The following is a 115391-nucleotide window of genomic DNA, read 5'->3' as shown; positions in this document are numbered from 1 at the left end:
CTGCTCACCTGATATAGGATCACTTGTTAAGATGCAGTAATTATGTTCTGAGTTGGTATTTCAACTTCAAGTTCATACCTAGGTAAAAATGTGCTTCTAAGAGTAGGAGAGTTGCTCAAGATCAAGTGTTGCATGATTTTATACATAGCCTCAGGCATTTAAATATTGCTAGAAGAGTTTTTCCTAGAAAATACTGCCCCAATTAAGATTTTTCACCCTAATTTATAGTGCATTTTTATGAGTTCTGAAGGAAATCAGGTTCTGGAAGCTCATGATAAGAAAATAACTTTTAAGTCTATATGCTGTGTATTTATATCCTCTCATCATACCCTGTGCATGCAGTCCTGTCAGGGAAGGAACTGTCAGTAAGTCCATAGGATCCTGGAGCACCCAGATGAGCAGGATAGTTTGTGCAAGTCCCTATAGGATATGCCTGATAGAATTCAGAATCAAAGTTCATTCTTTTTGTCATTATGTTAACAATAATGTCATTTCTCTACCTCAAATATGGCAAATTTTATATGTGGACGTCGAAACATCCATATTTGCATTTCCCAGAAAAAAAAATAAAAAATTGCTCTGCAGTACAAACTGAAGACTTGTTACACTCCAGGTCTTACAGGTGAAGTGGAACACATCACATATGTGAAGTTATGCATTTACTGACATTCTACCAACATCCAGTAAAGCAATGTTGCAATATTACTACTGTTCGTAGTCCAGATTAATACAGGGAAGTCTCACTAGTACAATTAAAATGGTTAAAGAGAACAATCTTCCTAGTACCTACCTTTCTCCTCTGGTGTCATTCTGCCCTTCCAGCATCCCTCTGGGTGCCCAGGCAGACAGACAGGGGGGCTGCAGAGGGTGCCACTGACAGACCAGCATCCCAGGTTCTTCCCTGGGAGGAGGCTGATGCCAGGATGGAAGTACTTTCTGCCTTAGTCTTGGGCACTGCCTGGTTTTATTTGTATATATTATTTTTATGTATTATTTTAATGCAGTCTTTGTACATCAACTTGTTCTTCATTGGTTTTCGATTATTCAGTTATCTGTTCTTCCTTTTGTGTCTAAACTGGTTTAACAAGATTAACCTGCCATACTGATCACTGTGATGTGCTCATAGCCTGTGACCTCTGGTACCGTCCTGGTTTTGATTCTTGTACCTGACATTTTGTCCTAGGATAACAGTGTAGTCAACAAAAAAATAACTATGTGTTGTCATATTAAACCAAAACTAACCTAAACCCAACCTGACCACTAGAAAATCACTACCACTGCTAAAATAAGACAAAAGCAGCTTCGGCCAACATAACCTGGACAAGTGCCGAGACCCCGCCCTGTCAAGCCAGTGTAAATCCTTCAGCCTTTCATTTTAATGGCAAAAAAGGTATTTACTTGTATTTACTTGGCTGCAGGCACTGATTCCTAGAGAGGGCACTACTCTAGGCAAGGCATTCTGTCATTGTCCTTTGCAAACATACCAGAACATTAGTTGCTATCTCTTCTTTTAATCTGGCATTAAAAACTGCCATAAGCAGAATGCCTATGTAAATTAATCACGCATGGATACAGAGGCAGCATTTTACATGTTCCTAAAATGGTATAAAGATGGAATTTATGAGAACAAATTTATGCCAACTTTTTTTTGCTCCATTAGAGTAACTGTATCATGCCATAGTGTTTAGATTTTTCCAAGCTCCTGTTCACAATGATGCGAGTTTTTTCTGATATTCTACTTATCTTTTCCTTTGAAACAAACAAAGAAACAACTTTTGGGTCAGCCAGGAAGTATGAAGCAAAAGCCTTAGTGTTTTCTTTCATTTTTGTAACTTATTTTCGGTGTGATTGTGTATTCTGCAGAATGTAAGACTTTGTTAAAATTTAATTTCTCTTCAATGGATATCAAGAGTAGCAAGAGCACTGTGGACAGCAGTCAGCTGAGAAGACATGCAGGATTTTGGATGCACTGAGGTTTGCACCACTGCTGTGACTACACTGACATCAGAAATTGAATAAAAACTAATTAAAATGAGTTTCTGTGTGGTTTACTCTCTTCCTGTGCTGTAACTGGGAGGTGAGGAGAGGAAGGAGAGAGAAAACCTAAGAGGTAACAAGAGGCTTTTACATTAATAGAAGGCAAATGGGCTGCTGAAACTCTGCCAGATTTTCACTTTTCAGTTTCACTTCCATGGAAAAACCTTGCTCCCAGTGACCAAAAAAAGAAAAAGCCTCAAGCAAATAGCTACACGACCAGGGGGAGACCCTGTGCTGCAGTGCGAGGCAACGGTTCAGAGGAGCCACTTAACCAGAAGAGCACAGCGACCCGCACAGTTGTGTAAAATTTGCATCACATTCTGCAGGGACTTTGGGGGCTTTTAGATAGTAATAACTGCAGTATGCAACTCAGAATTTGTTGCCTGCTTGTGCTACAGTTAAATAGGTTTGTAAGCCTGTGGGAGTTAAAAGTGCTGTGGAAAACTTGATGAGATCTTTGAATAAGTAGTATTGAGACAGTAATTAAAGAGATCCCCACCAAAGTAATCACAGCTACATTGTCTCCCTCTAGTATCATTACAGTGTTAAAAAATACTAGTAATTTCGCCTAAATCAGTAAGTTTTTAATATCATGAATCACTCTGAGCCAATTATTTAGCATTAGGATGCACGGGTTACAGCATACTGTTGTGTGATACTTGTTTATTGCTTAGCACCAATAGCTAGATACACTGAAGCCTTAGTCTGCAAACTGTGACCTTTCATCTAGATATGCTTTCAGCTGGCATAGAGTTAATTTTCTTCCTAGTAGCTGGTACAGGGCTGTGTTTCGGCAGTAGTGGGAGAATAATGTTGATAACATGCTGATGTTTCAGTTGTTCCTTCATAGTGTTTATCCTAAGTTTAGCACTTTCCAGTCTCCCATGCTCTGCCAGTGAGCAGGTGCACCAGAAGTACAAACCAGGAGACAGGGAGGCTACAAACATCAGCACAAGCTGCAACTTGGCAAGATATGAACAGTTAGCAGCCTACCTGGAGACAGGAAAATAATCAAGGTGTTTGAAGACCCCAGACTTTATATAAGATTTGAAATCTGAGACTGCTACAGGAAACTTAGGGCCAAACTTAAGGAAAAAAGAATCAATCAAGAGTGAGAATGTGTGTGTGAAAGGAGTCAAAAGGGGCACCTGTTGGCTCACTGAGCTCTCCCACTGCAAAAGGTCCTAGCAGGAGAGGTTTGCGTGGTGTGTGTGCGACTGACTCCTGGGATGGATGGTGTATGTGTGCTTGAGTGTTCTCTCCCTTAACAACAGTAAGGTGTGTGAACAAGGTGTGCCTTTTTGTGGGATCGGGCTCTTTATTTGACAAAGTGGAACAGACACAAAAGCACTCTAAGTTTTTAATCATCTTCTTTTTTAACTTAACCTAACAGACATTTAGTGGATGGGATGTGAGTGAGAGGGTTGGGTATAGTGCTTGGAGACCATTAAGTGATTCAGGAAGACAAACCCTGCCAGCAACTCCAGAACCAGGCAAAGGTCTAGATACAGATTGAACAAGCAGTCCTGCAGGTGGAAGAAATGTCCTTCAAGGAAATGTCCTGCATGGATAGAGTGGACACAGGGATGTGGTGGCTGGATGCTCCATTTTATACAGGTACAGCCATGCCAGCCATGCTGTACTCCTGGGATGGAGGGGATCACACTGGCTCAGTTGGAAGATTCTGGGGGATGGATAGCAGAAGGTGGCCTTTTTAACAGTCACTGTCATGAACTGGCTTTGAGAAGCTGAATCACATAAGAGAAGAAGAGGAATTTGGAAAAGGTCTTTGCTCCTCTGCGCCCATGATTGCAGTGTCCACTGTTGATAGCAGAACCAAATACCTCCTGCTTAAAACTTGGCATAGACTTCTTACAAACACAGAAAATCCTGACAGTCTGTTTTGGTGTGCAGCTAAGAGTGTGCTGATTCTGAAACCTGGATGGGAACATAGTTGATTTAGTTGTCCAGGTTAGCCTGCATAGATTCTCAACTGTTTTCCTGATGCACAAACATCTCCTGGGCACCTCTTTCTAGGAGCATTCCTCTTTCTCTCTCTCACCAAACCTGTCACCTCTGTTGCTCATGAAGTAAGGTTCTCTTGCTAAGATCTCATCCAGCCCTTGATGTTGTAGATGGACATATTCTTTGCTGATTAAAGCTTCGCCTTTATGTCCAAAGCAGCCAATGGCCCATTGCTACTGCTATTTTCACGACTGCTTCATGCAATCCTAGTTATCTTACGGGGTTTCCACTCTCCACCTTTCCCTGTCTCCTCCTGTGCCCCCATTCTCCCTTACTTAACTATTTTGCCTCCAAAACAAATAGGTTGAGATGACAAGAGCAGAAGGAGCATGTTTCTTTACCCTGGTCAAACCTATTGCCCTCCCTGTCTGTTCTTCATCACTCACATGGCTCAGTTTCTGCCTCTTGTAAGACTATTTGAGTGACTCTCACAGGTGTGGCTGCACTTCATGTAAACAGTCTTGGACTGGCTGGGTTATTCCAAACTGTATAGCAGCTATAAAATAAGATAGTAAAGGAAGGTAACTATTTATGTGGTACTAAGTGAGTTTTATGCTTCTACAGCTTTAATGCTATCAATAGCCAGGTTAAAGTCTAGCTAAGAGACATCCCTAGAGCAGCCCTTCCATGCACAACAGGACTTGTGGTGTAAAAGACTGTATTGCTTTCCTAACAAGATAAACAGTTCTTGCTGTCACCAGACTCCAGTCCCAGCTGAGGATATACTGTGCCACAACTGTTTCAAATGTATAAAGAATAACTCCAGAAAAAGGCTGTGGACTGTGCTGGTGGCATACACAGGAGGAACAAAACCCCTGGTTCTACAAAGAGCACCAATAACTTTTTGTGGATCACTGACAACTGCATGTACAATGATACCGACCTCTTCTCGGAGGGCTATAAAATGACTTCATAGACATTCGGGTGGTTTACAAGTACACTAGCCTATATGACGCTGACACAAGCAAGGTTAAGCAGTCAGGCTTTAAGGAAAAGGAGTAATAGGAATTACAATAGGCAAGATGCATTAGACTGGAGAGATGTGAAGGGATTTTTCAGCTTTAGGGCAACCGGAAACCAAATAATAAAACAGGCATGCATTTGCCATTAGTTGTGTTGCAATATCCTTTACTTAAGTACTTAAAATTCCATTAAAAGTACTTTCAAAGCTATTGTTCTGAAGTTGCTACTTTTTTTGGGACAAGTTTCTTGACCTCAGAAAGTAACTAGGGTAAACAGAAGTTCATCACCAGTATTACTACGTCAGTTTGGAGATATGCTTTTAAAGTCATGCAAACATCCTGAAATAATCACCCTGATGGAAGCTGCAGCTTGGGTACCTCCACAAAACCACACCTATACCACAGACTTTTGCCCTCAGAGCTATAATAGCTGTAGACATAATTTATAGCCAGTGTAATTTTGTTTACTGACTCCGTCATGTTATACCAGGAAAAACATGCTTTTCCATGTACAGTGTCAGGGACCAGCACGGGCCAGCTGCTTCCCAAGGGATGGGGGAACATGAGGATGCCCAGGACATCAGCTGGGCAGGGGCTTCCCCAGCCAGGGTCTGCCCCACCTCCCCCAGGGAAGGTGCTGGGAATGCTGGGTGGCAGCTGAGTGCAGCTCCCAGCCCAGGGCATTGGGCAGCTCCATGGGGGTGGAGACAGGCTGAGGCCATGCTGGAGTGTCAGCCTGCAGGTGAGGGTCAGGATCAGGCCCAATGAGGGGAAGCATGGTCAGACACAGCTCTGTGATCATTGGGTCCATGGGCTGGTGGGTGAGCCAGGTGAGGTTGGTCAGGGCCCTTAAGGGTGACTGGTGTCTTCAAGGCTCTGACATCTGGTGTAGTTTGCTGGGGTCCTCGAGGAAGAGAGAACCATGTCAATTCACCAGTTCAGGTTGTGTCAGTGTAGGATTCATGTTGCCACTAGAACAGATGCCACACCTTCAGCTGGGACCTGAGTCTGCATCCCACCAGGTGCAGGTCTCTGGAAAGATGTAGTAGTGTCTGATCTGGGCTTGGTGCTGTGCTCTCAGGAGCCAGGAGATGCTGACTGCTGAGGAAAACGTGAGCTGCTGGTAGAGTAGCTCCCAGAAGAAACTTAGCACAGCCAAGGGCATGAGACAGGCACTTCACCTCTCTTTCCTGGATGTGTTAGGAAGGGTGTTTTTCCCCTCAAGGTGAGGTTTTTCCATCATGGAAAAACCAGCAGAGCTAAAAAGCACAAGTTCTAGCATCAGCCTTGTGCCAAAGCCCATCCCTTCCATGCAGTGGCTTCACCTCCATCATGAGCTCTGATGCATTGGGTTCATGTGTGGAGTGACAAGGAAGAGGAGAGATGTGTTGCTTACCCTCCCACCCAAAAGGAATGTTTTCTCTTGGAAATGTATGCATTCCAACACCTCTACTCTACAATTGCAACAGAAGGGGTGTAGGAACTAAGTAGAAAGGGCTTTATACATCATTTTATGCTGCCTTGCTGGACTTTGTGAGCACCTTCTTCTTCTGTCTGAAGCACCCTGTATCAGCCAGCACCCCTAACTGCCTCCCTGTCCAAGTGCCTGTGAACTCAGAAGTGCCATACTGCCTCCCCAGCCGGGTACACCCTTTCAGTTTCTGTTCCTTCTCCACTTACTTAGAATCAGGAAATACAATAATCTGTAGAGTCAGTAATTCACTGGAAATCTGTTTGCATGGCAGAGACAGTGGCTTTTGGAAGTACCTTGCTCTGCAGGAGAAGGAAACGCCCTGCTGCACGCTGGGGACAGGCTTACAAGCTGCCAAGTTTCATTTTAACAGCTGAGTTAAACAAACAAAAAAAAGTTTCGTTTTCTGTCCCATGACTGGTTTGACAAAAACCCTCACGGCTTGCAAACAGATGTAGCAAAGACTCTCATGCCAGTGTTTGGACCAGAGTCCCTTCCAAGCCAAAAAGCAGTGGTTTCTATTTTCTGCACCAGAAGTGAGGTGGGTTGATCCTGAGTTTCCCTTCACTGAAGTGAAACTAACCTAAATAACAATGACAGGGGGTTTGAAGGTTACATCACCTGCCAGATACATTCATCCCCATCAGCCATGCATTCCTCTCGGAATTTATATTCTCTTGATTCACCCAAGCACTTTTGCCTCAATAAGGACTAGAAAGTTCCACCCATAGACCTTGATTTCCTAGCAAACAAGATGACACTAGGGAGCATGCTGTTTTCCCACTACGTGTCCTCCAAAGCAAAAGTTTTTGAGTTTTGTGGGGTTTTTTTAAGTGGTTTTGCCCCATTATTTTGGTGCACTCCACTGAGAGCATAGGGATAAAACCATCCGATGCTGAGGTTGGCAGTACTTAGTTTCTCCAGTCCCTAAATGGGTAGCAGCATAATTTATGTGAAAAATCAGTGCAGAAGATGGATGGTCAGCAGAAATTAATTTTTATATGAGAAAGATGTACAGACCGTAATACTTGATGACAGAGAAAAGCTTGATTTAAAATGTGGTTTGCAGAAAGGTGAATTATTGAACAATCTCTTGTAAAGTATTAATCTTTGGCTTACTGATCCGCTCTTTCCAGTGTGAAAAGACAGTGGGAAATGATGCATTAGTGTGGGTAAACAGAACTTGTATTGTGCTCTGTTTTAACTTTCTTGGAAGGACCAGTGCAGAGGAGTGCAGGATGAGCAGTGCCTGATTGGTGTGTTCATCCTTGGACCTGACAAGTAAGATATTTGATGTCTGGTAGGGAGGGCAGGCCCAGCTGTCTGGCTGGAAGTGATACATGGCTCTCCTTATCTGCTTATCGCCAAGCCCAGATGCCTAATGGGCCCATGGCTGCACTGCACATGGCTTGTGAAGCAAAGTGAAGGCTCTGCAGTCAGAGGTCGTGAGATAAAGGCCAGGATCCAAGCCTGTACGACTTCATCTGGTGATTTGCATGTGAAGCGAGCCCTGGGTGTTAACAAAGCTTGCATTTACATGCAGGCACTGGTCACCTCCATTATCTTTCTCCTAATTAATATATATATTTAGTCTGTCAGGAACTAATCAATACAATGGTTATGACCTAAGTCCCACATCCCCTCATCTATATGTGGTAAATTAGTCTTTGAGTCTTTCTTCAGGGAGAGAAGATCACCTCCCATGGAACGGGTCAATGGGCCTGATCCGCCCTTCTTCCCGCCCCAGCAGGGATGTCTCCTTGGGTAAGATATCGCAACTTTCACCTTTTGGGTAGGGGTGAAAGCATCCCCGGGGGTATCGCGTGCTTTGTATTATTATTGCTAGCAATGTTAAAATCTGTCAGTAGTTCTGTGGTAGTGCATTTATCAACAGCTATCTTAAACTCGTTGTATATGTCGCCTTAATTACCTCACGTTTACAACTAGCTACTTTGCATTTGTTGGCGTTGAGAATCCATCTCACCGCAGGCCTTGCTCGAGGACAGCGGGACCGACAAGCGTCAAGTGGTTGTCGATACAAACACACATGATCCTTTAGTCATAAACTGTTGATTAAAACCTGGGACGTGAGACTGCAGTCCAGCCACTCCTAAGGCCCTGGTGTAGGAGGGCTGTCGGACAGCAAGGGTGCTGTAGGCTGAAATCCTGTGGCTTCAACAGGAGGGCCCTCCTCGACCACCTGTCTGTCTCACACTGGTCTCTTCAGCTCCATCACCGTTCTACACACACACACACACACACACACCACCGCCCCCTCTGCCCCAGCAAGACCCCCTGCCCTTTCACCTGCTGGCGACAATTAGGAAGCAATTCCCCTACAACAGGAGAAGCCCTCGCTGCCCAGGTGTTCCTCACGCCGCCCAAGAACCGAGAAGCAGTAGCTGCTCCCTCTGAGCAGGGGGGGTTTGCCTGGAGACACCACCGGTGAGAGACATCACCTCTCACCCCTTTCGCCTCGGGATGCTGTGACAGCGGTGGGGACGAGCTCTGGTCTGCCACGCATGCTGAAGACACTTCGATGTGATTTATGTCTCCTTTTTTTTACAAAAAACAACCCCGGCGTTTACACTTCTGAGCAACAACGCGTCCTGCGGGTCCGCGAACGTGCTGCCGGCAGCCAGCAGCTGCTGCCGCCCGCCACCCTCCCTCGCCCCGGCCCCCGGAGCGGGGGGGTTACCCGGGGGGGCGGGAGGATCACCCCGGAGGTGGGGGGGGGGTTGGGGGGGCTGTGTTACCCCGCGGGCTGTCAGCCCGGGGGGGGGTACCCCGAGAGGGATGTGCACCCCGGGGGAGGGGGTCACGCCGCGGGGGCGGGGCTGTCTCGGTTTCGATTCCCCGCGCTCGCCCCCACTCTCGGGGTGACGCGGGCGGCGGGGGCGGGGCCAGGCGGGGGGCGGGGTGCGGGGGGCGCCCCGGTTTAGAGGCGGCGGCGGCGGCGCGTGGGCTGGGGGTCCTCGGCGCGCGCGGCGGCGCGGGCCCAGGTGGGCAGACAGGTAAGTTGGTAGGTAGGTAGGGCGGTGCGCGCGCAGCGACCGCTTTCGCCACCCTCCACCCACTCTTCTCCCCCTCCTTCCTTTGCCTCCTTTCCCCCCCCGCTTCCCAAAACCAGGCGACTGGCGTATGTGCGTGGGGGAGCGGGGGCACCGGCTGCCCCGCGCTGCCGTGGGGGTTTGGGGGGTGCGGCGGGAGCTGCCCGCTCTGCCTGCAGTGCAATGGGGGCCTTAGCCCCCTCTTTTTTTGGGGGGGGGGGGGGGGGGGCAGGGGGAGCTTCCATCTTGGCGTGAACCTCCCGTGCGGTGATGGGGGATGTTCCCGCTGTTCCAGAGGGAAGGGTCGTGCTTCCTTGACGAGCAGGACTGCGGGTGCGGGGTGGTGGGCAGCGAGCGAGGGGTGGCTGTGCTGGTTGGGAAGCCGGCCAGGGAATGTGGGGGGTGGTTTGAAGGATGGGAAAAAAAAAAAAAAGAAAAAAGAAAAAAGGGAAGAGTGCATTCCTGCTCCTGCCAGGCATCTTGGAGGGCGTGTTGGCCTGGTGCAGCTTGCTCGGAGGAGCTGGGGGAGATGTGGTGATGTATCCCTGCTTGAAAAGAGGAAAGAGAAACTCCTTTGGCACAGCCCTGAGCTAAGCATTGTCTTCAGTGGTTTTGGATCCTTTCCCTGAAAAGCAAAACTCTTGTGCAAGGTCGCGGACTGGTCACTTAACAGAACAGACTTTTTCATTTGACAGTGGAGGTTGGGCACAGAGTGCACTTCAGAAGAAGAAGCAAACAAAATCTCTCATCCCTCCTCGGTTTTTTTTCCCAGTTTATAGGAAATGAGCTTCAGGTTGCTGGAGTGGGCTTACTGCAAATGGGAGGAGGCTTTGCTTTCCCGTGAAAATATGCAAAAGGGAGTGTTTCCTACCAGTGTTTTTACCATCGTGTATTAAACTTGACCAGTGCTGGCTGTGAACTGTGCACAAGCTGGAAAACTGTTGTTAGGGGAATATTGTTGTTTTAAAGTTTTTTGTTGGTGTGTGTTTGGGGTTTTTTGGTTTGGCTGGTGTTTTTTTTTTCCATTCGAGATGTTGTATCATCTTGAGCTAATCTATACAAAAGATATGTTGAGTCTGTTTGTTGTCATTGCTTTTTTACCGGGTCAGCTCTGTTTGATGACAGGAACAGTGGAAGGCTGAGCAAACAACTGCAGCAGTGTAAACACTTCCCTCTTGGACTGAGTCAGGTCTTGTATGGCTGAGCTTGACTAGGGATTTCAAGATTGTTGTTGTTTCAGAGGATAGGAAGCAGGTTTAACTGTTTATGTTTTTTTGCAAGATTTTGTTTTTCTTGTTTGTTTTGTGAACTAGTAATGACACTGTGTAGGTAGAATACAGAACATAAAACGGGAGATACAAGTTCTTTCTTAATTTGCTGGAAATCTTATGAATATGTAGATACAGAGTTTTTCTTGAACATGCAACCCTGGAGTTGCCTTCCTTAACCATATGTTCCCTTACTTGCAGGTTGCAAAGGGGGAGAATCACTTAAAGCTGAAAACAAAAAAGCTTGTTTTGTTTCATTAGCAAAACAGGATGTGCTGGGGAATGAGGCCAAACCTGTCACTGGTGCGAGCTGTAAAGCAGTTTTCCACGAGAGCAAGTCCACATGAACTTGGCATGAGCTCAGCTTGTGAGGAAAGGAGGGAAGGAAGGAGGATGTTCTGAGATGCCGCCTTAAATCCAGGAATGTGCATCATAACCTTGTGTGAGAACCTTTGTTGCTAAGTTAATCAGCAATGTATTGAGGTCTTGCCTATAGACTAAGACTGCTGTGATTTTTTATTTTTTTTTTTTTTCTTTGAGTAGTGTTATTTTCCCTTATAATTTTTCTAGGGGGCTTCCCAAAATGAGGTGTAATGTCAGTGGCATGAAGATACCTTATGGACAGCCTCAGGACATCCCAAATGGTCTGTAGGAGCCAGTCTCTCAGGTTTTTGCTGCCTTGTTTGTGGATATAAAAAAGGTTTCCTGAGGAGTGTTCAGGGTATACAGCAGGTACAGAACTGGTGCCTGGGATATCTGCACCCATTTTGTTTCATGGGAAGTGTTTTCTTGTTCTTAGTGATGTGCTTTTGACTTCTGTTTCCTTGCTGTCTTGCTTCCTGACATGCCTTTCCTGTGTGCAAGTCAGCCACAAATCCCTACTCTAGAGGATTTATTTGTAACATTTTAGGACTGTCTTTTTTTTTCTTTTTTTTCTTCTTTTTTTTTAACATTTTTCTTGGCTTACTGCAGGGCTGGCCCAATACTCCTTGCTGGGTTTGGGTGCTGTTTCTGTGGTCTTGTTTGTTGGTTGTGTATCTGAAAAGGAACTGAGCTGCTAGGTAGCGTGTCTGTGTAGTGATCAGGACAAACCAAAACAAAAAAGCAGACAAGGTACTTGCTCTCTCTGACTCCTCCACCCTTGAAAGATAACAAGGGGAATAAGGAAGAGAGACTCAAGCCTGGAAATTAGAACTAGAACAGGTTTAAACAAACAGGGAAGGGGTAGTAACAAGTAGGAAAGTAATGGAAAATACACAAAGTGTATATATATCTACCTTTATAGATACACAAAACCCAATGTTAATGGTAGTGGATAGAAGAGTCCAAAGGTCCTTTGTGGCAGAGCCGACACGGTAATAAGGCCAAGGACTGTTTTCAGTAACAGATGGAGCTGGATTCTGCAGAGCACTTTGCAAGCTGAAGACAGAGAGCCAGGAGCCTCCTTCCAAGATGTTTGCCAGAAGAGAGAAGGGAGCCAAGACCCCACTTTCTCACCCTTCTGTCCTTTTTTTTTAGGGTATGGCAGAAAATAGGAGGGAATACTGAGTCATCTGACCCTTCTCTGTTCTGCCCCCTGGACGTCGAAGGCTTTTGAATGTCTTCTGTCTCTGTTAGGCGTGGACATCAGAAGTCTTAGCATCAATGTAATAAAATTAGTTTCTGCTCTCTCAAATCACAGAATCCTAGGGGTTGGAAGGATCTTGAAAGATCACCTAGTCTAACCCCCCCTGCCAGAGCAGGATCCCCTAGAGTAGCTCACACAGGAATGTGTCCATTTGGGTTTTAAATGTCTCCAGAGAAGCAGACTGCAACCTCTCTGGGCAGCCTGTTCCAGTGCTCTGTCACTCTCGCAGTAAATAAGTGTTTTCTTCTGTTTACATGTAGCCTCCTATGCTCCAGCTTGTACCCATTGCCCCTTGTTCTATTACTGGACATCACTGAGAAAAGCCTGGCTCTGTCCTGACACTCACCCTTAACATATTTGTAAACATTGATGAGGTCGCCCCTCAGTCTCCTCTTTTCCAAGCTAAAGAGACCCAGCTCCCTCAGCCTTTCCCCATAAGGGAGATGTTCCACTCCCTTCATCATCTTTGTGGCTCTGCGCCTTCAAGCAGTTCCCTGTCCTCTTTGAACTGTGGAGCCCAGAACTGGACACAATATTCCAGATGTGGCCTCACCAAGGTAGAATAGAGGGGGAGGAGAACTTCCCTTGACCTACTAACCACACCCTTTCTAATACACCCCAGGATGCCATTGGCTTTCATGGCCACAAGGGCACATTGCTGGCTCATGGTCATCCTCCTGTACACCAGGATCCCCAGGTCCCTTTCCCCTGTGCTGCTCTCCAACAGCTCGGTCCCCATTCTATATTTGTACAGTATATGGAGTCGTTCTTTCCCGAAAGCAAGGCTCTATACTTGCCCTTGTTGTATTTCAATTAATTTCTCCACCCAATTCCCCAGCCTGTCTAGGTCTCTCTGAATGGCAGCACAGCCTTCTGGTGTGTCACCCACTCGTCCCAGTTTAGTGTCATCAGCAAACTTGCTGACAGTGCACTCTTCCTTCATCCAGGTTTTTGATTAATATATTGACTAGTACTGGTCCCAGTACTGACCCCAGAGGTACTCCACTAGATACAGGCCTCCAACTAGACTCTGTCCCATTGACCACAATGCTCTGTCTTCTTTCCTTCAATCAGTTCATAATTCACTTCCTAATAATTTAGACCACACTTCCTCAGTTTAGCTGTGAGGATGCTGTGGGAGATGGTGTCAAATGCTTTACTGAAATCAAGATTAGCCACATCCACTGCACTACCATCATCTAGCCACCTGGTTATGTCCTCATAAAAGGCTATCAGGTAGGTTAATTATGACTTTCCATTGGTAAAACCATATTGACTGCTCCTAATGACCCTCTTATCCTACATATGCCGAGAGACAGGTGTGCCAAGGATAAGTTGTTCCATCACCTTTCCAGGGATGGAGATGAAGCTGACTGACGTCAGCTATGTGAGTTTGGTGTGTGGCTAGTTGGAGATGTCAGGCAGCTGAGCTTAGTTATTAGTAATAATTGTTTTATAGCAGTTTGCATAAAAATAAAAAAATACAGTGGTAATTTAGAGAAGGACCTTGGGAGGTCTACTCAGGCCAGCCCTGTCCAGAGCAGGGTCCTAGGCCAGACCTTGAATTTTTTTGTGTTTCTATTCTACATGCTCCCCTTGTTTCACCTAGACCTTGGACACATCTCTTTCTTACCAGGTTTGGACATAGTGTTTGAGGTATTGGTTTGGCATTTGAGGTTTTGGCTGAGACAGAGATAATTTTCTTCCTAATAGCTGATAAAGTACCATGTTTTGGATTTAGTATGAGAATAATATTGATAACACGCTAATGTTTTAGTTGTTGCTAAGCACCAAATCAAGGACTTTTCTGCTTCTCATGCCTTGCCAGCAGCAAGGCTGGGGGTGCACAAGAAGCTGGGAGGGGGCACAGCCAGAACAGCTGACCCAAACTGGCCAGAGGGATATTCCATACCATGTGACATCGTGCTCAGCATATAAGCTGTGGGAACTGTGCCAGGGGGCACTGATCAGTGCTTGGAGAAGGGTTGGGCTTTGGTCAGTGGATGGTGGGCAATTGTGTTGTGGATCACCTGTTGTTGTATTCTTGTTATCATTTATTACTATTTAACTGCTGTCCTGTTAGACTGTTGTTATGGTTTGAGGGGGCACAGGCTAATTTTATGTTATTAATGCAAGGACCTAGAGAGAAACAGTGCATTGTTTAGGACTTCGAGGGATCCAGTGGGCAGAACAGAGATGGATCAGTATTCCCTCCCATTTTCTGCCATACCCTATAAAAGCCAGAAGGGTAGAAAAGTCTATCCCTTCTTCCTTCCTATATCTCTTTGCTTGTCTGGAGGACATCTCGGAGAGAGGCTTGTGCTCTTTATTTTAAGCTCACTACATGCTCTGCAGGATCTGACTCCATTGGAAGAGCCCTAGTCCCTTTTCCCAAGTTGTCTCTGGCACGAGGGACTTTTGGACAATTGTATCAGCAGCCATTGAAAATGGATTTTGTATATATTCATATATTTTTATTATTATCCCATGTTTTGCTGTTTATTCCTTGTTCTGCTAAACCGCTTTTGAGTTCTGACTTCCAACCTTGAAGTCTCTCTTCCATATTTCCCTTTTATCTTCCCCTGGGAGGATGGAGGGGAGTACTAGAGAGCAATTTGTTTCTCTTGTGCTTTGGTTTGCCCCACCCACTGAACAGTGGTAGAACTAATGGCACCCAGTGTGGGGCACGAATTAAGAAAAAAAAAAAATAAAATTAAAACATCAGAAGTTTGGAAAGTAAAACAAAATTGTTTTCACCATGCTGTCTCTGCATGACTTGTTATATCTTGCCTTTTGGGACTATTGTTTAAGGTTACTGGTTGCAATGCTGTCTTGTCTCCCATCTTTGTTATCTTATCATTTATTTTAGACAATAATTCATGCTGGGATGAGTTGGGTTAAGGATTTGCCTGGGCACTTGGGGTGCTACGTTATGAATCTTGTTATTATGAAAAGTCATTCTGCTACTTTCTCTGATAAGTCACCCTGCCAGAGTCTGGAGACCTCAGGAGGGGCTGTTATTAACTGATACTATTATTGCTTTGCCTGAATGTGTTTCAGGGGTGGTTCATTGTTAAAAATTGACGCGGGAACATTGCTGCTTTAACAGCTGCTGCTATCCACCCCGCTCCTCTCTGTTGGCACAGGCAGGAATTTCAATGGCAAGCAAAAACACTCCTACTCAATGAACCCTGGTAATGACCTGAAGAAAACATTTAGGCAAGTCAAAACCGCCTGGTGAGAAATGGTGTGTCTTCGAGACAGAGATAAGGGAAAACATGGCTCAAGGGCAGAGTCGGCTCCAGGCAGGAACAGTACAGGGTAGTGACTCAGACTCTGAGATAGCTGTTCGAACCACGGCTCTGAAGGAGTTACAAAATTTAAGAAAGGCTTATGTTCGTAATGAGGGCGAGCCACTAACTACATGGCCACTGTGGTGTTGGGACAATGGAGCGGATACAATAGATCTATCTGAAGGGCAGAGAGGCTCTGCAGTTGGGATTGGTAACCAGAGACAAATCATTGTCAGAAAAAACAGCACTCACAGTCTTTGGAGGAGTTCTTCCAACAGCTGTAAGAAGCTGACATCTCTTTAAGGAAGATTTTGAATGCCACTCTATTAAATGGAACACACATCAAACATCTGAGAGAGCTGGCAGACCAGGAGGCTGATCGATGTGGTGATGGGCAGCACCTGCAGATATTGGTGAACTGCCATGCAGGAGGAGGCCTCCATTAAGAAAGTTCATACCCAGGTGTCCTTCCTATGGGGCATTTTTTTCCCATGCTTTATGACAAAGGATTTGTGCTCTTTCTCCCACACTTAAGGAGAAAAGATCTTTGTGGAAGATGACAAAACACCAGCAGCTGTCGATGAATTGCTTAGCAGCTCAGCCAATATGAAGACAGTGTCTCTAACCCCCTACAGGCTTGTGTCTCGGCTGTGGAAAAGATGGCTGAGGAGTGCAGAACCTCTTAGGAGAGGCTGCATGATAAGGCTGACCAGGATGGAGGAGGAGAATAACACCTATTCTCCTCCAGAATGGATCCATGTTTCAGGCAATAGGAACAGATGGCTGCCTAGGAGACCAGCTCAAGGCAGGTGCAATTCAACATGAGGTTCTCTGTGGTTTACCCTGCATGGCTATGGCAAAAATATTAATAGCTAGGATGGCAAACCCACTGCTGCTCTGTGCGCGGGAGTACTGGAGCAAGGTAACATCACTAGAAAGAACTATTCCAGGAGGATGGCTTCTGGGGTCTACTGAGAATGATCTACTAGCCTGAGCAGGTGGGTCTCTGACCCAAGTATAATGCAGTGGTGTCCAGGAACTTCAAGATGAACCTGCAGCATGTGGATATGAACCGTGATAAAGTCCACATCATCTCTCCTGCTCTGACAGACTGCCATGATGGATAAAAACCTGCAACCTGGATTCAACAAACTGTTGTGTAAAGACAAATCATAACCTGGTGAATGAGTACGGCAGAAGCAAATGGTATGGGATACAGGGTGGAATGTTATGGTTTGAGGGAGCAGGAACTAATTTTATGAGATTGATGCAATGACCTCTGATGGCCAAGCTCAGGAGAGATGGAAGACATTACTTTGAACCCTTGGACGTCCAGGAGGCAGAACAGAGAAGGGTTGGATGACCTCGGTATTCCCTCCTATTTTCTGCTATACCCTATAAAAGGACAGGTGGGTGGGAAGGTGGGGCCTTGGCTCCCTTCTCTCTTCTGGCAAACATCTTGGAAGGAGGCTCCTGGCTCTCTGTCTTCAGCTTGCAATGTGCTCTGCAGAATCCAAGTCTCTTCTGTTGCTCAGAAGAGTCCTGGTCCTTTTTTCTGTGTCAGTCCTGCCACAAAGGACCTTTGGACTCTTCTATTATTTAATAGTACTGAGATTTGTGAGATTGGTACCGTTTTTTGCGGGTAATGAAAATGGCTTTTACAGTAAAATCCATGTATTTAGGATGATTCTGTGCAGTCCTTAGCATTGGATTTTCCCTCTTGTCTGTGTTTTTGATGTGCTGTTTCTCAACAGACATGTAGATGTTTTTCCACCTGTGTTTGTTTCCTTTATATAGCTGCTTGGCAATGTGGTTATCTTCACCTTACTGTGGTAGAGCACTCCTGCCCTGCCTGTCCCCCCCTATCCCTGCTGCTGTGCTGGGGGTTGTTACATTATCTGTTAAGCTGTCTGGAGGTGGCAAAAGAACCTGTAATGGGCCTACCTTTGTTAGGTCAGACTGGCTGGCACCGAGTTTTCTGGTCTCACCTCCTGCTGGGCTGTGGTATTGCCAGCAGGCTGGGAGGCACCTGGTTTTCAGGGCAATTTGGGGATTGCCAGGGGGGAACCTGACAATGAATAGGTTCCCCAGCCAGCAGGTGTCTTGGCCCAGGTAGAATAACGGGTGTATGACCACAGGTTAGATCTGGTTTAGTCTGTAAAAACGGAGCTCCTTGCTGGGTAGCTGGTTGGGTTTTCCCTTGGAGTACTGGGTCTGCCAGGAAGCCTACTCCTTTAGGTCGGGATACCACCTAAGGAAACTTCTTGAGATTGAGTGACCTCATCTTTGGTGAGTGATACATTTATCCTAGATATATCTTTGAGTCTTGTCTCTACTGGACAAGTGATTCTGGTTACCTGAGGGGGAGGCTTTCCCTTTTCTCTGCGTGAGTGTGCACTTGTGGGATTATTATCATTATCATCCATGTTAAGACTAGTCAAAAAAGACTAGGAATTCTTAAGTAGTTGTGGTGGTGTAGTGCATTAATATTCTCGACCAATATCTGAATCTGTGGTAATATTTTTGATTTATTGGAGGGCTAAATAGTGTTGCTTGGAATAAATATTATTTCCTGATAAGCTCGTGTGTGTCTTTGGGTCACAAGTTATGAACCTGATTTTACAATTTTAATGAATTTTTTTCAATCATTTGCAGTTGATGCCTCTTTCACCCTTTGTTTTCTTCAGCTGCTTGCTATATTTTTATTAGTAACTCTTTTAAATCTGATTCAAGGTCCTCATACATTACTAATATACATATGTTACAATATTTTAATGCAGTAATAACGTTTCCATGTAGCTTTCTGTATGTTGGATTATTGAATGTCTAGCCAGAGAGGCTGGACAAAAGAGTCATAAAGATAAATAAAAAGCAAGTAAATGAGTTTTTCCGCTTAACTAAAGTTTATAGCTTCCTGTATTCCTTAAGCATGTGAACTCTGCTCTCTTTGCTGTTTCCTCCAGCATTTAGTGTGTGCACAGATTTAAATAATTTGGAATTGTAATTTTAAAAATATGGTCTAAGTCTAAGAAGAAAAAAAAAAATTAATAAAATGCATACCAATGGTAGATCTGGTTAGCTGAGGTTGACTAAAAAGTAGATGGAAGTTGAAGCATCAACAGCAGAGATGAGGTTGTCACCTGAGTTGTATTTTACTGTTCCAACTGCAGCAAACAATCCTGGGTTCAGTTGGGATAGAGTTAGTTTTCTAAAGAAGCTGGGACGGAACACAGTCAGGATAGCATATTCCATACCATATGACATCGTGTACAGTGTATAACCTGTGGCGGTGGGGGTTGGCCATGGGAAGGAGGGATCATGGAGCAGGATGGGCATTGGTCAGTGGGTGGTGGGCAATTGCATTATTCATCACTCGCATAATATATTCTTATTTAGTAATGTTGTTGTTACTTCTGCTCTCCTTGAGTTGTCCTGTTAAGCTATCCTTATCTCAACCCATGAGTTTACCTTTTTCTTTGTCTCCTCCCCATCCCAGCAGGGCCAGGGGTGAATGAGTGATGGGCCTTGTGGTGCTTAGTTTAAGTGGTGAAAATGTAAGTTAATTTTGGGGAAAGAGGTGTCACATAAATCAGTGCATTTGTTTGATTTATTTTTTTTTTAATTAGCATGGATCCTATGGAACATGCACAGCTTATGAAACAAGCTGGGAACCAGGATTTTAAAAATGGAAATTACTCTTTGGCCATCAGAAAGTATGATCAAGCTCTACATGCACTCAATTATTTGGTGCAGTGGTTCCCGTAAGTATTCCTGAGTTACAAGGTGTAAACTGTAAGACAAGGCTGAAATTTGTACAGTACTACAGTTAACTCAGAAATGTATTTCTTGCTCTGACATCTGATTTTCTGTATCTTTTGTCACGTTCTTTAGTGTACCAGTTTTATAATTAAAGAGGAATTGCTGTTCCTGATGTATATGTGGGAGATTAGTTAGTGACTGTAATCTGAATATTTTTAGCTAAGCATCAATTATAAATTAATGTAATTAAAGCTCAAATTAATTTTACATAAACCATGTTGGTTTCTATTAAATTACTTCTGTTTCTTAACTGACATCCTGTGGATTAAACTTTCTGTGGTTCTGCCAGGTATTGGCTGTGTCTGTAGCCTGTTGTCATATGGGTCATCTGATTAAAATGATTCATGCAAGTTACTTTGGTCTTGTTACTTGTTTACAAATATTTCTTTAGGAGAAGAGTTCTTTGGGTATTTCTTTCCAAATGTTAAGTGCTTATTTTCATCAGTTAATGTCAGTTGCTTACTAATTATGAAATATTTTAATATTATGCTAACTATTAAATGCTCATTACTGCCATGTATTAGCACTGCTGTTAACCCAGTTTAACACCAATCATTCATTTATTTTGCCTACTAGCCATACAGACTAAGTAGTAAAATAAGTCTGGAGCACATGCAGGGAGTAGGACCAATTGAGGACAATGCTGAGCAGGTTCCTGCAGTGCCTGCCCCTCACAGGCAGTGGGGCTTTGTCATGCTGCAGGGATCTGCTCCTCGTTGTCTCCTTTCCTCTTGCTACAGGTTGTCTTGTCAGGATTTGCTTGTATGCAGGAGCATGCTCTGAACACATTCACAGTGCATCCTTTTTCAAGCAAATAAACAGATATGCTAAAAATGTGTTTCCAGGTGTTCCAGGGACATAGCTGTGTTACACTGCAACAAATCAACTGCCTTGTACAATCTTGGTAAATGGCCAGAAGCTGTCTTTTCAGCCCAGCAGAGCTTGCACTGGGATCCGGAGTATGTGAAGGTATTCAGCTGTTTAAGCTGGTAGTGTTTGCATGCCTTACTTTTTAAAACAAGTGTCAGTATCTGCTTTTTATTGTGTTTTGGTTTTGAGGTGTGATACGCAAATACAGCATGAAATTCTGGAATTGATGTCTGACTCTTATATGAACTTCAGAGTTACTACTGTAATAGTACATTTAATAAAATTAAGCAGCTCTCTTTTGCATCAAGACATCTGGTTCTTTTTGGGTCTCAACAAGAGAGGCACCAGTGCTGTAATGAAAGATAACTATTTTACTGATAACTCAGACAAGGTGATAGCAAGCACTAAAATCTTATGTGCCCCACTGATGCTGGAGACCAGAAGATGATGCAGCACCAGCCAGGCTGCAGGTCAGGCCATGGCATGCTATGCAGATCCTGTTCGTGGTGAGGTTCACCAGGTCTGTATTTGCTTTGAGGTCCTTCAGAGCTTGTCTCGTGATACAGATTCATCAGTTGCTGGCAGCTGTCGGGTCTGGGATGGGGACTTAGCTTTGAAGGCTCCTTGGGCAGTGTGCCCTACTATTCTTTACACATTTAATAAGCCTACGTTTCCTGGGAATGATATGTGGTGATCAAGGTCATATTGTATTTCCAGTGAACAGAACAGTACACTTAGACATAATCACTGTGTAATTAATCACAAGCGTAAGTACCCATTGACTCGAGTTCTCATTTGTTAGGAGTAAGTAGCAGTTGTACATTTTTTATGATATGGAGCCCTGCACTTGGATTGGCTTTTATGTGCAATAAACAGTCTTCTGGACTAACCACTGCAGACTTCCAGAGACTTTAGTAGAACACATTTGATTTAGATGCGGTAAAGTTGCTTGCAAACATCACTTTACTTTGTAATGTATTGCAGCCTTCTGGTTACCTGGATTGAACAAATTGACTCCACTGTGACTCTGAGCCAGTACAACATAGTTCAGTGGTGAATGTAAACATGTTCAGGTGCTGCTGACTGAAGAATATATGCATTGTGGCAAATACACAAAGTGCAGTGATATGGGGACATGAGCATATATTCTGGACTTTGTGGCAAAAATCCTGTCCAGGAAGGGATAAAATATAGTTGCTAACAGTATGTGTTTCGTCCTGTAGCTATTTTCCAAGTTTTGTATTCCAAGATTTATCACTCTCTGTGATGACATCAGTAGTATACTGTGAATTTTAAGGGATGTTTATTGCACTTTCTTTGGATCTGTGAGTATGAAGCTGTAAAAAGTTGTAGTGCATGTCATTTTTATAGCATAATCAGAGTGTTTATTGAAAAAAAGATAATGATTGATTTTATAGTAAAGTTTTCCCAACAATGGTCTTTTTTGTTCTCCTTTTTTTTTTTTCTCAGGCTTATTATAGAGCTGGCCACTCATTCATCATGTTATCAGACACTTATCAGGCAATTGCCATGTTTCATAAAGGTTTGATTCTCCTGAATGCTTCTGCAGATCGAACTCAAGTTGCTGATTTTGTAGCAGGAATCTTCATAAGTGTCAACGGTAAGCTCAAATTTAGAGCTCAGTTTTTTTTAAGAGCCTTTCAGTAGTGATGACAACGCAAATCCTTGGTGCAGTGTCCTTTGGGAGATCATTCATTTGGTCCTTAGTACCCCAGGTCTCTTTGAGGATTATGAATATGATGAGTGGCCATATGAAAAGCTTGTAGTGAACCTGGGCCAGTTTTGCCAACAATGCCAAATTGCTGCGTAAGGGATTGTGTTGTCTCACAAAAACATGTCAATTGTGAAATAGTTAGAAAAGTTCAAAGTTCCAAGTCAGAGAGACAAGGCTGGAGTGGAGTTCTGGTGATCCAGACCCATAAGGCTTTAGTAGATTTTATCCAAACCACTGTTTTTCTTTTGGCTAGGTAAATTTGTAAATAATTAGAAAATACTCAGCTTAACTTGAGTTTACAAGTGCAGTATGGGGGACTTACCCTCAGGTAGTAATGGACAGCATTGAAAGAGGGAATTTGGCCTTTCTGTGGAATTGTGTGGGGTTTTTTGAGCCATGTCCACCCTGTAGTCTCTCTGCCCTCTACTCCTCTGGTTTTGTTTCCTGTTCACAGGCTTTGATGGGGCCTGCAGGTGTGCCAGGAAATTTTGGATCATGCCCCTGCTGCATTTACTTGAATTTGTAGACCTGTGTTAGGCACAATGGTTAGTTTTAGCAGCATCTGTAGCTGGGCTCACCCACAAGTGAAAGAACCACCACGAGGTTCACAGTGTCTTGGCACTTGGAAGTGTTTCTTCAGGGCAGGGATTAATTCCCACCCCTGCATTTTTTAGTAAAGACTGGTTGCTGATAACGAGCTGTTGTATCAATTGGGTGGCCAGGGATATTTAAGCCCCCTTTTGGCATTCTCCTGGGTATTAAAGCTGAAATTGTTACTGTGCAATGAAGTAACTTAGTTAAGACCCCAACTTTAGAAGTGCTGTGTGTACTAAATAGCTTTCCTGATTGCTTATTCTTGCAGATGAACAAGTCTTCCCACCGACTTTTCCCCCTGCATATGACTATATTTTCAGTGCAAGGTTCGATGCGCTGATCTGGCAAGGGGTGATAGAAAGGCTAGCCCAAAAAGGGATGTGGCGGGTAAGTCTGTCACTGTGTTATCTGCTGCTGGGTAACCTCATGTTACCTTTAAAATCCAAAGCCGTGGCTATTGTTTGTTCCCTGCTTCAAACGTCTTGAATTTAAGGCTTGCAAAATATTTTTTGTAATGAATCATCTCTGAAATTTATTTCTCAAAGGGATGTGATGAGCTTGAAATCCCATTTGTCTCTTGCAGTTGTCTCTGTTACAATTACAGTGCCATCTGGTGTCATTTTTCTTGAAAGAAATTAGAGGAGGGAAAAAATATGTTTGTGGTCCCTTTTCCTTTTATATGAAAAGCTGGACTTTTGAAGCTGTCTGTGAAAGATCCACAAATAAAGGAACATCTCAGTGGATGTACATGGCTATTAAACGAAACCAGATAATTTAGAAAAATCGGAAGGTGAATCACCATTTGAACACTTCTCTGTGGTGACTGTAAAAAACATCTATCATTGTCACGATTACTTGGGTGTTAGTGGTGAGACACTGACAGTGGAGGCTGCAGGAGCCCCTGTGAGGAGAGGCCAGGGCTGCCTTGTACCAGATGTGGTTAGTTCCAGCTGGATCCAGCAAACCTACCACAGGGCACAGCCCCTCAGATGAGATGATGGCACCTCTCAGAAAGCACACTTTAAAAAGGGCAGAAAGCTGCCGGGCACAGTGAAGGGGGAAAAAAAGTGAGAAAGGTCAAGCCCCAGGGTTGGAGTAGAAGAGGGAGGATGAGAAGTTTCTCAAGGCTTGAAGCAGGGTTTTCCTTATGGCTTGTGGAGAGACCATGCAAGAGCAGATTCCTGACAGCAGCCACAGCCCATGGGGAACCTACACTGGAGCAGGGGAGAACTGTAAGGAGGAAGGAGCGACAGAGAGAGACTGCTATGGACTGATTAGAGTCCCACAATCCCCATCCAACCCTGCTGCTGTGGGCATGGGCATCCTTCATTAGATCAGGTTGCTTAAAGCCCTGTCCAGGCTGGCCATGAACAGTTACAATAATGGGGCATCCACATCTTCTCTCACAACCAGTTCCAGTGTATCAGCACATGTATTGTAAGACATTTCTCCCTTGAGATTAATTTAAACCTACCATCTTTCAGGTTAAAACTGTTGCCCCCTGTCCTGTCAATACAAGCCTTGTTAAAAAGTCTCTCTTGCAAGCCCCCTTTATATACTGAAAGGCTGCAGTGAGGTCTCCCTGGAGCCTTCTCTTCTCAGGCTGAATAACCCCAACTCTCTCAGCCTGTCCTCACAGGAGAGGTGCTCCAGCCCTCTGATCATTTTCATGGTCCTCTTCTAGACCTGCTCCAACAGGTCCATGTCCTTCTTGTGCTGGGGACCCCAGAAATGGATGCAGTACTCCAGGTGAGGTCTCATAAGAGTGGAGGAGAGGGGGAGAATCACTTCCCTTGACCTGCTGGTTGCACTTCTTTTTAGACAGCCTAGAATGTGACTAGCTTTCTGGGCTAGAAGTACACATTGCTAGCTCATAGTCAATTTTTTTGTCCACCAGGAGCCCCAGATCCTTCTCCCCAGGTCTGCTCTCAATCTCATAATCACCTAGTCTGTATTGATACTGGAGATTGGCCTGGCCTAGGTGCAGGACCTTACTTACCCTTGACCTTGTTGGTTTTTGTGAGGTGTTCATGGGCTCATTCCTTAAGCTCATCAAAAGTGCCCTCTGGATGGCATCCCTTTCCTCATGCATGTCAACTGTGTCACTCAGCTTGGTGCCACCTGCAGACTTGCTGAGTGATTGAGTGCACCACGAGATCCCATTGTCTATGATATTGATTAATATATTAAATAGTGTTAGTCCCGGTACAAGCCCTTGAGAGTCACCACTTGTTACTGTTTTCCACACTGTAACTCCTTGGATGCAGCCATCCAGCCATTTTCTTACCCATCCAACAGTCTATCCATGAAACCCATATCTCTCTATTTTAGATCTAAAAATGTTGAGGGGAAATGTAAAGAAGTCCACATAGATGACATCTGTAGTGTTTCTCTTATCCTCTAGTGAATCTAGGTGGGTTTTCAAAGACCAATGCAAAGTTTTCAGGGAAACTGAGAAAATGGAAGAATATACAGTATGTATTTCTTGCTTTCTGCTCAGGATGTTGGTGTAGCTGGGAAGTTTCATCCACATGAATGTAAAGGTCCATTCCTAAAGTGAAGGGTTACTACCAGTGTGTGTTGGAGAGACTTTTAAGGCCAGACCTTTCTACATGGTTTTGGTTTCTGAGGAAACTTTCATCAGTCATGGCTTCCCACAGTATGTTGTATATTACATGAATTCAATTTAAAAAGGAAAGGGAGATTCAGTAATCCGTTATGATCTTAAGAAAAGATCTGAGAAGTAGTTAGCCCATGTTTGCTTTCCTACAAGACCTGATGAAGCAGTGAAAAACAATCTCGAACTGTGCTTATAAGACCACTAATGTTGCTGTTTTTTTCTGCAGTCATGTCTGTTGTTGTTGTCTGAGAAGAAAGAGTTACCCACCAATCTCAGAGTCAACCAGTTATCACTGAAGAATCTCTTTGAGGTAAAGAAGCATCCTTTTTTTTTTTTTTTTTTTTTAATTAAAATCTGTTTCTTTTCTTCCTGTTCATTTTTGTGAGAGATTTTCCATGTTGCATGCAATGCTAAAACAGATCACAGGAAAATAAAAAGAATACTTGGAACTTGCATGATTTTGTTAAATCATCCATTTTGTTCCTTTTAATTTGAAAAGTAAATAGTCCTTAATTTGCATAATGTGTGTAATTTAATATTTCCTTTAATCTGATCAAAATAAGACATCTTCCTCTCAAGTACAGCAAGCTATTAATATCATGCTTGTAACCTGCCAGTTTAATGCTGAAAAATTTCTGAAGGTTGGATATGTTTTCTGACCAGGATTATGGCACACATGGGATATGGTATTTTTAAACCTTACTAGGCTGTCTCTGGATTGCTTCATAGTGCTCAGTCTGATTACAGGGAATTGAGTTGGGTGCAGTGCTGGAATTTTCCCTTCCCTCAATGCCCCTAATTTTTGGTAGGTTGTTTTATACCTAGGCAGCAATTGCTAAACATTCTCCCTAAAGGCTCTGATGCTTTCCAAATGACTTGGAGGATTTTGGCAAGATGAAAACATGTAGTCATAGACCAAGCAGCCATGGTTCTCGAAGCCTTTCACTGAGATGATGGCATCTGCAGACAGCAGAATTTGATCTGAAACTTGCTCTTTTCTTTATCTTGTGATTCTTCATGTTCTGCACCATATGGGAACCTCTGAAGCTTTCTGTGCTGGCAGTATATAATAAAAACTTCCAGCTGTCAGAACCTACCATGCACACACAGACGGTTGCTGGTTGGCCTGCCTGGTGCATGTGACGTGCCTTGCACACTACTACACCCCAGAGGCTCTGCCCATGTTTCTGTGTGAGCTAGATGGCATTGTAGGGCTCACTGCTGCTTACTTTGTGTATGGATATCCTGCCGGAATGCTTGGAATGCATGAAAGGGTGTGCAACCATTGCTTCTGGCCCCTTGGGAACCTAGGTGTAGCCATAGGCCAAGTGTGAGCTAAGAGATACAGGGAGTTCATCTCTGCCACTCAGGAACAGCTGGTGTACCCAGCAGTAACATACCAGCTTTCTGAAGGCATCTCACAGTGTATGGGGGTTATCATGCTGCAGATGCCCAGCCTGCTTCAATTGCAGTTACACGAAACACTTCTTACAGACCATGAAAAAATTCTTCTCTGGCTGCATTTTTTTGACTTTCTTCCATGTCTTTGTTTCACTGTATGAGACCTACTTTTAAAAGATATGGTTACATGTTCATTGAGAAATTCAATTAGGCTTTATGCTGAAGTATACCAAATTTCTTACAGCACTGTGGCTTTCCTGATGGAAGCTTTAGGATATGTTAACTGTAGGCTACACGGTACATTTGCTTGGCGTTTACTGGCTGGCAGATTAGCAGCTTAGGGCATATTGATGGACTATAGTGGAATTTGCCATTTGGCTGTTACAGTGCTTGTTGTGTTTTTGCCATAATAATTTCAAGTTGGGCCTTTTTCTATGCATGTATTTCAGTGAGGTGCCTGACAGAGTGAGTGGGAGGAATTCTGAAGAAGAAGGGGATAAGCTTATTTATAGGGATAGCAGAAGAATGAGTGGCTAAGTATACACAGGCATGCCTTGGTTAGCTGTGGTTAAGCAGTTGTGCTGTGTTAGTGCCATGGGAGAGCCTCTGGGGGGCTTTATGCAATCTTCCATCATGCCTTCTGTGTTTGCTCAGTTTTTTTGGGGAGGGAGGGTTGTTCAGGGTTTGGTCCTTGGTGAGCCAGGCCCATGGCCAGTCAGCAGCAGGGTTGTGGTGCTAGAGCAGCATAGCTGCAGAGTGGAGAAGGCCTGAGAGCCTTGGATTGCAGCAGCTCCTAAGCAAAGGTGGCCACTGCCACTGCTGTGGTTGGCAGCTCCTAGCAGCATCCTAGCCCGGGGAGCAGCAGCAAAGCTGTCCTGCAAGGGGTGAATGTGCTTCTTGCAGTGACAGTAAAGCATGGCAGTGCAGTGCAGTAGAGGACACCTGTAGAGTGTCTTAGCAAAAAAACTTTCTTCCTCGGAAAGAAAATAAAAGTGCCTCATGGAGAGAGGAGGATAAAAGTGGGTTGCCTTCATAAAATGCTGTGTCCTTTGTTGCTGAATTGGCTTTACCTGTCTTAGCTATTCTAGCAGCTTCTTTATGCGTGAGCAAGACTGAAAGAATCAAGATGAAGGATCCCTAAGTGCTGCTGCTTTTTTGCAAACATTAGAAAATGTAGCTTTCTGGCAGCTCAGGCTTCCCCTGCTGCCACTATTTAATTATATAATTTGTTGTATTTTGATTTTGTAACTGTGCACAAACAGTAATTCTTGCCAGTCAAAATTCAGCATGAGGTGTTAGAAAAAAAGTTTTATTTGTGGATGTTGGAAGCATGTGTGAAGACTGCTTATTTAAAAAGATGACTGGCACAAATGGAGAAATTATGTCTGAATGCTGTTTTCAAGCACCCCCTCGTGTCCTGATCCTTCAAGCATAATATATCTCAATTTGCATCTGAGCTTCCTCTGCCCACTCCCGAAGTTCCCCATATTGCTGTACCCCTTGTGCTTCACATTCATTAAGTCCTTGCCAGAACATCCTTATTAGGTTCAGCTGCCTTCTGCTTAGGCTCTGTGCTTTCAGTCTCGGTCTGTCAACTTCCCTGAAAGTTCTATACTTATATCAGATCACCTTCTGGTTTGTCTGGCCAAAAATCTCTCTCCTAAGGCGTAACACCTTTTCTTTGTGTGAGCAGTCATATTATCATTGTTCTCTTAATAGCACCAGATGCTTCCTGAGCTGTATGAGAGTAGGGCTTTGCCCTACTTTCCATCCGTGTGTTTCCTAAGCTATAAAATAACTGGTTACCTGAGTTCCCTAAATCTCTTTCCTCTGATCTCTTAAGTCCCTTTTCCAAATTTCAAGTATTTCTCCAGACTTTTCTTACTTTGGGGGAACTGCCTGTGCAAGCTGCCTCATCCAAGCTTAAAAGGCATAATATTTGGTTACAGCAATATTGGTACTGAGATACAGTAACATTTAATAGACAAGTGTAAGGCAGAAAGTTGCAGTCAGATACAAAGAAGAAATGTAGAAATATGTATTAAAAATATACTTTGGGTTCTTGAAAACAGGACAAGATTCTTTTAAGATGCATGAACAACTCTTAAGAGAAAAGTATTTGGTTTGAGCTTCCATGGAAATTGTTTAATGTGTAATAAATGTTTCATTTTAAAATGGGTGTGGTTTGATTGCTATTGTCCCACTGATTCTTGTCATAAAAATAATGGAAATAGGATTAAAGAAACCTGCCTTTCATATATATATAACATAATGTATTGTAATTGTTCTCTTTGTTACCAGACTTCTGAGTGGTATGGGCATGGTGAGAAGATGCAAGAAGTAGCGGAGTTAGCCAAGTGGCTAATTTCCATTGGAGCAAAAGTTGAAACCATTGGAGTTTATCTGCTTCATGCTGTTATCAGACTGTGTATCAGAGCAAGTGAGTGGCACCAGCAAGTGAAATAAAACAATAGTGGTCTTTATCAGAGAACTGACAGCTACAGCTTTTTCTACCTTTAAGTTTGTATTTTGTTTTGTTTTTAAACTAATGAGATGAGATCATCTAGGTATAATCTTGCACGTCAAATAAGGCAATATTTTGAAAATGGTGTAGACTCTCTGGTCGTCTGTGCCTCATAGTGGTAGAAACCTAATATGTTTGTTCTGTTCTGTGGTTTGAAGTGAAAGTGTGATTGACGGGAGTCTTTCAGAACTGAATAGATCAGCTTTGACAAAAATACCGTATTTCTTCCTTGCACCTTAGTGTGGAGCTGCAGTTTCTATATGTGCTGAAGAGCTGAGAGTCAACCTCAGAGTTGCAGTTGCAGCAAGTCAGTGAGAACGTAGTGTCATGTCTCCTACAATGCAGCAGGCTCTTACTGTAACTCCTTTTGTTTTCTTCCTTCTCCTGCTCTCCATATTTGAGAAAAGGTTTCTTACAGACACATCTTGCCACTTCTTAGGGGGGAAAAAGGCAGGATCTGTCTCTGCTGTGTTTACCATTTGTAATAAGTGTTTGTTTTATCATTTTAGGAAGGAACCATTTCTTCAGGTGGTTACTGACTCGGAGGCCAGACTTGAAGGATAGGCTCAACCAGCAAGACAGAGATGGGTGCACCCTCCTGCATATTGTGGCATCTTCCAATGAGTATTCCCAGAAACGCAGTAAATACAATTCTTTTTGTGTGTGTGTGTGTGGAGTTGGTTTTTCTTGAATATGGGAAAATGAGGAGTGGAAGAAAATTTCAGATCCTGGTGTTTACTGTTTATGCTAAGGAAGAAAATAAAGGCCTTTATCTGAATGTAGACTTCATAATGGTAACTAGGATTTAAACACTCCAACAATTCCTGCTAAAAATGGTATACCTCATTTGTGACCATTTTCTTTGTTCTTTGGTTTGACTAGTTATAATTTTCCCACTAGTATGCTGCAGGCTTTTTTTTTTTTTTTCCAATCATAGGAGTTTGATGGGCTTTTAAAGTTTGATGTGCCCTTAAAATCATGTTAGACCACCTGGAGACCTGTCCTCTCCTTTTAAATAGGTGAAGATTTTAAACATAAGTTGTGGTGCGCTATGTCAGAGGAGGAAAATTAAATGTTTTCCTTCATCTTTTCTGTGGGATTTTTCATTTATGTTACAATTTAGCCCGGCTTCTTGTATTTCTTACTCTCCCCACGAGGTGGCAACAGGAAATAAGTATGAATGCCAAGATAACACCAGACTTTTAGCTCATTAAATGCGACGACGTTCTAGTGGCTCTTGTTAATAGTATGAATGAAATTTCCACAACATATCTCTAAATAATTTCATTTTCGGGAAAGGTGAAACAAGTCTTTTGCAGTATTTCCATCTGTTGCTAATGAGATATGCATTTCCAGAAGAGACTGCATTTTGTGTGTGTGTGTGTATATATATATATAAACACACATATGTGTGCGTGTGTGTAAAAGTTTGTTTATAATTATATAGTGTATGTATATATAAGAGCATATAATTTTATATTTAGCTATTCAAATGTATTTCTTTATATTGTATAGGCATTATATAAATACTTATTAAAGTTTATTTCTTTATATAGTCTAGATATTATATAGAGAGTATATGTCTAAACATATATATCAAAATATGCACCCATATGTTTACAAAAATAATCCCTAAAATAGCTTGAATGGGAAGGCTTAGACAAACAAGCAAGACATCTGTGTTAGCCTGCATAATTTTTTGTTCATTTAGGTTTTGTCTTTGCCACATGCCATAATGGAGGCTGTGGTAATGTTTCTATGGGATGTGTGGTGGTCTAACACTTAATTGCTCACCATTGCTCAGTGCTGTCCTGTGTGACGTGGAATTTCTGCACTTGCCCAGCTGTCCTGAGGGCATGACTTCTAGCAAATGTGCCTCTTTTAGGCAAAAGAAATACAAGCAGCTACTTGTAGGTCTGTAGAGTTTCCCCTGGTGGCATACTAAGAAGGGAGCATGTTAACTTTCAGAATATTAGATACTGTGTCAAGGTTGTAAGTCATCATTATATTTATTGTGTTTACATGCGATCTGCAGTACCTGTTGTGAAATGCTATAGAGGATAGCAGTTTTTGTTGAAAGCAATGGTACCTACTGTTAGTCAAACTAGATGTCTTTGTTATAATGCTTATTATCAAGAAAATAATGCAGCTTATGTTGCATAGGAAAGAAACTCAGTGCCTGGCTCTGTATATTCATGCCCGAATATGTGAAATACTTTGGTTTATTGAGTCACTGTCAAAACAGTAGCAAAATCCCTAGTTTTGTTTTTTCTTTATGTACAGTGCAGTTTTCCTAGAGTCCGGAGAGCAGGGTTGGGGCATAAGGGAGGAGGTGAATTCAACATACTGCCTCTGGCCAGTGAGATGCTCATGAGGCACCCAGTCACTTTGTGTTTCTGTGCTCCTGTTTCCCAGTGAATAATAATGAAGATAGATTTATTTTTTTAAAATATATTAAAATTAAGCTAGAAATACTGCCAGGAAATTAAAAATACAAAACAAAACTGAACCAAACCTCTGAACACTGAGGATTACTCTTCCTGTAATGTTTATTCATGTGATGTTTTAGGCCAAACAGAAGATGTGATCATGCTCCTGAATTATGGGGTTGACCCCACTGTTCCAGATGCACGGTCAAGATATGTCATAGATATATTGAAAAAGAACAAAAACTTTGGTGCAGTAAAAGCAGTCAGCAGTCACCTCGAGAAGCAGACTTCTTCTGTGAAACAGACAGGTATTACATGGACTGAGTGGTACTTCTCTTTTAAAATAATATCCTTTAGATACAAAATTGTTTAATTTGTAATTGGTAATAGTGGGTGGGTTTTATGTAACTTTTCCTATGAATTGTCACTCTGATCTATCACATCCTATCAGTGGATGATGAATGTTTTGTGTTTGCCTGAAGGTGACTGCCGTCCAGCTGATGCTCTTAGTGTATCATGCAATGAGTAACTTCAGGTTGCTCTAAGTTACTCTAAGCCACTGTGGTGTTTTTTTTCCTTATCCTTAACATGAGTTTTCCCCTGACACATAAACTGCTTATCTTTTATGCTTTTTCAGTTTTAACCTTTTCACTTTAGTTTTTGGAAAATGAAACATTTTTTTAAAGTAGCGGAGCAGACTGTCAGACTAAAACTACAAGAGCCTCTCATAACCAAAACAGGGGAGCTAAAAGTTTGTTAAACTCTTGAAGTGTGGGGAAACTGCAAAGTGCTTTCTAAAAATGTGTAATGATATTTCTAGGTGATTTGTTAATGACCTGTTGTCATACAGGAAGACACAAATCTTAATTTTCCTGGTGCTGATATGAAATGTCATGAACTGGTGTGATAAACTGGTTTCCAGTCTGCTTGTCAGTTCTGAAAAGGATTCTGACTTGTCTGTTTTTTTTAAATAATTTTCCATTCTGGAAAATAATGTATCAAGTGATTATCCAAGTAATGGGGATTTCCTTCTCCACACCAATAAACGAGGATGAGAAAACAAACTGTACAATACCACCTCACTGATGACGGTATTGAGACTGGCTAACCCTTATATGGTTTCTTATCTGCACTAACAAATGGAGCAAGCCTGAGCTGCCTGTACTGCAGTATGGTCAGAGAGATGCTAGTTGGGGCATGAGATGGGGAGCTGTCTACCCTCGGGACTGGAGGGTCCCTGCAGGATGCACCTTCTTGGCAGCATGGCACTACAGCTTGGTTGCTACATCCTAGCTCTGAAAGAAACTGTAGTGGGCCAGAGACATTTCGAGCAGAGGATCCAATCGTAGGAGGCCATTCGGAGAAGCTCCTGTGAGTAACCATGAGAACTGATGGATTGGCTGGTTAGGCAAGGTGTTCCTGAGATTCAGGTACTGAGGTGGTAGATCTTGCAGCAGATCTTTTCAAGCCGTGGTTTAGATTGCTGTTTAAATAAGTCCCAGGCATGGACATTGTTGATCTTGAAAGCACTTCTTCAGTACAGTCTTTCTGAGATGGTGTGGTGTCTGATCTGCTTGTTTTCCTTGGCACTAACCAACCAGGACTTTAAAGCAACACCTGTATTACCATCATTACTGTATTAGCCCAAAGCATAACCTTTTCAAATGTGAAGTTGCTTGTGTTATGCAGATCTCAAAGCACAGATGTAGCAAAAGACTGCACAGGCATATGAAACTTGGCAAAAAGTGGAGTTTTTAGGCTACATCCCTGGTTTCATGTGTGTATTGCATACAAGTTTGCTGGAAAGCACCAGGTTTCATTGCACTTCTATCTTATGGCTCCTGACAAGTAGATTCTCACAGGTCCTCTTTCTTTACTGTAGAGATCTCCTGCCCTGTTCTGCAGAAGGTCTTAGCCTAGTGGTTCTCAGGAGGTTAACACCACTCCCTCGGTGGTGGTAATTGTTTTGGTTGGTTTTCCAGGTAGCTCAGTCTGTCTTTTGTGGTAATGGTGTTGTTGTTGCCAGTGCACAGCCCCCAAGAGCTTTCTAGGCTTAGTGTAAAATGCAAGGACTGGAGAACAAGCCACTGCATTACAGATAACAGTCTGAGGTTAATCCTCATTGCTAAAAAGATGACTGGTTTTGTCTGTCTCTTTGTCTGAAGGGCTAAAGCTATTTTGTTGTGTCTTTGATGTACTTGAATTCCTCTAAGCTTTTAAGAAAGTCAGGCTTAGTCTTCCAGTTTTTATTTAAGGGCATTTATTAGGACATAATTAAAAACCTGCCAGTGCTCTTTACCTAAGTATCTCTTAAACTTGTTGGCATGATTTTGGTGTGGTGGGTTGTTTTGGGTTTTTTTTTATTGTTTTGCTTTGGTTTCTTTTAAGAGGATAATTTTTATTTATTTATTTTTTTATTTTATTTTTTTATTTTATGGCTGTATTTCTGAAATGCCACTGAAGAGTCATACAAGCTCAGGACACGATTAAAGCTTTGCTGAAAACGTTAGTGGTTTACTCTAAAAACTCTGAATAGTGATACCACTACAAGGCAGCAGTATCCTGCTTGCATGCAGATCAACTTGTGAACTATTACAATTTTCAACCTATGGTACTATGGTAAAGAGTGTATCAAATATCCTTTGGGATATGAAGTCTATCACAGGACTGGCTTTGACAGTAGGAGTTTCAGCCATCTGGTTTTTAACCTGCCACTACACATTTCTCAGAGATGTAATGTATTACAGTCCTGTCCTGAAAACAGGCCAGCAAGGAACTGACTGGGCTTTCAACATCTGTGATGTTTTTCAGGGGAAAATGAAAGCAGAGCTGTAAGTGATTCAACAGATTCCTTGCTGGATGTTCTTGAACAGTTTGTCCGGTTCTACAAATCTGAAAAGGGAGCACGTAATAAAAATGTATTGAAGGAAGATGCAGTTAAGCAATTTCTGAAATTGCTGTCTTCAATGAAAGGTACAGACAGTTCCCATTTCTCTACTTCACCAAATTTACTTGCTGTGAAAAATGTTTGATGTCAACATACAGTTTTTGCTCTTACCCTTCGCTTCCCTTTTCCTGCAACCGGTATTACTGGAACAATGTGCTTTTACTTATTTTTGCTGTTGTGTTTTGCACTTAGAACCACCAGAATATGCACAAAGTTTCAGTATGATGAATCAAAACATTTAAACTTGGCTGTCAGCATCTGGATAAAAAGATGCAAATGTTGCATTTTGCGGTTCTGTACTTTCAATTAAATGAGTTCTGAAAATAGTTTATAATGAGATTGGTTTTTATTATGTGTTTTGAGTAAGTTATGTTGTCTTGACTGTCTTGCAGAAATCCCTGAAGGGGTGGTTTGCAACATCCCCCAAGCCTGTGCTAACAGCTTTATAAAACAGTTGCTGGAGAAGCAAATGTGGCATCAAGTTTTGCTGCTGCTAACAGGGAAAGCCAGTGGGGAAGAGCCGTCGGGTGTAGGACTCTTCAAAAACTGCAGTCTTTCAGATGTTGACATTGGCAACATTATCCAACAGTGTGATGGATCAGATAAGCAAGTCCACCTCATAAGATGCTTGCTCGAACGAGGAGGTGAAAAACTGTACAATGTTAATGTGTTATAATAGATCGAACATTTTATTGGTATGTTTGGAGCAACATAGTTTCAGATACACCAATATGTGTTTTCTGTGGCATTGAGTAAGTGCAGCAGCTTTTTGGAGGGCAAGCCATTGGCTGCAACCTCTGTGTGTGACATGGGAAGCCCCTAAGGGTACATGGGATGGAAGAAGTTTTGCAAATTAAATTCGGCTGTCGGGGTTGGTAAAAGGTAAAAGGCCAAGGATTATTGTTGCTTCATTGCTTGTAGCTTCTTCATTTTTTAAGTTTTTCCATCTTCAGCCATAATATTACCCTGACTGATAGACTGAGTTTGATCTGTTGTTATGTTACAAATAATTGACTACTTTAGTGATTTCAGAGGCATGACCAGATGTCTTTTTGTAGCCAGTGTGGACATGATAATTTTCCTTGTTTTGCATGAGGCTTATTCATGGGATTACCCTGCCATTTTTCATTTCATGGTATAATTTAATGTTAGCTATAAATTAAGGACACACAGTCCTGCTGCAGCCAGGTGAGTGCCAGAGGTGCAAGTAGGTTTCTTGTTTCAATCAGTGACTGACTTACTTGAAGATACTTCTGGCCTTTCTGTCTTCCTATCACAGCAGGACTGATTGCTCAGCTTAGTGGAAGATGAGAGGAGATTCTGAAGATTTTCTTAGTGAATAACTCTTTTAAAGATACATGTAAAAAGATGACTAAAAGGAAAGTCACCTGTTCAGCAATCATTATGTATCTTAATCTGTTTAGAACTTTGTGTAGTTTGCAGATCTGGCATATTGGATTTAACCCCTGATATTTTCATGTTTTTCATGCCAGCTCTGCCAGACAGGATTGGAACCAGCTCTGAGATGCCACTGCAAATATGTCTCAAAAAGAATTATTTTCAACTGGTGTATTTGCTGCTGACCAAAGGTGCAGATCCTCAAAATGTCTCCATGGCACAAGGAGATACTCCTTTGCATGCTGCACTTTCCATCTGTTTAAATAAAGGAGGTAAAGCTTTTGTGTGCCTGGGCCTGGGGAACATAAAGGACTCTAGCAGATGTATGCTGCTTATTTTCACAGCAGCTTTTGAAAACATCCCCATTTCTTGCCTGTTCAGCCCACTACCCCTTCTGCTGCTGTTTACTGATAGGATAGCAGCAGATCAGGATGTTTGTGTCTCAACCCCCAGGGTCTGTAGGCCAGAGAATACACATCAGGCTCTGATAAGCTGATGTGTTCTGCTATGTGGTTGCTGTGGCTGGGACTATGAGGAGAGTTAATGGCAGCTCAGGTGACCAGGGAAATCAAGCAGCTGTACTGTCCCTGTCAGTTACTGTTTTGTGAACGTATTCTTGTTTAACCAAGCTGGTTTAGAAGGGAATGGTCTTCTTTGAAGCCCTGTAAAATGTGAAATTGAAGTAAACAGGAAGGATCTAGGAAGAAACAGAGGGAAAGAGGCAGAGCAGTGGCAGCAAACTTGGAAGGAAATCCTACAGTGGCACCTAAAATCTGTTCCCCCATTTTTGTTAGCTGTAAATCAAGCCAAGTTTTATTCAGTGGAGGATTGAGTGAGAGGACTGTAGGGCTTACATAAAAATGTAAGCAATTCAGATGAGCTATCAAATTAAGGCCCAAAGTCAGGCTTGATTTTAAATTTAAAAAAAAAAAGTCCATGTTTTTTACTTGAAGGATTAAAATAATTAAAAATCCTGAATTTATTTATCTGTAAAGCACACACATTTAATTTAATAGCTTTGGAGAGATTAAAAGCATATATGCTGCCCGTTGTAAATTTTGAATAGAAAGATTAAGAAGTCCAATGACAATATCTTCTCATAAGTATTTTTCCCTGTGTAAATTTTTTAAAGTGAAATTTGCTTACAATGATTTCTGTGTGTCACTATTGTACAGTTAGCAAAGAAGTGCTTCTCATATATCTTCTGTTTTAACTCACATATATTACCTGGATTAAATCCAGAAAGCAGCAGAATATTTTTTTCCCCCCAGTGAGATATTGGACTAATCCTATTTTGTAGAAAATTGCTCTAGGGATCTCATATCAGGAAATAATTGTGATTTGCCACAGATTATTTTAGTAAACCAAAGTTATCTGCAGCAGATTACTTCTGGGTGACATATTAAAATGAACCAAATGACTGCAGAGCAGTATCCAGAGCTGCTGCTTGTCCAGATGGTCGGTCACCAGCCTACCTCGGGAAGCAATCAGGACTGATGTGGGAAGATGGAATGAATCTGTTTGCACCTGAAGGTTAAAAAAGGAATTAAACTGACTGGTGCTACAGGAGCAATTATAGTACTAAGGACTTCTAAACCTTTGCTGCCATTACATTGTTTTCCTTGGATATTAGAAAAGCTCACTTTTGACCCATTTCAAATAAGCATGTTTTACAAACATTAAATGTAGCCTGTTTTAGTTGTGTTTTTTTTTTTTTTCCTTTGAAAGCAAATTGTTTTTCGTTTACTAGCTGCAGAAAACAAGTATTAAAAGTTGTTGACCTACAAAGCAGCCTTGTTGTGGAGAACAGCCTGTCTTCTCCCCCCACATAAGACTAGATAACATGCCTTTTAAGCCAGCAGAGGCCTTTTGCTGATTATACCCAGCAGACGGGCAAAAACAAGCCTGTCTGTTCAAGGACAGAAAAGCAAAGCAAGTGATAGTTTTTTAATTTGTTCTCTTGCTTTCAGATGACACCGGTTTAAACATCCTGAACTACCTACTTGGTCTCTTTGCTTCAAGACCTTCTGACTTCCCATACCTTAATCCAAACATACAAGATGAGAATGGAAATACAGTGATGCATGTTGTTTTTCAGAAAGGATTATCAAAACATACCAAGAGAATAATGGAGTCACTGGCAAGATTTGATGTTAACTTTAACATAAAAAACAAATTAGGAAGAGATGTAAGGTATAGAATTAAAAAAAAAGACCCACTGCTGCTTGCTTGGAATAATGCATTGGGGAAAAGGAGACACCGGCAGGATATAGCAGGGCAGTCATTTAAAACACCTAAACACACTTCAGCTTCTGAGATTTCACAGCCAAAGAGCACGGGACGTTCTTCATCTGGGTCCTCATTAAAGGCACCATCTGGCAACACAGTGCATAATGATTTAAAAACCCCATGTTCTCTAAGGACAGAAAAGGCTCATCTGGGGAAGGAGGAAACAGAAGGAGTAAATAGGCCTTTAACACTGCAGGAAAGTCTAGTGAAAGCAATCACAGCTTTAATTCAGCAACTGAAATTGACTGACACCCTAAGAAAGGATCATCCCCTGGTACAAAAGCCATCTTCAGCTCAAAATAATGTGGAAGAGGGAAGAAGTGAGTCCTTGCAACCTTGTCGAAGCATAGCTTATCCTAATGGAAAAGGGGATGATTGGGAGAGAGAGAAGGAGGCACGGAAGTTTAGTATGGCCCCGCCTAATGGAGAGAAGGAAGAACCAGAGGAAGAGAAGGGGAAGATTCAGGATATTGAGGCATATGTGCAGGAGTTCGATAACATGACCTGGGAAATAGAGTGCACTCCTGAAATGCTGAAGACATTGAGCAGCAAAGCTGTGCCACATTATCTGAAAACTAAAACTATAATGGCAATTAAGCGGCTTGGCAATGGGGAATGGACCAAGGGCCTTCAGAAGCCACTGAAACACTTGAATACTGATATCCAGCTGTATGAAGCCAAGTTGGACAAAGGTGCAAGAATGCTATGGGAACTTGCAATTGACTTTTCTCCTCGTTGCAGTGAGAGTGCAGAAAAGATAATGGAGACAGAACAGACAAAAAGTCTTCCAGAAAAATCGGGTAGAGTTTACACAGAAATAATCAGAATTTGGGCCATTGTTCTTGACCATTGTAAGCTGAACCATGTCTTAGATAATATATGTATTTCCTACAAACGTGGTTTATCCTGCATCTTGAGGAAAAAGCTGAAGGGCATAAATGAAGGACAGCAGAACCATAATGTGACAACACAGAAACGTGTTCCACGTTGTTATGTTGAAGACTCGGAGGCAGAAAAGACAAAAGAACGTACCATACCTGAGTATTGTCCTCCAGCTAGTGCAGCAGAATTGGAATACAATATAATGAAATTTCACAGCTTCAGTACTAACATGGCACTTAACATTATAAATGATGTACATTCTTCTGTTGAATACCCTTTCCGAGTTGGGGAGTTGGAGTATGCAGTAATTGCTCTCAATCCAAAGCCCATGGAACCAATAATTTTAATTGGGCGGAGCGGGACGGGGAAGACGACTTGCTGCTTGTATAGGCTTTGGAAGAAATTCTATTCATACTGGGAAAAATCCACCCTGGCAAATGGTCCTCTGCTGGAGAGACAAACATGGCAGCAAAGACAGTGTAGTGAGGCTGAAAAAGCTAGGCTGGAGAGGGAGGAGAGTGAACTGAAACGAGACAGTGATGATTCGAGTGAGGAGCAGGTGAGTGATGAGCAAGATGATGACAGTGAGGATGAAAAGGTTTCTGCAGGTCCAGCTGCTGAGGAAACTACTTCACGTGATGACCATGAAGATGACCAAATGCATAGCCCAGAAGCATCTAACAGGCTGGAGCACCTGCACCAGATATTTGTGACAAAAAATCCTGTCTTGTGCCAAGAAGTTCAGAGGAATTTCATTGAACTTAGTAAGTCTTCTAAAGTAACCAGTCACTTCAGGTCTCTGGAACCAAATGTTCACAAGCTACAAGATGTTAAAGATGAAAATTTTCCACTGTTTGTCACTTCCAAGCAGTTGTTGCTGTTACTGGATGCATCCATGCCTGACCCGTTTTTTCCAAGAAATGAAGATGGAAGCCTTAAAAGAACCATTGTTGGTTGGAGTCCTCAGGAAGACTTGGTGGTACCAAATTGGCAAGACGAGGATGAAGAAGGTAATGTTGAAGCAGAACACGGTGATGATGAAGGAGCTGCAGATGCATACTCTAGGGAGAGTGATCCACGGACTTTTGTGACTTACGATGTGTTTGCAAATGAAATATGGCCAAAAATGATAAAAGGCAAAAGCTCTTATAATCCAGCACTGGTTTGGAAAGAAATAAAATCATTTCTGAAAGGCTCTTTCGAGGCACTGAATTGCTCTGGGGGTAAACTTACTGAGGAGCAGTACAAAAAGCTAGGCCGAAAGAGATCACCAAACTTCACAGAAGACAGGAGTGAAATCTATCACCTCTTTTGTCTTTATCAGCAGATACGATCACAGAGAGGTTACTTTGATGAAGAAGATTTGCTGTATAATTTATCTCAAAGGCTCTCAAAGCTCAAGGAGCTGCCATGGTCCATCCATGAGTTTTATGGTGATGAGATCCAGGATTTCACCCAAGCTGAGCTAGCACTGTTAATGAAATGCATCAATGACCCTAATGCCATGTTTCTAACTGGTGACACTGCCCAGAGCATAATGAAGGGAGTTGCTTTTCGTTTTAGTGATCTGAGATCACTGTTTCATTACGCAAGCAAGAACTCCATGAACAAGAAGCAGCGTGTTAGAAAACCAAAAAGGATATATCAGTTGTACCAGAACTACAGGTCCCATTCAGGTAGAGTGACAAATTTATTTATGATCTGATGTCACTAAGAATTGAAGCTTTCTACTATTCAATTCAAAGCATCTTTAAGCAGCCTGTTTTTTAAAGAGATCAGATGGTCAGCTTTTTTCTGACATGCAAATTCTGTATTTTGACATCTCAACTGGAGAACTAAGAATGAAAGTTTTTTTTAAATTGTCATTTTTGAACACTCAAGATTACTGAATGTTTTGACTGTTTGAAGAAAAACTTAACAAATAATCATACCCATTTCTGTCGTCCCATGCCCAAACTGCTAGACTTTGCAGGATTGGTTTGCTACTTCTGCTTTTCATAGTTCTTTCTCATTTAGGACCTTTTTTTTATGAGGACTCTGCCAAGCCTCTGTAGCATGCTTTCTGATCTTTACAGGCCCAAGCATGAGTCCACTCAAAACATGACAAGAACATAAAGTATACCTTGCAGCTGCTCTTTTCTCTGACTAGTGCTTTTTGTCATGATATCTTTTAATTCTGGAATTCTAAAAAAAATCCTGTAAAAGTGTGTTTGTGAGAGAGTACGAGACTGTCAGACTGAAGTTTAAAATCTGTATTCTGCTTTTTGCAGGTATTCTCTCTTTAGCATCTGGAGTGGTTGATTTGCTACAGCATTATTTCCCAGAATCTTTTGATCGTCTTCCTAAGGACCGTGGTCTCTTTGATGGGCCAAAACCTACAGTCTTGGAGTCCTGCAGCATTAGTGACTTAGCAATTCTGCTGAGAGGCAACAGAAGGAAAACACAACCCATTGAATTTGGAGCACATCAGGTTTGCTTTTCCTTAGGTATATGGGTTTTGCAGATTCTGCTAGCTCTTTTGCTAAATTATCATTTTATATGGACTGCCCACAACTTTCTTTATTAAGCCTTTATATCTCACTGATAAATTATGCTTCTTAAACTTAGACACTTTGTGTTGGTTTCCATTTCTTCTTAATACATGTCGAGCTCTTTCTATGCTTTTTTGCTTCACATGTTGCCTGTCTTGTTCCTTTCTAACTCCCAAGTTTTCTTACACCAGATCTACAACTGTCTGCACATGCCACACATTTGTCAGTCTTCTAGTGGCAGCTTTGTGACCTTTTTTTTTTTTTTTTGTGGACTGTACTGGTTGTCTGTATTAAATGTTGACTGGTTTTGAGAAGGCTCTGGTGTTGCCATGACATGTTTGTGTGCTTTCTCTATGCAGCTGTTACTTTTTTTGTTGTTCTTCTTATTAATGTATTTTATGACAGGTGGTACTAGTGGCAAATGAAACTTCCAAGGAGAAGTTACCCGAGGAACTCAGTTTAGCACTTGTACTGACAATTTATGAAGCAAAGGGCTTGGAATTTGATGATGTACTCCTTTACAACTTCTTCACAGACTCAGAGGTATTTAATTCTTACCCATTTTCTGCCTTTTTTCTTCAGCTGATTTTACAGTGGTCTTGTACATTTCCAGATGGAGGATTCTATTTCCTCTGAAAACTGGTGTTTCATCACAGTAGAAAACAGGGACAATGGGCTTATGAGTTGAGACTGTCTTCCCTTAGTGCTGCATTTTCCTTCAGATTGGCTGTTGCAATTTAAGAGAGAGCCTTGGGGTTCACACAACTGTGCACATGTTTCTGTTGTGTACCAGGACTGCTCTGCTAGCTTACAGTATGTTCCTCCTGGCTGTTCCCTGTTTAGGTCAGAGTAGTTGGTGAGGAGACATGCCATCACTCATATTCTTTACCTTATACTGGGATTCCAGATTCCAGAGAAGCACCTTAGACACCCTGCTTTGCATCAAGACTCTGTTCACAGCACAGTTTTTTTTGGTCTGCTAGCTCATGGGCTGGAAAAAATTTGCCAACTCCGGACAAAATTAAGCAGAATGATGTTGCATTTTTATTTGGGGGGATTTTTTTTTTTTTTTTTTTTAATTAAGAGCTTAGTAGAACAATTATGTTTAGAATAAAGAGTGTGTTTGTGTCTGGGAGCAAGGGAAAGGAACCTGCTCTGTAGCCATCCACAGTTTAGCTCTAGAGAACTCATTCTGGTCTAGTTCAGGAGTTGTCAGGCAACTTGGGAAAGTCTCACAGTCTCTAGTGGAGACCATCACCCATAGAGTGGTATTGGATAAAGAAGATTTTGTTGTTTTGTATTTCTTACATACTCCCTTTTCCCCTTTGCGGTTCTCTGGGGAGGTCAGACCCTGTCTCTCCAGGATTTCCTGTAGCTGCATACCTGGCAGGGATGTGATCCTTGACTCCTTGCAAAGAGCTGTTGACCACAGCAGCCTTGTTGCTGGAGCATCAGGGAGCCATCCCACCCCCTCAGTGAGGGAGTAGGCAGCATCCTTGCTGAACATGCCTGCAGAGACTCAAGAATACCCACGACTGAGCTGCTCTGCAATTAAACATTCAGTGTGAACATCTCTGTGGCAGATCTCCTCTGCTTCTAGCCCTCAAAATGGTGTCTCAGATGTGGTTTTCATATGCTGAAAACCACAAATGTGTGAAGGAAAACTGAGGGCAGCTTACTGGTGACTCTTCATAGAGATAAATGGACATTATGGGGTGAGGGTAGAAGGAAGGAGCATTAGGTAGATGACCTTTTATCTGTTACTGTGGGGACAGTATGATACTGGCTGTCACAGTAGAGTTCTCAAAGTTGATTTGTTTTTGGTGATGCAAGTTGTGTTCAGAAAATCAATAAACTGTCAGAATGTAGCCGAATCAGTAGAACAGAGTTGAGTCATGTAGGGCATTTTAACTTAGACTAATGTGTGTCAGGCCTGGAGAGCTGTTAGTTTTGTATGGGATCAGGAACCTGCAGAGCTTTAGCCCCTCAGAGTTGGGGTTGTTCAGTCTGGTGAGGATAAGGCCTCTGGGGGAACCTTATAGTGGCCTTCCAGTATCTGAAGGGGGTCTATGGAAAATCTGGGGAGGGACTGTTTACAAGGGTGTGTAGTGACAGGACAAGGGTGAATGGTCTTAAACTAGAGCAGGGTAGATTTAGATTAGATGTTAGGAAGAAGTTCTTTACTAAGAAGGTGGTGAAACACTGGAACACATTGCCCAGAGAGGTAGTGGAGGCCCCATCTCTGGGGACATTCAAGGTCAAGCTTGATGATGCTCTGAACAACCTGGTCTAGTTGGAGGTCCTTGCTTACTTCAGGTGGCTTGGACTAGATGACCTTTAAAGGTCCCTTCCAACCCAATGCATTCTGTGATTCTGTAAGCTCAGCATACTTGATGAAAAATTGGTGGTCATTCTTGACATTCTTCCCTGAGATAATACTGGTTTTCCCACCCATCTTGTCTGAGCCTTCTTCAGTTGTGGGTGTCTTGGTTGATCACAACATATGACCTTCATCTTTTGCATATGTGTGCAGCAGCAGTTGATGCATACAATTAAACCTCATTCTCCTGACATTTTAGGCTAGCAAAGAATGGAAGATAATTTCTTCTTATACTCCTGATTCAGATGTGCAAGTAGGAAGCAAATTGTTAATTGAAATGCCTTTAGAGGATGCTACTGGTATGCAGAAGAGAGCTCCTTTCAATGTAGAAATGTACAAGGTGAGTTTTTTGTAACACTGGGAATAGGAAGGATAAACTAAAATCATAGAAGTAGGGAAATTTATTCAAGATATACTTAAAGTTTACACATTTTTGTAATATAACCAGGATTTTTGAAAGATAGTTTTTTTGCTAAGTTAATTTGATAAAAGAACAAAAACTACATGTGATAGACTTTTAGGTGTATTAACAGAACAGCTGTGGTTAAAATAAATAGTAAAACAGCTTGTCAATTTTTATTATTACTTTAGTCTCAGTACTATCAATATCAGTACCTTCAAATTAAGGAAACTTCTAAGAATCTAGTCAGATAATTTAAAGATTGTATGGCAAAAAATGAATAATTGTGTGTGCAAGCGTTAGAAGAAAAATGGACTGTCATACCTCCCACTGCTAGATTTGCTATAGCAGTAGTTGCATGCAAATTAGCTGTATAAAGTCTTCTGTGAATGCAAAATCACATATTTAATATTTTGACCTGCTTACTTAAAGATACTTTCTTATTTGTTATAAATTTTGTGTATATTTGCTGTTTTCTTATAACTGTAGTGTTTATTTCTAACAGTTTAGCCCCTCTGACATTTAATTTTATTTTATTTTGGTGTGTTGGTGTATTGTTTGTTTTTTTCTTTTGCTTCAGATGCTGAATGGAGAACTGAAGCAATTGTATACTGCCATTACAAGAGCCAGGGTCAATCTGTGGATCTTTGATGAAGACAGTGATAAAAGGGCTCCAGCTTTCACGTATTTCATCAAAAGAGGATTGGTTGAAGTTGTCAAAGCAGATGAAAAGAAAGGTAAAGTTATCCTTAAACTTTCTTTAAAGACTGTCATACAGGACAGCATACTCATGCTTTCTTGCTTTTAGGCTGTGTAATAAAGAAGGTTAAATTCCTTGGTCTCTGTAACAGGGTGCATTGATAACTGCCCTTGTAAATTTCCCCTGATTTCAGTGCCTCTTATTTCTTTTGGCTCTAAAGATCAGTGACACGTTAATATATAACTTCATTGCTAATTCATTAGTATAATTTTTCCTGCACTGGCTGTTCACAGAAAAACAACCCAGCTAAAAGAGATTTAAAAAAATAAAAGAATTAGGTTCCTATAAAGACATCAGATTTACTCAAAGTTTTATCCAAAAAGGAAGCATGACTTTTAGAGGTCTTTCAAAACCAAACCAAACTTGTTGATTTTCAGTGCTGATTGAATGTGAATGAGTGAATGACTGAATGATAAAATGTGTTTAACTCAGAATTACCATTACTGGTGTGAGCACAAATCATGAAGAGCTTGGAACATCATGAGATATTGATGCTTAGTTTTGGTACTTCAGTGTTTTCTGCGATTTATCCGTTCTAACACAAAATGATTGTGCCTGACCTTCTAGACCTAGATGACAGCATGTTTGCTAAGACGTCAACTCCAGAAGAATGGATTGCACAGGGAGACTACTATGCTAAACATCAGTTCTGGGAGGTAGGAGCATATATTTATCTGAAATAAGGATTCTTGTCTATTCCAAAACATTTTTATTATTTGCATCTATGAGATTATCTGTAAGCTTCAGTTGTTCTGTAGCAGTGTATTTTAGTTTATGATTTGTAGTTTTGTGTCTACACACTATTTGTAAACAACTTGCAAGATGTAAGCAAAGAGAGTGAGCCTTTTGTCTGTAATCTGAAATTCACTGCTGAGAAGTTTTCAGTCCAATGATACAAAAACATTTTAATGCACACAAAAGGTGGTTGGAAAAGCCAATTATTATCAACAACTGGAATTGACTGGAATTTGTGAAACTGAACCACATGCTTGACAATATCATTACACATTACTGTAGGAAAATGAAAACATTTCTTGGAAGTCCACTGATTTGAGTGATGATCTCATAGCCCTTTTATGGTTTTGTGAACAGTAGTTAGGGATGGATGCAAAAATCAGCATGTAAAGAACCAAGGGAACACTAAGAAAACTATAGAAACAGTAGCAAAATGATGGGTTCATTCCCTTACTATTTAAAGAGCATGAAGATTTTACAGTATTTTATTTCCTGAAATTAATACAATCCAGATATGGCTTGACATTTAATGGAATGGAAGCAAAACCCAGCCAGGACGACCCCAATGAATTATTCTACAAGGAGTTAAGGTGTATCTTTAGGTTAAATGCTCTTGTCCTTATGAGTGGTTTTAGCTTCCCAGGTGTCAGTTGGGAATATCATACAGTGGACACAAACAGGTCCAGAGTATTTCTGGATCACACTGAAGTTAACTTCTTGGTGCAGGTACTAAGGGACCCAACTAGGAAAGGTGCCCTCCTAGTTTTGTTGTTTGTATAAAAAGAGGGACTCGTGGATGATGTGTGATTAGTGGCTGTCTCAGTCACAATGACCACAAAGTAGTTGAGTTACAAATCATTGACAATAGGAGAAGAAATGCCAGCAAATCTTAGTCCTTGGATATGGGGAGAGTAGCCCTTGGGCTGCTGAAGGAGCTAGTTAATAAAGTCCCCTGGGAATCTGCTTTTGAAGATCTTGTAGTCCATGAATGCTCATCACTTTTTAAGAGCCATCTCTTAAGACCACAGGAGCAGACAGTTCCAAAGTGCTGCCAGCCAAGCAGACTTGCAGAAGGTCTGCCAGGGGGGCAGAAGGTCTGACTTGGCTGAGCAGGGATCTTCTAGAACTTAGAAAAGGAAAGAGTATGGATATTGGAAGCAAGGGCAGGCAACACAGGAGGATTACAGAGACGCTGTTTGCCACAGCAGGGAGAAAATTCATGTGGCCAAAGCTTGATTAGAGTTCAACTTGGCCAGTACTGTGAAGGACAACAAAAAGGGCTTCTTAAAATACATTAACAGTGAAAGGAGGATTAGAGGTATCATTGGGGTGTTATTTGATGAGGTCAGTCAGCTCACAAACAGGGTTGTAGGCAAAGCAGAGACGTTTAGTGCTTTCTTCACCTCTGTCTTTAACACTGATGATGGGCCTTAGGACCCCTGGAGCTCTGTGTTGGAAAACCATGACTGGAGGTATGATCCCTGTGGACTCTGAACTTATCTGAGAATTGCTGTTCCAACTGGATGTGCATAGGTCTATGGGGCTCTGTGGGACTCATTCCAGGGTACTGGAAGAACTGGCTGATTTTTATTGCAGGACCTCTCTCCATTTTTTTCAACTGGCTTAGGAGTCTGGAGAGGTCCTTGTCAACTGCAAGCTTGTGAGTGTCCCAGTTTTCAAGAAGGGTAAGGAGGAAGGCCCTGGTAATTACAGGTCTGTCAGTGTCACTTCAGTGCCTGGTAAAATTATGAAGAAGGTTATTCTGGGAATTAAGGCAAAACACTTGAGAGAGTGTGTGAGCTGACAGAGGCAGGATGCAGGAAGAAACACAGGATGGGTGAAATGCAAAGAGTAAATTTATTTTTGTTACCTCACACACTGGAGGATCTCTGAAGCAGCACCCAGGCAGAGGCACACAAGGGGGAACACAAGCCCAGAAAAGCTTAGTCCTTGCTAGAGAGAGTTTTTTAACCTGCTGCTTTCCCCTATACATCAGGGGTTTTTCACAGCCATAGTTATCCACTGTGTGAAGTCTTCCTCACAACAGGGCAGGAACCTCAAGCACTTTCAATAGGGTGCCACATAGTCTTTCACAGGCCTACGTTATCTAAACACAGATGTTCTACTTGTCAAGCACAGAAGACTAAAAAAAGATTAGCATGGTATGTGTTTTTTGACACCCAGCTGCGAGTCACTGGAGCGTGTTTACAGTCCTGACCAATCTTCTGTTACTTTCCTACAGAAACAGTGCAGTCATTGGTCATAGCCAGCATGGGTTCACGAGGGAAAAGTACTACTTAACCAATGGTATTTCTTTTTATGACAAGATTGCCCATCTAGTTGACCAAGGGAAGCCAGTAGATGTGTTGTTTCTGGATTTTAGCAAAGTTTTTGATGCTGTCTCTCACAGTGTCCTTCTGGACAAAATGTCCATCTCTCAACAAGTCCATCATACATTGGGTGAGCACTAGTCTGACAGGTCAGGGTCAAAGTGTTACAGAAAATGGGGTTATATCAGGCTGGCAGCCACTCACCAGTGGGGTTCCACAGGGCTCAATTTTAGGGCCCTTGCTCTTTAATGTTTTTATAAATGATCAGGACACAGCAATTTAATTTTCCTTAAGAAAGTTTGCTGACAATACTGAGCTAGGAGGAGCTGTGGACTCCCTCAAGGGTAGGGAGGCCTTACAGAGAGGTTTGGATAGACTAGAGAGCTGATTAATCACCAATGGTATGAAATTTAACAAGAGCAAGTGCTGGATTCTGCACCTGGGATAAGGTAATCCTGGTTATATATACAAACTGGGGGATGAGAGGCTGGAATGCAGCCCTGTGGAAGGAGACTTGAGGGGGTTGGGTTGGTGGCAAGTCGAATATGAGTCAACAGTATGCCTTGGCAGTATAAAGGGCCAACCATATCCTGGGGTGCATCAAGCACACCATAGCTAGCTGGTTGAGGGAGGTGATTGTCCCACCCTACACTGTGCTGGTGTGGCCCCCCCTCGAGTACTGTGTTGCAGTTTTGGGTGCCTCAGTGTAAGGACAGCAGACTATTAGAGTGTGTCCAGAGGAAGGCAACCAGGGTGTTGAACAAACTCAAGAGCAAGACTCAAGTGGAAGACTTGAGGTCACTTGGCTTGTTCACCTTGGAGCAGAGAAGGCTGAGGGGTGACTGTATTGCAGTCCACCAACTTCCTCAAGGAGGGCAGCAGGAGATGCTGATCTCCTCTGTCTGGTGACCTGCGATAGGACACGGAAATGGAGTGAAGCTGCCTCAGGGGAAGTTCAGACTGAACATTAGGAAAAGGCTTTTCACTAAGAGGGTGATTGGCCACTGGAACAGGCTTCCCAGGGAAGTAATCACAGCACCGAGCCTGTCTGGATGACACTCTTAGCCATATGGTTTAATTTTAGGGTCTTCCCTTCCAACTCCAGATATTCTATGATTCTATGAAATAAGATTTTTGGCAGAAGGAAAGCTTCAATTTTTTGCTAATAGCATTGTACAGTTTTTTGTATGGAACCCAGGTAATTATAAGAAGGCAAAAATCAAAATAATCAGCTGCAGACAATCTTTATCTCCCTTTAAAAAAAAAAAAAGGCAATTTTCTAAGAGGACAGAAAAGTGTTTAGATAAAAAAACACACAGTTGAAAAAAATTAATCTTCAAATCTGAAATGTATTCATTGTATTATCTGCTGTTCTGTTTTCTTTATAACCCTGATCTTGGCTTACCATTGCTATATTAAGAAGAAATTACCTGGTGAATCTGGCAGTTCTAAGGGTGGCTTGCAATGTGCAATTTCCAAACAGAAGCAAATACTAGATTAATGGATAGAGTAAAGAAATAATAGTGTTCTAGAATGAGCAAGGTGATAATGAAGCAAACCTTGCTAGGAGCATAGAAACTCCTGCTGTTCCTCTGTAGTTTATTGCAGAAAGATTTTATCACAGTAAAAGCATGAATAAATGTTCCATGCTTTTCAATGTAGCCTTGCACATACTGGTTTTCCCAGCTTTTATTCTTAGAATATATGTGGTAGATGTCTGGTGACTTGCCAATTAATGGTTTAGGCCATCATGCAAATTGCATGTGCAGTTCTATCAGCCTACTAGGTAATTTGCTTTTACTACTTCCATGTATAACATTGTAATTAAAATTCTAATTGTGATTGTCACATGTGGACTGACTTTAAAGCTTTTCTTTTTGTCCTAAATATATACTGCAATGTTTTACATCTTCCTTCTTCTAGGCACCCTAACAGTCTTTGTTTTCCATTAAAGTAACTGTAAAACTGAGTATTGCTTTTATGTGATAAGCCGTGGGTTGGATGCACGTGTGTGAATGGTGTATGATTTCACTCCAGGTGGCAGCCAAATGTTACCAAAAGGGAGGAGCATCTGACAAGTCAAAACTGGCCCTGGCACATGATGCTGTTCTGAAAGTGCATTCAAAGAAAAGCAGTCCCAGGTAAGTGTAAATGCAGATGAGCAAATGTCATTCTTTGGTGCCAGACCTCACAGGTGTGTGCAGAGGGAGATTCCCACCACAGTTGTAGGACTGGATTGGAGACATTGGGGTACTGCATCTGGGGAAGAAAAACCCCATGTAGCAGTGTAGGCTGGGGGCTGACCTGCTGGAGAGCAGCTCTGAGCAAGAGGACCTGGGAGTCCAGGTGAACAACAGGATGACAATGAGCCAACAATGTGCGCTCGCAGTCAAGAGGGCCAGTGGCATCCTGGGGTGCATTAAGAAGAAAGAATATGGCGAGCAGGTTGAGGGAGGTTATCCTCACCCCTTACTCTGCACTGGTGAGGCCACTTCTGGAGTACTGTGCCAAATTCTGGGCTCCCTAGTTGATGAAGGACAAATAACCACCAGAGAGTCCAGCACAGAGCTGCTAAGGTAATTTGGGGGCTGGAGCATCTACCATATGAGAAAAGGCTGAGAGACCTGGGCCTGTTTAGCCTGGAGGAGAGGAGACTGAGGAGGGGATTTCACCAGTACTTATAAGTATCTAAAGGGTAGTTATCAGGAGGATGCTACCAAACTCTTCTCAGTGGTGTCTAGTGAGAGGACAAGAGGTAGTGGTCACAAACTGGAACACAGGAGTTCAATGAAAATTAAAGGAAAAGCTTTACTGTGAAGGTAACAGCACTGGAACAAGCTGCTCAAAGAGGCTGTGGAGATTCCTTCTCTGAAGACATTCAAAACCTGTCTGGACATGTTCCTGTGTGATCTACTTTAGGGGATCCTGCTCTAGCAAGGGGATTGGACTAGATAATCTTCAAAGGTTTCTTTCCCATCTCTACCATTCTGTGATTCTGTGAGAACCACGCAAGTGAGGTACCTTCACATCTTTGTGGGTGACCGATCCTAGAACAGCTCCAACAGGATCTGGGGCACTGCTCCCTTTGGGGAGTAGGGAATGCAACTGTATGCCCTAGCCTGTCCAAATCAAATGTGGCCCTTCAGAGGGCTTACTGGTTATGTGAGAGAAAAGCAACAGGATTTGCATTGCCTCAGGAGGCCTTATATTCTATGATTTAGATAGAAGAACCTATGCCACTGGCAGTGATCAACTCGAGTTAATCCCACTGCATATTCACCTAACACAGAAGGAATGGTGGTGTTCATTGGGGAAGAGGAGCTGCTAACAAAAAGTGAGCTTTGAGGTAAAATTAGTGTCAATCTAAACTGAACAAGCAGAACTAGGTCTGAAACAAAGGACAGTTTTGAATGGACAGATTTTGAGATTAATGCTTTAGTTGCTGCCATCAGCTGGGCAAAATAGCTTGGGTTTGGCTGGTGAGAAAGTTTGCGGTTTCCTGAAGGGGCTAAAAAACTGGGACTTGTCTCAAATAAGACAGAAGAAAACTTTATGGGGAGGACTCTAGATGTAAGTGAATTAATTCCTGTTCGTGCTGGGCTGAAAGCTAGAGTAGGTAAGAAATTACTAGAGCAGAGGAAGCTAGCACTAAGGAGAAGAGAGGGAAGGTCTGAAGAGATGTTATTACTGTACTTAATAAAGGTTTTTACCTTTCCTAATAGCCTGTTTCATATTAGTGGCCCTGACTTAGAAGTATAAGGACACTCAAAATTTCATAATCATAGAGAATTTGTTGATGGGACTGAAGAGTTTTTTCAGTTGGCTGTAAGCTGCACTGCTCATCAACTGGATAAAGCTTGGGGAGAAATTTGGGAAATTGGGTTATGTTAAGTTGACAGAACATATGTAATAATGAAGCTGTGAAAGTAGTGAGGTTTTTAGTAGAAGTATTAATGCTGCTGTACAAATCATAAGATTCCTGTGTGCTCTATAACCTGAAATGCTCTGTATGGTTCTAACTTAACTAACTAAAAGTACTTCATCAGGTTATGTATGAAGAACATGTGAGTGCTGGTAGGATTCAGTCACTGATCATGTGATCCTAAAGTTAATTTGGATTCAAGCAGTAATTTTCTCTTACTTTCTACAGGGAAAAACAGACGGAATATTTGACTTTGGCTAAAACTTACTTGGAATGTGGAGAACCAAAGTTATCACTAAAATGTCTGTTTCAGTCAAAGGAGTTCCGGCTTTGTGCAGAACTGTGTAAAAAGTTAGGAAAGGTACTAAATCCTTGAAACTAACATTTTTTCCTTTTCCTATAGATGTTTTCTCTCACGTGACTCTTAATTGTATTTTTCTATGATGTGGTATTAGCTGAAATAAACCAGCTCTTTAAGCTGGGCAGTTCATTTGTCACAGAAGAGACAGATGAGGAATGAAGAGAACAATGATGAAATCATATGGTCTAGGTTTATTTCTTTGGCTTTCTTCAGATGTTGCCATCAGTCATTTCTGCTTTGTAGTCAGAAGTTTGACTTCATGATACTTAAGCTGTTGCTTCTTTCAATACTCTGATGCTGAAATTTTGCTGATTGCAGCAATCTGAATGGAACCTTGAAACTTGCAAGGCTTGAGTAATGTACTAACAATTTTCTAAGTGTATGAGGATATTTAACATTTTATTTGCAGTGCATTTCCACTAAAAAAAGTGATTGTTCCCAAATACTTAAAGTTTAAGATACAAGGTTACGGTTCCCATTCTGCATCCATAACTGTTTTAATTTAATCCTGTAGATTCTGAGAAATTTGCAAGTCAACAGAAGTGTGTGTGGTGTTTTTTAACAGAGCTAGGTGAATAAAAAGCATTTTGGAAATCATGTGTAATTTGGAAATCCTCTTTAATTTTACATTCTAGTTTTTTGGACACAAATATTTTGAAGGTTTTAAAAAATCTGTTCAGTTTTAATGATTGCTTTTCATATGTATTTGATTACATTCATATGCTTTGCTAACAATTTATTAATGTGCTTCTCTATGAGACACCTACATGATGGAATTACTAAATTTATTCTATTAATGTACTTTTGACTGTTTACAGCACTGTGGTTTCATTACTGACTTTTGCATTGCAGATGAAAGATGCTGCAGTTTACTATCAGAAAAGCCAGTGCTACAAAGAAGCATGCGAATGTTATGAAGAAATTGATGAGTTTGATTTGGCAGTTAAAATGTATTGTCAAGAACAACTCTATGAAGAAGCAGCAAAGGCAGTTGAGAGGTATGTCTTCCAAGACCATATTGGAATATAATTCTCTTTTCTATTTCCAAATTCAACATAATACAGCTGGCTCACCATAGACTTTTTACGAAAGTTTTGGCTGGTGACTTTGTGTTATAATTAAGTTAAATTAACTGTATTAGAATTCTCACTTGGGTAATTATTCTACTGCATACACATCTGGAACAATGACTAGCTTCATTTTCCTAGGAATTTTTTCTAATCTCTGTTACTAGTCATGCAAGTTCATTTTCAGCCAGTCCTCTGAACTAGATTCTCAAGGTAAATATGACAAATGCATTTAATAGAAATATTAAATACTTCTCTTTTAAGGGTGAAATTGCAATCGATTTAGCCACTTTTTTTCTGTAGGAGTATAACCATTAGATGTGTGATGCATCATGCAGCAGTCATTGTGGCAAATGAACCATTTGTCTTAATATCTCCAGCTTAAAAGCAAAGAATTAATTAAGTAATTAATTAAGTAATTTTAACAACCAACTAGCTCTGCCTCTCCAACAGATTCTAGGTCCCAGTCTCCGAGATGTACTTTTCCGTGCCATCTCCCCTGTGCTGTCTCAGGGCATTTAAGAACTGCCTCACACTGTGCTTGATAAACTGATTTTATTAGTATCTTTCTGACAGAACTTTGCATCTGGCACCATCCCTGTGACCTCATCCTCATATTCTTGCAAAAACAGTTCATTAATTGGCCGCATCTTCCATTACACCTAAGCTGATTGACTTTTAAAGAGTATATACACCAGTGAGAATTCCTGCAAGGCCTACAGTTACACACCTTCACTGAAATCCTTTGTGATGTATCTCTTATAATGGCAACTGCTTTTTGAAAGAGTAAAACTTGTTTGATATGTAGAGGTAGTTGGAGTTAAAAGTTTAAGCATTAAAGTCACACCAACTAACAATTTTTTAAATAAGCCTTTCCAACTCATTCATGCAAATTCATCAGCATAGGTACAAAAATTTGCACTCCCACGTTTATCATGAAAAGATTATCATAAAAGGCTAATGATAATCTACTCACCCATCAGGAAAAAAATTACTCATTGTCAGCATGCAGGAGAGAATACTTCTGCAAGACTCACTTAGACAATACCTTAAAAATCAGCCAATAATAATTAATAACTAAGATGGATGTATCACTGGAAATAGTTGGCCCTTTTGAAGGAGGGGCTTCTGGGGGCAGCTCTTTGTTTAATGTTTTGGAGGCTTTCTAAAAATGCAGTGTTTTTTGTCTAGGTTACTCATCTATGGTAGTAAATGTATGTATCTATTATTTCAGATATGAAGAGATGCTAAATGCAAAAGGGCAAATGGTTTCCGAACTGTCATGTACAGCAAATCAGTTGTATTTGGAAGCAGCTGCAAAGTACCTGAGTATGAACAGAACTGAGGAAATGATGCGAGTCCTTTCAAAACTTGATATAGAGGATCAGCTTGAGTTTCTGAAGTCTCGTGGATGTTTACACCAAACAGCAGACTTACTGAAAAGGGAAGGTCGAGAGGAAGAAGCCGCAAAGTTAATGAAACAACACGGGTTTGCTCTGGAGGCAGCCAACCTCACAGCTGTAAAAGAGTTTCGCGCATCATGTTTGCTCGCTGCGGCTCGTGCCGGTGTGAATTGCTGCTCGGAATCGGACCTGGCTGACACAGAGGTCATCCTAAGAGAAGCTCTGGAACTTTGTGAACAAACTGAGCAGAAGTCCGGCATTGCTGAGGCTGTGTTTTTGCAGGGAGCTCTGAAGGCAGACTACACAAAGCTGAGAAGCGCATACTGCCAGTTCCTATCTCTGAATCATTCTGCTGGTGCAGTTGAAGCTCTTTTTGAGTTATCTCGCTGCAGCGCTCCTAGCCAGAACATCCTCTTCATGGCAGTGCGTGGCTTAATGGCTCTTCTAAGTCTGGTCAGGAGTTTGAAGAAAGCAGCCACCAATGCAGAGAAAGATATGGTGAAGTCATGCTTTGCCTATTTTGGGATTGTGCCAACAGGTGACAGTTGCCAGGTGTCTCAAAATGAAGCTGAGCCCATTCTCAGGTTTTTGTCAGACAAGCCAAGTCTAAAAGAGAGGAAGACAAAAGGTGATTTCTCAGTAAGCACTGAGGAGGTAAAATCGGCTTTGAGGCAGCACTTGTTAAACAGGTTGTGCTCTATCACCCATGAGTTGCTGAACAAGCATTACCCTGATATTTGTATGAAGTTCATTGCTGGCTTGAACTGTGAAAATAAAAACTGTGGAGGTTACCATAAGCCCTTGTTGCGCCATGAAGCAAAGACAGTATTACAGTGTAAAATGCATCTGGTGGCAATAAATGGACTGCTCTTGGAGGCCATACACACTTTCCCTAAAGAGCTGCTGTATCATTGCAAAAGCTTTGAGGACATTTTGACTGCTGAAAAATACAAATCATGCGAAGCCCTCATAGACATATTTTTTCCTAATCATTTTCATTTGAGAATACTGTCTGAGAACCCAAAGGCATGCAAAGAAATACTGGAATTCAGTAACTTTATTTCGAAACCCTGTAGAGCAGCATTGAAGGAGTACATCACATTTAAGTTTGAAAATGAAGACACAGCAGCCAGAAGAGAATCAACTGACTTGTGGCTACGTGCCATGCAAGTTTTCATCTTATCTTCAGGATATCCTGAAGAATTTGAGAAACTTCTTTTTAAGGAAGAGGATGATTATAACAAAGAGCTAAACTTTGCTTTGTCAAAGGTAAAAAACTCCACAAAGAGTAAAGGCCAAGGAGGAAAGGTCAAAGGAATAGAGGGCAGACATGGGATGTTGCTACCTGACAAAAACGTTGAAAATGCAGGGAGAACACACTTGTGCTTCATTCGACTTCTTGAAAATTCGCTGGAGCAATTCTATGTTCATAAGAACCCAGAAAACTGTAAAAGGTTTTTTTTCCGTTTCATGAATGTCCTCATCAAGAAATGCACAAGATACCTGATTCCAAGCATAGGAAATACAGTGATGTTGTTGGAATTCCAGTACATTCTCTGTTGTGCTGTCCTGATGCGTCTCTGCAAGAACATGACTCTCTGCTTTCCAAAGAGTTACATTGCTCTCATTCACTACTGGGAGTTTTTGTTCAGAAGCAAGGACCATAACAGAGAAGTTAAAGACACTTTTTTGATTATACAGGAGTACAGACCAAAGGATCCATACGTATCTGTACAAACTTTCCAATTTCATCTCTGTTACCTAGCAGAAGTTTTGTGTGGAGTTAATGGAAATTTCAATGTCCTTCTGGATGCTTTTGAGAATCGTGATTGCATAACTTCAGGGGAGGCTGAGCGAACTGTAGTGCTGTGCTTAGTGATGTTACTGAATGCTGACCAGGTGCAGAATTCTAAATATAGATTCCTCTTAGGCCAGCAATTCCCTGAAATCAAAGCGATGCTGAAATCAATGAGAAAAGACTCTCCCTCTAAAGTGCCTGGAAGATTGCTCAGGATCGTGGAGCAAGTGAGTCATGCTACACATGTAAGAGAAATTGCTGCAGGCCTGCAAGAGCTTTTGGCAGAGCGAGATGAAGAGCACTTAGTTGACTGCCGATGGAGGTGGGACTCTGTGTACACTCAGGGGCATCCACCCATACGGGGCATCCTGTATGAAAGAATAAACCTCGACAGGTTTATGACCTCTTTGGATAAGACTGAATATGCTGATGAGCTAGAAGAGGAACTTGGAAGGGTTCATTGCTTAGAGGACCAAAAGGATCCCCTGGAAGTCATTGCACTCAGCAAGCAACAGAAACAAGAACAGAAAGCATCTGCTCAACGCCATCTGCATCGTGTCTTCCGTTTTGTTTCTCTGTGCGTGAAGTGGAAAAGGAAAGCCTGCTCCAAAGCTGAGCTTGTTGCAATGGAAGGAGAGGAGTTCTTATCGGAGATCTTCAAAAAAGCAGATATTGACCAAACCCAGTGTGACCTCTGTGGAGACAAGTTTAATCAGAACTCCGAGAACTATTTCAGCCGGTCAGAAAGCATGGAGGCAGACGCTTCTGAAGCTGTGACACCAACAGAAGTTGGTGGGGAACAAAAATTGCATGCAGAAGGCAATGCAATTTCAGTGGCCAGTGATGCTTACCTAGAGCACAGAAACACAGAGAAACACAGGAATAATGATGCTGCCTATAAATACTATGCTGACTTTTTCAGAAGACAGATAGATCCAATAATACATGATGGTCTGGAAGTAGTGGAGGCCATTAGGGAGCAGACTTACTCCCAAGACCATTTAGCATATAAAGAAGGTTCCAACTTATGCCAGAGAAAAATCAAAGAGAATATTAAGAAGATTTCAGGTGCAGTAGAGGAAATCTATGAGAGAAAAGCCTGGGCTAAAGGTAGGACCTTTCCAGCTTTCTTTTTAATAATTTGAGACCAAACTTCTAGACCTGACAAAGCTTGATTTGAAAATCTTAATGTGGTCAAGAGAAAGGTGTTCCCAGGTATTTCAGGTAGCTGAGGAAAAGAGAAACTGAGACGCTTGAACATATTAGCAAATACATTATCCTCTCTTCCAAAAATAATGCATCAGTACAGATAAAGTGAATAGCGGTTAATTTTCGTAAGTAGTAAATTTTAACTAGACGATCAGATGTATTGTGTTCTCTCTGCATTTATACAGTCTTAGAGCAACCCATTATATTAGACCAGGTAATCTTTACTAATTTTTCTACTATTTCCTATGTTTTTTTTAGTTCTGCCAGCCATAATAATTTGGATATACAGGAGCAGAGTGTCCGAGTAGTTGGGAGTCTTTGGTTAAGGATATCTGGCTAGTCCACCCTTGAACTAGTAATTTTTCTGGGGCTGAAGTGGATACTTAACTACAAATCTGTGGGGTGTCAGGCACTCAAAGGCAACCCTGGTATTACAAAGTCCTGTAAATTAAGGTGCTTAAGAGATATGTATTTTTATATTTGATCCTCCCCATAGGCTTTGAGTATTTTTCTTTGCTGGTTTTCACAAGCAAAACTAAATCACTGAATGAGTGGCCTAGGAGTGAAATTGTTTGGGGTACTTGCTGTGGGAAAATGACATCTTCAATGAAAACATTGTTTCTGGCTTTAGTTGTAGAAACCCACCAACTCTGTTGAGCTGTCAGTTTGCCTGTGATGTCTGACAGTAATGCAAAACTGTAATATTTGATATGTTCATATCAGTAAAATATGTTAAAGTAGTAGGTTGTAATCTTAATGTGTAACCTTTATTCCTAGTGGAAAGCTTTTATATATGGATGAAGTCCATAAGGTTTTCCTTATTATTTAGTTGCTTTTCTGCTCAATAAACCATGATAGTGATTAGTATAATACATGTAGTAGCCTTAATGAGGTAATAGTTGATTTTGTTTTGACAGTTGCTTGATGAATGTTACCTTGTTCTCCTACTGAGTGAAAATATATTTACAGAAGTTACTTGCCTTTGAGATTACATTTCTCTTGCTTTTTTCAAGCATTTTTCAAGTCCTTAGTGGTGTAGTTAAGCAAGGGCTGCAACATCTTAGGTCTGTGCTTGACTTACATAATTTCAGTGGGTTAATGAATGTCAGGAACTTCAATACCCAAAAATACATAAACCAGATTGTTTTCAAGAGTTTCAGGTGTACCTTCAAAGGGACAGCAACAAGGATGGAGAGCTTCTCCTCTGACAGACAGTGCTAGTAATGTTGATTGGAATAGGGAGTAATACATAGAGCATCTTGATCCCCAGCTGTGAATTTGCCTGCACATGAGATCATTGGTGACTGAGACCTCTTGCCGTGCAGTGTCATCATACAGAGAGCTGCGTTGTAACTTCATTTTGTGCTTGGCTTTTAACTGCTGTCCATCTCTCAGCTAGTGTTCTCACAGAATGTTAATTGTGCTGTTTCAGGGGAAGAAATAATAACCAAACATGCCAATAAATTGGTTGCCACCATTGATGAGGCTTGTAAGTGGCTGAAAATGGACTCTCATAGGATAAAAGAAGGTATGTTTTCAAATTACACAGGTTTCTGTGCCCCCTAGAGGACACTGTTCTGGAATAGTCTCTTAGGATCATTTAGTCTCCAAGTTAGTAGTGTTGTGGATATTCACTCACCATCTAGGCAACAAGAAACCACCACCTCTACAGGGGCACTCTGGAAAACATGAGTTAACCAGTCTTTCCTCTGTGGCTCTCTGAAACAGAGCATGAGCCTCAAAGCTGGTTACAGGGTGGCCAAAATGGAGTGAGCCTTCTCCTCTGGCCCTCAGTGGATCCCAGCCTGCATAAAGTGTGTGCACACACGCAGCTGCAGATCCGCATGTAACTATGGCTCAAGTGCAGTCTTCAGGATAGAAACTTAGGCAGGGAAGACAGAAGAGAAACTGTCTTCATTTTCACCAGTAAGATAATGCTGTTTCTTAACTCTGCTGTGACTGTGCATTTATGGATAGCCTGGATCCCAGTTCTTGGAAACCAGCTTCCTAACAAAACTAATCCTTCACTTGCTTTTAAGAGTTCTGTGAAAAAATATGTGCAGTCAATTTTCTTTTGTTTTCACTTGCATTTCACTTGGTTTCACACCAGAAGTAGCAGTACATCAATGCAGTCTACTGGATCACAGACTTCTAAGGACAAGTTTTAAGACTTCATTGTGCCTACCTCTATGTTTAAGTTTGTATTTAGGTGGTGGGATTGTAACAATTGCTTAAAAAGGCAGCAGTGAAATGATCAGGCATACAGACTATACTATATGTAAAGCATTAAAGTAGCTCTATTTTAGAGAATTTGAAGCTGATAAAGGCCTTGTGTTACACTCTCCTGTTTCAATAAAGAAGTAGTTGATAAGACTACATGGGAGTGCTGTCATAGTCTCACAAGCAACATTATAGTCTGTCTTTAAAGTTGGTAAGCAAAAGTATAGTCTGCTGAAACTGAACCTTGAGAGAGGAGAGATGTATGTCTTAAAAAAGGCAAAAGCAGTAATAATAGAAACAGATTTTCAGTGTAAAAATGAATTACTACTGCAGTAGGTGGCTTAGCAGTCTCTGCTTCCTAGTGAAGCTCTGAAGCACACACATTAAGGTATATTGCCGACATATAAAATAGCAAAGACATAGCTTGTCATGTTGTTAAGAGGACAAGGTATTGGGGTTTTTTATTCTGCATTAATTTATTGTTTTTAATGTTAATTTATTGTTTTTAATGTAGGCTTTGTGCATGATAGAGACTTGGAAGATGAAGTGGAAGATGAAAGCATGGCTTTTGAAGAACTTGTCAATAAAAAACCCTCCAGAAAAAAAGGAAGATGGGGGAAATGATAATTAGAAAAAATACTCAGGTTGCTACTCTGTGTTGTTAACAATCTAATTTTAGAATAAAAAAAATTGTTAAAAAGAAAAATAGAGGGATGGGGTCAGAAATGGGAAGAGTCTGAAGAAAAAGAGCAACTTATGCTAGTGTCTTTTTATCACTTGTATTATGTCAGAACAATTGTTTATATGGTGATGATATAATTGCTAAAATCAATGACAGGACAGATTTCTTTTCAAACCTATGTGATAGCTTGAAAGTAAAAAAAAAAAAAAGCCAAAGAAACAAGTAGGAAAAAATAATTATGTTTTTGCCTTATCTCAGGGGTATTTTTCCACTCAGTCTTCTTTGTCGTCTTCCCTGTTAATTTACGTCATCACTCTCTGAGGTGGAATACTCCAAAAAATCAAAGGGTAGTTCCTCTGATTTTAAAAGGTTTTAATCAGTGTTCTTGGATTACCATTGTAAGCCTGCTGTGTTCTGAGTAGTCTTTTGTCTAGAAATTTTTGGAGTCTTCAGGTGAGATACTTACCTATTTTCTATGTTTATAGACAGAAACAGTAATTTCTACACACATTCCTATTTTTACAGTGTACATACTTCTAATCAGATAGATACAAAAGTTAAGAATTTCTTCTGTTTGATCAAGTTTTGATATAAAATATTATCTGTACATATTGAAATAGATAATCTTTCTTTAAAAGAGTACTGTGCATTTAAAATGTTTTGTAAGTTTTAACTGTTAGAAGACTTTTTGTAATGTGTAGAAGTTTTTATAAAACCTGTAAGATTTGTCAAATCACTTGATCTTGTCTTATTTTTTGAATGCTTTCTGAAAGCTGTATGTGACCAATGGCCTGAGTGAGATTTACAGGTTGGGTCCAGAATATCAGTTCATACCAATGCTGGTTTACTTCTGGGATTTCACTGCCTCCAACGTACTCTAGTCTCCTTTAGCAACATTTAAAATTAATGCATTTGCATGTTAAACATAACTGGGTCGAGTATTATTTAGTTGTTGAAATATTTTGTCTTGAAAAGTGAGCCACTTTGTATACATAACAAATTGTTTTGATAATTACCTTTTGCCGAAAGCTTAAGAACGTTTTATTACCCTCAATGTGGCGGAAGTGGGACATTTTACATGGGTAAAAATGAAATGCTGCTGTAGAATGGAGCAACGTGGGCAGGACTAATAGTTATCTATTGCATTGTAATTGCTGTTGTCTGCCGGAAAACTCTTCACTAAGTGCTGTGTCTTAAAGAAGCCTTGTTGCTTAAAGTAGTTTAAAATAATACATTGATGAAATCTGATGCTAGTCACTTTCAGCGTATACAAATAATGAATTAAGAAAGATAGATTATTAATACAATTTCCTTGTTTACTATAATGTTATGTATTTTGGATTTAAGATTACTCCAGAAAACTTTCCTGGAAAGTTTCTCAGCTTGAGTATGTACATTTGTGGTAGTAAATGCCACCTGAAGTTTTTAAGGACAAGTACAATTTAAAAATCCTTGCTGGCCACAGTTTAAAGATCTAGTGATCATACTTTATCTCTAAGGGAAAAATAAAGCTTTAAAAACATTATTGCAAAACATCAAACAAAGAGAAAACAAACAAGAAGTTATATTGCATCAAGAACTTCACCTCGGGTACCCTTCCTTCCTGTTCAATACAAACCATTGGTCATTCTCTGACTTTGAATCAGCACTCCCAGATGGAACTTACTTCAAAAGCACATGAAATAATGACTCCTAGCCGGAACTACTGGCAATTCAAATTTCAGGGCTTGTACTAGTTTCAGAGCTATACTAGGCCAAGATTTCAGTAGTGTTCAAGCAGAGATGGGAAATCTAGTTGGATCTGGAGTCCAAACTCTGTGTATTAAAGAGTCTTTTGCCCTATGGTGGTGTGTGTAAGTTCGTCTTTCTCTTCCATGGCAGTCTCTTCAGATAAAAACAATCTGTGTGCATTAATTATATATATATATATATATATGTATATAAAATAGAGATACGCTTCTGGTTTTGGTTTTGTTTTTTTTTTTCCTTTATTTAAAAATCCTTCTCACCCCTGGTGGTAACTTCAGTAGTCTCACACCAGCTAATGCCTTTGACTCAAAGGGCTTAAGAGTCATGACAGTTGCCTTGCTATGTGCCAGGTGCATGTTGCGCCTTGTAGCTGAGTAGTGGATGCAGGCTGTCAAGCTAATCCACCCACTTCTGCCTGTCTAAGCCATGTTGAGTGGAAAAGCATTTAGAAAAGGCTTCCAAAGCACAAAACCTGGTGATTAAAGTCCCTGTCCCTGGTGGTACAAAAATGACACCTAAATGAAAAAGAACAAACTATATACTGTAGTTGGAAGACAGGGGTGTGGTCTAAAAGATGACAATTCTCCAAATTCCAAACCCGTCAAGAAAAAAATACCTTGCTTGAACCTTGTATTAATACAAAGGACTGTGTGGCAAGTGATGGTTTCTTTCTACCTTTTTGCTTTTTTCCTCTTAAAAGCCTCATAGATTGCCCACAGTTTTATTCCAAAACACCTTCCTGGCTGTTAGAAAAGCTGACTCAGCAAAACATTTTAAGACCCTCTGCTTTTTTTTAACTATTTGCTTTCATTCCTAAAGGGAAACCTTTTGCCTTTATGCTCACTGAAAATGTAGGAGGGAAGAAACTGCCTTAGCTCATTGTAAAGAAAATAGAAGGTTTTCCTGCCAGCAAGCCCCATCACATTATTTGCTGAAAACTGGTTATGAAGCACCCCTCCTTATATGAAAGGGAACCACAGCTGTTGCTGCTGAGCTTCTACCTGTGTTGCTGGAGCATTCAGTTTTCATTAAGACCTTCACACCTGCACTACAGTGCCTCTGGGTCTTGCTGTGTATTAGATTTTTGGCACTTCTACTGTTCAGGCTTTCTGTTAGCATGTAGCTCAAATGTACTAGCAAAGTACCAGGCAACACCCATACTCTTGTTTATCTTGGTGTAGTACATGTTAGAAATTTTTTGTGTCTTCCCTAATGTGTATATATTGTGGTGACAGGAAGTGAAAGAGTTTGTATTTTATTTGGTAGTTTTCATGGCTACATTCATACTCAAAGATTTCTGACTATACTCAAAGTCAATGTGAAACACTTAAGAGTCAGATACTTAAGCAGCAAAGCCGCTGAATTTTCAGGATACTAGCCATTACAAACAAACGCTCTGTGACATTTAGAGCATTTATTTCAGTTTGCTGATGTGGACTTGTAATACTGCTTCCAGCCTGGGATCTAAGCATGTGCATGGGTTGTGTATATTTGTGTTGTCATCTTTGCTGTGTTGATCATACCTTGTTGCAAGAGGATGGGTTGTAGTGTCTCTGAAGTCTGTTACAATCATTCTGTGCTGCTTGGTCTTTAGAAATAGTGCTTGGAAAGAAATTGGTAGACTCTTAGGTACCTTCAGCCCATCTTCTGTTTAGTTGGCACACAAAGTTTCATGGTTTAAATAAAGATGCAATTGCTAGTGATTCAAATCATCAATACTCCAGACATTTAAAAATGACTTTCTTTTGGCTTCTGATCAACCGGTTTCTAAATTGTGCAGTGTAAACCAGTGCTGATATTTCAGCAAACAGTTGACAGACTTAGGTTACCTCTAAGACATTCTGCTGGCAAATAAATGACGGCGATGCCAGAATGTAGCTTTCAGTAAATCTTGTAAATCCTTGTGAAGAGGTGAGTAGGTCTTTACTGAAGCTATGTGTCACCCCTTTAGTGCTGGATGCCTCTCTGTGAACTATTCACTGTAATGTTTGCTCATCTTGTGCTAGACATACTGTATGAAATCATGGTATGAGGTTTTTTACCTTTGAACCATCAAGGGTACATTTGAGCTGTTTAAAAATTGGCTGCTTCCTTAGAAAGAGGCTAAAGCAAAACACTGCAAGGAGGCCTGCCACTGACTTGCTGTGACAGCTGAAGTACTCTGAGCTTTGAGTTACTCCAGCATTAGTGATGTCCTAGTCAAAAGCAGTATCTTTGTAGTTCGGGGCACTTTCCATGCATCATACAGCCTTCTCTCAGGAAGTTTACATTGCTAGTCGTTTCAGCCAGAGTCCCCAAAAGAAGAGCCCTTGAACATGGAGCTGCTTAATAGGACTCGTGCAGAAGCAGATGAGGTGTCTTATCTCCTGTGGAGTAAGCTGGGTACCTCAGTATGGGGTATGGAGCAAATGAGCACTGAACTGGGAGGCTTTGGTGATCTAAAACAGTGTTCCAGATGTCAAGTGCAAAGTGACATGACGTTTAAGGCAAAGAATAGCTGTGTCACAGTCCATCCCCAGGGTGATGAAGCTGCTCCTGCCCTTGTGTCCATTCAGTGCTAATATTAATATTCCTTACATAACTCCATCAATTTTTAGAGTTGGGAAATTTTAGGAAGTCTGGTACTTTGCAATCTTACAATTTTTCATTGAGAAGTGCTGGTGTTAGTAGTGCTGTTGTATTTATTTGAAGCATGATTGTCAGGCAGATATAAAGAATTTAGATATTTTTAACAAATCATGGAGAAACACATTTTCTACAGTTCCTGGATAAAACATGGTCAAGTTTCTTTAAAGATGCGCTTTGAGCCATTAACAAAGAAGTCTTTGTTGGAGACCTGCACAAAGAACAGAAGGAGCAAGAGGAAGTGAGTATGTAATGAAAACTGCCAGTTTCCAAGTCACTCTACTTGTCTTTGTGAATAACATACCTGGGGAACTCTCCCTTTTTCTTGACCCTGTCACTTCAAATGTGTCTGCTGTTCAATCCGATGCTGTTCAGACAAGATTAAGCACGAGCTAATAGGATGGAATTTCTCGATGTTACATTAATGGTTTCTCACCATTCTTTACTTTGGCTGGAGGAGTCATTGATGTTTAAAAATGAATAAACCTGTGGTAAAATGAACAGTGCCTGTGAACTGTGGTATTCAGAGCTCTGTGCTCCACAGCAGTCTTGCTGTAGGGGGAAGAAATACTTTGGAATATTTTTTTGTGTTTAGCTGTTTGTTACAGAACTGTGACCGTGGGTATGGAGAGAGGAGAATTTTGCCTATTTCCATCATCAGCCCTTAGGACATAAGTCCTTCATCCTCTCAACTTGCCTGTTTTGTGTTGTCAAGCTCAGAAATAGCTATCTCTGCCTATTTTTGCTGGAGTTCTTTTTGAAGCTCTTGTGGCTTGTGAGTCATCAAGCTAAAGATGCCAAATCTTCAGTAAGTAGTGTTTTGGGGACACAGGTTCAACAACCTCCTTTGGTCAGGAGGACCTGTAACTCTCTTGAGCAGCTGTCAGGATTGACTCAAGCTTGTCTGAGGCTGGAGCCACCACTCGGGACTTTCCATCATTCCTCAACTGAAAAACATTCCCTTCTAGGTGTAATGAGCTTTTACTATGAACTGTAATCACCTGGTTATGTAGCATGGGCCTTTAATTGGTATCAGTGATGCATCTGCTTTTCTGGTTGAAGGTAGGAGCCATTCCTTTTGATAGGAGCAACTGAGGCACAGTCTGAAGAAGTTGTGTCCTTAGAGAAGAAAGGATGCAATCTATCCCAGATCAAAGCTGTAGTATGGACCTCCATCTCTGTATTCCTGTCAATAAAAATTGGGAGGGAGAGAGACTGAGAAAATACTATTTCTTGCTGATGTTCATCTTCCAGCCATCCCTATTTGGTACTCATTTTGCAAAGATTACTGAAAGTTAGCTGGGAATGTGGAATAAAGTTATTTACCTATATTGATTGATAGACCATTGTACATACTTGGGAAAGATGCTACTTTTTACAATTCAATCTCAAAAATGTCTCTAACGGTACTAACCTTTCTCTTTATGAAAGCTGCAATATTCAGAGTAAGAATGAAGCTGAGATGTTTTACCTCAATGATAAATGAGGCAGTATCTCCCTTTTTCATCTAACTACTTTTGTGCCTTCTCTTCAAACAGTATCTCAAGCACAGTCCTTGAGATCCGGACTAGAATACTGTCTGCACACAGGTTTTTATATTCCCTATGGTTACACATGGTGGACAATCTTGTATTCGTGACCCCAAACTTTCCCCACTTGTCATAGTGCCAGTTTTACAGATTTAGAAGTGTTGCATGCTGGCTTGAAACCAAATGATTGTATTGTATGTTTAATGAATTTTGATGCTTTCCACAGATCTTTGTTTCCTGAATCTTTTAGAATGTCTTCAGCCAAACCTAATTTTCCTACCCAGTCATGGGTGCTTGACTTACTGTTTTCTTCCAAAGAAACAGAAAATCTGAAGTGAGCACTTCCTTCAAGGAGCCAGGTATTAAAGCAGAGTACCAGTTGATCATGAGACTCATGATTAAACCTGAGAATTTGGAAGTAGTGAGGCATATGACTGAATTGAACTGTTTGCGACAGGGACATTAGAAAGAAAAATAGTCTTTATTGTTGCATATCCTCTATTCTCAAGAGGTAGTGTGGAGATAATCAGCAGTGAACTCCATGTGGGGTTTTATAGCAGCTTTTTAGTCAGCACCTAATAAAATGTGCTGTAGAAGCCTCTTCTTACATAGGGTGTTAGCTAAAAAGCTATGTCATATTTCAAATTGAAGCACTTGGGCAGTGGGTGTATGTGGAGGAGAAAGTGGGATCATCCTGTAAAAAGCGCTCACATTTTTAGCCAGACAGCATTTCTGCAGCAAATAAAATCTCCCTCTCACCAACAGATGGGGGAGAGGTGAGTGGGAGGGAAGTTTGGAAGCGCACTTTGTCATTTCTGTTCACTCACTGCTTCAGCTGCAAGGGAGGGTGCATGAAATGCTAGCCAGTAAAAAGGGGGAATGAAAAAGTGCAGCAGCATCAAGGAGGTAGAGGCAACTCTCCATAATTCTGGAGCAGGTTCCTTCTGGAACTGTCAAAAACAGTTACAAACATCAGGCAGCTAAGCTTCATGATATCCCTGTGGACATGTCAATCATTCCTATTTAGGGATAGAAAAATTCAGGAATAGAGAGTATGAGACAAACTTTAGGAGCAAAAGAATATTGATTTATAGGGCTGGACCTCATGCTATTAGCATCTTCTGCTCCCAGCACCTGTATGTGTTGTTCAGACTCAGACTAACTGCCTGGCATTAACACTGACAGTTCTGTTCGTGCCTGACCCAGCTTTCCCTTGGAATACACTGTCATTTACTTTCCTTGATCGGGCTTAATTTACCTGTCACTTTCATTAGAGCTGATGACTTCAAAGCTCTTCTGGAAATCAAGTTTTCTCATCTGAGAATGGCAAGGAGAGCATCACTAAGTAAGTATCTGCACTGTTTCCACTTGAAAAAATCTCAGGTTTTCCCCCCTAAACAGATGTTTTAAATGGGAAAAAAACCCCACAAACAAGTCTAATAATTTGTTGCAATATAAATTAATTATCTTTCTACATTTTCTCAAAAAAGAACTGCTGTTATAAATCAAGGTAAAAATCATGGTTACGTGAACATGCATATTTGGTTGAAAAATTTTACCATGAGCTCAGAGAGATTTGTAATTTCTGCTGTTCATGCACTGGAAGCAACTACGTGAGTATACTTGAACCTAGCATACACCTTCCAGACACATTCTAATCTTATTTATATTTGTGATAGTGGAATAAGTTAGTAAAAATTAGGTTAATTTCACCAGTAGAAAAGGAAAACAAGCAGAACTAGAGTCAGAGTCTTCACGTATTAGCGTAGGGCAGTAGGTCTCGATGTACAAGCTTAGGTAGACCTTTTGAACCCCTGTGATCTGTTCAGAAATCAAAAAAAGGGATGCTCCTTGGCAGTTCAACTGGATATCAATAGTATTGATTTGCTGGTGAAGGCTACAGGGCAATGGACCTCTTGCTTTTCTTCTCAGGTTCTGGGAAGTGTTTATTTCTGTGGCTAGGAGAGCATGTCTGTGCATATGAGGATTTCTTAAGCTAAGCCTCTGAAAATTAAGCGACCTGATCTAGCTGAAGTCCCTGCTCATTGTAGGGGTTGGACTAATGACCTTTAAACATCCCTTCCAACCCAATCTATTCTATGAGTCTATGAAATGTTGGACAACTTGACTGTTTCTCTTTGTGAGGTGATTTTGTTTCTGTTGCACGAGGGCCTGGTGTTCTGGCTGCTTGATTAAATATCCAAAGCATGGATTCAGCTTGTGGGTTTATGCTTTTTAGCTGTGATATCTGAGACCAATCAGTCCTGTTTGTTCCTGCCTTGCTAAACTGGGGTAGCAAAATACATTCTGCGAATGTCTGGTGTTCATCATCTCACTATTTTTATAATTGCAAACTATTTGTGTCTTCAATACTAACTCATAAAAAGCAAGGTATTTCACTGAAGCTGAATGGGAAATGACCCTGCATCTTTTCCAGCTTATTTGTCATTTCATTTTTTGTCTCTCTTTGGGGATATCTGCCCTACTTTCTGTCACTCATTTTAGTCTTGGCTGATTGCTATGAAGCGATAAAGAGCCTTCAGCAAAAACAGCTTTATAGACAGAGAATTATTTTCCTTCATTTATAAGATAAATATTCTAAGTGGAGTGAAAGAGTATTAACTGACCCATTTCCAGACTCACTTAGGAGCAGGTTAACAAAGAAGCTAAAATGGAAATTGGATGGTTGATTTTTCTTCCCTGGTGTGAAATGACAGAATAAAACAATGATGGCTTCCAGAAGAAATGCAGCTGGGCCCACTGTTGGATTTTCTGCTGAAATGTGTTTACAGTTTATGACCTGAATATTGCCATGGAAATGTGTATTACAGATTAAATGTATTTATGAAAACCCTGATAATTATACCTAGGAAAAAAAGTCTGTATTCGCTGTCAATTACAAAAGTCCAGTCAATTAAATAGATGAAATCACCTTAACTGATTTTTCACATATTACTGAAGTAATAAATCATATGTCAATACCCTTAATTTTTGCTGCTTGAAAAACTTAATTCAATACAAAGACCATTAGAACTTGGTGGGTAGAATGGGAGTTGAAACCTGGGTGAAGAAAAGTTAGAACCTTGAAGAGGAGGACTTAATCTCCCCTGCCTGTAGATACCTTGAAGGACAGGTGGCCACAAAGAATTCCTTACTCAATTAGTTCTAACTTCAAAATATAATTCAGTAAATGTTTTGTTATTATTCAAGTATGCCATGTAATTATATTTAATTGATTAAAGGATATCAAGGTTTTGCCTTTTATATGTAATTGGAATTTCCATCCAAATTAGCTTAACTCAAATAATGAATAAAAAGGAATTCCCTTAGAAATAAGCATATCTGTCTTTTTCTAATACAGTCTAAAAATTGTTACCTAATTATACATTCTGCTAGTTACCAAAGGAAAAGTGCCAGATTTAGTAAAACACCTCTACTTACTTGCAAACCAGCATGTCTTAATAATTGCTAAAAATGAGAATCAGTCTTCAGGAAAATAACTAAGTATAAAAAATGTGGGGTAAGAATAAAGCCACACTTTGAATCAGGATGTGTTCTTTGCTGAACTAAATCATGTTAAAAATAGCTTTTCCAGCCTTACCCATATGTTACGTTTCTCTTTGAGCTTGTGTGCATTCGATGTGAGTTGTGTTTGTTAATTTAATTTAATTCTTTTAGGTTTTCTTTCTGCTATCAGTTGAGTAATGAACAATTAACAGATGACCTCAAATGATGTGGTGACCTCAAATACACATATTTCACTCAGTGTTTCCAGTTAATTTATTAAGTATTCAAATACTAGTTGCTTGACTCCACAATGAAATCCAAAATACTCTGTTCAGAAATATATCCAGTTGAGAGAATAACTCTTCAGGATGCAATGCAGTGCGGCCATCACACTGATGTATGAGGTCAGCTAAAAGGTACAGCTGCCTCAATTTAGGCATGTGGGAATAAAGGAGGGAAGGATGAACCTCTGTCTGAGCTGACTTGTTGTCTACGTGGGATCCACCTCTCTATGGCATCTTCCTGAAGCTTCATCCTGAAGACAACACAGAAATGGTGAGAGTATTTGGACACAAAATAGGAGCAAAGTCAGTCTCTTCCTCACCCAGAATATTCACACCAACATCTCCCACCTTGATACCATGACATAAAGCCCAGCCAGAGACAAGAGTCCCTCTTGTACGTGGCTCTGTCACGCAATCAGTCATTAAAAGACTTACTGGGTGAGAAAGGGAGGGGGTACAGGGACCAAGACCTTGCAGCCTAATGCTGGGTTCACTTGGTGACTAGGCCTGCCCACCTTTCAGTGGTTCTGCATTTTACACTAAACAGCTTCTGGAGAAAATGAAGGTGCTGAGAGCATTTAGAGGTGGCTAAGGGGAAGGGCTTTTTGTTTGGTAAACTTAAGTCTCACTTCTGGGACTTCAGCTCTTTCTTAAATCTAGCTCTTGGTCATTCTTCTGAGAGTTTAGGAGTAAAAGAGCCAGCACTGCTTTGTTTTCTCAACACATGGATGCTAATTGTTTCCCTTTGGAGTTATGCCATGTCATTTAAAAAAATACGCAGTGAATAAACAAAGCTGTAAGTCATGTGCAATCACCCCCAACCTACCAGAGTTATTAACAGCACCCACTCATTGACTTCATAACTGTGAGATTCAGCTTTCCTTTAAATTCTGATGTGGAAAAATAGCCTGAAAAAAAAGCAGGCTCAGATAGACTGTATTCTGAAATAATTTTTGAAAACTCTCAGTATTTAGCACAACATGATTCTGTCTAAATTGTCCTCCTCTGGATTGCTCAGTGAACATTCCAAACTGATAAGTTGGTAATATTGCCTCCAGATATTTTCTATGCCCTTGCAATATAGGTACATGTATTACTGTAACACAGACATTTGATAGAAACTTTTAGGTTTTTATTTGTCTGAATTAAATTAATTCCCATTCCCTTAAAAAAATTCCAACATAAAGCAAGAATTTGTTAAAGTGGTGCTGCTCTGTCCCTTATCAACTTGCTGGAGTGGCAATTTTTGGTTACAGTCTTCATTTTCAAGCACATTTCGCACACATCACAGGCCATGGAGCACTGAGTAGAGTGAAATAATGGGTGTAGCCTCCTTAAATCTTCCAGTGGAAAGGGCAGGGGAACAGCTAACCTGCATTCTTTTCAGAACATTGTGTTAAAGATAGTTCTGTATAAACTGATCCGTTTCCTCAGCTCTGATTCTTGGAAGTTTGTCACACACACTGGACAGTATTGACATACGATGGACGTATGCATTAGCACAGGTACGACCTATGTATTTAATAAATACATTCAGTATTTAAAAATGCCTGAAGCTCCAGATAGCTTCAGTCTATTACTTGAAGTAGGTGAAATTTATACAGGGAATGCCTGCTTTCTCTTCAAAGAGTAGAATCACTAGGTTTGTCCCTAAAATGAAAAGAATTATCCATACAGGCGTCTCATCTGCTTGGTTTCAGCAAATGAACTAGGGGTTTTTACATCTCTAGTTAAGGCTGACTTGCTCTTTTTTTCTTCTTTGATGGCAAAACTCAACAGATCATTCTAATTACTTTCTAATACAGGGATGGTATTTTGAATCCCATCTTCAGATTCACACAAAGGACTAAGGTGTTCTACATCTCAACACCAGATTCTCATAAAGGAAATGCATCCTTGGAGTGGATTTGACAATCTTGTGATGATTTTCAGCACAGACACCAGAGGATAAACCACTGGCTAACAATCCCATCAAGTTTCATTGTAAACTTCACTCCTTTTGTTACAAAAAAACATTGGACAGATTCTGTGTTTGTATCTTTTGAAGTAAATGAAAGATAGCTGGTGAGATGCAGGATTTTTCATTTGCATTAGTTTGCAGATACTCTCCACAGGGCTTTACTGATGATGTGAATAAGTTGCCTGGGTAGCAAAAGATCGTCCCCAGGCTCCCAGGCTGTGAGCAAATTCTCCACTGCAGGCCCATTCCTAGCAAGTGTAGAGGGATTAGAAACCATTTGCTTAGTCTGAACTGTTTCACTCCTGCTCCCTTACTTGATGAGAGACTTATGTATCTTTTAAGGGAGGAAAAAGTGATGTTTGCAGTGACATTTTTGAACTGAACTTAAATTTTTGGGTGACATAGCATGTTTTCCAGGCAAACTACTGCTTGACTTGATGAAGTGACCCAGGCAGCTGGCCCCCACTGCTCTGTGGTGCCTTTGTGTGAAATGAGGTGCCACATGGGGTTTTGTGATCTGCAATAGACTTAAGATGGCTTTGAAGAAACTGAATTTTCTTGGACGGAAGGAAATTGCCATGTATTTTTCTTTTCTCACCATTTCACCATTGAAATGTCAAGCCTGGTTTTCCTTGTTTTAGATGGAGACTGTGAGGAATACTGGCAAATGAGAAAAGTAAAAATAAAAGGTTGTAGCTGTAACAATAAATAGCATTGTCTGTAAACTTAATACTTCATCCACGTCTTCTCCCTGAGGAGACTGAAAAAGCATTCATGTCAATACACTGTTACTCATTATTTAGCCTGTACAGAAAAATTTCATCCCTTTCAGCAGGAGGAAAGTTGGTCTAGTCTCAGGTCTCTTGGTTCAAAGCAGTTTAAAATCTTAATCTACCTGTTTAAGAATGAAATTTGAGTGGAGGTCTGGTAGAAGGATATAAATGATCTCTTGCAGAACAGCTAATTTAACCCTGGAACAGAGCATCTCTGCAATGTTGCACCTACCTTAACTGTTTCGGTTTGAGTCTCCTGTGAAAACAAGACCTTATAAACAGCATCGGATAGAACGCTAAAGAATAAGCTGAGATCACAAATCTGTGCCAGGGCAGGAGGGACAGAAAGAGTCAGCAAGAGTAATTTATGCCAAATTCTGTTCCAACAACATGTCTCTGAAATAGGGGCATCTCTGATCTGACTGAGCTGGGAGGGGGTACAAGGGATTGTGCCATTATCTTTTGGTGTATAACGTATATGGCTGGAAGCAGGGAAAGGAGATTGCTTCCCTCTCCCTTTAAAGGAGCTTAGCACTGTGTCTGAAGGACACATGGCAGAGGAAAGGCACAGTCCTCCTGGCTGAGTAGCCATGGTTTGGGATGCCTCTCAACTTTTTCTCCATTTTCTTTCACCATGTCATGAGAAGGGTAAACCCAGAAAAAAACTGGCTTGCTGCCATGTGCCTGTGTGCTAAAACACCATCTCCATCAAAATCCTAATAAAGCACTTAACTTGCCTTTTTCATCTTTCTCCTCTACTTAGGCATAGGTAGATTGGCAGCTATATAGAAGCCCTTTCAGCTTCTCCTGTGTTCTCTGGGGTTGAGGAAAGTTCATTAGGGCCAATGGAAGACTATACACTTCCTCATGATTTTTCACCTTGTCCCATTATGTGTATCTTTTCCATTCTTGTTTTGCAAGGCTAAGTCGGGAAAGCAATGAAATTAATGCGTAAAGAGCTCAAAAGCTTGTAAAGAATATAATGCCACATATTGGCATGGGAAACAAAGCAAAGTTCTACCAAAAAAAGGTGGAAAGACTTTTAAAGTTCTTCTCTGAGAGGTCAAAATTAATGCCATGTGCTCATTTTACTGTGTTCTAAAACTGACAGAGCATCTGCGCTGTGGTGTGGCCCCTGTCTTAAATCAGTGAGATTTAAGCAAGTTGTTCTGTGAGCAGTGGTATATAAGCAATCCTGGTTTCCTGTGAACTGTCCTTTGCATCCAGTGTTTTGTCTCCCCTCACTATGCTTTCCTCCAATTTGAATAAGGTCAGCTCTCTACCATGTGTAGTTGATGCAGCAGCTGTCAATCCTCGCCCTGAGAAACAGGGCCAGGGCTAATGTGAAGGGCTAATGGGATGTCTGACTGACGGTTGGTTGTCAGCAGTTGCATGTGTGAAGAGCACCTACATCCTAGTTGCTTTGCCCTCATGAGAGAAAATAATTTGGCTTCTTGTCTGCTAGCGAGCTTTAAGTTTTCACAATATATTGTGATATTTCAAATGTCTGCCCTCTTGGCAATTTTAGTAGAAATTAGCTAGTGGTTTCAAAATTATTGGATGAGGAGATGGAAAGTGCCAAATAAGGTGGTGAAAATCACAGCCTCAAAAGTCTTTCTTCCTTGGGAAGTCAGGGTTCAAAAAATTAATGCCAGTATCATGTATTTGTCTGCTCCTTCTTCAACCCGTCAAGCTGGTATTTTCAAGACACTCCGTTTTTTAGTGGTAATACAAATTCTCATATAACTGGAGGCAAGGCTTCAAAAAAATTGTTATACTGTGAGATTAATTTAAAAAAACACCAAACAAACCAACCAAACAAAAAAACCCCCACAACAAAACTAATTTCCAGAACAAGTTCTTCTATATTAGTTTTCTTGCTGATTTGTTGTCTTGTCCAGTTGTTGAAGTCCAGTAGAAATAGCTAACTCTAAAAAGTGCTCCCAAAAGTTATGAAGTGGCACCAGTCGTCCTAAGCATGCAGGAAAGGAACAGCTGGTGACTGTTTTTACACACCATCTCCCTCTAAATGTTAGAGGGTGCTTTGCAATGTAATATTATTATTTATACTTCAGCAATGCCAAGAAGTCCTAGCTGAAAGTGGAACCTGAAGGTACTATTTTTCGTATCCACATGCTTTAGGAGATAATCCTGTCCCCAGTTCTGCTCTGTGCCTTTCCCCAAAAGTATTATAGCTAATTAGGCAAAGAGCAGAAGAGGAAAAACAGTCGCCACAAAATGAGGTGACTTGTGGCTGGCTCCAGAGCAGATCACTGTCTGAGCTGAGAATAGAGCTCAGTTTCTTGCCTCCCCATCGGAATAGCTTCCCTGGACTCCCCTGCCACATTGCAAGGTCCCAAATAAAATGTTGCATTTTTAACATGGTATTATGAAACTCAGAGTTTCAAGGAAATATTATAAATACTTAATAAATACAGAAAACTGTGCAAAACACTTGAAAAACACTCTGTCTTGGGATATGGCTGAGCAGTATTTATTTACTTTTATGCAAGGCGGTTAAAATCTTTGTTGAGATAAGGGGAAAAAAAGGGGAAAAAAGTAGTGTATTTCAAGAATTCTGCTTCATCACATGCTTTTCAGACAGTCATGAATTATCATGCTGCTGTGACCTCTTATAATTAAATATATTTGAGTTTACATCATCTTTAGCATAAATGCATGAACATTCCATACTTTTACCACAGGCTTGGCTGGTCTCTTGCCTTTGTCAAAGAGATACAATTTTTTTCCCCACTACATTCTTTTTTTTTTTTTTTTTTTTTTTCCCCATATACTTTTCTTTCCTGTAGGACTTTGCTTTCTTTGTTACAGACTTGGATCACAAATGGTCTTTATCTCCCTATTCTTTTGAACTAAATAGCTAAATGCAGGTTCCTGTGGATATGAAAGGGGTTGTGAGTCATACAAACAAAAATATAACTTCTTGTGTGGGTTGTAATCCATTAGAAACATTCTTATTCCATGTGGTTTAATCTTGTCCTCTTTACCTATTATAACTGATAAACCACTAATAATTAAGGTGTAATTTTGGACCCGTTTAATCAGACTGTTAGATCTGTTTGTGACAATGCATTTATATAATTCCATGTTCAAAGATATGCCACTTTACATCATTGCCTCTTGGAGTTACTGTACTATGATGATAATAGATTGAATAATTGGGATTGCAAAGCAATCTTTTGGGGGTTAGGGTAGCACAAGTCAACATAAATTGCACACTGAATTCTCCTCCCTATTTAGTACAAAGCAAGAGATTACCTCCTGTTGCGGATGCTTTGTATTTCTGTATAGAGGTAAAAGACAGTGTGAGACTAGCACTGTTAGTTCTGGTTTACTGATCTGTTATTCCCATCCATCTTTATTTTTCTGGTAGTATTCCATTTCTACAATAGGAATATAGACATGAATAGTAAATAGAAACCAGCTGCTTCGAAACACTGTGAATTGTGTCATTTTAGAAGGTATCTGTACAAACACTGTCTCATGCTGTTTGCAGCTAAATTCTGTGTTGCCTGAGCCATTAGTGACAGTGAAAATTGTCCCATATTATAGCTCCCATAAGGTAAGGTTCCTCTTCCCTTTGTATGAGGGCATGAAAAAAGCTGTTATGTAGCAAGTAGAAGTATTCACAGCAAGGAGAATATTAAAAACTTCTGAGCAAGGACAGGAGTGTATTTTTAAAGCTGTGCTGTCAACCAGGGAATTTAGCTGCTTTAAAATCCATGAGCTTATGTGTGTATGTAGGTGTCTAAATACCTAAGGTACTTTCAAGAATTGCATTCAGCATCAAATATTTTAGCAATAATTGCAAAAACTGAGGCACAGAAAGTCAAGCAGTTTGGGTTCTGTTATTTCTGTTTCTAACTTGCCATGTGACCCTCAGAGTGCCTCTGTGCCTCAATCTTCCCACTTCTAATATTCATTTAAGATAATAAAATAAAGTTTATGCACCTTAACTGTTTTTCTCCAGCTCTAGGTTTTGGTCATGTCACCTATTAATGAAGTTCCTACATGCCTTACATCACTGTGTGAAAGTTCACTTAATGTTGATGAGCTTTGAGATAGGTGAATGAAAGGCATTGTTAGTATATAAAATGTCCCCCTTGAAAAGTGTCTTAATGATGAACATGCCATTCTGTGAGTCTTCTTAGACAGCAAGAGTCATAAAACTGTACATATTACTTTAGCTCAGGTAAAGTACAAATTTGAAGTCTGAAGGGATGTCAGGCTGTTACAGTGTCTACTCATTTGCTACCAATGAGTCTCTCTTAAAATAATATATAAACAGTTTATAAAACAAGTCACTGAGAATTATCCTACATTATAAAAATGTCGCCATTTATAATACACCTATTACCAATGCCTTTTTCCACTGCAACTTCTAATTATCTGAATTGGACACTGATTAAGTATATTCATGACTTAGAAACTGAAATAAGGCAGCATGTTAGAGGATGATAACAAATTACTTTGTTGAAACCATATTGCTTTGTTTTTTTTCTTAAATATGCCCTTTAAACAAAAAGTTAATTCTAGAAAGAAGTACAGAATTATGTTCATTATAATTATTCTTTATTAGGTAATAAGAAGTAGCCAAAATCTGGATTTTGCTTTGAGTATCTGCTAGTCTGCTATCTGAGACTGAAGAAGTTTTGGATCCTGATCTTTTTTCTTGGTCTTGTGACTTAGTTCCGTGCTGTTGTTGTCTATGTGACTGTTCTGGCAAAATTATACTTTGTCTTGGTTCCACTCAGGTATTAGCACTTGGTTTCTATTGGGAGCTATTTTTTTTTTTCATTGCATTTAGCATACATCAAAGGATTAGCATGGATGTAAGCTCTTGATTTTTCCTTCTTTTAAAATTAATTTTTAGAGTGGAAAGTAAAACCTGTGTTGTTCATTTATAATTTGGTATTTGGTTTTCATAGTTTGGATAATGCCTGCAATTTTTGTCATTTTACTGATAGCTTTTGATTTCTTATGGAGGAGGTCTGAAAAATTTTCTTTGGGAGTTCTAAAAGCAGCTGACTGTGAGCTACTATCAACTTTATTCAGATTAATGCCTTCATCTTTTGCCCCTTGTACTTCGTATACTCAGGCCACAGAACATGAGATAGAAACACAGCTTGGAGATAATTCAGTCTTATTTTTAGTCCTTTGTAAAGGTCAGGTTTTTTGTCTTTATTTTTATATTAAATGCATTTGGTTTCTCTTTTTAAAGGGAACCATATTAACTGCTGTCTTATTTACAACACAGATATTTTTGCAAATATGAAATCATCCCAGTTAGTTCTGCCAGAAGCAGCCGTGTCAGAATGTCTGTCACACATTTGTATTTCAAGCTCTGTGTCTGCGAGAGTTACTCTAAGCCATGTGATGTGACAAAGTTTAATGTGTCCAACACAACCACCAGCTCCTAGGTGTTAGGAGTGTCCAAGCACCATTGGATATTCAGATCCATCTGAAAAGGATACACACATTTTTCTTTTCAGACTAAGGACAGATGATATTATGGTGCTGGGTTTTGAGACTTCAAACCTGATTTGCCTCCTCAAGGACAATTAGCAGGTTGGAAAACCATTGTGTATGAATGACTTTCACATACAAATGGCAAGCTAAAGTTGTTATTATTGAAACCACATTATGAAAAGGCTGCTTTTATGCTGATTTCTTCAATATTTTAGATTAGATTTCTGGACATTAGGAAGACAGCTCTCATCAGTCTATGTAAATAAACTGATTAAGCTTAAAGTAGGTGTCTTTATCTTGTCAACAGACAATCATAATGTATTTTAACATACATAAAACAAATAGAGGCTACTAAATAAATATAATTGATTTCTTCCTCTTTTTTTTGCTATTTTTTCCTCAGTTGATGTGGTAAGCATGTACAGGTGATTTACCATTTTCAAGCAATGTGTTGTGAAATCAGAATGAGCAATCATATCTGGGCTACAGCTTCATAAATCTACTATGAAAAATGTGGATTTTGTTTTAATGAAATTTTCCTCAGAACTTGATGTGAAATACACAAAATGCCATCTCCAAGCATGATCATCTAGAGAGAATAATTTTTCAGGAGGAGCAGTAGGAACTTAACGTTTTACAATTCTTGTCTAATTTAAGTACAGCCCTGAAAACAGAACAGGTGCCAGAAGAACTCTTGGTCTCAAGAGAGAGGAAGAGTGAGGAAAATTGTAGGTGATTTCTAACACAGAAAGATGTAATTGAGTTTAGGACAAGGTCAAATGTAGGTAGGATTTCTTCTCTAAAAGAGATTGAACATCCATTTCCAAGTGTGTACCAACACAGCTGTGGTCAGCTATAGGCATATGTAGATACTGTGTATGACCTGGGTGTGCAACACATGGAGACATGCATTTGACAAATTTCTGCTAAATAGTTATTAGCCTGTAATTTCAGTCTGTGAAATTAAGCATTCTGGAAGGTTATAAAGCTATTATTGAGAAGCAAATCTTGTGGTTCTTGTTTGTGCTTATTAAGAAATAGTAAGGAATTTGCAGACGGTTTAGTAGAGGAATAGGATATTTGAGATCACTGGCTGAAAGGTGTATTAAAGAGAAATCAGCTTCACTGGTTGGTTAAAAGGTGTATTAAAGGGAAATCAGCTTCACAGACTGTTTAAGACGGTGACAAATTTCCAGAGGCAAGTAGAAATGAGAGGCCCCCAGAAGTCTGCATTCACTCTTCATCTCTTTTTAACTCTACAATAAAAGATGTGAGTAGCACCGATAAGCCATGTTATATTCTTGTTTTGGAAACCAACTGCAGGGAGTAATACCAGATAATTAGGATTGATACTTAGCTCTTCTAAGGATTTTGCATCTAAAGACAGCAAATCCCTTTAACTGGTGTCATTATCCACATTTTACAGGTGGAAAAGGTCACACAGAGACAAGTGGAATAACCTGATGGAGGAGTCCTAGAGCCAGGAACTGAACACAGTCCCTGAATTCCTAAGACATTGAGACGCCAAGAACTGCAGGAACTGGTTTTACCGTTGTCTCAAGAACCATATGAAAGATGAGGAATAACAGAAGACACCTCCCATTGACTTTAGTGAAGCCAAGATTTCACATGGGCACTTAGTGTGGTAGAAGAAGCAGCCTGTTCTACCATATAAGCTATGCACATGAAAAAATAATGAAAACCAGCACTTCAGTTCTCCTCCTCCAGTTCTAATCCTGAAGATCTATTATTTGAAAATAACTTTGATACTCAGGGCAAACAAAGAGCGATGACCATAGGATTAACAAGCTCTAGGCAATGGCATAAGGCAGAAAAGAAAAGAAAAGAAAAGAAAAGAAAAGAAAAGAAAAGAAAAGAAAAGAAAAGAAAAGAAAAGAAAAGAAAAGAAAAGAAAAGAAAAGAAAAGAAAAGAAAAAAGAAAAGAAAAGAAAAGAAAAGAAAAGAAAAGAAAAGAAAAGAAAAGAAAAGAAAAGAAAAGGAGCTAAATATGGCATTAGAGAGTTTTTGAAATTTTAAACAAAGTGGAAGATTTCAAATGGAAGTGGAACTATGCTAATTTTTTAGATAGCAACTTGCTAATTTGGTATTATAACATGTTGCAGGCTTTGACAATCTGGGTTTTGAATTTTTTACATGACAGGTTTTGTCTATGCTTTTATTTTACATCATTTCATTCACCAGATAGTCTAGCAAAATATAAATGCTCTGTGTCAAAGAGCCAGAAAATATATCCATGTCTTTATACTCAACTCTTAAAAAGCACAGAGAAATACATTTCAGGAAAAATATCGATCAAGATGTATATTTACAGAAGTGTTTGTGTTAGACTGTGCTGCCTCAAAAAATATGAAATATTCTGGAAGTAAAATAATAGAAGACAAGTTTGTTAAATGGGGCAGCCAGACAAAGCTTTCAGTAAGTGACAGAAATTGGAGTATAGTGGATATAGCACATTATGCTTTGTCCTGTTCATACAGTTTGAGGACAGAATGATGGAACAGTAAGTCTTCTAGTCTTACCTACTTAATATCCTGGCCACTACATTTTATTCAATGATACTTGTGTAAGTCCAACTACTTCTTCTGGGATAAAACATATTTTCTACAGAGACATTTTATTTGGAGATTTTCCGAGAAGAAAACAGTTTCCCTCCGTAATTTGTGCCAATGATTACTCACTCCCATTAATAACATTTCTAATATGAATTTGTCTGTCTTCAGCTTCCAGACCTTGACTGTCTATTACTCTTTTCCTCTAAAAGATTAAAGAGCTTTTTAATTCCTGCTGTCTTTCCCGACAAAGGTATGTACATGCTGTTCTCAAATTACATCTCCTTCTTAGTTTGTTGTGAGGTCAGACTTCTTTTTTATACTATCCTTAAAACAGCTTTGTGGCTGGTCAGTTCACTCTCATATTTTTTCAAATGTGTCCTTAAGACTACATGTGCCAGATGTGCAGCCAGCAGCATCCCATGGGCAGCACAGGGAGATGAAATTATCTCCCTCGTCCTCCTCACCTTCTCATACTTTAAGAAGACGTTGGGCAACTAGTTGGTCACGCGTCCAACATAGGCTTTATTTACATCGCTTAGCACTCGTCTTTGTTAATCCAAGCCGCCTAAATGATTTACCAAGTCTACTTGGCACGTAAGGGGCTACAACAAAAGCGCCTGTGCTCATGAGCGGGCCTGCTGCTGTGCCTGGTGTCCCACCACCCGGGGAGCAGCCACGGGCACGCACGAAGGAAGCCCCACCGTGTAACAAACGGCTCAGCCAGGCAGGTGGGGGCCTGGCAGAGGCGGGAATCAGAAACTTGCAGCGTCATCAAATCATTTGGGTTGGAAAAGACCTTTAAGAGAATGGATTCCAACTGTTCACCTATCACACTGCCAAGTCCACCACTAAACCGTGTCCCTGCATCTACATGTCTGTTAAATACTTCCAGGGATGGCGACTCAGTGACTTCCCCGGGCAGCCTGGCCCAGTGCCCAACAACCCTTTCAGTGAAGACAGTTTTCCTAATATCCAGTCTAAACCTCCCCTACTGCAACAACTTCAGGCCCTTTCCTCTTCCTTCTATCGCTTGTTACTTGGGAAGAGAGACCAGCCTCCCACCTCGCTACAACCTCCTTTCAGGAAGTTCTAGGAAGCGATAAGGTCTCCCCTCAGCCTCCTTTTCTCCAGTGGCCGCAGCCGACCAGCAACAGCTCTGCCGGGAGCTGACAGAGGTTGCGGGGGGGGGTGGTTCTGGCACCGGGAGAAACGGGGCAAAGCAGCGCCCGAGGGCGGGCGCCTGAGGAGGCGGCGGCAGGGAGGGCTCCCCCGGCAGGGCTGCCCCAGGCAGCGGAGGTGTGGCCGTTGGTGCGGAGGTGTGGCCGTTGGTGTGGCCGTTACGCGGCGCCGCCTCCCCGGAGCGTGCCCTCCCTCCCTCCCTCCTATTGCCCTCCCAGGCGGGAGGCGGTGCGCGGAGAGTGCCGGTGCGGTGCGGTGCGGTGTGGTGCGGGCAGCCCCCCGGCAGCCCCCCGCCATGCCGGCCGCCGCGCCGCCCCCGCTGCACCCCGCGGCTGGCTCCTGCTGCCCCTACGGCCACTGCGCGGGTGAGTGATCCCTTCTTCCCCCCGCCACCCTCTCCCGGGGGTCAGCCACCGCGCCGCATCACCCCCCCCCCCACCCCCGCCAGGCAGGTCGCCAGTTGAGGGGTCTTTTTAGATTGGGGGTGTGTGTGTGTGTGTCGGAACTTCCTTCCCGGCTCCTGGCGGTGTCTGTGGGGATCTTGTGGTGACGTTTGGGCTTGTCCTGGGGGTTTGAGAGGGGCAGAGGAAGGGGCAATTCCCGCTTGGCGGTGGGATTGAGGCGAGGGCTTTGGGAGGAAAGGAAGGCTTTTTAAAAAGGGGGCTCCCAAAAGTGCGAAGTTGGGGTGGTTATTCCACCGTGCTCCTTCAGTTGCCTTTATTTATTTATTTATTATTTATTTCTGGGATGAAAGAGAAGCCCCCTTCCACCTCCGCTTTGTATCTTAGTGGAGATGAACGAAGTGGATTGGTTTGGGAAGCGGAACAAGAGGCCACCAAGAACACGGAGGGCGAGACCCTCTGCTGCTTCCCTCAGGGACGCCGGGTGGGGGTCAGGCTGTCTATGCTCCTTTTCCCGGGCTGGGGGAGCGCCTCAGCAGCCGTGCCAGGTACAGGAGCAAGCTCTGAAATCTGCACGTGAAGTCAGCGTTCGCTATTCCGACAGGCACGCACAGTTTTATCTGTACTGCAATTAAAGAAAAAAAAAAAAGGAAGGTGAGAAGTAACTTGCACTCTTAATAGTCTTAATAGGTGTGAGTGTAGTTCACTTGGAATGGATGCTTACGGGCTGCTCAGGGAGCGACGATGCTCCGCAAGCAAAGCAGATAGCATGCAAAGTAAAGCTCTTAAGCTGTTGTGCAACTGTGTTTTAACACACGCTTAAGGCTTGTGAATTTTCCCTCAGCTGGGAAATGGCTGGAGCTACGTGGGTTACAGGCGTGGGCTCAAAGGGTGGGGAGGTCTGTTGTGTCAGATGCCGATGCTCCGACATGTGGTAGCCAAACCCCTCTGGGGAAGAACGCTGGTTATGCCCTTGTATCCCCTGACTTCTGTAGTTACATCGGCTATGTTTGCTCCTATTTAATAACAGAACAGATATTAATAGGAGAAGTATTCCATAACTTTTCGCTGCACAGCGTTATTTTCTGCCTTCGTCAGGGGACATTCAGTACACAGTGTCAGCAGGACTCGATGGGCCACTGTTTTGAACTCATGGATGGAAACAACCCCATAAACTGAAACTTTTGTTACACTGTGTACTGATATGTTTCCTTTCTAAACTAAAACAAAAAAATAACAACAACCTCTGTAATAGTATAAAAATGTTTTCATGTTTCCTCTGAGCATTTAGACTGCAAACTATATTGTATGAGAGGATAATCTAAATATAATTGCCAAACCTGATGCTTCATCATGTGTACTTTTGCTACTAGCTTTATATAGAAATGAAAATCTCTATGTATGCATGTTTACATGCAAGTTTATATTCTTGTCTCTTTGCTCTTAAGTGCCGTCTGTCCCCCCCCCCCTTCCCCTCTTCTCCTTTCCTCTTAAGGCTTGTGTTTATTGTATGGTCTACATTCAGTTTTGACTTTGAAACGTTGAGAACCAGCATGGATTCCCAAAACAGTCAGCAAGTGAAGCCAACCATACACAACACATTATGGCTACTTTATGTAGGAGAAATGTAGTTATTGTAGCAACTCTGTCATGTTCTCTCTAAGAAGTGGATACATTTTGTATCTCAGGAAGCCGTCCTGTGGCTCTCCGGAAAGAAACTGATCCTGCAGAGTTAAGAGTCTCATTCTTGTAATGTAATGAGTCTAGGTCTCCTGAAATGGCATGACTCTTTCTACAAAAAACTTTTTTAGGATGTTAGGACACATCAGATGAGAGCTAGCTTCTGGTAAATCTCCATCTGTGTTTCATTAACCTGAATTGGTTAATTTGGCTGAAACTGTCAGCAATGATAAGATAACTTGCTTTAATTGAAGATATTGGCAGCTGTTCAAGCCTTAGAATTTGAGCTGTGCTGAAGTTACCTTGTCTTTATTGGTTTTATACACTCAAGTTAATTACCTCGGATGCTAACCTGGGTTTTAAATGTTTCTTTATCTGGTAGTGGCCCTATATGCTTTGTATCTGTCTGCACTGCTGCTTTTTCTAGTCATGTTCTGCAGAGCTTCACAGTTTTGGCATCTGCGGGACTTTTCAGCATGTGGTGACTAAAGGAAGTTGTGTGGGATTCATTTCCCCATTTCTAAGATTACTTACTTTAGTTTGTTTTCTGCAGAAGTACCTATAGTTTTGTAGAAATTGAGGAAGATGGTGATTCTTCTTTCTTTTCCAACAGTTAGAGGGCAAATTGAGTTGTTTTCTGTCACTCCTTTCCCTCTTTTCCTTTGATTTGATGATTAATAAACATTTAACAACATTTGAAATCAGCATTATATAGATTTTCTTGCAAATATAATTAACATCAGGACATTAGGGTGACTTCAGCAGCCTCAGTTAGATCTGATCCAGATCTCACTGAAAGTAATGTGAATCTTCTAATTAGCTTCAGTGCAACTAGGATCAGTGCTGAAAAAGCAGCAGTTGAAACAGGGGTGAATATGAGACTTGTCTTCTTAACAGTATGCTATTTTCCAGGATTTTCTTGTTTTCAGAGAGTCTGTCCTTTCGGAGTGTTCACCAGGTACTGGAAACAATGAAAAAAGGAGGGGGAACTACTGCCTCGATTTGGTTTAATGTAAATTTGGAATTTTCATAATGCAAATTTGTCATCTTACCTAGCAGTAGTTTGCCTCGCTTCCATTAGCAGCAAAGGCACATTTACCATCTTCCCTCTGTTGCTAATATAGTTTACTCAGTCTACTTATTGTAAGAATGCAAAACAGTTATTGATGTCCTGTATTCTTACAAGCAGCTCTTAGCAATATTTTGAAAGCAGTCTCCCATTCAATCAGTATTGCTAGCCTGCACAGAAACTGCAAGTTTTTAGTTTTCTTGTCACCCCAAATAATGTAGTTAATGGAAATGCTGAGAAACGTCTGGTGGTGTGAAAATCCTGATCTTTCTGCTTGTCATCATATTTTAAGTCTAATTATCACTTTCTTGGGGTTTTCCCTGAGAACCCTGTTTTCTTTTATAACTTCTGCAAAACAATTCATTTTGCCATGTTGACTTACTTCAATGTATGGGTCTCATCTGAAAGAGTGGTTCTGTAATAACGGGGTTAGAAATTCTGTGTTTATATGTGAGTTAACCTCTCTTAAATGTGCTGAATTTAAAAAAAACAAACAACAACAAAACCCAACACAACACTTTTGGGTAATTGTCCTTTTTGAAAACCAGATGGAGAATCAGACTCTGGCTGGGTCTTTCTTTTAGTTATGTAACAAGGTTATTGGTAATAAAGGATCTGGAAGCCTAATTAAACTTTCAGTGACACCTCTGTAAGCTCTCTTATTTTCACCGGGTTTGCTCAGTTGCAACAGATTAGTCATCAAGTTGAGATTTTGGAAGAAATGCAAATAAAGTCTCCCACAAGAAGAAACAGAATCCTGCTCCTTTGACTGAGGCAATCTCGGCTAATGGGATTAAAAAGCAGTGAAACCTTGCTTTATGATTAAACATGAATAATTGATTTGAAATATATGGTAGTTAGGAGTGAAGAGCATAAATGTGGAAGTGGAATTCCCTGTACACTGAGCCTCGAGAAGCACACAGAGGGCTTTGCCAGATGGATCCTGGCAAATATTGCAGTTCTGCAAGATGTTTTCCTTTCCCTCTGTCAGTTCTGTCCCTTCCCTGAAAGCTTCTTGTTGGAAGGTCCTGGACTGTAGAGCTCGCTTCCCTGGTTACTGGGGCAGACCCTAAAGCTGTCTAACTGCAGAAACCTGTCATGGCAGTTCCCAATAAAATACACAGCCTGTCATCTTTGAAAAAAATGAAATAAATGAGCAGTTTCATAATATTCTTTTTTTGGGTTTATGCAGGGTAGCTACTTAAACTGAGCCTCACACCTCCAAAGGCACTGATTCATTTCACGTGCAGTCTTACATTTCACTTAGTCTTTACAGATTATGCATCTGTATATTTCTTTAAAGGGCTTTCTTTATGCCAGTCTTTTAATTTACTACCCTTAAAATGTCAGAAAAAAAGATAAAGAAAGTGGGGTTCAGCTCCTAAAAAAAAAAAAAAAAGTAAAAATGATGACACTTTGGTGACTCATTACCAGACAACATGAAATCTTTACCTTCATCTGCTACTCTGGGGGTGATTCAACTCAGTTTAACACTAACACATGGCAATAGCCATCTGTGTTTGCTGTAAATATTTTTTTTTTTTTTAATTACAAATGGCTTGATTTAGAAAATCTGAAACTGTACAGTGGTGTGGCTGTAGGCCTGCAGGGGAAGGTGAGTGCCTAGGAAGGTGATATTTGCTGAACCACTCTTGCCTTGTTGGAAAAGGGACCATAATGCTGAGAGAGTGAACCAGGCTGCCCTGCAGCAGTCTGGCCCCTGCTACTCCCTCCTGTGGAGAACTGGACAGGAGAGGGCCAGGGAAGGCTGCAAAGGGGCTCTGAATATTTAGTGAAAAAAAGGGGGAAAAATCCCAACCAACAAAAAATCCCAACCAACAAAAAAAACCGAAACCAAACCCACCTGAAACCTCCACAAAAGTTTATCATCTTTAGGAGAAAGAAGCAAAGGTGGCTGCTAAATTTCATTTTTCCCTTGTGGCTCTTGTATGGTAAATACGGTCACATGTTGCTGCAAGCTGAGCCTCCTACATGCATTTCGCTGCAGAATGGCACCCACACTGGGGCTGGGGGTGACACAGAGGAACCATTCTCAGAATGGAAAAATCCAGAGCTCCTCTAGCCATAGCAAGGGATCCAATGTGGCCATCCATTCTCCCTCCTTCAGCTGAAGTCTAGCCAGCCTCAAGGTTTTCCACCCACGCTGTCTCTCCAGACAGTCCTTCCCATCTTAAGAGTTTCTTCACTACATCATCTGCCTGCTTTTTCAACTGCTGTGGTACTCTTTGCCCTCTAGGATCTCCCAAAACCTCAGAGGTTAGTGTCCCAAAACCGACAGTGAAAAGGGAGTGAGAGAAATGGGCAGGAAGAAGGGAATACAGTCCCTTCATTCTTTCTAGAGTGAATGTCTGGGGAAGAATGAGAATGGGCATTTTTGGGGATTGAAAAATTTGGAGTTCTCTAGCTTCCTGTTTGCATGACTTAATGGATGTTAATTTTATTCTTAAAATAAAAAGCAGATATGTTGACCATATGTTATAGGATGCAAAGTTTTGAAGTCTTGCCTACCCTTCCAAGGACAGGGAATGGGTACAAAGGTGTGCATCTCCTGTACTCTTGCACTCTAGGAGCAGCTACTAAGGACATTTTCTTTTCTTTGGTACTCACTTAATGGGACCAGACATTTGGCCTGGAGAAACTTTAGTTCTGTTCTTGATGTGTGGGAGTGAAGGAACCCAACTTGACACACAGCTGAATTTGCAGGGCTGACAGTTAAAAGAAAAATGGTATTTCCTGTGAATTTAAGCATTCTTGATGTGAAATGGTGAAAGATAATGAACTTGTAATCCCATCATACTAATTTTATAGGATCTTTTAGGGCTAAAACTGTATATTTATGAGATAGAGATATCATTCTGTTGAGTCTAATTTTTTTTTTTTTTTTACTGCGTGAGCCCAAATTATTTTTTCTTCAGTGAACTTAGAATACTGCCTGAGCTGCTGAGTGATTTTAGTTTTCTACAGATTGGGTTGGACTGGGTCAGCAGTTGATCTCCACTACACTAGTGCAGACTGGACATGGATATGCTGGCATGAGTATGACTGGAGATGCCCATTGGGGTAGCAGAAATGATGTTAGAGAAATTAAACAGGTTCCTTGTTTTTTTTTTTTGTGACAATAATAAAACAGTTTATGAAAGAGCCCAGCTGATAAACAGTATTTGTAATATTGAACATGGGCTTGTTTTCTTTCTGCACCAGTAGCTAACACAGATGATAATTCATACAAATAGCATGATGAGTTAATTTATTTATGTAACTGGATAAAATATGCTTTGGTCTTCTGAAAATACTTTGTCCTTATTTTATTTGGTCTAGTAAGCCATGGTTGTAATACTGGATGTTTTACAGTAATATTTTCTTGGATAGTATATTCTATAACTGCCTTTCCATCAAATGTATTCTGAACACAATTTATTCAATGTATTTGTTCAATGTATTTATAAAAAGGTATTTCTGCAAGGTCAGGTACTTAAAAGATTATTCAGGTTCCAAAGTTAAGCCTTTATGACTATTGCTTAGCAGTGCTGTCTCCTCAAACCCTGTTCCTGTGCATTAAAATATAAACATCAATTACACTATTAAATGCTGCTTTTTTCCCCACATGTCTCTGGCTCCATCAGTGCATATGATGGACAAAGCTTACCTAATGAGCATCTACTTACTGTTTACCCTGGCTTTCATGCCTTTCACTGCATGCCTGTTGTAACCTGCTGTTAATACAGGCTTATTAACTTGTGGGCTTTTCTGTCATGGTTATTGCTACAGCAACAAACATGAATTAGCATCTCCGTGATATCTGTAAAGACAGGGAATAAACTGCATTCAGTGGGAGTTGAGGTGCAAAAATAAAGTCAAAAGTACTTCATTTTGGGGAGGAAAGCAATTTGAGGTGCTCAGGTCCTGAATTTTGGGATAACTTAGCATTATCTGTGAGTTATGTTATTTTGCCTTGTGTCTAAAGTACCTCTTCCAGTATATTCTTTTGCAGCTGGGAGCACTGAGAAGGCTTGCATATCAGGTCTCAGGATATTGTTTTGATCATCAGAATGTAATCCTCCCTGAGAAATCTAGATTAAGTTGATTGCTTTGAATCCACATAGAATTAGTTGAGAGAAAATCCAGTTCTTCAGGGCTGCACTCCCTTACAGATAAACTGTTCTTCCTGTATTTTTTTACTACACACTCTTCAGCTCTTCTAATTACAGAGGTTAGGGTCTCTACAGACAACAGGTTATTTTATTTTTTTATGGCACAGTCCTGATTCCAACTTATCTGTAACAGAGGGCTGCACTGTACCCTGGAGCAGACATGAAAAACTGTGCACTTCTAAGCTATTTTGTATGCAAGGAGGAGGTGAATTCAGGTAATGCTGACAATTTTTTTTTGTCCTGTCTTAACAATGACCTTGGTAATGTTCTCTTAATGTAGTCACCTGTTTGTGTGCATGTAGTTTTTCCTGTTCTTAAAAAAAAAAAAGTCAAGATGAACTAATATGGTAAGTGACAACAAAAGCAAGTAGATATCCTTTAAGATGAACTGGAAAGGAGCAAACCATGTGAGGAAAGTTCTGTTGCTGGCCCCCAGCCCCATCCCTTTGTTTAAGTTCAGTATCCAACCTGACTTCCTGACATGTTTTATTCTCACCCTCATATTGTACTGCTTCCCTATTACAGTCTTCATCTGCTTCCAGTTTGTCTGCAAAGTTGCTGGAAGTTGTTATCAGCCAGTATCAAAGTTCATAGGAGTTGTTGCCAGTGTCTAGCTGTGGCCCTATTTGCTCCATTCCCTGCAGTCTGTCCTGATCCTTCTCATTACTCCTTTTTTTCTTATCCTTCCAGTCCAATTCTTCACTAGGTTTCCTTTTTCAGGTTCCATGTCTGGCCCTTCTACATGCTGCGTGGCTTCTGGATTGTGATACCAGAAGAGCAGTGCCCCTTCCAATTCCTCCACCTATTCCCAGCCCTCCTTTCCCTGCAACTTCCATGTCCTTCTCTCACCTCCCGCTGGAGCTGGGAGATTTCCCCAATCAACTTGCATTTTTAATCCCTTTACCATACCATGTTTTATAGGAAATTTCTAATCTTGTCTCCTTGTGGAGCCAGTTTGTCTTCTGTAACCCACAGGAGAACAGAGTGACTGCCCTTCTCTCTAGCCCTGTTTGTCTGTCTCTGTACATCTTTGTAGTCTTGGTTTACTTTGGTAGCAAAAACCTTGTGCTTCTGTGTTTTCTTCTTTCTGTCTCCTTTCTGGTAAGTGCTTTCAGTCTCCTTGGTTTCCCTTGTTGACTCAGCCTCTCTATGAGAAACCCAGCCACCTTTTCTCAATCCCAAACTTTTGATTCAGTTGTTCAACTTTTTCTTATTAACTCTACTGTCTCAGCCTGATAGCTGGTGGGATTTTTAGAAAGCAGACAGTGGCCTCCTACCAAAACATCTTGCATAATACCTCTGACTGCCACATGTTCAGATGTTCCTTTCTTTCACAATCTGCTCTGTCTGCTTTTGTATGAATTAAACAGCTTCTACACAGAGAAGCACCATGGAATTTCCAAGAAAACAGAGAGACAAACTGTCTTCTCAGTTCTGGTACTTAACCCTCATCTAGGGGTAATGGGTGGAAATTGGAGCATAGGAGGTTCAAGGTGAATATACGAAAAAATTTTTTTACTGTGAGAGTGACAGAGCACTGGAACAGGCTGCCCAGGGAGGTTGTGGAGTCTCCTTCACTGGAGACATTCAAAACCCACCTGGATGCATTCTTGTGTGATGTGCTCTAGGTAACCCTACTCTAGCAGGGGGGGTTGGACTAGATGATCCTTCGAGGTCCCTTCCAACCCCTGAGATTCTATGATTCTATGATCTAGCAGTTACTCAAGTAGCTGTTACAGGGGAAAAGACATTCTTGAAGCATGCTGGGGTGCTTAAGGTCCACCATACCTCTAAACTGTGTGAGCCTTTGGAGCTTGCTAAAGCTGGAACTAGCAGAGACTGTCTTGCCATGTTTGACACTATCTCAATCCAGTGCTTGTGAAATTTGACTTTCTTTTTCTCAGGACTTTACCTGGACAAAACTGACAAGTGCTGACTACCCTTTGTTGTTGCTGAAATAACCACCAGTCCTGACTCAAGCGAAATCTCTGCCCTAAAATGGTGTAAAGCATGAGTGGGAGGGAAGGAGAGAGAGGGTGCTACTGCTATAGCTCTTTAGAGGAAAACTCACCAGTAGCATTTCCAACAGTAGGGCTCTAAATAATGCCTATGTAAAATTCACTTGCTGTAAAAGGATGCTTGTGATCGTGTTTTGTTCCATGTAACTAATTTAGTACATTGAGACTTGTCATACTACTGCTCCAGTCTTGGGCACTAGCACTGTGCACTAGCCCTGAAAGCTGCCACATTTAATAATTTACAGCAAGAAGAGGAGATCAAGACGGTAAACTTCTGGAGGGCTCAGATTGCATCCTGGAGCTGACTCAAATGTGCACTGGTAACCTGTGTGAACTACATACTTGGCTGCTCTCAGTTAAAAGACCAGAAGTATTCTTCACCCTCACATACTTAAAGATATTTTGACACAAAAGTTTTTTATGTTCCAGTTAAGATGATTTTTTTTCCCCTATGGTCTTTTTTTTTTTTTTTTTTTTTTTTTTTTTTGCACACCCTCAGCAGGAATTGCTGAGGCTTAAGAAAATAAGATATTTTTTATTCTTTAAGTGCAGTTCTTTCTCTTCTCATTTGAAATAGTATTTTGTTTATGCTATATGAGGACAAATATATCAAAAGGTCTCCCAGATACATAATTTCTGTTACTTGCAACTTTACTTGCATGAAGAATGCTGCTAATGGTTTGGGGAGTTTTCATGGTCGCTTTTGTAAGTGGATGCTTTCTTATTGCTCCAAGGCCCTCTAAAGAAATTGCAGGGCTTAAATAACACCATCTTATTCACAAAACAGCTATGCCATAAATAGATCCTATTTCAGTGTTGCCTTCTGTTTTAAATTGTGTTGCAGTACTACTTGTAAAAAATTTAATTCCGCTGCAACCTGTGACTTGATAGCAGAATTAGCTGCTAGGTAAGCCATTCAGTTAATTACTGAAACTGTGATCTCAAGCAGGAGAGCCAAGAAGGAGCACAAGATGAGTGGAAATATTTTAATTAATGAACAAAAACTTACTGACTGGTCAAGAAAAGTGATAAATTTTGAAGGACAAATGGAGGCAGTACATTTTTAATTCCAAGAATAGGTTACCTCTGGCAGACCCTATTACTCTGCTGTTGTAAAGGGTGTAGTCAGGCAATTCCTTAAGATGCATTGAAGCTCTGCATACACACTTCATTCAGAGCTTCAGTCTTCTGAATTCACTTTATTTTACTCCAGGTCCAGAGTATAATCCAAAAAAATCCAGAAGGTCTTCTAGAAGAATTTATGTTTTCCTCCCTATGCCTTCCCTCATCTCAGTAGGATGAACTGTAACTGTCACAAATGGTTTGTGAATTGGCTTTTAAAAATGAACCATAGAACCTGTCCTCCCTGCAGCAACCATTTTCCCTCTAGGGAGCACTTGTTGTCTGGACAGTAGGTGCTTAAGTTCTTGGTCCTACTGCCAGTTTGAGCCCTCAAATGCTTGTTTGTCCCACCCTCCCTGCTACTCTAGGGACTTGGTGTGATCATTTACTCTACAAGACCATCATGTCTTCGTCATCTGGAGCTCTGTATCGCTATGTGAGTCCCAGTTGTTTTTGTTGTTTTTTCTGTGCCCACGTTCACAGCTTAGGTGGGACACATGGTGCTCTTGTCCAGCTGTGCTGCCTTACCCCCCTGCCCTTCCACAGCAACAGTCCTCAGCAGCCACCTCCTCAGCTATGCTGAGGACTGTTTGATAACCATTAGCTCTCAGTAAAGCCATAATAGAAAAAACACATTCTATTCTCTGATTTATGATTTGCCAGTACTCAGACTCATTGAAGTGTGTTTCTGATCCCACCTCCTGCTTCCTCTCTCTCCCACTTATATATAAATATGGAAACAAGATTTTGAAGCTATAGGATTTTTGTGTGTGACCTTTGAAGGCTTTCTAGAAATGCTTGTTTCTGCTTAAAGTGTGTGCACTTCCCTGACAGATTGAGGCTTGCTTCATGTGCATCAGTTAAAATAAATATAGCATAACTGGAAAATAGCATAAATTATGACTGAAATAGCTGTAACAGGAAATTGAAATGGATAGTCACTGTGACCACCACTACTTTGACAAAATTTGACACTTCCCCTTTTCTCAGAAAACATTAGGAGACTCCTTTATGCACTGATTTAAGGATTTATTTTTCATCTTACAAAAATATGCAGCATAATTCTTATTCTTAAACGGATGATATATAAACTTGTGGCCTGTGTCAAGCTGGTTTTGGCTAGGAATTAAGCTAGTTTAAAAAGCACAAAAATACATTCCCGAATTGCTCTTAAGAATTACATAAAGCTGTTCTTATTCCATCAGTTATAGAATTAAAAAAATAAATGAGGTTTCTGTTTCAAGCTTAGCCAATTTAGTGAAGAAAGAAACATAATTGATGTTTGGGTAATGGAAACAATCAACATGCAGCTAGATCCCTAAAATGAATGTTTTATAGAAAGGTGGGATAATAGCAGCATAGCTGGGAGAAACATAATCTGTGGGAAAAGGCATTATTAGGGCAGCATTGGTTTTATGTTGCAGCAGGTTTATAGGCAGTAAAAATGTCACGTGCTGTTCCCATAAGCAACATGATGCCTTGATGACAGTGAATACACAAGAATCTGGAAATGTTGATTAAATTCAGAGCTTCGGCGGTTCCTGGTAACCAACGTGTTCTGGAGTTGACTTAGATTTCAGAGAACTGTTATTACATCTGATTAGTACTTTTTTTTTTCTTCCCTATTCATAATAGGCTTTATTCTGGGTGGAATGTAAATACCTGATTGCTGAAAAATCACTAGCACATATGTAGTCTTCTTTTGCTAACAAGAGATGATCCTTAAAAAGCAGAATGAAGACAGAAATAACTTGTACAACCACCAAGCATTAGTCACACGTAGCTCTTATATAATGTTTACGTATTCAGTCAGCGTGCTGGCAGCTGGGTTTCTTTGTAATATTTATTTGAGGAGGTATCTGTCTCACTTGGCAGAGGAAGAAAATGAAGACAAGAGTTAAGGGGTGTGCTGGGGGGCTCACAGCACTTAGCTGGTGAGAGTACTGCAGCTAAGAAATGTCCATCATCATACATCAAACAAAGCCAACACAGAGTGTGGAGGTCTGTAGCAGTGTCTCCTAGTGTGCTTTTCCAACTCAAGCTCTGATCTTTTGGATAGATTACTATTGAAGCAAAGCAAGTTAACACTGCACCATTTGTTGTAGTTTCCCCTTTTGTTTGTTGTTCTAGGTGTGGAGGCGTATTTTCTCTTCATTATTATGCCTTGATAAAAAAGACAAATAAAAACACACAGTTTGAATTATTGGAAGTGACTTTTTGACAGTTGAAAATTGAAATCTAGTATGCTTAGCCTGGCCAGAGCTCTTACTCTAGCACCAACAGGAGCTCTTGTATGTGGAGGTTTTCCTTTGTGGAATTGCCCACTCCACTGTGACTACGCAATGTATGAAAATGGGTGGGATTTTCTGGAAGATAAGCCACTTGTGTATGGGATCTTCCTTGTAATGGTCAGTAATCATTCTGGCTGCTTTCTTTTGCCTTGGTTCTGTTAGTTCTTACATATTGAATGTTTGTTCCCAACTGAACCACAAGACTATTAAATGGAGTTGGAAGCACTCTCTGATCTCATTCTGAAAGTTTCTTTCTTGAGGCTGAAACAAATTGCATTATAATAAAGTTTTAATCTGACTAAGTACAAGAAATCAGAGAGCTTCAAGAGAACATTTTTTATTCTTAGGTTATTGTTGTGTTTATAGACAGTGAATTGTGTTGTAGCTTAGCTTGTCCGTAACCATGTATTATGTTTCCAGTTCTTACTTTTTTTTTTTTGGAATTACGCATAAAAAATGCTGCTTTCTTTGGTTGGTATTCTAAGATGAAATATTGGAGGGAAAATTATTAATGTCCCTTGAGGATATTCAGGACTTTGTGTGATTTTACATAATTTCTAGAATAAAAAAGTCAAACCAAAATACTGGAAAAGTAGGACTCCAGTTGTCAAACAAAAATAAGACAGACATTCTTTAAGGGGGGAAAAATATGTTACTATTAAATGTACTATAAAATTCCTTTAAAATTATAGCAGAAGTGGAGATAATGATTTGTAAGTAATGAAGGTTGCATGCACCTAGCCATCTGGTAGCAATTTTAAAACAGAAGCAATTAATTTGTTTTACTTCATGCAATGTAATTAAGAAACTTTTTTTGCCACAGGGTTTATAGAGGCTGACGTTGTAACTGGGGTCAGAAAAGAACTGAGTGAGTTCTTGGTAGGTAGATTCATTAAAGGATGCTAAAAAATCTGGATGCAATTCTGGCATAAGTAACCCCGTTTTTTTGAGGATTTCTGGGAAGATCTCTTTCTTTCCAATATTTTTTTTTTTTTTTTTTTCAACAGCATTTCTCTGTCTCAAGGTGCATTTACATTTTCTTACAAACTTGAAAATGTTTGTAGTTCCATGTATGTGGAGTAAATGCTTAGTGGCCATTAAAGTTCTTTGTAAGCATTGAGTGCACCTGTCCTTACTCTCTGGGGTCACATACACCAGAAAGATCTGATCATGCAAGATTAATAATATACCTACTCTGTGTTTGCTTTAGGATGCCAAGGATTGTTTGACCAGTCTTCACACAATGCAAGTTCAAAAGTAAAAGAGAGAAAACTACAAGGGACTTGTCCTCCTGTTGGTCATGGTAACTATGGAAAACCATGTTTGAGTGAAAGCAGCCACAGGTCCCCATTTTTTAATCCCCGTAATGGTTTTCACACCATACATTCAGAGCACAGTCCCGTGAAGCCAAGGATTATTACAGTGGTGAAACCTGGTGGACACACTCTCAGAAGGATAACCTTGCTTCTCAACAGGAGATCAGTCCAGACCTTTGAACAGCTGGTAGCTGACATTTCAGAAGCTCTGGGATTTCCACGCTGGAAGAATGACCGTGTGAGAAAGCTCTACAATCTGAGAGGCAGAGAAATCCGAAGCATTTCTGACTTCTTCAGGGAAGGTGATGCATTCATAGCTATGGGGAAGGAGCCCCTCACTTTGAAGAACCTGGAAGTAGTATTACAAGAACTTTATCCAGAAAATCCTTATGCTGCCGCTGCTGCCATTCAGAAGAATGAGGAACAGTCCCAAAAACTGAAGAGCAGGCTGTATGACACAGCTTTGAAAGTGGACAGTGGCTTTGATGAGACAGAAATGACCAAGAACTGCAGTGATGGCATGTCTCCCAAACTAGTGGCTGGACATGAAGGAAAAAGTCAAGCCAAGGCAAAGCAAGAGGAAAAAACGAGAACAAAAAAGAAGTGGACTAGAGGGAGCTGGAGTGGTGAACAAGGAGTGAAGCCTTCTAGAAAAACCCAAGAAAGTGAGAGGTACCTGAACCATGAGAGAAGTCTTGAGAAGGAATTAGAAGAGAGTTCAGAGGAGGTGGTGAGGTGTGAGAAATGTGAACAGGAGAGGCAGGCCAGACAGAAGTTACAACGGGAAAGACAGGCTGAGGCCTCATTTGAGAACAGAGACCTGAGCACAGGCGCATGTCAGAGGTACCATGTAGAAAGAAATGCAAAAATCAGGAACTGCCGAAAACCTTCAGAAACTTGTCTGGAAGGTAAGGAAGTTGGTTGGAAGGATAATGGCTGTAGGAGGATGTGGAAGCCCCTACATAGGAATGTTAATGAAGGTCTGGAGAAGCAAAAAAGGAGCACTGAGAAGGAAAGGGATGTGGAGAAACATGAAAACCATGGGAAGGAAGTAGTAAAAATCAAGAAGAATGCTGTAGAAGGGCTGCAGCTAACTCATGAAATGAAAGAAGAGAAAGGAAGTACCTGCATAATGAACCACAGTGGTTGGCTAAAGAAAGACACTCTGAGGGATACTGAGAAACCACTAAAAACACATAGAGAAGGACAAAGAGCTAAGGAGGAGGGTGCCAGAAGAGAGGGGAATATCATGTGTAGAGAGAGTGATGTGATACGAAGAGAAAAAACAGGGGAGCGGAGAGTCAGTAAAGAAGATAACAAGGCTCAGGGACTGGAAAGCACAAGCCGGAGGTATGCTATTAAAAACAGAACTGATGTGGAAAAACACTATGAGATTGGCAGAACTATTGGGGATGGGAATTTTGCAGTGGTGAAGGAATGTCGCCACTGTGACTCCAAGCAGATCTATGCCATGAAAATTGTTGATAAATCCAAGCTGAAGGGGAAAGAGGACATGATGGAAAGTGAAATACTGATCATTAGGAGTCTCTCTCATCCCAATATAGTAAGCTTAATTGAAGTGTATGAGACAGAAGCTGAGATCTACCTAATCCTGGAGTATGTCCCAGGAGGGGACTTATTTGATGCAATCATAGAAAGTGTGAAGTTCACAGAGCATGATGCTGCTGTCATGATCACCGACCTGTGTGAAGCACTGGTTTATATTCACAGCAAGAACATTGTCCACAGGGACCTCAAACCGGAGAATCTTCTGGTAAGTGTTGGCAAATGTTGTGTTTGTGCAAGAGGTGAATTTGTTTTCCTTATGGTTATGTATCTTTGAATGTTTTTAAGCAAATACTGTACAGAGATAATGTGCTGTGGCAATATTGTTTGGAAAAATGGGTACAGTTTTGAAGTGAAGTTACCATTACAGTTTACTTTATGAAGATCTGCTATGCATAGCAGATAACAGTGCTTGCAGATAGAAATTGAAATAAAAATGACCTGTCTTTCAAGCATAGTGAGCATTTGCATTTTTCTGGAAATCAGACCTGTTACTTAACATCTGACTTTTAGGTATGCAAGGATGACTTTTTTTTTTTTTTTTTTTTTTTTTTTTTTTTCATTGAACAGGTACGGAATCATAAGGGATCTTCCTTGCAGAGCAAAATCTATTAAAATGGTTAATTTAGATTATTTGTTTGGTGGACCTTTTGTGCACTGCAGTCACACATCCTGCAGAATGCTGTGCCAGTTTGCTGCTTTGGCAGCAGATAGATTTCTATCTTGTGACAATTTATTTTCTTAGGAGTGTAGTATGATGCAGGTGATAGAAACAATCCACCAGAAAATGTGAGTGTTTTGGTGAAATACAGTAAGTACTAAAGTCAGCTCAGATACTAACTTCATGCCAAAGAGAAGAGTTCTTTTTTTCAACACATTTCTTGGGCTACGCACTTTGCATCCGGTGCTGAAGTTGATAGTTACTCACATGTGTGAATATAAATAGAAAAGTTTGCTGTGTTGACGCTTGACAAGAGACCCATTGTAGAACAGTAACAGTAAGCAACTCTCCCTTGCTAATTGTGTTACACACTAGTACTAGGGCTCCAAATTTCCAGACAGATACCAAATATTTGCCAGTGTCTAACAAATCAGATTTGAGCTGCTGGTGGAAGCACATAGTTAGCAAGAAAAAGGTAGTAAGAGATTTAGTCTCCTGTCAGTTCAGTTTTTCACAGGAACCAATTTTGGAAAGAAGTAAATGTGAATTTCTGGAGAAGAGCAAGAGTGCAGCCTGTACGACATGCAGAGGGTGACCAAGGTCGGGCCTGAAAGTTTTACTTCCAAACCTTTTGACTTACCAGTGCCATCAGCAGTAGTTTCCTGCTATGTATCCTACTTAGTTTGATGAAAATCCCTGGTGTATGGTCTGTGTTTAAGTAAAAAACAGTGAGTGCAGGGGGCTGGTTTGCAAGAAGTATCCATCTGGGCCCCACCTTTTTTTGGGCCTTTGCCATTAGAACAAAACCTCCCTTTGAACTGCAGGGCTTTCTTCCAGAGGCTGATATTCCATTATGAGCCAGGCTCTGCTCCTCCTTATTTGCTGAAAATAAGCTAGTGCATGTGAAACACCTGTGACTTAATGCTTCATTTCTCTCTGTAATATGTAGTCATCACAGTGATGCTGCTAAGCAAAGAGGCGTGATACAGGTTGGTTCTGATTGTTTTCACATTTAGTTCATTTAGTTCATGTTACTCAAACACTATGGGATAGAATTGTACCTATTCCAGTTTCACCTTCTGCTAATTGGCCATGTACACCTGTATTAATATAATTTACATGAAGGATTCTTTTGAAATTTAGTCTGTTCAACAAGCCAAATGAGTTTAGAAGTCTTGATAGTATTGGAGATCTTGTGTGCTAACTTAGAAATGTCCCTATAAATTCAGGATATTTGAGCAGTTTTCTGGCTTTTCTGACTTTTTAACTGCTGTTTCTGACCCCTTAGAGTGGGCAGTAGCAGCAGAGTAGGATTGAGAGATGCCACTGAGCTTGACAACAGCCAGTGCTGAACAGTAACAGAAAGTACTGAAGCAAATCTCATGGGTTCATCTGCTGATGGTGGGTCAGGGGCTGGGGACAGACTTCTGGAGAGGAAGGGCAGTGCTGGAAATGCTGGCATCCTGCAGGGATATCCTTGGTTGTGGGATACCTTTTGCTTTAGATTCCTACACTGCTGGTGTTAAAGTCTGAATTTGTCTCCATAGACTTTCTTTGTACACAGAGAGAAACAGGTACATACTTTTGGTCGGGTGAATCCTGTCCTTTCTTGTCAGCTGTTTTTCCATACTTACTAACCTTTTCCAGCAAATAGGGAATGGAAGAGGAAAGATCCTTAGTCTGTTTTACTAAGGAAATGTTTGTTTACTGTAAACCTGCTTTGTGTGAGAATCTAACCATGCTCCTAGTGACTTTTGAACCTACTGTCTAATGTCCATCAGAGCTGACAGAAAAGCAGCTAAGTGGGGAAAAGCTATTTCCATAAGTTTATTTAAAATAAGCAGCTTTTGAAAGAAGGGAAAAAGTTTCTGTCCCTACAGAGGACAAAAAGTGGAAATGCTGTTCGATATCTAGTGAATTGCAAAATTATTGACAAAAGGGAGAGTTGGAAACCTGGTTTAATTATTAGTTCACAGCACTATGGTTCCTCTTATGGAACTGTCCCTCTAGTTATGAACTTTTATAACACTCCATCATCCTTTCTTGTTTTCCCTCTCCCTCTTTCACTGCCATCTGCCCACAATGGTCAGACTCCTTGCAGCATAGTTGTGAGCCAGAAGGGCTGTGACTTGTGCTACAAAACTAAAATCTGTTTCACAGCTGATGTGAAGATAGCTCTCTGACTGCCCCCCCGGGGCCCCTACTAACAGAATCACCTCATTTGGGACTAGGTTTTCAGTAAGAAAACCTTTTCTGCCAAGGATGAGCAATGTGTTGTGGTTAGTCCCACGAAAGAAGCCAGTCACTTCTATAATGCTACCTGGAGGACAAGAATTTGTTATTGACGTTTATAGCTAAAAGATTGTTTAATTCTTGACTTGAGTGAGAAATTAATTGCAAAATGTATTGATATTTTCCCAGATTATAGCTGTAAAAGACACAAAGTCACCTCCTTGCTCCCTTTTACGAGGGGAGTTGTATTCGTGACTATGTCCTCATCTCCTTGTGTACTTCCCAAACATACTAATGTGGTAATTGTTCAACACTCAGCTTCATAAATAATGTATTACAGCTTTTTATGCATTTGAGCTTTTTTCTTCCTGCCCCCTTTTTTTCTTTCTCTAAAATCTTCTTATATATATGGGAACTTCTATTATAGCCTTTCTGTCCTTTAACTTTGCTTTTGTGACACTATTTACATACACACAAAGCAATATTTACATATACACAAAGCACTGTCAGATGTTTCCCTGTGCATTTGAGTTAAAATCCTGTTTAACCAGTTACTTGTCAAGAGCTTTCAGTGTGATAAACCTACCTAGGGAATTTTCTGTAAGATTTTTCTCAAAGATTCTTCTAGTTAGCAGCAATGGGTATCTCAAACTCAAATGTGTAATCAGTGCTTTTTTTTTAGCTCTACCTATTTCTAATATATAAAACATCTCATGAACTAGCTTGCTTTTGTGATGTATAGGAGAATCTGTGCTATGGACATATGTCCATACAGAGAAGTATTAATGCTATTAATCATCGTCCTAAACACCCTAATGGATTTCTAAAGGTAGATATGAAAACAAACAGGAGCATGAAGAACTGGGAGAACTGAGCAGGCAGGAGAAAAGGAAAGATCAATTTATGCCTTCTTTGGAGATGAACTTGGCTGTGTATTAGTGTATTATAATGTGACAGGTAGAAATCCTCAAGCAATATTCTAATATCTTGCTCTGGCATCTGCATTTAAGAGTGTAGTGAGCAGTTCTGACTGTCTTTAGTCCAAGACCACCAGGACATATGTAGCTGCATAGCCTGAAGTGGTTGTCTTTCTTACAGAAAGTGAACTGAACACTAGTCTCCACTATCTCAGTTAACTCTATAGGCAAGTAAGATGAGGCAGCGCTTTTAAATGGACTTTTGGAACCATTTTTTGTAGTCTTGAATACAGAAGCAGGAGTAGCTGTCTTTTAGGTGTCATAGTTAAGGCTAGTAGTTTCATTTAATGTTACCATTTTTGCTTTGTTATCACTGTTGCTCAGAGCACATACTGTAGATGACAGAGGCTAGATTTCTCTTGGGTAGGTTGTACACTTCTGTGATACTGCTATGAGCCTGACCTCAAGAAGGAATAAAATCAACCTGAGGCTTTTGTTTCTACAGCGAAGCATATTTGCATGTGGAAGGTGATTCTAGGTGATGGAAATGTAGGCTGGAGAGTACAAAGTTGGATGTTGAAGGGAATGCTCACTCTGTCCAACCTGACTTTGTGTTGTTCCGAGCATAGTGTTAGTGAAGATACTGAGGACTTCTGGACTGAGGTTTTCAGGCATGCTGGCAGGTTACATGCTGTCTTTGAAATTATTGTCACAAAGCTGTGAAAATACACCCGCGGTGCATGCTGTTCTTACCTGTTTGGTTCTTAAGTAAAATGAAAGCTCGGTGGTTTTGTCCTGAAAGGACAGATGGCACAGTGTTGCCACCTTGTGCTATGATGAGGGATTAAGAGTCTGGCATCCTGATAGAAGAAGGTACAACAGTGTGTTTTACAAAGCAAGACATATCCTGCTGATTTTGGGACACGGATTAAGACCAGTGTGTTCTCCACCATCCCCACCCCTTTGCTGGTTTTTAAAAATGTATATAAACATTTCAGTATTATTTGTCTTGCTACATTAGCATGCAAGGTGTTAGTTGAAATTCCACATGACATAATTTTATTATATAATTTTAAAAACTTTATTTATACAATAGGAAAATAGATTTATGCTTTTATTTTCATTGAACATATAACACTGAGCATTTCAGTTGTGAGTTTTTGCAGCATTCAAAATGCCCACAGCATTCTTCTTAGCTTTCCAAAGGAAAAAGAAGAGTTTACTTTCCCAAAATGAAATAATAACATTGAATTGACTCTTGGTTATTTTTTGTATCCCTCCTCTTCATTTCTTGGAAATAACAGCACGCCAGAGTTTGTAGAACAAAGTTTTTTTATTATTGCTTGTCCTCTTAAGTATTTGCACCCTCTTAGTATACGGTGGGAAAAACCACTTTCTGAATACAGTTTGTCAAAATACTGTTTCCATTTCATGTTGGTTTACTCACAGGTGCTATTATTAGAACTTCTTCCTGTTTAATATTAACTATTTCCTTTATCTTTTGCTGTATTAAAATACATCTAGACTGTTTATTTATTTTTCATTAAATATAGGTTCAGCATAATGCAGATAAATCTACTACTTTGAAACTGGCAGATTTTGGCCTTGCAAAGCAGGTTACAAAACCCATATTTACTGTGTGTGGAACACCAACATATGTTGCCCCTGAGATACTTGCTGAGAAGGGTGAGTATATATATTTATAATTTGTCATAAATCATGTAGTTAGTCTGAGCTTTCTAATTGTGGAAATAATTCAGAATGTTTCAACCTACTGATATGCCTTTGTAGGGTAGGAGGCTGGCTAGCAGTGTAATCCATGAAATGAAACATTTTGGTTTTCAATAAACACAAACATGACATCAGTCATGTTTGCATTATTAATGTCTGTGGTAATCTAACACTGATTTCCAAGCAGACAAGCCATAATATACCATAGATGGTAATTGCTGAAGTGGGGAAATGATCGAAAGTTCATGTCTCAACCTGAGGGTTGCAATCAATAGAAATTTTGGAGATTTCATACCCGAAAGGATTCAGACCTGAAAAGGAGTCAGTTTTGTTGATGATTCAAGCAAAGCTATTTCTGGTTTTGTTCTGTGAGAGCCGGAATGCATATCTCCGCTTATATCCAGTTTCAATGGAAACTTGGCACTCAGTGCTTTTTTGAAGGGAATCTGAAGAGGACTATTTTAGAAATCTATGCTGTGTTTTTTCAATTAGTCTCTAATTGACACTGGTCTAGTGAGACACTGTTTATGAAACATGTTGAAGCAAAGAGACACTTTGTGAGAGCTGTAGTTATTAAGAGGCAGAACAGCTCAGCTTGTATGCATGGTGTACCAGCCACTTATTCTTCTGTTGACTTCATCTGTTTGAGAAACTGGGCAGAGCTTCTGTATTTCTTGGAAAAGAGAATGAAAAAGAAACAGTTACTTACCAGTTGTGAATTTTCCTTCTAAAACAGGACTTTTGGTTTGTCTTTTCTTCCTCAGGCTATGGGCTTGAAGTAGATATGTGGGCAGCTGGTGTGATCCTTTACATTCTGCTCTGCGGTTTTCCCCCTTTTCGCAGTCAGGAACGTGATCAGGAAGAGCTGTTTAAGATCATACAGCTGGGTCACTATGAGTTCCTTTCCCCATACTGGGACAATATTTCTGCAGGTAAGATTTAGCAAGTATAGCAGATTGAGACATGACAGACTTGTTCCTTGGAATGGGAAAAACTTGTTTTTTTTTTCAGGACAGTGAGCTCAATGAATTTGGCAGTGTCTTGCAGGTCTCTTTTGTGTCATTCTCTGTTTGTTTTAAATGTGAATTTAGTCCCCTGGTAGTATCAATGGCTGCGAATCCAAATATTAGGTCTGATTGATTTAATGTATTACTCCTTTTCTGAGGCAAGGATTTTCCTCACCTTGTTTATATGAATTGTCTTTGTGGAAAACCGTACCAAAATAATGTCCAGGGTTACGTTAGATTTTAAAGATGTATGCAAAAATCTCAAAAGCTGAGAATGAAATCCTACCTCTGCAGAATGCAGTGTGAATTTTTTGTTGAGAACAATAGGGCACATGTTATTTTTTTGTTGTTGTTGTTGTTCTTGCAGGCCAGCATAGCGACTTCTGTGCACTTTCCAAACTCAGAAACCCTAAAACCCTTCTCTCCCTACTGTCTTTTAAAGAACATGCTCAACAGCATTCTACAACTTTTATGCTCCTTGAGGGATGAGATACCCAATTCAAATTCTTAATTCGATCCTAATTAGTCAAGCCTGATGCCTTCAGCATGCTTTCAAGATTACATTCCCTTCACTTTCTCTCTTTCTGAAGGGAAGAATTATATCAGTAAAAGATACGCTGGAGATTAAACATCTCCTGTCACTAGGTCTAAAGCCAGCTGTTAGAATATCTCCTTAGGTTATAGCCGCAAAAGTCGTTATGGTAAAACTAGTAAGAAAAAATAAGAAGGACCTTTTGTGTAGGTATAACTGTCAGCATCATTGCAGTGCTGATCTTTTCCCCTCTCTCTTTTCTTCAATAATAGCAGCAAAAGACCTCATAACCAGGCTGTTGATAGTGGATCCCCAGAAGCGCTACACAGCACGACAAGTACTTCAGCACCCTTGGATCAGAACAGCTGGAAAAACTAACAGCAGAAATTTGCAGAGGGAAGTGACAATAAATATCGAGCGTCATTTCCGGGCCCAGCGCCGGAAGGAAGTTGCAGTTGAGGACACATGAAATCTCTTCAAGACTCTATTAGTCTTCTTTTTATGTGATTAATAAATTATTTATCTTTTCTTTTTTGAATTAATTGAGCCTTAGTGCATAGCTGTTGCTGGGCATGCCCATGACTTTTTTTGATTCTGAGATTCTGAAGGACAGAGATGAAATTTGCATCCACTTCCCTATGATGTTACCTAGGAGTCTCTCTGTTGACAGCACTGGGGACTAGGTATTTCCTGGGTGGTATCTGTTATTTTTTTTTAAATACTGATTTGGACTTTTACATTACCAAATGTATATCTTTCAGACAACAAATGTTTATTTCTATGTAAGGACTGTGAAATGCTTTCTGTTGTCTCTTTTTGTATGATACCTTCCAGGAATTTTGTGTTTAGAATGTTTTCAAAATAGCTGTCTGCATACATATCCTGCACTAATTTTCTAAACTGTCGTTTAACCATTTCTTGGTAGCAGTGGAGAAGGAATAAAAAAAAAAAAAAAAAAAAAGAAGCACATATAAAAGAACACATATATTTTTTTAGCTGTAGGATGTGTTAAATAAGCAGCAAGATGCTATTATTGAGTTGCTAGGGAAGAAAAATCCTTATAGACTAAATCAGATATTTCATTATATTTCCCTTGGCAACATCTTTCAGTGGATGTTCTCAGGGCAATAAGCTGTACAATGTTTCTGTTAAACTGTGGTAGTGCTGTGCAGTATGGTGGTTCCATTCGAGAAGTGGAAGATATGGCTGATACCTTTTCAAGACTGTAATTATAACTTTCAGAGTGGTTTTCTTTCTACTTGGGGAAGCAGGAAGTTAAGCAATTCTAAGGGAACTTTTGTTTCTTTTCCCAAAGTCATATCTATGGAATAACCCCAGCTTTATTCATACTGCTTTTTTTTTGGTTTTTTTTTGTTTGGTTTTTTTTTATTTTTTTATTAGGAGCCTTCCATGTGCATCTGACTCTTCATGCTAATGGAGAAGAGAAAGCTGGGAAGCTGCTTTTGTGTCTTAAGCTAACCCTTACCTTCATGGTTACCTTTTCATCAACACATTTCAGACAATAATTGCTTTTATATGCTTTTTCAGTGTAGTTTAGCAAGTTTTTTATTTTGTTTTTCTTTTTTCCTGTTTCCCTCTGTGGGAACTTTTTCTCTTTGTTTCCATGAGACTGGGCAATGGGATGAAATTACATTAAAGTTCAGCTGGGAGGAAAACAACAACTAGTTGACTATGGAAAAGTCTCCCAGGGGAAGTGTCAGATGCATCATTGCAGATGTTTTTAATAATTTGATTGGATGCAGTTTAAAAGAAATCCTGGGGGGGAAAAATCCGGTCTTGAGAAGGGCCATGATCTAGAGCAGCTTTTGAATCTCAGAATTTTTGGTTAACTAATCAAATACAAAAAGCACTTGAGTTGTCTGTTTTATAATGCGTTGTTGACAAGTTTCATGTGCTAGCAAATAATACTGACATTAAAATATCAGTGGTATTGGCACTGAATTCATAGCTTCTAGAAATGAATGAGGGTATTTTACAATTGCAGAGCTGCTGCTCTGCCTATGCATTTCTTAATGAGAAGTGTCAGAAGCACTTTAGAAGCAGTAGAGCGTTTTCATAACTATATGAACCATAATGTTATCTTTGGTGACTGCTAATATTTTGTGTGAACTTTCTGAATACCAAGAAGTGTCAGGCACTGTCATGTTTCTGTTTCAACTTCTGACAGTTTTGCTGAAAGAATGATGTAAGAAAGTAGACACAACTTGACACTTAAAGGAGAGTTGCAGTTTTGATGGAACTGGCTTTTTTTTAGTACATATAGGGATATGACTTGCTGTGGAATTCAAGCATTTGTGAAACAAAGCAGCCAAATCTTTAATTCTATGCCCAAGTAGTATCTATATAATATGTAATACCTCTGCTTTAGAGGCCCTGAGTCAGGAAGACTTTCCCTTTTCCTGAAAAAAAAAATGGACTTAAGTGCTTTCCCTAGTTAAAGCTTTGTATATCCTCTTATTCTAAGTGCATTATGTGGTCTTTGAGTACTAGTAATAACTAATATTCTCTTAATTTAAGCTATTTTGGATAGGAAACTGTGGAAAAATGGATTCTGATTTGCAATATTACATTTTGTAATTACCTTATTTTTAATATAGGCATTTAGGAATAAAGCTTGAAGTGACAAAAAGTATTTTATCAGAGATGAATCTGACAGTTTAAAGACTGTGTGAAGAGTTGCCTTTTTCACCTTTAAGAACCTGGTTACAGCCTTACTCAGAATGAAGAAGGTAGAGAATTTGCTTGTAATTAATATAAAAGTAATTATTTTTTTCAAATGTGTTTTCTTCTCAAGTTCTCTGAGTCCCAGACAGACTAAAGATGGACTGTGCTGTGTGTTGTCGTCACATTGCATCTGTAAGTGCAGACACTGTTGTGACAGTGCTGATGGACTATTTTTTTGGCGTTGCAACGAACGTGGCATTAGGCCCTCCTTCAGGTTGGAGGCTGGAAAAGCTTCCAGGTGCTTCTCAGGGTTTTCACCTCTTTCCTCCTTTTCTGCCATTGCTTCCAGTGTTCTTGCTCTGCCTCTCTAGTCTTCATGGTTTAAATTGCTTCAACCAATGAGAACACATGATTTTGGTGAGCTCAGCCTCAAGTGTTGCTTGCTGATGTTGGAAGTTAATAAGAGTAGACAGAACTCAGACAAAAAAACCCACAAACAACCCAGTGAAAATCCCTCACGGGTTTTAAGGCTATTCAAGGTCCCCTCATCACCTACTGCCTTTTCTCAAGCTTTTTTCTTCCCACTTACGCTGCCCTTCTCTGGACTTGTTACAGAATCTTGATGTCCTTCTCGTAGTGAGAGGCCTAAAACTGCAGACAGTACTCGAGGTGTGACCTCACCAGTGCTGAGTGCAGGGGGACAATCACATCACTTGTCCTGCTGGCCACACTATTTCTGATACAAGCCAGGATGCCCTTGGACCTCTTGGCCACCTGGGCAAACTTCTGACCCATATTCAGCTGGCTGTCAACTAACACTCCCAGGTCCTTTTCCGCTGGACATCTTTCCAGCCACTCTTCCCCAAGCCTGTAGAGTTGCATGGGGTGGTTGTGACCTGAGTACAGGACATGTGACTCTGAGTCTTGGTACATTTCATACCGTTTGCTGTGCTTACTAACTGCTCTTCCCAAAGACATCAGTCTGAAATCTTCTTCCTACTATTTGTCTGTCACCTAGATTTCTCTTAAATTAAGCAACATATGGAAAATTGTTTTTATGCTTCTGGGCATGCATTCTTGTGTCCTTTCTGAGTCCACCAGTACAATTTTTACTGTTGACATTCTTGCTTTCAAAGGGAATATGGGGACTTCAGCTGTGATTACAGTGTATATTGGCACCGTCTGTTCTAAAATGTGGCTGATTTGCAACTGGATGGAAGGTGTAACTTTCTAAATTAAAATAGCTGGGGTTGGTCAGCCTGGAGAAGAGAAGGCTCTGGGGAAACTTTACAGCAGCCTTCCAGTAACTGAGTGGGGGCTACAGGAAAGCCTGGGGAGGGACTTTCTACAAGGGCATGTAGTGATAGGACAAGGGGTAATGGCTTTAAACCGGAAGAGGGGAGATTTAGATTAGACATTAGGAAAAAATTCTTTAGTGTGAGGGTGGGAAGACACTGGAACAGGTTACCCAGTGAAGTTGTGGATGTCCCCTCAAGGCCAGGCTGGATGGGGCTTTGAGCAATTCAGTCTAGTGGGAGGTGTCCCTGCCCATGGCAGGGGCATTGGAACTAGATGATCTTTAAGGTCCCTTCCCTTAAGCCATCCTGTGATTCTGTGACTTCAGTAGAAAAGTGGTTGTTCCCCCCTCTGACCATTACAGAACTATATTGTAGATGTTATATTTCAATATTCTTTCAAACAAATTGGGATTTTTTTTTTTCTTTTCTGTTCTGACGATTTACCTATTTGGCAAATGCTCATTTTAAATGGTTTAAATTTCATTAAGTATTGGGTGCACCTCCATTTACACTTAGACCTATTCTAGTGCTGCAGTTCTTTGAATACTTACAAATGTTTTTGCTGCTTTGTGTTATCCCTTTCAACACAATTATTTGCAAAACTGGAGCTGAGATTCTAATACTATTTTTGTCCCCATACTGCATTAATCATGTCGGCTAAGATGTTAGAGCAATCAGGACAAACAGAGCTGGCTTCACTGAGGCTTAATACACACAGAACTGAATACTCTCATCATTAATTCTTATTCCATAAAATTTGTTTAGAAACAGATCTGCTTTGTTTGCAAAACAGGCATAGTTGAAATTGAGTTGATTGCAAAAGTGACTTTTTCAAAGGATATAGTCACTTAGTAGCTTGTGTATATTTCAGTTCTGTTCTTAAAATTGTATTTTCCTGCAGGCCTGCTGGATCAACTGAAGCAATGGAAATAAAAATGTATCTAATACACTGATGGTGTTTTCAAAGAAGCTACTTTCTATGCATGTGAGCATGTGTGATAAAGTGGCTGCAAGTGAGAATCAGTACAGGCTCTTGTTTGTTACATACTGGTACTTAAAGAGACCGCAGCCACCTCACTACTCTTGGAGTGACTGAAGGCTGTTAGGAATGACTGACTTTTATGATAATCACACAAATGTATTGCAGCACATTTTAACAGTATGTACAGGGAGCTAATTAAATTTAACGCTTTGCTATTAGGAGTGGGGTTCAGCTGCTTCCTGTGTCACTGGTAGTTGAAGTCAGAGTCTGGCAATATTTAAAAAATAAATAAATCAGACTTTAAAGTTGTCATTGCTAGATGCTATTTCTTTTAAAAACAGATGACCCCTTGTATCATCCAGGTTTGCTGATTCATTCTGTTGTCTTGAGTTATGGACAGATGTTGTATTCCTGCAGAATTTCAACTTTTGAAATTAGAGCTGTTATGAAAATGTAGCAGTTGGAAAAACAGAAAAAGTATAGCTAATAACCTAAAACTGTCACTGGAAATATATTTTGTTTTCCGAATCCAGAAGCTGAGGTGGAGCTGACACCACCTACAAATGTAGAGAAATGCAAGATTATTCCTGTAGTAAGTGTTTCAGCAGTTGAAGCATCAAGAATATTTGCCCTAGTGAGAGCAAACAGCTATGCAGTACATTGCTAGAGATAAGAATTTAGGTGCTACAAGAGTCAACTTCCAAAAGTGTATAGGATAGCTGCATTGAATAAGGGGTGTGGGAATGAATAAGAGGTGCTCCTTCTGATCACTGGAAAAATGTGGTGTGAGGTTATTCCCGAGTCATCACTGTTGTGTCAGTTGGTGAAACTTTCTAGATTGCAGTGACAATAACTGTATTGTAAGAAGGCATTTCTCACAAAGAGTTTCAATGTAAAACATTTTAGAGAATACTCACTGCCGGGTTTTTCAGCAACAAAGACAATTTTTCTAGAAAATGGGAGTGTGTTATTGTTAACTGCTCCGGTAAGTCATCAAGCAAACTTTCTTGCTGACTTTTCAAAAAGAGGGATTTTGTGATCCTGGGCATTTGCAGTCTTGCCATGTGGACAGTCTTAATGACATTGTCATGCTTCAATGTATAAGCTAGTTATTTAATTGGCTCAGGAGAAAACAATGTGCCTAGTGTAAGAACGGAGTTAAATGGGTTGAAGAAATTTTATTCATTTGAGCTTTGCTGGAAAGAAACTGGCCAAAGTAATGTTCACATGGTGACTGATGGGTTAAAGATGTATTATTGACCAGTATTTCAAACTGAAGTGCAATGTTGTGCCCTTAAAAATGCAAGCGTGTTGGCTGCTTTGCTAAAGGCCAGCATGGGTCCTGGTGGGGTATTACTTTTCTGTACTCAAGAGAAAAAGAGAGACACCATAGGAAGCAGCTCCTCACCATTAGAAGACAAGATGATGAAAGAAAAAATGTGGAGAAAAAAAAATAAAATGAAAAGCTGAAGAAAAATGTGACTTTTTCCAAAATGATTTATTTTCTTAAGTAAATCAATGTTGTGGACAAATCTAACAAAGCTTTATAGTGAAATAAAGAAATATAATTTCCCTTGTTGTTTTGTAACATTCCTGAGATGGCTCCCCAGTTATTTTTGTGTGTCTGAGAATAACTAGCTCCAAGCAGATACCATAGCAACTGCTAGTTTTATCCTACCTGGATTGCAGTTCCCTAGCAAGACAGGAGGAAGTACCCTTGAAAGAATTATAACCAAAACTGCTCCAACGTGTTAATAACTTAGCAATTATTCAGCCATGCAATAACTTTCTGGAAATTTGTTTTTAAGTGCTTTCAAATATCACACAGTTAATATTCAAGGGACAAAGCTGGGTGTGAGGATGTAAAGGTAACAAACCCCTCTTGACAAATGGAGCCTTGCATACATTAATGGCAGACAACTTCTAAAGTTGTAAAATTAGACTATTCAAAACCCTTTGTTTTGGTACACAGTTCACTTGGGGAAAGATTGCAGGAAATATGAGGGGAATTTGAACAAAGATGTGCAGATAAGACCTGTCGTGGCCAGAAAAGTGAATCAGTTACCCAAATGCCAAAACAGATCACTGGATTCGATGGTCACTGAAAAGGATCCTGTGTTGCTTTTGTGGTTATTTATGTATTTTTCTTGTCTTAATCTCTCAGAGTAGGATCTTAAAAGCCACCAAAAAGGGTTTTAGATTGTCACGTTCTGTGAAAGAACAGTAGGGATTTATGCTTTTGCAGCAATTAGCTTTGAAAATCTCACCCTCCATTTAAAATATTTTCTGCCAGGTGTTGATCCAATTTTTAAGGAAAATAGAAACCTGTTTCTCTGCCATTAGACTTGGCTCATATGTACTTGATATTAGCAAAGATTCACTCACAGATGTTGTCCAAAATATGTATTTTGAACTTAAAAGATCATCTGGTATTTCTGGGGACTTTTCTGTGGATTTTAATGGATTTGAGCTGGTGTACAGTGGTGGAAAATTTTGCCCCTTACTTGCCTGTAACTATTGATAATTAGTTGCATGTAACTATTGCTTAATTTCATATAGAGTGCTAAGTCTTCCTCTGAGGCTTTTCAGGTTAGCAGCTTCTATTGGGGGTCCATGTATGAATTAATGATATAGAAGCTGTACTCTGTGCTGGCTCTTCTCTAGTCTTGGAGCTACCTGCCAGTGTTGAAATTTTTCCATGTAGTAGAAAATAGAATACATTATTCAAAATATGCTATCAAAAATAGAGTAATCAGATTGTTGTTTTAATTACTCAGTGATGGGACTGCTACAAGCTGTACCAACAACTAACCAGCCTTTATCAAGAGGATACTTTGGATGAACTCTTGGACAGACCTTGTAGGAAGTATTCTGAGAAGAATATAGACAAAGAATTCAGCAGCTTCACGCTGGTAAGGTAAATCATCAGGAACCCAGATTTGCTGTAATTCAATTTGTTTTCAATGTCAAATGGACAGGTAGAGGAATGATAGGGATGGAACACCTTTATTTTTTAAGTGGAACCCTCCTTAGTGGCAGGCTACAATGGTTTGGATTCTGGGGAATTTATTTTTTTTATATTGGTCCAAATTGTATTTGTTGAATCCTAAACTAGAAGCTTTTCAGTGCACATACACATTTGCAAATTTGACCAGGGCAGTTCTGCATGGCCTGAAAAAACCCTTATTTTTCTTTTCATTGGTATATTAGCTATACTTAATAGTGTTACTAGTTTTTGAACGTGGTCTTTTTTGGTAAGAAACAACTTGCAAAACAGGATTTGTATTTAACTCCATATGTTCACAGATATTTAGCTTTGCAAAGTGACATGTTATATATGCTGCTGTGTTTGGGAAGAGATATTTGGCATTGCTGAGGTGTATGAAGGTTTTTTGTTAACATGAAAGTTTCCTACATCTGTGTTCGGCAGTAATAATGACAGTGGTACTTGTGGGGAACTTCAGAGGCCTTGCAATAGGCCTTCTACAAAAGCACAGTAACCTGAATTCCTTCCTGGAAGGAATGCTGGAGCATGGGGTGCAGGATAGTCAGGATCCAGGATTCACTCCTGTCCTGCCAGCCAAGCTCAACTCAGGCTGGCTCCAGCGTGGCAATAAGGGCTGGTGTGGAGGTCTGGAGGTCAGGAGCTGCTGCCACCCTGCTGAAGAACAAGAGAGGCTTCATGAATGCAGAATGGCAACAATATTTAGTTAGAGTAAAGCCCTGCCTGAAATCAGTCTGTCCTCTTACTCCTGCAGCTGTAGTCCCCAGGGTCACCTTCTGGTCTTGAAACCCTTCCACTTTGCCTTAGCCATGTCCAGCTTTGAAGCCTCCACTACTAGGAACAGTGAGAACAGCACTTAGCGCTTGTACAGTGCTTCATGTGCTCCAAGCTCTTCACAAACATTAACTAATTAAGCCTCACCAAGTCCTTACGAGGCAGGTATTTATTCCAGCTGAGTGTTTGCATTCACAATTAAGGACATACTAGAGAGATTCCAGCTGTCAATCAGCCTAATTGACTTAAATGTCTAATTGGGTAGATTCCCCCAAGTAAGTTTATTTTTAAAAAGGTTAGCCTGGAGAGGGGAATTATGCAGTATGGAAAAAAATATTGCAAGAGGAAATCCTTAGTCAGGGAAAGGCAAGGATGGCTGTTGGTGGTGGTTTTAAAACAGCCAGGGAGACAGGAGTTATTTTGTCATTGCTGCAAAGTCATTTTTAAGAGGCTTGAATTAACCTGCAATTAAAAAGTCAGTCTTTGTAAGTGGGTTTGTTTCAACAGGAGAAACATAAAGAAAAAATCCCTAGTAGCTGGAGGGAGTAGTGGGAGCAGCAAGGGACTGAGGGGTGCTGCTCTGTGCACTAGCATGGGTTCAGACTCTCTCATCTGGACTTTTGTTTTGCTAGAGAGTGACAGCTTCCTTTCCCATCTTGCAGGAGGCCAGCATATAACCTGCTTCAGGCTAAAATGCATCAACATAAACATTTTTTACTGTGGTGCTGAGTGCTTGTTAGTACCCAAAGTGCCAGTAGATGGTACTCAAAAGATGAAATGCTTTCTGTCTGAGACACGAGTTTAAGGGCAGCTGGAGATTGAATCACAAATGGCACTTTTTACTTATAACCATGTACAAGAATGCACCTTGTAAGTATTTTGTATATGATGGATACAGTGAATGGATACAATTATTAATTACTTTTTTTTCTAGCCAGCCTGGTACTGCAGTGAGTGTAGGTCAGAAGACCACTGAGATCCACCAGACTTTGTGCAATGAGTCTGGGACTTGTGTACTCAGCTTCCTGTAGCCTGGGCTGTAAACTGCACATTAGCCATGAGCTCTGGGCCACGGGTCCAGGCTGTTTGCTGCAGGGGTGTGCAGAAGGGGGGGAAAAAATTACAAATGACAGACTTGAGGCAAGTGTTGCCAAGGGAAGGCCCCAGGCTTGAAGGGGTGCCTAGGATGTTACTTACCTACCACTGTGTTCCCCAAACATTTTCA

General features: G+C 40.6%; 2 protein-coding genes across 5 annotated transcripts; both read left to right on the top strand.

Annotated features, from left to right (window-relative positions):
• The first annotated feature begins 9422 nt into the window (after window positions 1-9422).
• On the top strand, window positions 9423-61997 carry TRANK1 (tetratricopeptide repeat and ankyrin repeat containing 1). Of its 4 annotated transcripts, none has more exons than XM_051610369.1 (24): window positions 9423-9509; window positions 19360-19494; window positions 20398-20521; window positions 21893-22043; window positions 23020-23138; window positions 25598-25681; window positions 29074-29212; window positions 29806-29937; window positions 31866-32033; window positions 34537-34698; window positions 35065-35316; window positions 36166-36342; window positions 38041-40917; window positions 41512-41711; window positions 42178-42315; window positions 44352-44492; window positions 45133-45289; window positions 45880-45968; window positions 50415-50518; window positions 52528-52660; window positions 53513-53658; window positions 54962-58038; window positions 59570-59665; window positions 60872-61997. In XM_051610369.1, the coding sequence occupies exons 2-24, from the start codon at window positions 19361-19363 to the stop codon at window positions 60979-60981; spliced, it is 8910 nt and encodes a 2969-aa protein (XP_051466329.1). In that variant the 5' UTR covers window positions 9423-9509; window position 19360; the 3' UTR covers window positions 60982-61997. The 4 variants fall into 4 exon arrangements, with proteins under 4 accessions (XP_051466329.1, XP_051466330.1, XP_051466331.1 ...); XM_051610370.1 differs by lacking the exon at window positions 9423-9509 and adding an exon at window positions 13293-13676; XM_051610371.1 differs by lacking the exons at window positions 9423-9509; window positions 34537-34698; window positions 35065-35316 and having other exon boundaries at window positions 19101-19494.
• Window positions 61998-83004: 21007 nt separating this feature from the next.
• DCLK3 (doublecortin like kinase 3) lies at window positions 83005-105965 on the top strand. Its single transcript, XM_051611898.1, has 5 exons — window positions 83005-83073; window positions 96672-98551; window positions 103707-103839; window positions 104649-104816; window positions 105696-105965. Exons 2-5 carry the CDS (start codon window positions 97097-97099, stop codon window positions 105890-105892), a joined length of 1953 nt encoding a protein of 650 aa, XP_051467858.1. The 5' UTR covers window positions 83005-83073; window positions 96672-97096; the 3' UTR covers window positions 105893-105965.
• The last annotated feature ends 9426 nt before the right edge of the window (window positions 105966-115391 follow it).

The sequence above is a fragment of the Apus apus genome, chromosome 2, assembly GCF_020740795.1.
Source record: "Apus apus isolate bApuApu2 chromosome 2, bApuApu2.pri.cur, whole genome shotgun sequence".
Taxonomy (NCBI): domain Eukaryota; kingdom Metazoa; phylum Chordata; class Aves; order Apodiformes; family Apodidae; genus Apus; species Apus apus.
The sequence above is the reverse complement of the archived record's forward strand: the minus strand, read 5'-3'. Positions and strand labels throughout refer to the sequence as shown.

Coding starts and splice junctions, on each gene's coding strand:
- DCLK3 (XM_051611898.1), top strand. CDS start 97,097: ATGGGGAAGGAGCCCCTCACTTTGAAGAACCTGGAAGTAGTATTACAA. Junction 98,552..103,706: donor TCAAACCGGAGAATCTTCTG/GTAAGTGTTGGC, acceptor CATTAAATATAG/GTTCAGCATAATGCAGATAA. Junction 103,840..104,648: donor TGAGATACTTGCTGAGAAGG/GTGAGTATATAT, acceptor TTTCTTCCTCAG/GCTATGGGCTTGAAGTAGAT.
- TRANK1 (XM_051610369.1), top strand. CDS start 19,361: ATGGATCCTATGGAACATGCACAGCTTATGAAACAAGCTGGGAACCAG. Junction 29,213..29,805: donor CAGACTGTGTATCAGAGCAA/GTGAGTGGCACC, acceptor TTATCATTTTAG/GAAGGAACCATTTCTTCAGG. Junction 42,316..44,351: donor ACTTCTTCACAGACTCAGAG/GTATTTAATTCT, acceptor CTGACATTTTAG/GCTAGCAAAGAATGGAAGAT.